This window comes from Haliotis rufescens, unplaced genomic scaffold, assembly GCF_023055435.1.
Source record: "Haliotis rufescens isolate VD_foot unplaced genomic scaffold, xgHalRufe1.0.p SCAF_59, whole genome shotgun sequence".
Classification (NCBI taxonomy): Eukaryota; Metazoa; Mollusca; class Gastropoda; order Lepetellida; family Haliotidae; genus Haliotis; species Haliotis rufescens.
This window is the reverse complement of record NW_025964323.1, coordinates 2,557,850-2,702,028: the sequence shown is the minus strand read 5'-3', so window position 1 is coordinate 2,702,028 and position 144,179 is coordinate 2,557,850. Positions and strand designations below refer to the sequence as shown.

Sequence of the window (144,179 nt, the reverse complement as noted above, 5' to 3'; positions counted from 1 at the left end):
AAACCAGAAAACCTTTATCTGATGACACATTCAACTGCCTCCTGTGATTCGTGGCATCACATGATAAGATCCAGTACTTGGGGTAATCTGGAGGAGTGAGTGAGTGAGTACGTTTGGAGTAACGCCACTTTGAACTGTATTAGAATTATATCATGGCGGGTCAGTTTGATGTGGGAGGGAGGCCCGAAGTGATGCAGGCCTCAGACGTTTGCCACTTTGGTTAAACTCGCGGTATGGTGCTTACAAACGGAGAAACTTCATCAGGGCGAACCGGGATTCGAAACCACAATCATAGGTTTCTGGCGTTCCAAAGGACGCAAGTCTGCACAGCAAATTCCGTCCCCTCAGGCGATAGCACTGTTCTTTTATATTACTCAGGGACTAATAAGGAATCGGTTGAAATCGTTTTGAATCCATATCTTGCAGGGTTGCCCATAGTCAGACTGCAACTGACGTGGCCACAACCGTGTTTAACCAACTTAATACTGGCCATAAGAGCTTTGTTACACTGGCGGACTTTAATGCGTACTACAGTCAGTTCGACATAAATGGTACGTACTTAAAACCTTAACTACATCCGCTTGAGTATGTCACTAATGTATGCATACTTTGCCCACATTTTGAATAGTCTGTGTGTCTTGGTGTGTGTGTGTCTACGTGTGTGTGTATGTGTGTATATGTGTGCATGTGTATCTAGATGTGCCTGTGTCTGTGTGTCTTGGTGTGCGTGTTTCTGAGTGTCTCGTTGTGCATGTGTCTGTGTGTCTAGGTGTGCATGTGTCTGTGTGTCTAGGTATGCATGTGGCTGTGTGTCTAGGTATACATATGTGTGTGTGTGTGTGTGTCTAGGTGTGCGTGTGTATGTGTGTCTAGATGTGGATGTGTCTGTGTGTGTCTAGGTGAGCGTGTGTCCGTGTGTCTTGGTGCGCGTGTGTCTGTGTGTCTTGGTGCGCGTGTGTCTGTGTGTCTCGGTGTGTGTCTCTCTGTGTCCAGATGTGCATGTGTGAGTGTGTGTGTGTTTAGGTGAGCGTGTGTCCGTGTTTCAGTAGCCTATTTGTTTTGATTTAGGTAATCTAAAAATGAAAAAATGTGCATTTCTCTCTTTTTCTGCATCTCTTTAAGACATGCATCATTGAAGCCAATTAACTATACCAATATTGTATACTGATATGGTAAATAACAGAATATCTAAAGAACAAATTTTGTATTATTTTAAATATGCTTGTACATGGTTAATGTTTTGGTTGGCTAGTGAAAATTAAATGTGATCAACATGTCATAGTGTTGGGCAAATACATTCCAAAGTTTTCAGGTTTTCAAATTTAAAAATAAATAAATTATGTTGTGGGTCATATTCAAACGAGATATACTAGAATTTCTTTGTGGGGCCATATTGGATTTGGCAGCCATATTTGATTTTGGGGGGTGGCCCATATCTGAAAATATTTGGCATGTCATTACCTACAACTGTGCCATGTTTCAGGCTTTTGTTACAAAGTACACAATTGGCCCTCTATCAGTTATGAAACGTTTCCACTGTGTGCTGACCATAAGAGGCAACCAATTGGATGGGTTGGTCAGACTCGGTGACATGGATGATTGCATAGCAACGTACCCCGACGGCGTGGATCGTTGTATACAATATCAATCACTGGATTGTCTGGTCATGTCTTGATCATTTAAAGAGCGCCATCATACAGATGGAATATTGCTGAGTGTGGCGTTAAATAACAAGGAAACAAAAATATGGAAACTGGTATTCAGAATGATCTTTACGTATTTAACTGGTCACTCACTCATGTTGAAGGTAAGGGGTCTATAAGCAAGCAGGACTTCTTGAAACTTGTGACCGACCACGCCGAGGCTGAGAGGCAGTTTAACCTGTATGACGTTGATAAGGACGGGGCATTGACTCTGAAGGATGTCAAACTAATTGTGGATAAGTTTGACACAGACAGTGAGTAAAAGCCTTGTTATCTAACTACAAAACCATAAAAAAACCCATCATAATCAGAACCCGGAACAGTTGTTCCGGATATATTCCTGTATATGAAGCGATGTAAACCCATTGACCAGTGGTGGCACGTGGTCCTATGTACAACGCACAGGTCAAATTCAGGTGAAGTTGAGCAATGCCAGTCTTTGAGAGTATTAAAAATTGGTGCCCTAAGTTCGGGAACTTGACTCCTGATCTTCTCTAGGGCTTCGGTCCTGCCACGCACTGAAGCACATGGAGCACATGTGGTGTCCACTTAGGGGTCATATGCCTCTGTAATGAGATGAGATGGTAATGTGACTAACCATCTAGCGCCTAACGAGAAGCTTGGGTAGTATACTCCCCAGGGAGCTGAGAATCAACAATCGAGTGCACACTCATCCATTGACCGGGTAATACTAATGTGGCGCCACGAGTGTTCACATGGTAAATGGAATTGAGCGCATTATAAATGCACTTTTTTTGTTGGTTGAAGTAAGGTCATATTGCACAAGAGGCAATTTTAATGAAATCAATCATATCAAAGATCCCGAAACAGACTTAAAGGGGTATGACTTTCTAGATCAGCCAGCCCTGATCTAAAAGCACGAGTGTGTGGATATGTAAGTGGATTTGCTAAGCAGAGAGGTGTGTGGGTGAGAACAATTACCGCCTCTTCGAATAGGGCTCAAATCAAATCTTTGCTACCGAACTAGTCCAGGCTATTTATCATAATAGAATGGAAATATTATACACTGGATAATCGAGGATGATCAATCCTGGGATTATATCTTTCTGATTCAATTTCAGGTGATGGCAAGATAACATTGGCCGAGTTTAAGGCAAACTACGCCACGGTAAGGATATTTAACTGACATGACAGGTTCTTATTAATACGTGTTCCTCATGTTCCTCATGACACGTTATAATAAATAATTATTCCTCGGCTCACTTGACTAATAGAATTGACCAGTGTGTACACTAGTTAGATGGCTTATTACATTCCCGTTTCGTTTTCGGGAGTCTAAGAGAATCTGGTGACATAGTCCGGCAGAGAGGACAAAATCCAAGAATTGGGGGATAAAGTTTTTTTTATTGCTGGATTTGTTTAAGTACACATTCTAGGTTATGAAATTGACTGATGACACTTTGTCATCTTTGGGCATTTTAAAATATTCAAGATGGCCGCCAAGATGGCCGCTAAAACATGAAAATATCTCTTCCGTGCTAATTGTATGGAATATGGGACTACTTTTAGTGCATATCACTATTGTTTTGCCTTCAACATATTAGAATATGTTATTCTTAATGAAATAGTTTCATTTGGAAATGTAATTAATCAAAATAATAGGCAATATTGTCTATGAAAAACCCCAAATCAGTATATATCGTTATATATACATTTGTTATTATATTATTCAGTGTCAACTGGGATGCTTGTGGATTTTCTAACGATTGTTAATGTTCTATAGTTACAAAATAAGATAAATTCCCACTGCATTTTGAAATCAAATTATAAAAAACAATAAAGATAATTTAAAATAAAAATAATAGTAACCTCAAAAGAGGTGCAAATAAAGCAAAACCTATTATGTCTGTTATACACATGGTTATGTTAAATTGTGTTAAATATTCTTAAGAAATTCATGCCAAAACAAACTGGGCCAAAAACAAATTGGGCCAACTTTTTTGGAAAAAAAGAATGGAACAATTAATGACTGGTCCCTTTCAATGGCTGCCTCAAAGCTTGAGCTTGACATCTCAGCATGCACTGCAAACACGAAAACGACGTTTTTTTCCGTATATGGTCATTGGACCGAAAAACGACTAAAAATTCATTAAAATTGATTAATTGGTTAGCGTCTAGAAAGTGTCCGGAAAAGCGTCGAGTTTTTCAAGCGTAAAATGGACGGAAAAACGATGCTTTTTGCTCCGCCTTGTACAACTGTTAACGGCCAATCAGATGGCGCTGGTCCCCCGACGCACGTGATGCCAAAGGCTTCTTTTCGGAAGCATAAGGTTTCGTATTTCTGGCATGGCTTGCTCCAGTATCTGTCGCGCGCAGTGCAGCGAGATTTGCTGATTAGTCAGTTTTAGGATATGTAACATGTTAACGGAATTCAGACACGCGCCAAAAAGTCAAACCAAACCATGCTACCAAGTTTATTGAGATAACGTATCCCTCCGCTATGTACAGTTACCTCTATCGAATAATGGGTTGTGTTTCATTTGGTTATAACAGTAACTAATTTTGTAATGTGAAGTTTACACGATACACGGCTTTTCCATAGGACGGGAGGTGGGTCACATGACGTTTATCACGTGACTGTATTCTTGAAATTACGTAAACACTGACTACTTCCACATTCCTGGGGAAAACCCTGGGAATTCCCAAGTACGAATTCATACAGAAGCGTTGTTTTTCATCATTTAGACCCTTTAATTTTGAACGTAGCGTCTTAGCATACTCTGGGATAAGTCATAAAGTTTGGTTGCATGCCCGTTCAAGGATACCCATCCTAGAGAAAAAAACAACCCAAAAATCCAAACTATCGTAGTTACAATCTACAGCAATCTATGAATTTACCTTAGTATCTATTTGACACATCTTTACAATCACCTTTCAATGATCGGCCAATTGATCAGTGATGACAAAGGCTTGAAATCGCCACAGGTTAATTAACAACTTCGGAAAAATCTCCCGTCACGTTTATAGTCGGCCATTTTGTACTTGATGTAAATGTATTACAACGCTCTGTCATTGTGATTGACTTACTGAGGTAGTTCTTAACGGACCTTCTCATCTAATGAGGATATTTTTTGGAATACATTTCTTGTAAACAAACTAAAACAGATGTTCCTCGCTTTGGGGGGAACTATTTTATTCCGGAATGGCCTATTAAAGCTAATAGTAAGTCAAGGCACAATGCGTGTATATGATCTGTTATTATATGTGTTTAACAAATACGGTTTTGGGCGTTAATAAAATACACTGATGCAAGTATATTCTAATCAAATCAATTGGATAATTGAATATGCTTTATTTTACATATTACATAACATCACTACACAAAATTTGGACATTTGCAGTAACACACTACGGTGATCGCATTAAACACCACTTTGAACAGTATTTTAGTTATATTGTATTGGCTCAGAGCATTATTGTTCATCACAGCGTATAGACTCGGCATGCAGATGAACTCATCAGCGCATTTTTATACTTTATCTTTTAACTGTCATGTTAAACTTCTATTTCATAACTCAGTTTTATTTGCACGGATCACTATTGAATCTTGGAAGGGACATTGTCGCGTTGTCGTATTGCCGCATTGACGCCCTTACAAAAACAAGCAAAACGTGTCGAAATTAACCAAAGCGCGACAATTCGACAACGCGATATTTTGGCCATTTGTCGCATTGTCGCGTTGTCGCATTGTCGCTCTTTGAATAATCTTTTTCTATATTTTACAAAAGGGCGACAATGCCGTAACGCGACATTTTTCAATGTCAAAATATGTCTCGTTGTCGCATTGTCGCCCCATCACAAATATGTATAAAAGGCGTAAAGTTCAGTTAATGTTACAGTTAGGAAGCGGTAACCAAGTTATATCTGTCGTAGAAGTTCAACTTGATACATGTACGTCTTGAATTGAAAACACAAGTCCGTACGCGAGACCATAACGTTTTATGGTGAGCTCTTCTCTATAAGTGCTTAGTGTTCAGCTCCCAGTTCCAAACACGTTGTACCTCATCAACAATCCACATTTCTCTAGTGCAGTGATAGTCCGGAAGATCTTACTCTTGACCGTATCAGACAACTGACGAGTGCACGCCTGACCTGTGACCTCATTACACCCCCCATGAGGTGTTTGCAGAAGAGAGAGGGGCAGGAAATGTGTGCTCCAGCCCAGCGCGGAGCTCGCGACACACTGTATATACTGCATGTTGTATACAGTATATTGCAGTTGATATACTGTATACTGCATGTGATACTGATTTGCGGAAAAGCTGCAGCTTTCAAGATTCAAGATTCAATTTGCATTTATTTCATATACAACAGACCGCCGTCATATATCACTGGAATGCTGCTGAGAGCGGCGTTAAAACAACTTGTTTTCATAATGGAGCGCTGCAGTCATTTAAAATGGAACCGTATGCATGTGTTGTACCAACTCAATCACTCTGTTTCGAATATTCAGCAGCAAAAATATATAATAACCAGCTGTGAGGAGAGATATAAGATTTTTATAAGCAGTCAAATATGGATGATAAAGGACCCCTCACTAATTAGGTTCTTGTTTACTTAAGAGCAGAGTTGGCCATGTTAGATGATATAACGGTGTCCTCCCAGATCGCCTAATTTCTCCCCACAAGGTACCAAAATACAATTAAGTGATGTGGGTATGCCATACCTGGATGAGATTTATAATTAGGTAATGTGGGTAGTTGGAACAGTCCACTTTACTGAATGAAGGGATGACAAGACAACCAGAGATACATAGTTTTACATATTTTAATCAACAATATATTATAACAAGTAGCCTCTATCAAAAACTTTGTGTCTCTGTGTCTCTTGTTGAATTAGCATTAGATAAGGTTGAGAAATAATTTGGAAAGTGTGTCGTCTCCTACCCCAGCTGGCGCCATCACAAACCGTCAATCACCCACTTAGTCATAGCCCCGACAGCTGAATGTCCTGCTATTTTTCACAAATTAAACTACCAGCGGCGGTATTGATTTAAACATATTTTATTTCGGAAAACCAAATGGATTAGGCACAAGTGACACACTTACGAGGCCTTCTCCTATTACAATGTAGCTCCAGTGTCTGCTTCATCCAACTCACTGACCGTGTTATTGATGATGAGGAAGAAACCTAAACTGATTGTGTGTATGTGAAGAAAACCTTGAGCCAATATTCATTTTTGAAAGTTCAGAATAATCAATTATCCTTAAAAAGAATGCCGTGCTTGTTGACTTTATAATGTTTCGACAGGCATTTTGCCAGTTATCTTGCTTATTTAAGAATCAAATTATGTTTTAAATGATACCAGTTCATTTAGAATACCATATTCTAATTAGTTGAAAGCAAAATATTAGTGATTTGCTCCAAAAGTGGTATCATATTCCATACTGTTAGCAAGGAAGCGATATTTTCATGTTTTGGCGGCCATCTTGTCGGCCATCTTGAATATTTCAAAATGCCCAAAGATGACAGAGTGTCATCAGTCAGTTTCATAATCTAGAGTACATCATTAAACAAATCCAGCAATAAATAAAACTTTATCCCCTAATTCTGGGTTGGGGGAAAATATTCATTTCTCTGCCGGACTAACAAGGTTCGGTCATTGTGGTTCATCGTGCCTCGAGTACATGGGGCGTTGAACATGCTATTTACCACTCGTTTGGCTCAGAATCGAATTCCAAGCTCCTTTGACACAACTTGAATAGAGCCGGTTGCGGCGTAAAAGAACAGTTGCTGGATACGTGGTCCACAAAAATAAGTTGAGGTATATCTCTAGGATTGACGGTGTCATATAAACATGAATCTTCAACATGTACTAATGCATATAATGTGACCCATGAAGATCGGGGGTAGAACAGGTCTTCAGCAACCCATTTTTGCCGTAAAAGGCGACTATGCTTGTCGTAAGAGGCGACTAACAGGATCGGGTGGTCAGGCTTGCTGACTCGGTTGATGCATGTCATCGTATCCCAACTGCGTGGATCGATGCTCAATCACTGAATTGTCTACCCCAGACTCGATTATATACAGACCGACGTCATATAGCTGGAATAGTGCTGAGTGCGGCGCTAAACAACAAACAAACAAAGCATATAATGCGTTCATCAGTTATGTTATTTATCTTTGTAGCTCCTCGTTGGCCATGACAACACCCCTATTGGCAAGTAGACGAACAGTGGAGAATAACGTCGCTGAGTTGAAAATAAATATATAAGATAAAATATCATGTCCCTTTTTTCTCTCAACATGTGTGGATCCAGAGGTACATGAGGTGACATATCGTGGATTGGATAAACACAATGTCTGAAAGGACAATAAAGGCAAACCCCTCTTATCTTATGTATCGTGGATAGCGTTGACATGCACAGCGTTGATCAAACACTGTCAAACACTGGCTTGTGTTCAGTAGCAGTGTCTAATTTTACGACATAAATGCGGCTGGGTAGTCGAAACGTGATACCCTCGGCTCGTCATTCCGATGACCTGGGTTCGATTCCCCACATGGATGCACCGCGCAAAGGTCATTCTTGGTGTTCTCGTTGGCTGGAATATTGCCAGACGTGGCCTTCATGAGCACAAATGTACCTAAATGAAACATGTGATCAATATATTTGTCAAATAATACCACTCTGTATACATGTAGTATGCACTTTGTGTATTTTGGCCTATGGTCTTTCATACAATAAATATTTGAATTGAGGCCATTGACTGTTACAGAAAGGTTTGGGGAATGGCATCTGAATCTGGCATACCTCATTATTGCCGTGTGACCCGTGAAGATCCGGGGAGGAATACGTCTTCAACCCATGCTTGCCGTAAAAGGCGCTTATGCTTTTCGTAAGAACGGGATCGGGTGGTCAGACTCGCTGATTTGGTTGATGCATGTCATCGATCCCAATTGCTCGGATCGATGCTTATGATGTCAATCACTGGACCGTCTGGTCCAGACTCGATTATATACAGACCGCCGTCATATAGCTCGAATATTGCCGAGTGCGGCGTAAGACAACAAGCCAACCAACCACTATTGCAGTGTCCTCGCACACCTAAGGGACGCAACTCTTGGCAGCGAGTTGCAGTCTCTAAAACCCGACACACGTGCACATTAAAATGACATATTCCTTTCATGCAGCATGTCCACACGTCGGATACGTGTAAGTCTCACAATGTTAGGGATTTAGCCGCTGGGTTTGATTTGAAGATGAGGTATCAAATGCTATTTGAGAGCTCTTTAATCATTTCCCCAAGCATCGACCTTGGTTTTTTTCAAACGTTGCCGATTAAAATAAGGATCGGATGGTTAAAATGTGGGACCTGGATGTGCGTCAACGTGCTGAATGTATTACATGAAAAAAAATGTTCAAACGGGGATTTTGAAATAATTTATTTAAAAAAATATCCATCCGAAGTGTCCCCTCTTTTTGTCTTAGCTGAAATATTGTCAAAAGTGGAGAAAACACCCTTCATATTCACTGTACCACAATTCATCTGAAACAGCGAGAGTGTTGATCTTCAAATCATGAAGGTAGGCCAGTGACTGCCCTGCTCAGGTCTTCATGTATACAAAAGGAACAGTGTCTTTTAACAATGATTTGTAAGTGGACAGATGACTTGCCTTTGCATGTGTTTATGACGGTGCCACCGATAGGGAAGTATACGCTCACCTTTTCGAGGGCACCTGGTACCATCACTGTTTGATAGTGATTCATAAACACATGTTTATAATTTAGTCGTAATCATACAAGGGCTTTTTGTAGAAATGTGGAAATTGTGGAAATAGTATTATATTTTAATTAACAAAAACGAATTGACTGGGAAATACGAGGGCTTGTCAAAAAGTTCTAAGCCCTACTAATTTTTAACAATGGGCAATAACAAAGTGAACTAGAAACAACTTCTACTGTCAGATAGACGTATTACCATTGCTGAACTTGAGGAAGACTCAAGTCAGAGCCATGGATCCATTAAAACTTTTATTCATGAACATTGACAGATGAATAAGATATCTGCTCGTTGGGTGCCAACGTTTCTAAAGTGAAAAAAGAGATTAGTAACGGGTGATGAAACATGGGTCTACCACTATGATCCAGAGTCAAAACGTCAATCAATGGAATGGTACTATTCCACTTCTCCGGAACCAAAGAAATTCAAGTCTTCAAGATCAGTGAAGAAAGGTATTGCTAATGTATTGTGTGATGCAAAGGGTGTGATCCTAATTGATTACTTAGCAAGTCAAAAGATGATTACCGGTGCCTACTATGCTGATTTGCTTCATCGCCTAAGAGATTATATCAAAGAAAAGCGGCGAGGAGTGCTGACTGCTAGAGTTTTACTACTTCATGACAATTCCTCTAATCACACCTTTCAAATTGCAAATCGACAATGTGGGTTCGAAGAGCTTCTTCACCCTCCATACTCGCCAGACCTGGCACCAAGTGATTTCCACCTGTCTCCTAAACTGGAAGAAAACCTTTCTGGAAAGCGCTATGACGACAACAATGACCTTAAAACTGCCGTGGATGGGTTTTTCTGGGTGGCTTCAGAAACTTCTTCTTGACTGGAATTGAAACGCTTCACAATCGATATGAAAAGTGTATTGAAATAAAATTTACAACACTTTCTAACTGTTGGTTTTGTTTGTTAGGCTCAGAACATCTTGACCAGCCCTCGTATACCGTTCGGATAAGGGTGTTTTATTGCTGTACGAACTTATAAGATGTTTTTCTTTTTGTATTGCAACTGCATGTAGTATTCATTGCGTTTGGCTGACGGTTCACGAACGCTTATCGTGTTGAAGGAAATGTGCTTATTTAATTCTAGAAAAATACTAAACCATGGCCTGTTTGTAATCTTATCCCCGCTAATGATCTCGTATAAAAGAGACTGACGCAATCGTTAGCTTACTGTTTAATCTGACACGCGAAACAGGTAAGTCGCTTTGGTCACTTAAGGTGATGTGAAGGTGATGTGAAATGGGGTTTAACGTCGCGTCCAAGATTATTGCACTTATATACACATGCACGTGTGTGTGTGTGTGTGTGTGTGTGTGTGTGTGTGTGTGTGTGTGTGTGTGTGTGTGTGTGTGATGAAAAAGCCTAATCCGTCCGCCAAGTCCGAGATCCATCAGGTTTGTTACATGCATGTATGAATGTATGTGTGTATGTGTATTTTGGTCATCAGTGTGTGGGTGTGTGTGTGTCGCTGCTTGTAAGGGTCCGGACCGATGCCGATTTGTAGTGCTAGCACAATGCGATACTATGCCGCAGTTTAAAATGAAAACCTCACTCAGACACAGTATAATGACTCCGAGCCGACCAGTCCTTGTTTTAGCCCCTTAATGTAGAGCGCCAGGCAGGATCGAACCCCGGACCTTCCGCTCTCCGGGCGGACCCTCTACATCTAGACCAAGCTGGCGGTCGATACACATAAGGAAGAAAATATATGGATGTCAACTTCTTGCACATTATGAAAAAAATGTATGGATGCCATATTTCATATTGCATCAAGTATTATGATTCCCACGAAACTTCATAATCTGAAATAACTGAAATCGTGACATGTTTTTTAACGATTCCATGGCAATAGAGATCAGACTACCCTTTCAACTGCTTGTTCGTGCGACTTTTGCATCACTTGTCATGACTCAGTTCTAGAGATATACACAGGAATCTCTGTCCCACTTATTAACAGGCATGAATGTCTAGTTTTTCTAAGCCCCACTGATATTCTGACTTCATTCCTGTCAGTATTCCCTTAATGCAAGTGCAGGAATACTGACATGAGTGCTGTCCGCATGTCAGTGGGGCTCAGATACTGGCGATTCATGCCTGCTGATAAGATGTGAGTCATAGCATGTGATGCAAGAATCAGAAGAACAAACAGTTAAAAGGATAATATATTAACTATTGCCATGGGATTCTTGAAGAGAATGTCACGAATAATCAATTTCTGTTTCTGAATATGAGCTCGGGTAGGTCACACTATAAAGGAAAATAAATGTTTCGTTATACAATATATTTTCTAATGGTTGTACCCAAAAAGCGATGATTTACATTTTCTCCAGATGTGTATGTGAGGTCTCATACCGTAGCCTGCCGGATGTCTCCGGAGTACAAATACTGTGTGGTTACGTGATGACTATGATAAGGTGTAATGTGCTACTTTTTGACACGACGACATCTGTGCAAGTGCGCTCACGTGACGAATGTATTCACAAGTACATTGTTTCATAGGAGTGGTGCATAAGGTCTCCATGTGAATGGATCTTCAGACTTCTGTTAAAATGATCACAATGCTAAATGTAGTAATGTTCTAGGCCACATGGACGTGCGGGAATATGACGTCCACGGTCCATTCCGGATCACTGTTTTCTGGGCGATTATTGTTAAGAACGACTGTTTACACAGTACTCATGATGCGTTAATCAGACCATTCGTCAATGCAGACGATTTCACTGGGAAACATATACCGTCCAGATTAACGGGGTTTCACAATATATATATTGGTTCTGATTCCAGATAACAATGGGTCTGCTGTCGTTCTGTTCAATTGCTGTTCTATTGGGGTATGACAAAGTTCTGTTCTCATATTTGTATTAATGATACTTACAGTTTTTGCTGAGCATGTATAGACTGTATGAAACTAGTGGATGGTTTTCAAATTACTCAATCATGTTCAATGGACAAAACCTTTTTAATGTTAAACTTTACACGATATACAACCTTTTCATTGGACGAGAAGTCAGTCAATTGCTAAAAGCGGCGTAAAACCATACTCACTCACTCTTCAAAGTGATTTCCTGTTACATATAGCCACTGTTTACTATGCATTTCCATATAACATAACTATTCAACAATCGCATCGTGTAGCACACATTTGTTTTGTGAACAAGGTGACATACCGTTGTTGAAAACTCAATACAAAACCAGAAAACCTTTAGCTGATGACCTGTTTCAGAAAGGTTATTGACTACACATTCAACTGCCTCCTGTGATTCGTGGCATCACATGATAAGATCCAGTACTTGGGGTAATCTGGAGGAGTGAGTGAGTGAGTGAGTACGTGGGGAGTAACGCCACTTTGAACTGTATTAGAATTATATCATGGCGGGTCAGTTTGATGTGGGAGGGAAGCCCGAAGTGATGCAGACGTTTGCCACTTTGGTGAAACTCACGGTATGGTGCTTACAAACGGAGAAACTTCATCAGGGCGAACCGGGATTCGAAACCACAATCATAGGTTTCTGGCGTGACCAAAGGACGCAAGTCTGCACAGCGAATTCCGTCCCCTCAGGCGACTGCACTATTCTTTTATATTACTAAGGGACTAATAAGGAATCGGTTGAAATCGTTTTAAATCCTTATCTTGCAGGGTTGCCTATAGCCAGCCTACAACTGACGTGGCCACAACCATATTTAACATCCTTAATACTGACCATAAGAGCTTTATAACACCGGCGGAGTTTATTGCCTACTACAGTCAGTTCGACAAAGACGGTACGTACTTCAACCTTAACCCATACATCCGATGAGTATGTCTCTAATGTATGAACATCTTGCCCCCATTTTCAATAGTCTGTGTGTCTAGGTGTTCATCTGTTTGTTTGTCTAGATGTGTATGTGTTTGTTTGTTCGTGAGTGTGTGTGTGTATATAGGTGTGCGTGTGTCTGTGTATCTAGGTGTGCGTGTGTCTGCGTGTCTAGGTGTGCGTGTGTCTGTGTGTCTAGGCGTAATTGTGTCTGTGTGTATACGTGTGTTTGTGCGTGTGTGTGTCTAGGTGTGCGTAGGCGTGCTTGTGTCTGTTTGTCCAGGTATGCTTGTGTCTGTGTGTAGGTGTGCTTGTGTCTGTGTGTCTAGGTGTGCTTGTGTCTGTGTGTCTAGGCGTAATTGTGTCTGTGTGTATACGTGTGTTTGTGCGTGTGTGTGTCTAGGTGTGCCTGTGTCTGTGTGTCTAGGTGTGCTTGTGTCTGTGTGTCTAGGTTTGCTTGTGTCTGTGTGTCTAGGTATGCGTGTGTCTGTGTGTCTATGTGTGCTTTTGTCTGTGTGTCTAGGTGTGCATGTGGCTGTGTGTCTATGTGTGCTTGTGTCTGTGTGTATACTTGTGTTTTTGTCTGTGTAACTAGGTGTGCCTTTGTGCTTGTGTCTGTGTGTCTTGGTATGCGTGTGTCTGTGTGTCTAGGTGTGCGTGCGTCTGTGTGTCTAGGTGTGCGTGTCTCTGTGTGTCTAGGCGTGCTTGTGTCTGTTTGTCTAGGTGTGCTTGTGTCTGTGTGTCTAGGTGTGCTTGTGTCTGTGTGTCTAGGCGTAATTGTGTCTGTGTGTATACGTGTGTTTGTGTGTCTAGGTGTGCGTGGGTCTGTTTGTCTAGGTGTGTTTGTGTCTGTGTGTCTAGGTGTGCTTGTATCTGTGTGTCTAGGCGTGCTTGTGTCTGTGTGTCTAGGTGTGCTTCTGTCTATGTGTAGGTGTGCTTGTGTCTGTGTGTCTAGGTGTGCGTGTGTCAGTGTGTCTAGATATGTGTGTGTGTGTGTGTCTAGGTGTGCGTGTGTCTGTGTGTCTATGTGTGCTTGTGTCTGTGTGTCTAGGTATACAGTGTACGTGTGTCTGTTTGTCTAGGCGTGCTTGTGTATGTGTGTCTCGGTGTGCCTGTTTGCTTGTGTCTGTGTGTCTTGGTGTGCATCTGTCTGTGTGTGTAGGTGAGCGTGTGTCCCTGTGTCTAGGTGCACGTGAATTTGTGTTTCTACGTGAGCGTGAGTGTGTGTGTCCAGGTTTTCTAGTATATCTCGTTTGAACATGACCCACAACCTTAATATATTATGAAAAAATAACATTTGGGAAATGTATTTAGCCAACACTGCATCTGTAAAGTAAATAACTTTATTTTAGTAGCCTATTTGCCGTGATTTAGGTAATCTAAAAATGAAAATAAATGTGCATTTCTATCTTTTTTAGCATCTCTTTAAAACATGCATCATTGAAGCCAAATAACTATACCCATATTGTATACTGATATGGTAAATAACAGAATATTCAAAGAACAAATTTTGTATTTATTGAGATATGCTTGTACATGGTTAATGTTTTGGTTGGCTAGTGAGAATTAAATGTGATCAACATGTCAAAAGAGCTGCAGTTTACCCTGATCACTGTTGAGGACGAAAGAGACCCTCCCATACCAACTGAGTGGGGATGGGTATATCAGAATCACATGGCAACTACTGGAGCTTCTGAGATGTAGTTGTAAGTCTGACAGGGTTGGTGTAGAGCAAGGTGTGACTGTGTTGTGCCACGTTTGATTAGCACACCACTTTGCATCTGTGGTCCCTAACCAATCAAAACCATTAGCCAGTGATAGCATATTGTAGTAAATAGTAATTGTGTATAGTCTATACAATATTGGTATATTTAATTGAATTTCAAGAAAGATATGCCGAAAAAGAAAGAAATACATATTTTGTAATTATTTCCACACTTATGATTACCTAAATCAACATAAATAGTCTATTATGATACGATTATTTTCTTTACAGACATAGTGTTGGGTAAATACATTCCAAAGTGCTCATTTGTTCACATTTAATAAAGAAACAAAATTAGGTTGTGGGTCATAATCAAACGAGATATACTAGAATTTCTTTCTGCGGCCATATTGGATTTGGCAGCCATATTGGATTTTGGGGGGTGGCCCATATCGGGAAATATTTGGCATGTCATTACCTACAACTGTGCCATGTTTCATGCTTTTGTCACAAAGTACACAATTGGCCCTCTATCAGTTATGAAACGTTTCCACTGTGTGCTGACCAACAAATGGATCGGATGATCAGACTCGGTGACATGGATGATTGCATAGCAACGTACCCCGACGGCCTGGATCGTTGTATACAATATCAATCACTGGATTGTCTGGTCATGACTTGATCATTTAAAGAGCGCCATCATACAGATGGAATATTGCTGAGTGTGGCGTTAAATAACAAGAAACAAAAATATGGAAACTGGTATTCAGAATGATCTTTACGTATTTACATGATCACTCACTCATGTTGAAGGCAAGGGGTCTATAAGCAAGCAGGACTTCTTGAAACTTTCGACCGACCACGCCGAGGCTGAGAGGCAGTTTACCCTGTATGACGTTGATAAGGACGGGGCATTGACTCTGAAGGATGTCAAACTAATTGTGGATATGTTTGACACAGACAGTGAGTAATAGCCGTGTTATCTAGCTACAAAACCATAAAAACCATCCGGATATATTCCTGTATATGAAGCGATGTAAACCCATTGACCAGTGGTGGCACGTGGTCCTATGCACAACGCACAGGTTAAGGTGAAGTTAAGCAACGCCCTAAGGAATCACTGAGTTGGTTGAAGTAACAGTTTTTTTTGCTTCACTGGGAATATAACCAGGTTTGGTAATATTGCACAAGAGGCAATTTTAATGAAACAATCTTTCATATCAAAGATTCCGAAACAGACTTAAAGGGGTATGACTTTCGTGTCTCGAGATCAGCCAGCCCTGATCTAAAAGCACGAGTGTGTGGATATGTAAGTGGATTTGCTACGCAGAGAGGTGCGTGGGTGAGAACAATTACCGCCACTTCGAATAGGGTTCAAATTAAATCTTTGTTACCGATGTTTATCGTAAAAGTATGGAGTTAGTATACACTGGACAATCGATGATGATCAATCCTGGGATTACGAAGGCTTTTGATTCAATTTTTTAGGCGATGGCAAGATAACATTGGCCGAGTTTAAGGCAAGCTACGCCAAGGTAAGGATATTGAACTGACATGACAAGTTCCTATAAATAGGTGCTCCTAAAGTTTCTCATGACACCTTATAATAAATAATTCTTCCGCTTACCCGACAATAGAATTAACCATTGTGTAGTAAGATGGCTTTTTACCTTTCCGTACGGTTTCCGGGGAGACTAAGGCGTCAATATCCCAGCTTGTGCGGGCCGACTAAAGAGAATCCCGGTGGCTCGTTGATTGTGGCTCATTGTGCTTCAAGTGCGTGAAATAATCATGCTATTCACCTTCTCGTTTGGCGCGATTATTTACAGGCCGCTTTGATGCCGCTTGAATAGAGCTTTATGCGGCGTAAAACAACATTGATACGTCGAAAAAGTTTGAATAACCCTCTCGGATTGACGTCATATAAACACGAGTGAGTGAGTGAGTATGGTTTTACGCCGCTTTTAGCAATATTCCAGCAATATCACGGCGGGGGACACCAGAAATTGGCTTCACTCATTGTACCCACGTCGGGAATCGAACCCAGGTCTTCAGAGTGACTTGAGAACGCTTTAACCACTTGGCTACCCGACCGCCCCCATATAAACATGACTACTTAACATGTACTAATGCATATACTGCGTACATCCGGTATCGTATCTATCTTTGCAGCTCATCGCGGGCAATGACAACACCCCTGTTGGCAAGTAGAGGAACAGTGGAGAATAACGTCGCTGTATTGAAATTAAATATAGAAGATAAAATACTATGTCTTCTTTTTCTGTCAACTTGTGTAGACCCAGAGGTACACGAGGTGACCTACATGATGTTGATCACACTATCAACTACAGGTTTCGAATCTCAACAACACAGATCCGGCTGGGTGGTCATAATGTTATAGCTTCGGCTCTTCATACCGATGACCTGGGTTCGATTCCCTACATGGATGCACTGCGAAAAGTCATTCTTGGTGTTCTCGTTGGCTGGAATAATGACACCACTCTGTATACATGTGGTATGCACCTCGTGTATTTGGGCCTATGGTCTTTTATACAATAAATATTTAAATTGCATTGAGGTCAATGGACGTTGAAGAAAGGCCTCTGAATCTTGCGTACGACCCCACTACCGCCTTGTCCTCTTACGCCCAAGGGACGCAACTCTGCACATTGAATTGTAGTGTCTTAAACCCGACATACATTAAGATGACGTATTCCATTTATGAATCATGTCCACCCACTGGATACGTGCAAGTCTCAGGGATTTAGCGATTTGAATGACTTAACATTAGGTATCAAATGCTATTTGATAACTATAGGTCATACTGCAAACACGATTTGCATTTATTTCGTATATGGTCATTGGACGGAAAACGACAAAAACTTCATTATAATTGGAAAGTGCTTCCAGTCTTTTATACATACGATATAATTTAGCTCATGTACAACATCAAAGTACTAAAATGATAACCAAGTTATTATTATTATCAAATACATATTTTAATAACTCAAACGACCACATATACATGTGATACAAAATGAGGAGTATATATTTTAGAGTCCTTTCCGCATTCACAATATACACCTATTACATTGTAACTCTTATATAGATCAATATCTAATCCCTGAAAGAGAAATACAGGTAGCCTTTATGACTTCATCCAAACTGTAGTGTTCACACACCTATCCTCAGAAATATCCTTCTGATCAACATACTGATATGTTTACCGATCCCTAAGTAGACTTATGAAACTACTTTCAGCATTTATACTCATGCTGAAATAATCAAATCAATAGTTTAACTGTTCAATCATATCTTCTGTTCATGATATCAATCACTGGATTGTCTGGTCCAGACACGATCATTTACAGACCGCCGTCTTATAGCTGGACTATTGCTGAGTGCGGCGTTAAACAACAACCAAAAATTTTAAAACAATTGTTTGATAGACATTCCTTAAAAGTTGACGTATGATAAAGTAAACACAAATATGTATTGATAACAAATGCTGGAATATACTGTTAAAGCTATGTTTCGGTATACACCCTAGACCCCTTAGACCCTAATAAATCCTTTTCCTAATAATCCATGGGACCTACTCTAACCTGGAATCCCCCCGGGTTACGGGGTTTGTTGAACACTCACTGTGTGAGTGAGATAAAATGTAACGTCACACCTGCAATGATTCATTCATAAATGTGGCTGCCATGCCCCTTTTGGTAAGCGAGAATCTATTTAGAGGGTATTCGGGACGAAAATAAAATGGTCAACATGTGACCTTCCCAGATCTGGTCGATCACGTTTCCATACAAGGGCACAGGACAGATTCATACAGCTACGTCACTTACGTGAAAGAACCTCCACCGCCACCTCTACAACTACGGCAGTACCAGGATTGCGTAGGACATCAGCCTAGATAGCGAAGAACTGTTTACGCGCTGAAGGTATTCGCGCTAGACGACCAGTTCAAAGGGCCAGTGGTTTCAATGTGACAGTATGACCACAACTGTAATGAACACGGGTTCGGTTTGGTTTTAAATCACTTTTTTGCTTCGCCGTGCAATTGGGAGACGCCGTGTTTACAGGCGTCGCGGGAACGATATGCCCGAAGTGGACAGATTCGGCGGTGGTAGTGTGATGATGTGGGCGACTGTGGTCTACACTGGTAGAACAGACCTGCTTCAAGTTCAAGGAAATTTAACGGCACAACGTTACACGGATGGGATTCTTCAGCCTCGCGGCCCCCCATTGTGCAATAAGCGAACGTCATTTTCAAACAAGACAACGTCCGACCTCACACGGAGAGACTGACCACAGCCTTTTCATGAATCACTACATCCAGGTCCTGCCATCGCCCTCTTGGTCTCTAAATTTAAACCCAATCGTACAGTTATGGGATGCACTGGATGAAAGACAGCATGCACTTCAGCATCAACCACAGAACCTCTGGCAGATGGCACAAGCACTGCAGGCAGAGTGGGTGAACATTCCCTAGGCCAGAATTCGGGATCTGATTGCTTCCACGGGACGACGATGCCAGTCAGTTTTGGACTCTAATGGTAGCCATACAAGATTCTGAGCACAGATGACCTTCACCTTGAACATTTTCTGTTCCATGTAACCTGGGTCAATGTGAATGATGTGAGCCAGTTTTGAACAATCGATTACAATCTGTTGGTTATTTATATGATTTATAAAATACACATCTAAAATCACTTTTGCGTTTCCTTTTTTGCAGAGTATATCTATTTCAAAGAAGCATCTTGCCATCTGTGTTTCCCAAGTCCCGTTATCATAAACAGGTGTAATCTGTAGTGAATGTGGTCGCCAATCTCCGAGACCAAGCTTGAAATACTCAGTCTGGCTTGTGACCTGTGCAGTGTACTGACAATCCCATGAAAACTCAGGCCAAAGTATATATGATTACATGAATTTTATAATTGAGAAAAACGGTGTCCCAAAAGTAAGGTTGCCGGACGAAATTAGCGGTCAAAAGAAACGCCACAAATTGAATAATGGTCGTCAGTTTTCAACAATTCTGCCAAACAGCACGAAAACAGTTGGGAACACATAGCTGGAATGCAACTTACCCATTCCCTGTCAACATGTGCACGTGCCTCACGCGATTTGCGAGAAAAGTGAATTTAATCAAAGTTACCCGTATGACATTCTGGTATAAGCAGCATGAGCAGCATTGTACTCTCTCATCACATGAAACCGTTTAAAACAACGAACATGCCTCGACTAACCACAGAGCAGGGGGAGAGATCCATCGGTATGTTGCAAATTGGACAGCACCATCGCCAGACTTGTCACACGTCACAGGCAAACTGGTAGAACTGCAGACAGACCGAGGAGTGGAGGACCCAAGGTCACAACCCCACAGGAAGACCGATATTTACGGGTGCTTCGCCTAAGGTCAAGATTCCTACTGTGACGTCATCATCCGCAAACAGCCTTGGACATCCAGTCAGCAGAAGGGCCGTTGCTAGACAACCCCGCCTGTATGGTCTCCGTGCCTTTCAAGGGCATGACGTTAACGTTTCTACACCGACGTCACAGACTGAGATGGGCCAGGTCTGTACAGCAGTGGCAGCAGAGAAATTGGCTTAGAGTGCTCTTCAAGTAGGTGCCAGCTCTTCAAGTCTAATAGATGGGTTCGAATCTACGGACAACGTGGTGAACAGACGGCACGTTGTTGCGTCCAACAAGTGGAACGTTATGGAGGTGGTAGTCTCATGGTCTGGGGTGGCATCTGCGGGGACGAGAAGACAGATCTGGTCATCATCGACGGAAATCTCACTGCACGTCGTTACATGGATGAGGTTTTGTGGCCTATGGTACTGCCTTTCCTGCCAGATCACCTCACCTGTCGCCCAAAGAGCACCTCTGGGACAAACTTGGACGCAGGATTCGGAAACAGCCGCCATTGACGAGGGATGCCTTGGCATGTGCCCTGCAGGAAGAATGGCGTAGGATTCCTAATCAGGATGTCAGGAGACTCGTGTACTCAGTTCGACGTCGTGTTAGGGCCTTCATCGCTGACGGAGGGGGTCACATCCGATACTGAGCCATGTGTGTAGCAAGGGACTTTAGAAGAGATCCTAGTCAATTCTGCGGTTTTGATCGAATACTGGACAGTGCACCCAGCATGATAAACGTGTCTGCAGAACTTTAAGTACATGGTTTTTGATCTTGTCAATTTCAAGTACCGTTTTTCAATAATAGTTTTTTATAATAAAACATCAACTGTTTTAAACCAGAAAATTGTTTGGTGGCGTTTCTTTTGTCCGTTAGCTTATAAACTTGTCTTTCGAGGCGAACTCATTGATTGGTTCATGTAACCCGACGGTGTGGACGTTGCTCACTATATCAATCACTGGGTTAGCTGTCGCCACTTTGCCGCGTTAAACTACAAACAAAAAAGGAACCCATATATTTTCTCAGAGAAAGAGGTTATGGGTAATATCTAGAATAACCTACTGGCAAATGTATTACCCATTACACATATATGTCAATTGCTATTTTTTTAATAACCCGTGAAGTCCTTTAAGAAGTGCTGTGTTCGCGTCTGGTTTGTTTCGAAAATGACAGTGTCACCTCAATCGTCAAACTGCTTAACTTTGGAATTGTGCCAATTGCAAAGAGGCCTCCTTGCGCGTGAGTGGGTCAGTGAGTGAGTGAGTGAGTTTGGTTTTACGCCGCTTTTAGCAATATTCGAGCAATATCACGGCGGGGGACACCGGAAAAATGGGCTTCACACATTGTACCCACGTCGGGAATCGAACCCGGGTCATCGGCGTGACGAGCGAACGCTTTAACCACTAGACTACATGAACCGCCCCCCCCCCCCCCCCCCCCCCCCCTTGCGCGTGAGGTGAGGCGAGGTGAGGTGAGGTGAGGTGAGGTGAGGTGAGGTGAGGTGAGGTGAGTTTAACATCACGTTGGAGTTTATTGTACTTATATAGCGAAGTAGCGACAGTTCCTCTGTACTTCATGTTTGTCGGGTCGGGGAATCAGACCCTTGTGTCATCATACCCCAATGGGTTGGATCTGTACTCCTGCTCTCAGTCACTGATTTTCCTGGTAAGACTTGATTATTTACAGACCGCCGTGACATAACTTACTGCGGCGTTAAACACCATTCACTCACTTCCCCGGATGAAAGGGAGACAGGGAGACGAAATATATTTCAAAATATATAACTCCGACGTTTAGTTGGGGACAGAATCGATAAGGTCACCAGCACTCTACTGTTGAACGTAAGAGGCGACTACATTGGATACGGTAGTCAGACTCGATGGCTTGGTTGATTGCGTGCAATCGTACCCCGACGTATCCCGTTGCTCATTACATCAACCATTGGTTCGTCTTACCGAGACTCTTTTACACGTCGTATTCATACAACTGAAACATTGTGACTGTCCTTTGTGTCCTTTAACCGTGAAAATCCCATAATAATTAGTTCTTATTCAATATGGATTATGTTCCTTAGCCAGTCAACATCAAACCCGCGCCCGAAGGCTTAACGTGGTAAACTCGTCAGGGGCTGACCATTTAATATTGTCGGGGAGGGCTGGTATATTTTTAAGTAGAAGAATTTTCCAGCAATTAATGGACAACTGTTTTTTTACCTCGGGATTTAAAACATAACACTTGCTTGACTTGGTGTCCTGAAAATAATTGGCCAGCTCTTCCTTGTGTATGCCAAGGAGCAGTGACAGAAAAAAAATAACAATAATCCTCCTCCCCGCCTTCCTTCTCCCAGAATATTACATGAACTGTGCCTGAGTTACCTTGGGCTTTCCTCCCATATACTGACCATGACTCGTCGTGATGTAGATGTGATAATACCAATCAGCAGAGTCTGGCACAACTAAGGTAGGCAACTCTTGCGGGCGATCCTGATGAACGGTGATATCTGAACTAAAAATTCCCCAAATGAAATTCTTTATAACTGTTGTTATTATCCATGTAATGTAGATATGTTGTTGTAATGTGAGTTTGGGATATGATGAAGAATTACGTCCCTTAGCCGTGCCAGGATCCTCTGGTACTGGGTTCGAATCCCCCAATTCGCCCGATTATGACCCTTGGGGTGTCAGCTGAGCACCTTACCAGTTTGTTTCCCGGAAGATGTTTCTTGAATAATCACCAACCATCGCTGTAAAAGGGATAGAGGGGTGGGTTGGGGGATTCAAATCTCAGGGAAGACAGTACTATTATAACAGAAAACATATAGGCTATTCACATATCTTTATTCATACAAGGGGCATCTATTTACCAACGGAAATCTGCATGGCGAGAGCCTTCTTGTAAAGCTGAAATAATGAAGATTATACCAATTTAGAACTGACACATAGAATATACTAAGTTGAAGTACGACGGTTAAACCTAGTGACACAAATGTGACACAAAAAGTCAGTTGCCCTCATAACGTTGAAGTGAGTGAGAATGGTCTTACGACCCCTTTGCAGTATTCCAGCAATATCACGGCGTGGGACACCAGCAATGGGTGTCACACATTTTACCCATGTAGGGATTCGAACCCGAGCATTACGCTTTACCCACAAGGCTACCCCACCGCCTCTTTAACTTTGAAGCCGTGTTTTACATATGGAAGTGAGTCAATGTTGCGTGACACCACAGTGGTCCAGCGTGTACATAATGGAGCCTGGACCACGGAAACAAGTGACTGACACCAGGAGCAACGATCAATGGGTCACGCCGACAAGCATCCAGAGAGCCACAGAGCCTGGCGACCCGATCCCCGATTTCGTCGACTGGTAATGACGACAATCATGAGGTGCAGACCTAGGGAGGAACCTAATGGTGGGGTAGCCTAGTGGTTAAAGTGTTCGCTCGTGACGTGGAAGGGCCATTTTCGATTCCTCACATAAGTACAATTATATTTAAAGTCCATTTCCGCCGTGATGTTGCTGGAATATGGCTGAAAAGTGCATAACCCTTCTCACTCACTCACAGAGGGACTCCCGTATATATCATGTTTAAACGCATGAACGAGTGCAAGTTAAAATGTACCCAGAACAATTATGAAATATAAAAAAAAAATTTGTATAACAGCTTCGAAGAGGGGCAAAATAATTAATGTTTGTTTGTTGTTTAAGCCGCACTCAGCAATATTCCAGCTATATGTCGACGGTCTGTAAATAATCGAGTCTGGACCATACAAACCAGTGGATGACATCATGAGTATCGATCCACGCAATTGGGATACGATGTAATGCATCAACCAAGTCAGCGAGCCTGACCACCCGATCCCGCATGTGTTGCTGAAGACCAGTTCTAACTCGGATATTCACGGGTCAAACTTCTATTGCTGATCATATAAGCTTGTATACGTACATCGGTATAGTGCGTGATAAACTCTTCCTCCGTGACCTTGCCGTCTCCTGCAACAAGTATGCCACGAACAATATGTATATGACTGACCTGGCTATCCCATCCAGATATTGTAATTTATTAGTAAGTTAGAAAGGTATCATAGCTGGTGACATAAACGAAATAATACATTTAATATTCAAAGGTATATTAATTGCTGATATCTTCCTGGCAAGGTCCCTGCAGTTTTCTTTTGAAACCAGTGCGTCATCATTGGTTTGGTTTATGGCCATTTTGTACAGTTTTCAGTTATATCACAGTGTGTCAGCTTCATGTGAGTGTTCAGCCCAAAGTGATGCACGGGCACTGGAACGTTGCTGACAGACGGCTAATCTGTAATCTCGAAACCCGAAAGTACATCACGTTTTCATTATTGACTTATGAAACCAGTGTGCCATCATGGGTTTTGTTTATGGTACAGTTTTCAGTTGTGCAGCGTGTCAGCTTGAGGTGAGCGTTAAGCCGAAAGTGATGCACGGGTGCTGGCAAATCTGTAATCTCGAAACCATAAACCACCAGACACATGACTCATGACGTTTTCCAGATTGACACCTGACGTTTTCCAGATTGACACATGACGTTTTCCAGATTGACCCATGACGTTTTCCAGATTGGCATATGACGTTTTCAAAATTGACACATGACGTTTTCAAGACGGATAGTGACTTTTTCCCATTCAACGCATGATCTTTTCCACATTGACTCATATTATTTTCACACTGATACATGACCAAATCGACACATGACTCTTTATTGACGAACACATTAAGATTTACGTTTGTGCTTGTTGGTGTTGTGGGATATGATAGAGTATATTCTCATACTTACACATTTGTTGTATATCCCTATTAAAATAAAATTTAGTCCTGAATGATGTACAAAATACTTTATAATTAAAGTACACCACATAGTCTTGCAGGACAAGGACAAGATGACCAAGGAGATACGACATGTCTGACGACATACCACATGTTTTGTTTGTTTCTTGTTTAACGCTGCACTCAGCAATATTCCAGCTATAAGACGGCGGTCTGTAAATAATCGAGTCTGAATTAAGTATCGATATTCGCAACTGGGATACGATACGATGACATGCATCAACCAAGTCTGACCACCCGATCCCGTAAGTCGCCTCTTTCGACAAGCATCGGTTCCTGAAGACCTATTCTACCCCGGATCTTCATCGGTCGCACACCACATGTTGTTTTAGGACATACCGTTGACGTCGAAGCTGTTGAGGATGGCGGGCACTTCTGTTCTGTGTATCACGCCGTCGCTGTTAGGGTCAATGAGGGTGAAGAACGTGGCTGGTCCTGCTCCCACGGTTCCAGTTGCATTCTCGTATTCCGCTACCGGCACCTGGCCGTCCTCTGGGTAAGCAAAAGCGGACACGTAAGGCATGAAAGCATAGCAGCCAATATTTCATAAATATCAGGACAGGGTTTATCGACAACGTCTTTCAAACATCCACCCAATGAGGAATCGAAGCGGGTCTTTGGCTGGATGAGAGCGCATGCTTGGACCAAATGATTACCCAGTATGGGGTTAAGTCTCTTGTAGTGATATTCCATGGATATTACTTTGGGACGCTTGGAACGGGGTTTATCATAACACATTCTGCTCATCTTGCGATTCTAGCGGTCGGCTTCGTAACGAGTCAATTTCGTCTGTATAATGTCACTTGGAAGCAATGAAGACCAAGTGGTTTCGAGAGAAGAAACGACGGCGTATGTAACGGGGGGAGTCATGATATTGCCGCGCCTTTATCTAATATTAACTGCTGATTAATTTCTCCTTCAACTTAAGTTTATGTCGCATACAGTGTGTTCTGGAAATCTCGGTTAATTACGCATCACACAAAATTAAGGGGGCAAATGGAGGATTTTAGTTCACCGATTCAAAAAATTAAATGTCTGAAAAGTACGAAGAAGAGGACGAGTAAGTATATTTACGTGCAGAATGTCAAGCCAACAATTTGTACCTGAACTGAAAACATTCTTCTGTATTTTCCGTTGCAAAACTAACAGATTCGGGTCCGACAACGCTTTATCTTGATAAATGTCATACAGCAAAAACATTAATCTGCATGTTAATTATGTATCATATTTTCGTTAAGTACAATTGTGAATTTAGGTTAAAGTTCTTGGAAAGCCAAACGTCGATATATAATACTCAAAAGAAGTTAAGGACCACCCGATTCATCTTATCACTATGATCAACCTGTCATTCCATGGCAGCTATAGTACTATGAAAGAATCGGGTGATCCTTAACTTCTTCTGAGTAGTATATCTATCCACACAAAACAGTTTTCAGACATGGATAGATTCTGTAACGAGTTGATTCTCAACTTGGAACGCAACGGTTAACCCAGAAATCGGCACGTGCAGAACTAAATTGTGAAATCATTACTTTAAGAATTAACAAATAATATTGAAACACATTTGGGTTGCAATCATAAAACACAACATAATAGGTCAAACATGTGGCAGCAGTAAAGAACAGTCCCTAAGTCAGACTTGAGTTCACTCTAGATTGTGCAGTGGCATGTATGTCTTGAATGAAGCATGTGCTCCGATCTTGAGTCCAGGAAACAGTGTTTGAAGAAAGCACAAATATCGGCATCCCGTCCGCACTGGAAGCACTGCGACTAGATAAGTCGCAAGAGAAGTAGGAGGCCTCGAATCGCCCATGTCTCGCTCTTTAATTAGTGCAGCCACCCTACTAGAAACTGTTACCTCACGAACATGCGTGAACAAAGGCGGGTAACTCTCAAGTACTCTGGTTGGCATACCGTCCAAAAAACCTTTGGAAACGGCACTTAACATGTTTAGAGCTCTTCTCTCTGCTGCCACTATCACAAGAAATAAATTGACCATATCTACTGTCAAATGACAATTGTTTCTACGTACTGTTCAGATCGAACGAGTCGAAGTTGGCTTGGAATTCGGAGAGGTCGGCTATCTTATTGTTGTTAGTGTCAACATTAATCTCGAAGAACTTGGCGTACTGGTCGTGAAAGTTTCTGCAAGCGATAAAAACATGTTAGTCTTTGATTACAGACATCAAACAATTCATTTATTCTTATAAGGACACCACAGAGTTACGTCCCTTAGGCGTTCGAGAATCCGATGATCGTGGGTCCGAATCCCAGATTAGTTCTGATTATGGTTCTTTATTTGTCAGCACCAAACCCGTATTCATGGGCTTCACCAAAGTTATAAACGTCTCAGACCTGCACTTTCCTCCCATATTAAACCAACACATTGCGATATAACTGAAATACTGTTTAATGCGTTGTTAACCTAATTTCACTCTCAACCTGCGAGTGGCGGATCATTTCACGGTACGCCATCTCGATTGACACAACTTTTTATAATCCGTATTGCGTTTGGATGTTAGAAAAACCTTTCTTTTGGCTTGATACAACCGTTACCCGTGAAACGAACAGAGGCGAGGTGTGGGTGATTATTGCGCGTGCGTGCGTGTGCGCGCGGCTACTTATACTTGTCCGGACTAACGCCGATTTTATAGTGCTAGCTCACAGAGATACCGTGTCGCAGTTAAACATGAATACCCCACTCAGACACAGTATACTGACTCTGTGCCAACCAGTCCTTGATCAGCCCCTTAATGCCGATGGCCAGACAGGGTAATAACAAGGTCCATCTTTGTACGTCTTTTGGTATGACGGGGCCGGGGTTCGAACCCATTATACCTAAATATTGCATGCCGACGGTATTGACAAACTCTCCTTCTAATAAAATGAACCTTGAAACTTGAACTTTTGAAATTTGAAGGCAGATGAATACTTTTATCAGGGTCATATTTAGAGATGTTACGTCAGCTTTATGAAATGACAGAAATACCCTTGTCCAGCGCACAGACCGACGAACGTCAAGCAGAGGAGAAGCAGCATAGTTGTGTCTGTGAGAAGATATAGATATAGATAACATCATCAAAACACTTTCCATGATCACACAATAATTACATCGGAATAAATGCTTCAATATGATGCTCGTGCAAAGTTGAGACCTATGCCCGGAGACGAAAAGGTAAAATCAGGTATTTTAGCCCAGTGTTTTCCCATTTTAATATAACCTTCCTTGGGATACGATGGCATGCATCAACCAAGTCAGCGAGCCTTACCGACCCGATCCCGTTAGTCGCCTCTTTACGGCACGCATGGGTTTCTGAAGACCTTTTCTCACCTTGATCTTCACGGGTCAAATATGATAAGAACAATTCTGGGCCCTCAAGAAATGTTAATGAAAAGTACATTATGTTCACTCGACTGAAAACTCGTCAGCTTAAACTAAAGTTTAAAATAAAATAGTCTAAAATAAAAATCAACAAGGCAGAACTTCATGAGAAAACACTGATAATTGTTCAATGGCCTAAGGTGATATTTTTACGCAGGTAAAATATCTTTGTACTCATTTACAAACTTGTCCTGAGCAAATCGGCTTGGGTCAAAGCTTCCTACTGTTTACATATTAGAATATCAGAAAGTCTTAAACTCGGGCGTTGGGGCTTGGTTTTGTTATATGATAAAAATACTTACGTAATGAAAAAACAAAACTAAGTGTAATCCTCAAACGTGAATGAGACATGGATGAAGACTGAAAACATTCATGACGATTTCTCAAAGTTTTGTTCTGTTCTTAAATGTGCATATCTTGCCTAGTAGGGTTCGAGTAAGCCTTGTACTTTGCTCCTCATGGGAAGGTGAAAACATAATCCAAAAGCACGTGACCCACGAGAAAGGCACGGTTTGGACGTACAATACGTGTGTATGGTGCATGAGATTACGATTGGTCAGTGTGTGGACTGGTACGGAACAGAGACAAGAGGTGGTGAGGTGAAACGTGGCGTTCAAGCTTATTGCAATTTCATAGCGTCGTGCATGCATGTATGTGCGTGCGTGCGTGCGTGCGTGCGTGTATACGTGGCTCCTTATGCAAATGTCAGTTTTATAGTATTAGCCCGGGGAGATGCCATGCCGCAGCCGACTGATGACATGGATACCCCGCTCAGACACAGTATACTGATGTCCTTGTTTTATGCTCTCAATGCCGAGCGCCGGCCACGGTAACAACAAGTACCAATTGCAACTTATAACGCATATTTGGAATGACGCGGTCGGGGATTGAACCCCTGACCTTTCCGTTCTCCGGACAGTCGCTCTATCCACTGCACCAGGTAGGCTGTCAGCCGAGGCGTGAAGATGTTGAGGAGGTCGGGTATGTTCCAGGTCGTCACGGTGGTGATGACACAGCTTGGTCACATTTTGTAACTTTCCGATTCTTATCAGTCGGCTATGACGTAACCATGGCTTACCGGGGCTACTTCTGCCCCTGAATCTGTGCGGGGTTCATGGGCCAATGTTTGTTTGTTGTTTAACGCCGCACTCAGCAATATTCAAGCTATATGACGGCGGTCTGTAAATAATCGAATCTGGACCAGACAATCCAGTGTTTAATATCATGAGCATCGATCTACGCAATTGGAAAACGATGACATGCATCAACCAAGTCAGCGAGCCTGACCACCCAATCCCGTTAGTCGCCCCTTACGACAAGCATAGTCGCCTTTTACGAGACCTATTCTATTATGCAGGATTGAAGTGAATGGCTTACCTATTGCGTAACGTGTTCACAAATGAAGCAGGCGAAGTGACTCTGAGTTTCTAACCAGATGTTTGATGACGTGGTTGTCCTTATCAGCCTTATCAGTCCCTTCCCTAGGTGAAGATCATGTTACCGCTTGGTGCAAACTTTACCTTTCCATATTTCATATCATATTCCTGTTCGTATTGAGCAATACTCAAAACACTAATAGTTTAAAAGAACTATCTCTTTGGCTTCTGGGTTTGAATAGATAACAAATGAAGGTCGTAGAAGGCGGCTTAATGGACCTGCTGGTCAGACTCGGTGACTCGGTCATAGTGTGTCATCGTACCCCCACAGCGTGGATCTTTGCTCATAATATCAATCACTGTGTTGTCTGATCCATAGGCGATTATTTACAGAATGCCGTCATATAACTGGAATATATCCGAGTGCTTTGACCAACAACAATCAAACAATGCCTGTATGTTATATGTATGTATGGTCCATTTTGTGTTTGGTATAAAACAAGCACTGCAATACAACCTGTTCATTGACACATATGTGCATGTATATGGATGTGGCGTTTCTCATTATTCCAGCAGAACCGTTAATATCCGGGTTAGAGAATATTGTGAACCACTTGTCGTAAAGGGCCACTTACGGGATCGGGTGGTCAGTCTCTCTTTGTTGATGCATGTCATCGTATCCCAATGTACGTAGCTCGATGCTCATGATCTCAGTCACTGGATTGTCTGGTCCCGATTCGATTATTTACAGACCGACGTCAATTAGCTGGAATATTGCTAAGTGTGGCGTTTAACAGCAAAAACCTTACAAACAAACATTATTTTTGGAAAGTAAAAAGGGACAAACATTTTAAAAAGTTGTGCATGTACTAAATATCTATTTCGAAAGGACAATGTGTGTGTTTCCCAAGTGGTCATATCTAGAGTGTGCTGTTCCGAGTGGATAGTTCAGTCGGTGCCTAATGACATTGTGGTGACAACTCGTGCAAAGCTATCATCAGAAGACACGCTTTGTAGTCAGGCTCTTTGACAGCTTATTGCTATAGCATCTCGACGGCTTTAATCGTTGCGTATGCTTTCAAGCACTGGATTGCCCTGTCCACACCTTTTTCAGGTCCTCATGACTTAGCTGGAATTTTAGATAAACAAAATCAAGCAAACTAGACTCGGTTAGTTTGATCTAGACCTGCCTAGGCTTTTAGTAAAAAATGCACTTGTTTGAAATGTCAACAAAGTAAAATTCAGATTTTACACAGTGCAGCATTTTCTCCTATTTTTAGCTATCCATTCTTCTATTTGTTGAATACATTGGCTCAACATGTTAAGGCTATACATGTGAAGAGAATCGTATTAAAAGGGAATTAAAAATAGATACATTGCAATGGTTTGATATTTTCAACAGGAATTGTCAAAGTTTCCGTCCTGTGTGACGCCAGGACTGACGCAAAATCACACTTATTTACACGTCGTATTCATACAATTGAAATATTGTGACTGTCCTTTGTGTCCTGTAACCGTGAGAAACACATGATCATTAGTTCTTATTCAATATTCACATGGATTATGCTCCTTGGCCAGTCAACCCCAAACTAAACCCGTGCCCGAAGGTTTCGCGTGGTAAACTCCCCAGGGGAAGACTGTTTGGCCTGGTATATGTTTGCAGTGGTAATATTATCCAGCTACATGCACTTGACAACTGTTTTTTAACTGGGGATTTAAAACATAACACTTGCTTGACTTGGTGTCCTGAAAATAATTGTCCGGCTCCTCCTTTCGGAGAGAAGTGTAAGCCATGGAGCAGTGACAGAAAAAAGACTTAACAAACATCCTACTCCCCGCCTTCCTTTTCCCGGAATATTACATGAACTGTGCCTGATCATGAGATACCCTGGGCTTTCCTCCCACATGCTGACCATGACTCGTCGTGATGTAGATGTGATAATGCCAATCAGCAGAGTCTGGCACAACTAAGGTAGGCAACTCTTTCGGGCGATCCTGACGAACGGTGATATCTGAACTAAAAATTCCCAAAATGAAAGTCTTTATAACCGTTGTTATTATCCATGTAATGTAGATATGCTGTTGTCATGTGAGTTTGGGATATGATGAAGAGTTATGTCCCTCAGCCGTGCCAGGATCCTCTGATATTGGGTTCAATCCCCAATTCGCCCCATTATGATCCATGGGGTGTCAGCTTTGCACCTTACCAGTTTGTTTCTCCGAAGATGTTGCTTTCCAACCATCCCTGTGAAAGGGATCGAGGGGTGGGTTGGGGGATTCAAATCTCAGAGAAGACAGTACTATTATAACAGAAAACATATAGGCTATTCAAATATCTTTATTTATACAAGGGACCTCTATTTACCAACGGAAATCTGCATGGCGAGAACCTTATTGTAAAGCTGAAATAATGAAGATTATACCAATTAAGAACTGACACATAGGACATACTAAGTTGTAGCACGACGGTAAAAACAAGTGATAGATATATGGAAGCCCCGAAACCAAAGTCAGTTGCCCTCATAAAGTTATAGTGAGTGAGATTGGTTTTACGCCCCCTTTGCAGTATTCCAGCAATATCACGGCGTGGGACACCAGCAATGGGTGTCACACATTTTACCCACGTAGGGAATCGAACCCGAGCCTTTGCCGTGACGAGCATACGCTTTATCCACAAGGCTACCCCACCGCCTCTTTAACTTGTTTGAAGCTGTGTTTTATATGGAAAAGTGACTCAATGTTGCGTGACACCGCAGTAGGACAGCTTTATCACTGTAGCGTGTACATAATGGAGCCTGGACCACGGAAACCAGTGACTGACACCAGGAGCAACGATCAATGGGTCACGCCGACACGCATCCAGAGAGCCACAGAGCCTGGCGACCCGATCCTCGATTTCGTCGACTGGTAATGACGACAATCATGAGGTGCTGCAGACCCAAGGAGGAAACTAATGGTGGGGTAGCCTATGGGTTAAAGTAATCGCTCGTGACGTGGAAGGGCCATTTTCGATTCCTCACATAAGTACAATTATATTTAAAGTCCATTTCCGCCGTGATGTTGCTGGAATATGGCTATTAGTCGTAAAGCCTTCTCATTCACTCACTCACACACAGAGGGACTCCCGTATATATCACGCTTAAACGCCGAAACGAGTGCAACTTAAAATGTACCCAGAACATTATGAAATTTCAAACACATTCTGGTATAACAGCTTCGAAGGGGGGCAAAATAACAATGACATTATCCACATTAAAAGTATATTAGTTTTTTTGTTTGTTTGTTGTTTAAGCCGCACTCAGCAATATTTCAGCTACATGTACATGATGGCGTCTGTAAATAATCGAGTCTGGACCATACAAACCAGTGTGTGACATCATGAGCATCGATGCACACAATCGGGATACGATGTAATGCATCAACCAAGTCAGCGAGCCTGACCACTAGATGCCGTGAGTCGCCTCTTACGACAAGCATTGGTTGCTGAAGACCTATTCTATTCACGGGTCAAACTACTATTGCTAATCATTTAAGCTTGTATACGTACATCGCCATAATGCTTGAGAAACTCTTCCTCCGTGACCTTGCCGTTTCCTGGAACAAGTTGGCCACAAAGAATATGTATACACATGCACAAAAGTTAAGCGCCACCCACCATATTTGTGAGCTGTTACTTTTGGCACTTAATGATGACTATTATAACGAGATGAACGATTGTTGTAAGCCGTATATGTAAACCTCATGTGATGCAAATGTTGTCCCTAAACAAGTTTATCTTGTGTTCCAAAAGAATATGAGCAGGATGGAATTTTATAGAAGACCAGAAATTGAAGGATTAGAAAACATTGAAAAACTTTTTTTGTCATGTAACTGTCATGATATCAGCAGACCATATCAGGTGCCACATAGACACCCTAGAGAGTGCAAAGACTATTGCAAGACAGAAACGTCAGTAACGTGTGTATGATCCACTGACATTGACCACAGCTTCATCCCTACGCCTCATACTCATTACAAGTCGTTGAATGCATTCTTCATGAAGTGCGGCTTCAAGTCCAGCGAAATTTTGAACTGGGGGATCACGATGTCTGATTTTCCGGCCAAGGATGTCCCAGAGATGCTCAATCGGGTTAAGATCCGGACTACAGGCCGGCCAAGGAAGAGTGGCAATAGTTTCTTGACGCAAATAAGCCTAAACTGCCCGAGATCTATGTGGTCTAGCATTGTCGTCCATGTAAACAGGTCTTGTCTGAAGAGGATGGTTGTCAAAATGAGGGACTACCAATGGACGAAGAACGGCATCTTGGTATTGTTGGCAATTCAGGTTTCCACGAATTGTCACCAGCGGAAGTTTGCAGCCGAAGGAAACACAACTCCATATCATGACAGACCCCCCGCCACATGCTAAGGTCTTCTGGATGTTCCTTGGTGCAAAACGAGTGTTACGTTGCCTCCAAACACGTATTCGACCATCAACCGTTTGTAGCAGCATTCGACACTCGTCAGACCAATGGATCCTTCTCCAGTTGGCCAAGTTCCATCTACTACGGGCACGACACCATATCAGACGATTCCGCATGTGCCTCTCAGTTGAGGGCGTTTTACTGGTCTTCTGGCGTTATATCCAGCCGCTCTGAGGCGACGCCTTACGGTAATCGTCGAGAGTCTCTGATGGGTTATCCACTGCAGTCTTAAAGCTGTGGCAGATGGCAGATGGATTTCGTCTGACTATCCCGAAAAGACGTCTATCCTCTCTGTTAGAGGTCTTTCTTCTCTGTTAGAGGTCTTTCTTGGCCTACCAGACCTATGCCTACCATTGACATCATTGGTTTGGCCATGTTTGACAATCAAACGAGTGATAACACTGTGATGATGACCCATTTGTCTTGCAATGGCCCTGCATGACATGTCAGCTTTTTCATGCCTATCACTTGCCATCTTTCAGCGTTCATTAACTTTCTCCTCACCATGGCTGCTTTTCTACCCCTATTGGAAGGGGAATCTCACACAGGAGCAAATTGCAAACACGTGTCTGAAACTTGAATTTCACTTTTTATAGGGTAGGGGAACTGCAGCAACACGTGAAGCACGCTTTCCGTGTGGAATCTGGACGAATTTGGTTTCATGAAACCCTGGAAGCCTAATTCAGTCATACATCATCATATTTCGTATTTCTGATTCCCACACGTGAAATCAAGAGACTATGAATATGGTGGCGCTTAACTTTTGTGCATGTGTATATATGACTGACCTGGCTATCCCATCCATGCATTCTACACTTGTTAGTCAGTTAGAAAGGTATCATAGCTGGTGACATGAACGAAATAGTACATTTAACATTCAAATGTATTTTAATTGCTGACATCTCCCTGGCAAAGTCCCTGCAATACATGAAACTGTTTTCTTTTGAAACCAGTGTGTCATCATTGGTTTGGTTTATGGCCACTTTTTAGTTTTCAGTTATATCACAGCGTGTCAGCTTCATGTGAGCGATCAGCCAAAGTGATGCACGGGCACTGGGACGATGCTGACAAACGGCTAATCTGTAATCTCGAAACCCGAAACTACATGACCTTTTCAACATTGCCGCAGCACGTTTTCAAGACGGACTCATGACATTTTCCAGATTGAGTCATGACGTTTTCCAGATTGACATATCACGTTTTCCAGATTGACTTATGACGTTTTCCAGATTGACACATGGCGTTTTCCAGATTGACACATGGCGTTTTCAAGACGGATAGTGACGTTTTCCAGATTGGCTCATGAAGTTTTCCAGATTGACACATGACGTTTTCAAGACGGATAGGGACTTTCTCCCAATCGACGCATAATCTTCCACATTGACTAATATTGTATTCACACTGACACATGACGAAATCGACACACGACTCCTTATTGGCGAACACATTACGATTTACGCTTGTGGAAGGTATATGTGCTTGTGGGTGTTGTGGGATATCATAGAGTATATTCTCATACTTACACATTTGTTGTATATCCCTATAAAAATACAATTTAGTCCCTAATAATATATAAAATACTTTATCATTACATACTACATAGTCTTACAGGACAAGGACGAGATGACCAAGGAGATACGACATGTTGTTTGACGACATACCACATGTTTTGTTTGTTTGTTGTTTAACGCCGCACTCGGCAATATTCCAGCTAAAAGACGGCGGTCTGTAAATAATCGAGTCTGAATCCAGTATCGATGTTCGCAACTGTGATACGATGAAATGCATCAACCAAGTCTGACCACCCTATCCCGTTAGTCGCCTCTTTCGACAAGCATAGTCGCCTTTTACGGCAAGCATGGGTTGCTGAAGACCTATTCTACCCCGGATCTTCACGGGTCACACACCACATGTTGTTTTAGGACATACCGTTGACGTCGAAGCTGTTGAGGATGGCGGGCACTTCTGTTCTGTGTATAACGCCGTCGCTGTTAGGGTCAAGGAGGGCGAAGAACGCGGCTGGTCCAGCTCCAACGCCTCCAGTTGCCTTCTCGTATTCCGCCACCGGCACCTGGCCGTCCTCTGGGTAAGCAAAAGCGGACACGTCAGGCATGACAGGATAGCAGCCAATATTTCATAAATAGCAGGACAGGGGTTATCGGCAACGTGTTTCAAACATCAATCCAAATGAGTAATCGAACCGGGACTTTGGCAGGACGAGAACGCATGCTTGGACCAAATGATTACCCAGTATGGGGTTAAGTCTCTTGTAGTAATATTCCATGGATATTACTTTGGGACGCTTGGAACGGGGTTTATTATAACACATTCTGCCCGTCTTGCGATTCTAGCGGGTGGCTTCGTGACAAACCACTTTCGTCTGTATAATGCTACTTAGTAGCAATGAGATAGTAGCACAACGAAGACCAAGTGGTTTCGAGAGAAGAAACTACGGCGTATGTAACGGGGGAGTCATAATATTGCCGCGTCTTTATCTTCTATTAACTACTGATTTATTTCTCCTTCAACGTAAGTTTATGTCGCATACAGTGTGTTCTAGAAATCTCGGTTAATTACGCATCACACACAATTAATGGGGCAAATGTTGTTTTTTTCTTCACTGCTTCAAAAAATTAAATGTCTGAAGAATACGAGTCAGTTTATTTACATGTAGAGTGTCAAGCCAACACTTTTGGTTTGTAAAACCTGAACTAAAACCATTCTCCTGTATTTTCCGTTGCAAAACTAACAGATTCGGGTCCGACAAAGCTTTTTCTTGATAAATATCATATAGAATAAACATTAATCTACATGTTAATTATGTATCATATTTTCATTTAGTACAATTGTGAATTTAGGTTAAAGTTCTTGGAAAGCCAAACGCCGATATATAATGCTCAAAAGAAGTTAAGGACCACCCGATTTATCTTATCACTATGATCAACCTGTCATGCCATGGCAGCTATGCTACTATGAAAGAATCGGGTGATCCTTAACTTCTTCTGAGTAGTATATCTATCCACACAAAACAATTTTCAGACATGGATAGATTCTGTAACGAGTTGATTCTCAACTTGGAACGCGACGGTTAACCCAGAATTCGGTACGTACAGAACCTAATTGTGAAATCAATAAAGTAAGAATTAACAAATAATATTGAAACACATTTTGGTTTACAATCATAAAACACAACATAATAGGTCAAACATGTGGCAGCAGTAAAGAACAGTCCCTAAGTCAGACTTGAGTGCGCTCTAGAATGTGCAGCTGCATGTATGTCTTGAATGAAGCATGTGCTCCGTTCTTGAGTCCAGGAAACAGTGTTTGAAGAAAGCACAGATATCGGCATCCTGTCCGCACTGGAAGCACTGCGACTAAATAAGTCGCTAGAGAAGTAGGAGGCCTCGAATCGCCCTGGTCTCGCTCTTATATACGTGCAGCCACCCTACTAGAAACTGTTACCTCGTGAACATGCGTGAACAAAGGCGGGTAACTCAAGTACTCTAGTTGGCATACCGTCCAAAAAAACTGTGGAAACGGCACTTGACATGTTTAGAGCTCTTCTCTCTGCTGCCACTATTACAAGAAATATATTAACCATATCTACTGTCACATGAAAATTGTTTCTACGTACTGTTCAGATCGTACGAGTCGAAGATGGCCTTGAATTCGGAGACGTCGGCCATCTTATTGTTGTTAGTGTCAACTTTACTCTCAAAGACCTTGGCGTACTGGTCGTGAAAGTTTCTGCAAGCGATAAAAACATGTTAGTCTTTGATTGCAGACATCAAACAATTAATTTATTCTTATAAGGACACCACATGTGTCCTAGTTACGTCCATGTTCATAGTTATGTCCCTTAGGCGTTCAAGAATCCGATGATCGTGGGTCTGAATCCCAGATTAGTTCTGATTATGGTTCTTGGTTTGTCAGCACCAAACCCGTGTTCATGGGCTTCACCACAGTTATAAACGTCTCAGACCTGCACTTTCCTTCCATATTAAGCCAACACATTGCGATATAACTGAAATACTGTTTAATGCGTTGTTAACCCAATTTCACTCGCAACCTGCGAGCGGCGGATCATTGCACGGTACGCCATCTCGATTGACACAACTTTATATAATCCGCACTGCGTTTGGATGTTTGAAAAACCTTTCTTTCGGCTTGACACAACCGTTACCCGTGAAACGAACAGAGGTGAGGTGTGGGGTGATTATTGCGTGCGTGCGTGCGTGCGTGCGTGTGCGCGCGGCTACTTATACTTGTCCGGACTAACGCCGATTTTACAGTGCTAGCTCACTGAGATACCATGTCGCAGTTAAACATGAATACCCCACTCAGACACAGTATACTGACTCTGTGCCGACCAGTCCTTGTTTCAGTCCCTTAATGCCGAGGGCCAGACAGGGTAACAACAAGGTCCATCTTTGTACGTCTTTTGGTATGAAGGGGCCGGGGATCGATCCCATTATACCTAAATATTGCATGGCGACGGTATTGACAAACTCTCCTTCTAATAAAATGAACCTTGAAACTTGAACCTGTGAAATTTTAAGGCAGATGAATACTTTTATCAGGGTCACATTTTAGAGATGTTACGTCAGCTTTATGAAATGACAGAAATACCCTTGTCCAGCGCACAGACCGACGAACGTCAAGCAGAGGAGAAGCAGCATAGTTGTGTCTGTGAGAAGATATAGATATAGATAACATCATCAAAACACTTTCCATGATCACACAATAATTACATCGGGGTAAATGCTTTAATATGATGCTTGTGCAAAGTTGAGACCTATGCCCGGAGACGAAAAGGTAAAATCAAGTATTTTAGCCCAGTGTTTTCCCATTTTAAACCTTCCAAAACAGGCATGCCTTGCAGAGTATAAAATGGTAAGTTTTGTTTTTTGTTTAACACTGCACTTAGCAATATTTCAGCTATATATGACTGCGGTCTGTAAATAATCGAGTCGGGACCAGACAATCCAGTGATTGACATCATGAGCATCGAGACATCATGCCTGGAGAGGAAAAGGAAAAATCAAGTATTTTAGCCCAGTGTTTTCCCATTTTAAATAAAACCTTCCAAAACAGGCAGAGTATGAGATATGACTGGTTTGTTTGCTTGTTCAACGCCGCACGCACCAATATTCCAGCTATATGACGGTGGTTTGTAAATAATCGAGTATGGACCACACAATCCATTGATTGCCATCATGCGCATCGATCTACACAATTGGGATTAGGGTTAGGGTTGCTGAAGACCTATTTTCACCCGGATCTTTAACAATTCTGGGCCCACAAGAAATGTTAATAAAAATTATATTATGTCCAGTCGACTGAAAACTCGTCAACTTAAACTGAAAGTCTAAAATTAAAATCAACAAGGCAGAACTTATTTTTACACAGGAAACATATCTTTGTACTCATTTACCAAATCAGCTTGGGCAAAAGCTTCCTACTGTTTACATATTAGAATATCAGAAAATCTTAAACTCGGACGTTGGGGCACACCATGGCCTTCATTGTTATCAGATCAAAATACTCACGTGATGAAAAAACAAAACAAAATGCAATCCTCACACGTGAATGAGACATAGATGAAGACTGAAAACATTCATGACGATTTCTAAAAGTTTTGTTCTGTTCTTAAATGTGCATATCTTGCCTAGTAGGGTTCCAGTAAGCCTTGTACTTTGCTCCACATGGGAAGGCGAAAACATAATCCAAAAGCACGTGACCCACGAGAAAGGCACGGTCTGGACGTACAACACGTGTGTATGGTGCATGAGATTACGATTGGTCAGTGTGTGGACTGGTACGAAACGGAGACAAGAGGTGATGAGGTGAATCGTGGCGTTCAAGGTTATTGCAATTTCATAGCGTCGTGCATGCACTTCTGTGCGTGCGTGCGTGTGTGCGTGGCTGCTTATGCAAATGTCAGTTTTATAGTATCAGCCCGGGGAGATACCATGCCGCAGCCGACTGATGACATGAATACCCCGCTCAGACACAGTATACTGATGCCGAAACGACCAGTCCTTGTTTTATGCCCGTAATGCCGAGCGCCGACCACGGTAACAACAAGTACCAATTTTTTTAACGTATATTTGGCATAACGCGGTCGGGGATTGAAACCCTGACCTTTCCGTTCTCCGGGCAGTCGCTCTATCCACTGCATCAAGGAGGCTGTGAGCCGAGGTGTGAAGATGTTGAGGAGGTCGGGTATGTTCCTGAATCTGTGCGGGGTTCATGGGCCAATGTTTGTTTGTTTGTTGTTTAACGGCGCACTCAACAATATTCAAGCAATATATGGCGGCGGTCTGTAAATAATCGAATCTGGACCAGACAATCCAGTGATTGTGATCATGAGCATCGATCTGCAATTGGAAAACGATGACATGCATCAACCAAGTCAGCGAGCCTGACCACCCAATCCCGTTAGTCGCCTCTTGCGACAAGCATAGTCGCCTTTTACGGCAAGCATGGGCAGCTGAAGACCTATTCTATGATGCAGGTTTGAAGTCAATGGCTTACCTTTTGTGTATCGTATTCACAAATGAAGTAGGCGATGTGACTCTGAGTTTTTAACCAGATGTTTGGTCACGAGGTTGTTTTTATCAGCCAGATTACAAGTGGTCCCTTCCCTAGGTAAAGGTCATGTTACCACTTGGTGCAAACTTTACCTTTCCATATTTCCTATCATATTCCTGTTCGTATTGAGCAATACTCACAGCACTAATAGTTTAAAAGAACTATCTCTTTGGCTTCTGGGTTTGAATAGATAACAAATGAAGGTCGTAGGAGGCGGCTTAATGGGAGCTGCTGGTCAGACTCGGTGACTTGGTCATAGTGTGTCATCGTACCCCCACAGCGTGGATCTTTGATCATAATATCAATCACTGTGTTGTCTGATCCATAGGCGATTATTTACAGAATGCCGTCATATTATTGGAATATTTCCGAGTGCTTTGACCAACAACAATCAAACAATGCCTGTATGTTAAATGCATGTATGGTCCATTTTGTGTTTGGTATAAAACAAGCACTGCGATACAACCTGTTCATTGACACATATGTGCATGTATATGGATGTGGCGTTTCTCATTATTCTAGCAGAACCGTGAATATCCGAGTTAGAGAAAATTGTGAACCATTTGTCGTAAGAGGCGACTTACGGGATCGGGTGGTCAGTCTCTTTGTTGATGCATGTCATCGTATCCCAATTACGTAGCTCGATGCTCATGATTTCGGTCACTGGATTCTCTGGTCCAGATTCAATTATTTACAGACCGACGTCAATTAGCTGGAATATTGCGGAGTGTGGCGTTTAACAGCAAAAACCAAACAAACAAACAACATTTTTGGAAAGTAAACAGGGATAAACACTTTAAAAAGTTGTGCATTTACTATATATCTATTGCGAAAGGTGTTTGACCATGTGTGTGTTTCCCAAGTGAAGTCATCATGGACTGGTCATATCTGGAGTGTACTGGTCCGAGTGGAAAGTTCAGTCGGTGCCTAATGACATTGAGGTGATAACTGGTGAAGAGCTATCATTCGAAGACAGGCTCAAAGAGACCCCGCTTGTGGATAACAATGAGCTGTCTACTGAGCAACCAATCGTGATTCCGGGTCGGAATAAGTCTCACACTGAGTCAATCAAAACATGTCTATAAAATAATTTTTTTCTTCGAAACAACCTTTCCTCTTCTGGGGGAATCAAGCAAACTAGACTCGGTTAGTTTGATCTAGACCTGCCTTGGCTTTTAGTAAAAGAAAATACCTACAAAATATAAATTCCAGAGCCAAGGCACAGGACTACTGGAACACTAACATAAACATTAACAGAACCTGAAAAAAATCAAAACTATAGGAACGCTGAATGCCAGAACGTATCAACTTCTTGCCGTCCTTCGTGCTCTAGACTTCTATAATACGGGGCGACCCGGGTTAGAATATCCGCCCCGCCCCCTCAGTAACCCGTTGCCTTTTGTAAGAGCTGCGATACATACATCCTTGAATTCCTCACATATTTTAGAATCAAATGACAAATGGTCTTTGTCATCAATACAAAGTGTCTAGATGAAATCAAGCAAACTAAATTAGGTGTGCAAACGAAAGCTGTGCTCGAAAAACTGCACTTGTTTGAAATGCAAACAAAGTAAAATTCAGATTTTACACAGTGCAGCATTTTCTCCTATTTGAGCTATTCATTCGTCTATTCGTTGCATACATTGGCTCAACATTTTCAGACTATACATGGGAAGAGAATCGTAGGAAGAATTAGGGAATTAAAAATAGATACATTGCAATGATTTGATATTTTCAACAGGAATTGTCAACGTTTCCGTCCTGTGTGACGCCATGACTGACGCAAAATCACACACTCTTTTGCGCGCCGTATTCATACAACTATATGTTATGTTTGCAGTATTAATATTATCCAGCTACATGTACTTGACAACTTTTTTAAACTCGGGATTTAAAACATAACACTTGATTGACTTGGTGTGCTGAAAATAATTGTGTATGCCAAGGTGCAGTGACAGAAAAAAAGACTTAACAATAATCCTCCTGCCCGCCTTCCTTCACCCGGAATATTACATGAACTGTGCCTGAGTTACCTTGGGCTTTCCTCCCATATACTGACAATGACTCGTCGTGATGTAGATGTGATAATACCAATCAGCAGAGTCTGGCACAACTAAGGTAGGCAACTCTTGTCGGGCGATCCTGACGAACGGTGATATCTGAACTAAAAATTCCCAAAATGAAAGTCTTTATAACCGCTGTTATTCTCCATGTAATGCAGATAGGGTATTGTCATGCGAGTGTTGGATATGATGTACAGATACGTCCCTCAGCCGTGCCAGGATCCTCTTGTGCTGGGTTCGAATCCCAAATTCGCCCTTGGGGTGTCAGCTGAGGGTGTCTCCGAAGATGGTACTGGAATAATAACTTAGCTATCAAACCATCGCCGTGAAAGGGATCGGGGGATTCATATCTCAGGGAAGACAGTACTATTATAACAGAAAACATATAGGCTATTCACATATCTTTATTCATACAAGGGACATCTATTTTCCAACGGAAAAATGCATGGCGACAACCTTCTTGTAAAGCTGAAATAATAAAGATTATACCCATTTAGAATTAACACATAGAACATTATAATATTAAATTAAAAAATAATAACAATGATAGTCATGATGATGATGATTATGATGATGATGATGATAATGAGTTGCCCTCATAAAGTTATAGTGAGTGAGATTGGTTTTACGCCCCCTTTTTCAGTATTCCACCAATATCACGGCGTGGGACACCAGCAGTGGGTTTCACACATTTCACCCATGTAAGGAATCGAACCCGAGCCTACGGCGTGATAAGAATACGCTTTATCCATAAGGCTACCTCACTGCCTCTTTAAATTTGAAGCTGTATTTGATATATGGAAGTGAGTCAATGTTGCGTGACACATGGCCTGTACATAATGGACCACGGAAACCGGTGACTGACACCAGGAGCAACGAGCAATGGAGCCGATACGCATCCAGAGAGTCACAGAGCTTGGCCACCCGATTCCCGATTTTTAATTACGACTCTTAATTGCGACAATCATGAGATACTGCAGACAATCAGGCTAACGGTGGGGTAGCCTAGTACTTAAAGCGTTCGCTCATCACGCGGCAGGACCAGTTTCGATTCCCCACAAGAGTCAATACGTAAAGTCCATTTCAGCATTGATATTGCTGGAATATCGCTACAAACGGCGTACAACCAATCTCACTCACTCACTCAGGGGGCATTCCTTATAGATAATGCTTAAACGCTGAAACGAGTGCATCTTAAAATGTACCCAGTTAACAATTATGAATTTTAAAACACATTCTGGTGTAACAACTTCAAAGAAGGGCCATATAATTAATGTTTGTTGGTTGTTTAAGCCGCACTCAGCAATATTCCAGCTACATGACGACGGTCTGTAAATAATCGAGTCTTGACCATTCAAACCAGTGGATGACATCATGAGTATCGATCCACGCAATTGGGATACGATGACATGCATCAACCAAGTCAGCGAGCCTGACCACCCGATTCCGTTAGTGGGTTGCGACAAGCATGGGTTGCTGAAGACCAGTTCTAACTCGGATATTCACGGGTCAAACTACTATTGCTGATCATATAAGCTTGTATACGTACATCGGAATAATGCTTGATGAACTCTTCCTCCGTGACCTTGCCGTCTCCTGCAACACGTATGCCACGAAGAATATGTATATGACTGACCTGGCTAGCCCATCCAGATGTTGTACATGTATTAGTTAGTTGGAAAGGTATCATAGCAGGCGAGGTGAGGTGGATCGGGCGGGGATCGAACCCCGCACCTTCCGCTCTCCGGGCGGACGCTCTACTACTAGACCATGGATGCGGTCTATCATAGATGCGGTCATGTATTTAATGTTCGAAGGTATACTAATTGCTGATATCTTCCTGGCAAAATTCCTGCAGTACAGGAAACTGTTTCTTATGAAACCAGTGTGCCATCATTGGTTTTGTTTATGGTGCAGTTTTCAGTTGTGCAGCGTGTCAGCTTGAGGTGAGCGTTAAGCCGAAAGAGATGCACGGGTGCTGGCAAATCTTTAATCTCGAAACCATAAACCACCAGACACATGACTCATGACGTTTTCCAGATTGACACATGACGTTTTCCAGATTGCCACATGACGTTTTCAAGACGGATAATGACTTTTTCCCAATCGACTCATGACTTTTGCCACATTGACAAATATCTTTTTCACACTGATACATTTGTTTTAAAAATCGACACATGACTTTTAAAAAATCGACAAATGACTCTTTATTCGCGAACACATTAAGGAGAGAGGGGATGATTTACGTTTGTGGAGGGTATATAGACTTGTGGGTGTTGTGGGACATTACAGAGTATATTCTTATATCTACACATTTGGTGTATATCATTAAGAACATACAATTTACTCCTGAATGATATAAAACATACTTTATAATTAAAGTACACCACATAGTCTTACAGGACAAGGACGAGACGAACAAGGAGATACGACATGTTGTCTGACGACATACCACATGTTTTGTTTGTTTGTTGTTTAGCGCCGCACTCGGCAATATTCCAGCTATAGGACGGCGGTCTGTAAATAATCGAGTCTGAATCCAGTGATTCACGTGATTCGATTCGATTCGATCTTCGCAACTTGGATACGATAAAATGCATCAACCAAGTCAGCGAGCCTGACCACCCAATCCCGTTGTCGCCTCTTATGACAAGCATGGTTTGCTGAAGACCTATTCTACCCCGGATCTTCACGGGTCACACACCACATGTTGTTTTAGGACATACCGTTGACGTCGAAGCTGTGGAGGATGGCGGGCACTTCTGTTCTGTGTATAACGCCGTCGCTGTTAGGGTCCATGAGGGCGAAGAGCGCGCCTGGTCCAGCTCCAACGCCTCCAGTTGCCTTCACGTATTCCGCCTGCGGCACCTGGCCGTCCTCTGGGAATGCAAGAACGGACACATCAGGGATGACAGCATATAGCAGCCAATATGTCATAAATATCAGGACAGGGGTTATCGATAACATGTTTCAAACATCCATCCAAATGAAGAATCGAACCGTGTCTTTGGCTGGATGAGAGCGCATGGTTGGACCAAACGATTACCCAGTATGGGTTGTAGCAATATTCCATGGATTACATGAGGACGCTGGGAACGGGGTTTATTATAACAAATTCTGCCCGTCTTGCGATTCTCGTATTTGGCTTTGAAAAGAGCCGATTTCGTCTGTATAATGTTACTTGGTAGCAATGAGATAGTAGCACAACGAAGACCTAGTGGTTTCGAGAGAAGAAACGACGGCGTATGTAACGGGGGAGTCATAATATTGCCGCGTCTTTATCTAACATTAACTACTTATTTATTTCTCGTTCAACGTAAGTTTATGTCGCATACAGTGTGTTCTAGAAATCTCGGTTAATTACGCATCACACACAATTAATGGGGCAAATGAGGGATTTTTGTTCACTGCTTCAAAACAATACAATGTCTGAAAAGTACGAGTAAGTTTATTTACGAGCAGAATGTCAAGCCAACAATTTTGGTTTGTAAAACCTGAACAAAAACCATTCTCCTGTATTTTCCGTTGCAAAACTACCATTTTCTGGTCCGACAACGCTTTGTCTTGATAAATGTCACATAGAATGAACATTAATCTACATGTTAATCATGTATCATATTTTCATTTAGTACAGTTTTGAATTTAGGTTAAAGTTCTTGGAAAGCCAAACGTCGATATATAATACTCAAAAGAAGTTAAGGACCACCCGATTTATCTTATCACTATGATTAACCTGTTATGCCATGGCAGATTAGCTATAGTAATATGAAAGAATCGGGTGATCCTTAACTTCTTTTTAGTAGTATATCTATCCACACATATTCAAAACAATTTTCAGACATGGATAGATTGTGTTACGAGTTGATTCTCAACTTGGAACACGACGGTGAACCCAGAATTCGGTACGTACGGAACTACATTCCGTGAATGATTGTGAAATCAATAAAGTAAGAATTAACAAATAATATAATTGAAACACATTTTGGTCCACAATCATAAAACACAACATAATAGGTCAAACATTTGGCAGCAGTAAAGAACAGTTCCTAAGTCAGACTTGAATGCACTCTAGAATGTGCAGCTGCATGTATGTCTTGAATGAAGCATGTGCTCCGATCTTGAGTCCAGGAAACAGTGTTTGAAGAAAGCACAAATATCGGCATCCCGTCCGCACTGGAAGCACTGCGACTAGATAAGTCGCAAGAGAAGTAGGAGGCCTCGCTCTTGGCTCGCTCTTATATACGTACAGCCACCCTTCTAGAAACTATTACCTCATGAACATGCGTGAACAAAGGCGGGTAACTCTCAAGTACACTGGTTGTGGCATACCGTCCAAAAAAAACTGTGGAAACGGCACTTGACATTTTAAGAGCTCTTCAATCTGCTGCCACTAATAATCACAAGAAATAAATTGACCACATCGTCTGTCACATGACAATGGTTTCTACGTACTGTTCAGATCGTACAAGTCGAAGATGGCCTGGAATTCGGAGAGGTCGGCTATCTTATTGTTGTTAGTGTCAACATCAAGCTCGAAGTCCCTGGCATACTGGTCGTGAAAGTTTCTGCAAGCGATAAAAACATGTTAGTCTTTAATTGCAGACATCAAGCAATTAGTTTATTCTTATAAGGACGCCACAACCGTCTTAGTTAGGTTCCTTAGGCGTTCGAGAATCCGATGATCGTGGGTGTGAATCCCAGATTAGTTCTGATTATGGTTCTTGGTTTGTCAGCACCAAACCCGTGTTCATGGGTTTCACCAAAGTTAAAAACGTCTCAGACCTGCACTTTCCTCCCATATTAAGCCAACACATTGCGATATAACTGAAATACTGTTTAAAACGTTGTTAACCCAATTTCACTCGCAACCTGCGAGCGGCGGATCATTGCACGGTACGCCATCTCGATTGACACAACTTAATATAATCTGCATTGCGTTTGAATGTTTGAAAAACCGCTAGCTAGCGTACGTGCGTGCGTGCGTGCGTGCGTGCGTGCCAGCCCCTTAATGCCGAGCGCCAGCCAGGGTAACAACAAGTTCCATCTTTGTACGTCTTTTGGTAAGAAGGGGCCGGGGATCGAACCCATTATACCTAAATATTGCATGGCGACTGTATTGACAAACTCTCCTGCTAATAAAATGAACCTTGAAACTTGAACTTTTGAAATTTGAAGGCGGCTGAATACTTTTATCAGGGTCACATTTTAGAGATGTTACGTCAGCTTTATGAAATGACAGAAATACCCTTGTCCAGCGCACAGACCGACGAACGTCAAGCAGGGGAGAAGCAGCATAGTTGTGTCTGTGAGAAGATATAGATATATATAACATCATCAAAACACTTTCCATAATCAAACAATAATTACATCGGAATAAATGCTTTAATGCATGTCCAAAGCTGATACCTATGCCTGGAGACGAAAAGATGAAATCAAGTTTTTTAGCCCAGTGTTTTCCCATTTTAAATAAACCTTCCAAAAGAGGCAGAGTATGAGATATGATAATCTTGGCTTTTTTGTTTGTTTATTCAAAGCCGCACGCAGCATTATTCCAGCTATATGACGGCGGTTTGTAAATAATCGAGTCTGGACCATACAATCCCGTGATTGCCATCATGCGCATCGATCTACACATTTGGGATACAATGACGTGCATTGTTACGACACTTAATGTAAAACTTATTCTTAGTGTAATTTTTTTTACATTAAGGCTATCAATGTAAAAAAAAAATACATTAAGAGTAACATCCGGCAACCCTTAATGTAAAAGATTTTTTTTTACATTAAGGGTTAATATCGTACATATCGCCCCTTAATGTAAAATATTCTTATAAAACAAAGTTTGACTGGAAATATAGGATACTTTTTGCTATTTTCACGATTGTTATTGTTTTTGCTCGGTTTCTTGCAATTATTCGTAATAAGCGACAACGTGAGAAACTGCCTTTGCTCAGATCTGAGAACAAGAGGGGCTATTATAAGAATGGCAGGCTCGTCATTGAGGACATGCCAGCTACTACTCTGGAAGGTGATGAGCATCAGTTGTCGGTTCCAGTTGCAGATCGCGACTCATGTGGAACATCGTCAAGTGTGGATCAGGAGCGGGTGCTGCCGTCAAGGTCGAAGGTTATGCAAAAGCGTATCTTACATTGCAAGGAATATTGAAGATTTAACCAACAAACTGTCCGACATTGGCTTTGGTTTTTTTTGTATCTGAAAATTGTTGCTTTATATGAAACATAGTCAATAGAAAATTACGTTTGTGACATTTTTCCAGAATATAAACTTTTTCGTTTACCAGCCACAGAAAGGTCCAAGTTCGGAAGGTATTCAGGAGGAAATACTTTTGATAAAAAATTCACTGGTAAGATATGTTATTGATGTTCGTTACAGAGAAGATGCTATTACTATTCTGTTGGATAAAAGTATGTTTGGTTTCAGTAGAGCTACATTATTCTTTGTTTACATATATCCAGCCGGAGAGATCAACCTGGTATGATAACAAAGATAGACAAAATGGGATAGAGATTTTGCTGTTTTTTTTATTGAGTACACTGGAAGAATACCCAGCTGTTTCTATCATTATACTTGGATTTGTTTGTTTGTTTGTTTGTTTGTTTGTTGTTTAAGACCGCACTCAGCAATATTCCAGCTTTATGACAGCGGTCTGTAAATAATCGAATCTGGACCATACATCCAGTGGTCGACACCATGAGCATCGATCCACGCATTTGGGATATGATGACATGCATCAACCAAGTCAGCAAGTCTGACCACCCGATCCCGTTAGTTGCATCTTACGACAAGCATAGTCTTCCTTTACGGCAAGAACGGGTTGCTGAAGACCTATTCTACCCTGGATCTTCACGGGTCCATTGTACATGAACAGTAGAACCGGTGTGACGCGGGACTATGTGGAGAACGATGTTATTCATCATGTTGAAAGTAATAATTACTTAGTAGATTTGTTTACACAATTTGAGATGGAAAGATATTCATGTGATAAATTACTAAATAACTTGGGAAAAACTCGTTTGGAAATGTGTTCAATTCTGAACATACACATTGTGAATTGAAGATTTGGAACTGACTATCAAATCGGTGACTGTACATTTATTGGGCTTTTAGTGAGTGAGTGAGTGAGTGAGTGAGTGAGTGAGTGAGTTGGGTTTAACGCCGCTTTAAACGCACTGGTATGGTGCTGACAAACCTAGCTACATAACCGGGGCGAATCGGGATTCGAACCCACAATCATAGGTTTGCTGGCATGCCCAAGGAACGCAACTCTGCACAGCGAATCGCGGCGCCTTAGACGACTTGGGCATTTAGGGTGTAGTGTGATAGATGATGGGTTAGCATCGAGTGACATGTTCCCCCATGATGATGAATGTCTCTGTAAAAAACATGAACGGTGCCATTATTTAAATGCGTTCAGAAGAAGCTAAAGATAACGCATACCTCATTAAGTATTACAAAGTTTACAATGAATACAGAAAACTGTGTGGAATCAAGAAGGACCAGTTTGCACAATGTAAAAGGAGTGACATAGAAAATGCAGAAGCGGTAGACTCTAAACGGTTCTGGAACATCATAAAGCGTGTGTCTGGACGACCGCAACGACCTAACCCTATTGATATACAAGACTGGGGGGACTATTTCTCGTCGCTGAATTCTGAGCCAATGGGTATTCAGGATAATCTCGGTGAGGTGGAGGACATAGTGACATGTCAAGGTTATGTGCAAGAACTGACAATTGATCATGTTAGAATCCCCAATCACCAGATCCGAACATTTTGAAAGCATCAGTGCCAAGAAACATAATACATCAGCTGGCCTTGGCGACATCTATGGAAGCCTTTGCAAACACATGGTTTGAGTGCTAAAATGGGTAAAATGTTATAATCCATTACAGTAATGTAAAGGCTTGTGTTCCTTCAAACAACATATCTGGAGTATCTGGTATATTTGTTGCGTCATGGGTGTGAGGCAAGGGTGGATGCTTTGTCCCTTTTTGTTTCAGTTTTTTTATTAACGAATTGGTTAATGAAATGGAACAAAATTGTCGTTTTGGTGTTAAGTTACATCCGGAATTTATTTATGTATTTCTACTTCTATTTGCGGAAGACCTTATTGTGTTTGGCAATACTATCAACAACGTACAAATGAAGTTGAATATCTTGCATGATGACTGTTATAAACGGGAAATGCCAGTCAATCTATCGAAAACAAAAATAGGGGAGGTTAATCACGTTATGAAAAAATGGTATTATGATGGAAATGCGTATGAAGTAGTTACTGAATACAGTTATCTTGGCCTGGATTTAGATTACTGAGGTCGAATGCTTACATAATATTGCAATTCAGGCAAGAAAGGTGTTCGTGGTCCTGTTTATTAGTATACATTCCTTGAAACAATACTCGCCTCACTTTTACTTCAAATGTTTTGATACAAAGATAACACCAATACTTTTTATACGGGGCAGAAATTTGGGGGTTCAGTGACATAGAACCGAGTCTGGCAGATGTTCTATTCAGTCGCTCGCTGTTTTTAAATGTGTCAAATATTGGCTGCCTCTTTATGATATGCAGGAATCTCGTTTACCCCCTAAAATGTTACAATATGTTGCGGTTGTACGATGAACAAGGCCACGTAAATTGGGTAACGAAACTTAAAGCTGTTATTTTCAGATTAGGATTAGGTTAAAACTTTTTTTCAGGTTTGGCATAGTTATCTATGCGAAAGCCCCTTAATTGTCTATTATGGACAGTTTAAAACATTCATTTCATGTGAGAACTATTTGAGTAGTATAACTGTAAATAACTTCAGGACCACATTGACTCGTTTTCGGCTCAGGCAAAGTATTTACATTTTTCCAAATATTCTGAAGTTTAATACACTACTGTCATCGCAAGACCCTATTATCAATATGAACACAGAAAAGTACTTGTTTTACGCCAATGTTGTAAGAACACAAATACAGATCCAACTTTGATAAAACGCAATTATGTTAAAACTGCTTTTTCAAAAATAAATGCAAAGGAATGTGTTGTATTTTATACTGTTTGCACCTAAATTGTATTGCGTTTGTTCAACAAGGCCCGTGGCCTACAAGAACTGAATAAAGTGAAGACCAATTATTCGTAATGGAATATATTCTTCCTTCAACTGTGCGCTTTTTCTCAGGAACAACAAAAAGTAGAGCCATGGAACTTGTGTAAGTGCACTGCACCTTTCATATTCCAACAACCTCTAAACAACGACAACCTGGTCGTTATTTACAGTTTTTTTTATGGGTCAAGCTGACGATTTTGATAAATGTTGGTACAAGGGTGTATCTTGAGACACTATACAATATGACTTTATTTACGTTACTGCCTTGCTTCCATGGAAACGGAAAGGGCGTCTGCAGAGCTGATTAATCCATATTCAGAGATTTCGTTCAAATTTGGTATTTAGTTTTCTTAACATCATGGCAATATAACTGAAGCATCTGATTGGTCGAAATTTAGTTGTTCGATTTCGTTAAAAGGGATATTTAGATATATTTTTACACACAAAGCAAATTTAATTACAATACCAACGGAATGGAGTCCTCTGATTGGTCGAAATTTAGATAGCTAACCCTATTTAAGACTATTTTACCAAACTAATAAGTGCTCTTTATGAAACAAGGTGTAGATGATCAGCACAACATACAGTTATATAACCTCATTCAGAAATCCAAGAGGGCCTCACAGTCGCCATTTTGTGATTTACAGATCTCAAACATTTAAATGAGTAAATATCTATTTATGAAGTCCTTTTGAAAACCCTCGTGAATATCATTTTATTAGATCATTAGTCCATTGTACCCCCGCAACGAAGTTAGGGGGTAGAATGGAATCAGCGTGTCAGCCCGTCTGTCGATCTGTCCGCAGTTCCTTCAAAAACGAATTGACTGATTTCAATTAAACTCTGTACACGTGGCCACTTCAAAATGTTGTTGGGCACATTGCAATTTGTTTTTTTCATTTGGGCGGAGTTATTGCCTTTTATTACTTCGTCATTTCAATTTGTCTGGACAACTTCTAAACTACTACATCGATTTCTTTCAGATATGTACGTAGGTGTAGCTACGGACACTGTACGAAATGCCTTCATTAATTCCCAATAGGACAGTTCTAGTTAGCTCCATTTTTATCCATCCATGCAAGATGTCCGAAAGGCTTGTGTGACGTATTGCCATCCATCTTTGTACGGCGTGCGTCATCCGCCATGAGAAATCTATTCACAATCCATTTCGATTTATTCATAAAATACACTCAACAACAAAAGTTCCTGTGAGACCAATATTTTAGTGTATTTTTCAAACAAGTTAAGTTTGGTTTTCAATATTGTAGTACATGTATGGAATCAAGTCACAAAAACACAACTGCTACAGAAAAGCATGCATTCCATGCAAAAGTTGACTTTTATGCAAGCCCCATGCACTTCACTACCCAAGAATTGGTATAAAAACATGTGCGTTAACGGCATTCCATATGCATTGTTAACCATCGTGCTGACAGCAACCACCCAGAAAAACAACAAAATTACGCAATTATTCAACATTAGGAAATGCCACGCCTGTCCGAAAATAAGCGTCTGCCAGCCATTGGTATGCTTGAAGCAGGATCGAGTCAACGTGATGTTGCAAGACAATTTAACGTCCACAGAAACACCATTTGGTGTTTATGGCAACGTTGGCAACAGACGAATGCAGTCAGAGACCATCCTCGGAGTGGCAGGCCACGCGTAACCAATAATGACAAGACAACTGGATTCGAACAACACACCTACGAAATCGATTCAAGCCAGCAACAGTGACTGCAAGAAGCGTACCTGACCTTCCACGAATATCTTCACAAACCGTACGTCGCCGCCTCAGATGTGCAGGGATTGTCGCCAGAAGACCCACCAGACGTCCCATTTTGACAGGAAACCACCGTCAAGCACGTCTACAGTGGTGCAGACAGCGTCTACGCTGGACGGCCATGCAGTGGGGACAAGTTCTATTCACTGACGAGTCTCGTTTTCACCTCAGCCACAGCGATGGACGGATTCGAGTGTACCAACGCAAAGGTGAACTTTACGTTAATCATTGTGTCTTGGATGAAGATCGGTTCGGGGACGGCAGCGTTATGGTATGGGGTGGGATTACAGCAAGACAGAGGACCCGTTTGATAGTGGTAGAGGGAAATCTCAATGGACAGCGCTACCGCGACGAGATCATTTGTTCTACCGTTTTTGCGTCGTTATGGCCCAGGCATTACCTTTCAACATGACAACGCCCGGTCTCATATTGCTCGACTTGTTCAGGATTCCCTTCAACAAAAAAAACGGGAATGTCATCCCCTGGCCGACTCGCTCCCCTGATTTCTCGCCAATCGAGCACATGTAAGATGAGAAGGATCGGCGCCTTCGACGTCAACCACGTGTTCCACAGACACTCCAGGAACATGCTCCAGCAGATATGGACAGATATCACACAGGTCTTTGGTCGACGCCTGGACCATTCCATGAGACGAAGATGTGTTGCTTGCATCGCAACCAGAGGTGGACACACACGCTATTGATTTGTAAATTGACATTTTGGCATGTTCAAGTTTTTTTTTATATGAAATCACGCATTTTCTGCAGTCAGTATGGCAAATTAAACCATTTGAACACTTACAGGAGTCTTTTATCTGTTGCAAATCGAAATTGTTTCAGAATTGGTAAAAAACATAACTTTGCATTAAATCTTATTCAATGTCACAGGAACTTTTGTTGTTCAGTTTATGTCGAAAGATAGCATTTACAGCTAACCTCCTGCGAAGTTCCGTGGTGAGCTTATGTCAGCTCCCCAAGAAGATCGAATGGTCGGTTCCTTACCGACATGAAATACTCTACAGGAAGTATGCCTAATGTTCTTTTTCGCTATTTTCAATCAACAAAAGTCTTACTACAGAATATGCTCAACTGCAATAGAAAAGGTATAACTTTTTAGTGGCTATATTTGACTCGGCACGGTAGTTGGAAAACCTACGGTTTGTTATTTTAACCAAACACCAATTGCATTGGAGTTCCTGTCTTTTTAAAATTGCATATGATTCTGGTGTATGCTTAACTGTCATATCCGTAATACTGCAACAAAATGTCCATTATTTTATGCCTAAAACTCTGTTAATGGACCATTCTAACAACCCACCATCATCTACAACTTGGTCTGATCTGCTTGGGCTGAGTCCTCCTTTCCGTCGTTACGGTATGAGGATAGTAACGAGGTTACCTTTCAGAGTATCGGAAAATAACCTTTGTAAAACTGTAAGTTTGATAAAAATCGGTTATGAAGCCTGAAGATGACAACCAGGTGGTCGTTGTAGAGTAGGAATCGAAAAATGATTAGTAATTTGAACCCCCAGACAACGTAACGATCAATTAAATCTGCGAAGTTTCATGACAGTTCGATAAGAATTATTTCATAGTGACAACCCTTAAAAATGTAAATAAAAATATTATCTATCACTTTATCACAACCCTTAATGTAAAAAAATAAATACATGAAGAGTATTTTTTACATTAAGAGTTGTAACAAGGGTGAACCCGCAACCCTTAATGTATTTGTTTTTACATTAAGTGTCATTTTCACATTAAGTGTTGTAACAGTGTATCAACCAAGTCAGCGAGCCTGACCACCCGATCCCGTTAGTCGCCTCTTACGACAAGCATAGTCGCCTTTTACGGCAAGCATGGGTTGCTGAAGACCTCGTCTACCCCGGATCTTCACGGGTACATTATTACGCAGGTTTGAAGTGAATGGCTTACCTTTTGTGTAACGTATTCACAAATGAAGTGGGCGACGTGGGTTTGAGTTTTAAACCAGATGTCTGGTCACGAGGTTGTTCTTATCAGTTCTTATTTGCATACAGCCGTCACATAACTGGAATATTGCTGAGTGCCTTGACCAACAACAAACAAACAATGCCTGTATTTAATATGCATATATATTCTAGCAGACCCGTGAATATCCGGGTTAGAATATACCCATACTTGTCGTAAGAGGCGACTTACGGGATCGTGTGGTCAGTTTCTCTTGGTTGATGCTTGTCATCGTATCCCAGTTACGTAGCTCGATGCTCATGATTTCAGTCACTGGATTGTCTGGTCCAGATGCGATTATTTACAGACCGCCGTCACTTAACTGGAATATTGCTCAGTGTGGCGTTTAATAGCAAAAACCTAACAAACAAACAAACAAACAACATTATTCTAGGAAAGTAAAAAGGGACAAAGAATTAAAAAAGTTGTGCATTTACTACATATCTACTGCGAAAGGAGTTTGACCATATGTGTGTTTCCCATGTGAAGTCATCATGAACTGGTAAAATCTTGAGTGTACTGTTCCGAGTGGAAAGTTTCGTCGGTGCTTAATAACATTCTGGTGACAACTGGTGCAAAGATGTCATTAGAGGACGCACTCAAAGATGCAGAGCAACCAAGTCTTCTGCACCCGATGCTTATCCTAAATAGTGACTAACACGGGTGGTTTAAAGTACAGTAAACTACGGTTATAACGAACTCAAAGGGACCACTAATTTTAGTTCGTTATAATCGTAGTTTATATATAGTACATGTACAGCAAATGGTTCGGACAAAACAGATAAGTTCGTTATACCCGTCAGTTCGCTATAAGCTTAATGAGATTTAAATCGGGACTGAGGGCAGGCAACTGCATGGTTCTGATGCCATTCGGGGGCACGGGTGGCCCAGTCGTCTAAGTCGCCGCGATTCCTGTGCAGAGTTGCGTCCCTTGGACACGCCAGAAACCTATGATTGTAGGTTCGAATCCCGGTTCGCCCCGATTATGTTTCTAGGTTTGTCAGCACCATACCCGTGCGCGTGGGTTTCACCGAAGTAGTAAACGTCTGAGACCTGCATCACTTCGGGCTTTCCTCCCACATTAAGCTGACACGCCGCGATATAACTGGAATACTGTTAAAAGCGGCGTTAAACCCAACTCACTCACTCACTCACTCACTCTGATGCCATTCTCTTGTTGCTCTCGCAGTGTTGGCACGGGCGTTATCATGCTGAAACTCGTGGTTGCGGCGACGTGCCAAATGAAGTATGGCGTCTGGTCTCAAGACTTGATCAATGTACCGAGCTGCTGTGACACCATTTCCTCTCCCTCGACCGATGTTTTAGAAGACCACGGGGCCGACCCTCTGTGCAAGACCAGTCCACCCCACACCATGATGTTCGGACCACCCCACGAGTCTTTCTCAACAACACAAGCATCCGGATAACGTTCCCCACGGCGTCGCCAGACTCTCTCTCTCTGACGTCGGGTGGTGACCCTTGGTCTTCCACTACGGGGTCAGTCATATGTATTCTTGGTGGTCTGGTACCGTTGCTGGAGCCTGTGTATGGTCCTTACGTGGATTTAAAATGCATTGGCTACTTGCCGGGCGGTTTGTCCAGCTTGCAATCTCGGCATGTGGTAGCAATTCAATAACGAATGAATGTTATTCGATCTGGTTGGATTTTTTTGTAGGGCAAGAAATGGGGGAACGCAAATGAATTTCAATTTGCACGGAATTCACGTGCATCGGGTTACCATGGCCGTTGCCGTGATGCATTTGGGCGATCGGTTTTATTGTCATCTGCTTTGTTTTTTTATCATCAAATTTCATTTTTCCGGACAAGGTAATGTTAAATTTTAGAAACTTCTCCCAGAATATTACATGAACTTTGCCTGAGTTACCCTGGGCTTTCCTCCCACATTCTGACCATGACTGGTCGTGCTGTAGATGTGATAATGCCAATCAGCAGAGTCTGGCACAACTAAGGTAGGCAACTCTTGCGGGCGATCCTGACGAACGGTGATATTTGAACTAAAAATTCCCAAAATGAAAGTCTTTATAACCGCTGGGGGATTCAAATCTCAGGGAAGAGAGTACTATTATAACAGAAAACATATCGGCTATTCTCATATCTTTATTCATACAATGGACATCTATTTACCAACGAAGGTCTGCATGGCGACAACCTTTAGGTAAAGCTGAAATAGTGAAGATTATACCCATATTTAGAATATTTAGAATTGACACATAGACCATAATAATAATATAAAAAATAAAATAAAATAAACAATATATCAGTAATAATAGTCCATTGATATGGCGTTGTTCTCTAAGCGCTGAAACATTTATTATACCGGTTAATGGATCAGTGTGCACTCAACAATCTTTCACAGCTCCTGAGCAGTTTTCAATCCAAGCTGCCTGTTAGGCGCTAGAAGGCTAATAACCACATTGCCATATCATCCTACCTCGTACCCATTCACTGCTGGGTGGCACAATTTGAACAAAGTCACTGCCCAAGGAGACACCACATGTGCTGCGTGTGATGCCACTCACAGAAGCCAGGCAGTCAAACTCGGTAACCCATCCAAGGATTCTCCGCTACCGACGTTGCTTAACTTCACCAGATTTGTGACCTGTACGCTGTGCACAAGTCCACACGCTACTAAGTTGAAGCCCGCCGTTTTAATCGGTTAAACCCAGTGACACATATGTGGGAGCCGCGACACAAAAGTGAGTTCCCCACATAAAGTTGAAGTGATTGAGAACGGGTTTACGGCCCCTTTTTCAGCATTCCAGCAATATCACGGCGTGGGACACCAGCAATGGGCGTCACACATTTTACCCATGTAGGGAATCGAACCCGAGCCTTTGCCGTGACGAGCATACGATTTACCCACAAGGCTACCCAACTGCCTCTTTAACTTTGAAGCTGTGTTTTACATATAGAAGTGAGTCAATGTTGCGTGACACCGCAGTGGTCCAGCGTGTACATAATGGAGCCTGGACCACGGAAACCAGTGACTGACACCAGGAGCAACGATCAATGGGTCACGCCGACACGCATCCAGAGAGTCACAGAGCCTGGCCAACGATCCCCGATTACGTTGACTCTTAATTACGACAATCATGAGGTGCAGACCCAAGTAAAAAGCTAATGGTGGGGTATCAACCTGGTCAGCGAGTCTGACCACCCGATCGGCTCTTAGTCGGCTCTTACGACAAGCATGGGTTGCTGAAGACCAGTTCTAACTCGGATATTCACGGGTCAAACTACTATTGCTGATCATTTCCGCTTCTATACGTACCTCGATATAATGATCGATGAACTCGATCTCCGTGACATTGCCGTTTCCTGCAACAAGTTCGCCACGAATATTATGTATATGACTGACCTGGCTATCCCATCCAGATATTGTACATTTATTAGTCAGTTAAAAAGGTATCATAGCTAGTGACATAAACGAAATAATACATTTAATATTCAAAGGTATATTAATTGTTGATGTCTTCCTGGCAAAGTCCTTGCGGTACATGAAACGGTTTTCTTATGAAACCAGTGTGTCATCATTGGTTTGGTTTATGGCCACTTTTTAGTTTTCAGTTATATCACAGCGTGTCAGCTTTACGTTGGTTGGTTGGTTGGTGTGTTGTTTAACGCCGCACTCAGCAATATTCCAGCTATATGGCGGCGGTATGTAAATAATCGAGTCTGGATCAGACAATCCAGTGATTAATATCATGAGCATCGATCCACGCAATTTGGATCAATGACATGCATCAACCAAGTCAGCGAGCCTGACCACCCGATCCCGTTAGTCGCCTTTTACGACAAGCATAGTCGCCTTTTACGGCAAGCATGGGTTGCTGAAGACCTATTCTACCCCGGAATCTTCACGGGTCGTCAGCTTTACGTGAGCGATCAGCCCAAAGTGATGCACGGGCGCTGGAACGATGCTGATAGACCTCAAATCTTTAATCTCATAAGAAACATGACTTTTTCCGAATTGACACATGACATTTTCTAACACGGATAATGACTTTTTTCCCAAATCGACGCATGACCTTTTGCACATTTACTGATATTTTTTTCACATTGACATAGGTTTTTTTCCCAAATCGACACATGACTTTTTCAAAATTGACACATGACCCATTATTGGCGAACGCAATAAGAACGTCAAAGAGTAATTACGTTTGTGGAGGTATTCGGCTTTGTGGATGTTGTACATGATAGAATATATGCTCATATCTACACATTTGGAGTATATCCTAAAGAACATACAATTAACTCCTAAATAATATAGAAAATACTATTTCATTACAGTATACCACATAGTCTTACAGGACAAGGACGAGATGACCAAGGAGACACGACATGTTGTCTGACGACACACTACATGCTTTGTTTGTTTGTTGTTTAACGCCGCACTCAGCAATATTAAAGCTATATGACGGCGGTCTGTAAATAATCGAGTCTGGACCACACAATCCAATGATTGACATCAGGAGCATCCATTCACGCAATTGGGATACTATGACATACATCAACCAAGTCTGCGAGCCTGACCCCCTGATCCCGTTAGTCGCCTCTTTCGACAATCATTGTCGCCGTTTACGGCAAGCATGGGTTGCTGAAGACCTGATCTATCCCGGATCTTCACGGGTCACACACCACATGTTGTTTTAGGACATACCGTTGATGTCGAAGCTGTTGAGGATGGCGGGCACTTCTGTTCTGTATATAACGCCGTCGCTGTTTGGGTCCATGAGGGCGAAGTACGTGGCTGGCGGTCCTGCTTTCAATGTTCCAGCTGCCTTCACGCATTCCGCCACCGGCACCTTGTCGTCCTCTGGGAAAGCAAGAACGGACACAGTTAGGATGACAGCATATTGCAGCCCATATTTCATTAACATCAGGACAGGGGTTATCGACAACGTGTTTCAAACATCCATCCAAATGAGGAATCGAACCGTGTCTTTGGCAGGACGAGAACGCATGCTTGGACCTAATGATTACCCAGTATGGGTTTTAGTCGCTTGTAGCCAAATTCCATGGATTACATTAGGACGCTGGGAACGGGGTTCATTTTACACTTTCTGCCCATCTTTCGATATATATTTTTCACATTTATTCAGCCGCCCACCTTTCTGAAAAAACTACAGTTTTAGTTTTTACAATATTAACTGACATACTCCAGTCCACACAATACTTATCTAAGATAGAGAATTCCTTCTGTAGTCCCCTAATATGTCTGAAACTAAAATCAAATCAACTGCAAAGAGCAATAATAAAACATGTATAATATCAGGATTTAACTGTAGTCCAGATAGCTGCCCCTGTTCCACTGTGTGTACAATTTCATTGATGAATAATTTAAATAAGAAGGGGCTCAAAACGCAACCTTGTCTCACGCCTAAATTACATTGAAATTGTTTTTGACAACAGGTTATTACTTCTGACACATGACTTAACGTTACCATAAATTGACTTTAACATTTTGGATACGTTAGTGCTGACACCGTGCTTTCCAAATACTTTCCACAAATAAGAACGCCTTTGAAAAGTCTATAAAGGCTACAAATAACTTACGACCACACATACCTAAATATCGTTGAATAACAGCATTCGTCTAAAGCCAGATTGACATTCTGATATTTTGCCATACATATCTGCCCAAGAATGAGTGAGTTGGGTTTAACGCCGCTTTTAACATTATTCCAGTTATATCACGGCGTGTCAGCTTAATGAGGGAGGAAAGCTCGAAGTGATGCAGGTCTCAGACGTTTACCACTTCGGTGAAACCCACGAGCACGGGTATGATGCCGACAAACCTAGAAACATACCTGGTGATTTAGAGTTTTTGAAGGAAATAATACTGTCAATGATTTCATCTTTAGTGATTGTTCCATCCAAGATGTCGCGGGAGATTTTCTCGCTTTCTATTATTAGTGGGTCGGCTTCGTCGTTAAAGAAATCACTATCTTCTTCAATTGTAGATTGATTAAATAAATGCCCAAAGTATTCCATCAATTCTTTAGAATCTATGGGATTGTAGTTACTTTGCGTATTGTGCAAGTCCTTAATATTGTTACAGAATGTCTTTGAATCAGTAGTTTGCTCCAGTGTGTTACGTTTGCTGTTCATGTAATCACCTGGGTTTCTTTCTACAAATAGTCTTATATTATTATTTGATAATAATTCAGCAAATCTTCATTGTCTTTAGTTTTTAAAATTTGTTAGGTGCACGACAGCGTTCGTGTTTCATTAACAGACAGTCATCATCATGCCACGGATTTCTTGTGTTACAAATATGTTGATGATTGTTATTATTATATCCAGTTTTTTTGCACATACCTGCTGCTGAAGGAATTGCCTCTGTAAATATTGATACACTCTTGTCTAGGTCAGTAAGAGCTTCTAAACTAGGTTTTTCCCGATTCTTTTCAAGTTCGGGCGATTCCACATTACGTATGAAACGTTCCTCTTTGTCATCCTACCAGGTGTATCGAACACGACAGTCTCTTGATTATTTTTCCGCAGAACATTTTACTACAGGCGTTGTCAGAGTTACAAGAAGATGTCGTGAGTCACATCGAGGCACAACCTTAAAATCCCGTTAGTCGCCTTTTACGACAAGCATAGTCGCCTTTTACGGCAAGCATGGGTTGCCGAAGACCTAATCTACCCCGGATCTTCACGGGTCAAATGGCAACACAAATTGGAGGCCTCGAATCGCCCTTGGCTCGCTCTTATATATGTACAGCCACCCTTCTAGAAACTGTTACCTGACGAACATGCGTGAACAAAGGCGGGTAACTCTCAAGTACTCTGGTTGTCGCATACCGTCCCAAAAACTCAGGAAAAGGCACTTGACATGTTAAGAGCTCTTCTATCTGCTGCTACTAACAATTACCACATCACTGACACATGACAATTGTTTCTACGTACTGTTTGGATCGTACGAGTCGAAGACTGCCTGGAATTCGGAGAGGTCGGCCATCTTATTGTTGTTAGTGTCAAATTGACGCTCGAAGTACCCGGCGAAGTACATGCCGTATTCGTTTCTGCAAGCGATGAAAACATGTTATTCTTTTATTGCAGACATCGAAAATCCATGTACAGGTGTCACGATCGTCTAAGGCTGCAATTCGCTGTTCAGAGTTACGTCCCTTAGGCGTTAGAGAATCCGATGATCGTGGGTCTGAATCCCAGATTAGTTCTGATTATTATTCTTGGTTTTTCCAGCACCATATCAGTTTAACCAAAGCGATAAACGTCTCAGACCTGCACTTTTCCCCCATATTAAGGCAACACATTGTGATATAACTGAAATACTGTTTGTCGTTAATGCAGAGTGTCGTTAACCGAAACGGACCGCCTCCGTGGTCTAGTGGTAGAGCCTTCGCCCGGAGAGCGGAAGGTCTGGGGTTCGATCCCCGGCCGCGTCATACCAAAAGACGTTAAAAGATGGTACTTGTTGTTACCCTGTCTGGCGCTCGGCATTAAGGGGCTAAAACAAGGACTGGTCGGCTCGGAGTCAGTATACTGTGACTGAGTGGGGTATTCATGTTAAACTGCGGCATGGTATCTCAGTGAGCTAGCACTATAAATCGGCATCAGTCCGGACTAGTACAAGCAGCCACACAAACACATACACGTACATGCACGTCGCTAAATAAGTGCAATAATCTTGGACGCGACGTTAAACCCCATTTCACCGTTAACCGAAACTACCTCGCAACCTGCCAGCGCGGATCCTTGCACGGTACGTCATCTCTGCCTTTGTACAAGTCGATTGACACAACTTATCATATTCAGCATTGCGTCCATTCGTGACCAACACGTGTTATTCCGGGACAAGCCGAATAGCGACTCGTGCCCCATTCGTCACCACTCGCCCCTTTCCGTAACCTGCAAGAAGACTCGTCCCCCTATCGATGAATGTTTTGTGCGAAAATACGACAAATCAATCAGAATGCGCGTATTATTTCAAGTTCTATGTCAAAGAATCCCTCAGAATCTTTTTTGGATTTAACTTATGTCTTGCATCTAAAAATATACCCAAGACACAGTTAAATGTGGTCAATCATACTGTATAATTTCGCATGTCCCGATGTGCTTTAAATTGCATCTGAAATATATATAATATATGGGGAAATAAATGTGAACCATTACTCAACGAGTTGACAATTGTTTTAGGTATGCCCCTTTGCGCCAAGACGGAACCCGGTCGCAAATTTGGCCACGAGAGGCGCACAAGTCGCTATTCGGCTTGTCCCGCAATAACACGAGTTGGTCACGAATGCTCGTGCCCCTCTCGCGGCCATTTTAACGACAGCGAGCCTGACCACATGATCCCATTAGTCACCTCTTACGACAATCATGGTCGCCTCTTACGGCAAGCATGGGTTGCTAAAAACCTATTCTACTCCGGATCTTCACGGGTAACATCTTTTGGTATGACCCATTATACCTAGATGTTGCATGGCGACGGTAATCACAAACCCTTCTTCTAATAAAATGAACCTCGAAAATTGAAATTGTTGAAATTTGAAGACAGATGAATACTTTTATTAGGGTCACATTTTAGAGATTTTACGTCAGCTTTATGAAATCACAAAAATACCCAAGGCTTTGTCCAGCGCACAGACCGACGCACGTCAAGCAGAGGAGAAGCAGCATAGTTGTGTCTGTGAGAAGATATAGATATAGATAACATCATCAAAACACTTTCCTTGATCACACAATAATTACATCGGAATAAATGCTTTTAATGTGATGCATGTGCAAAGTTGAGACCTATGCCCGGAGACGAAAAGGTAAAATCAAGTATTTTAGCCCAGTGTTTTCCCATTTTAAACCTTCCAAAACAGGCATGCCTTGCAGAGGATAAAAACATGGTAAGATTTGCTTTTTTAACGCTGCACTTAGCAATATTCCAGCTATATTTGACTGCGGTCTGTAAATAATCGAGTCGGGACCAGACAATCCAGTGATTGACATCATGAGTATCGATGTACGCAAATGGGATACTATGATATGCATTAACCAAGTCAGCGATCCTGACCACCCGATCCGTCTGTCGCCTCTTACGACAAGCACGGGTTGCTGAATACTAATTTTAATTAATAGTCGCGGGACTCGTATTCCAATGAGTAAACGAGTAAGCGAGGTAAACCTAAACGTCACATAAGCGACGTTTCAGACATGTAACGGACTCTGAGACTCAAAATGGGAATGAAACAAAAACAAAGTTGTTAGTTAAAATATAACGACCTACTATTTAATATTCTGTTGACCTGGAGTATTCTTAATCTGTTCTCGTTTCCCTAAGGTATTAAAAAGATTTTTAAAAATTAAAAAATGCTAGATGTTGTTAAAAATTGTATGTAATTGTTACACAGGTTTGAAATACATGGCTTACCTTTTGTATAACGTATTCACAAATGAAGCAGGCGCTCTAACATTGGGCTTTTAGCCAGATTAATGGTCACGTGGTTGTCCTTAACAGCCAGATAACATGTTTCATGTCATATTCCAGTTGGTACTGAGCATTACTCAGAGCACTAAAAGTTTTAAGAGAACTGTATCTCGTGGGGCTTCTGGTTGTTTGTTGTTTAACGCCGCACTCAACAATATTCCAGCTGTATGACCGCGATCTGGAAATAATTGACTCTGGACCAGACAATCCAGTGATTGACATCATGAACATCGATCCACGCAATTGGTGAGGTGAGGTGAGGTGAGGTGAGGTGAGGTGAGGTGAGGTGAGGTGAGGTGAAATTGGGTTTAACGTCGCGTCAAAGATTATTGCACTTATATAGCGACGTGCATGCGCGCGTGTGTGTGTGGCTGCTTTTAATAGTCCGGACTGATGCTAGCCCACTGAGATACCATGCCGCAGTTTAACATGAATACCCGACTCAGACACAGTATACTGACGCCAAACCGACCAGTCCTTGCTTTAGCCCCTTAATGCCGAGCGCCAGACAGGGTAACAAAAAGTACCATCTTTTAACGTCTTTTGGTATGACGCGGCCGGGGATCGAAACCCAGAACTTCCGCTCTCTGGGCGGACGCTCTACCACTAGATCGAGGCGGAGGCGGTCTGATCCACGCAATTGGAAAACGACGACATGCATCAACCAAGTCAGCGAGCATGACCACCCTATCCTGTTTGTCGCCTCTTACGACAAGCATAGTCGCCTTCTACGGCATGCATGGGTTGCTGAAGACCTATTCTAGTCTTCACGGGTTATAATAGATAACAAAAGAAGGTCGTGAGAGGCGACTTAATGGATCTGCTGGTCAGACTCGGTGACTTGGTTAATAGCGTGTCATCGTACCCCAACGACCTGGGTCTTTTCTCATAATTTCATCGCATGACCAAGGCGCATGATGTCAATCATTGGATTGTCTGGTCCAGAGGCTATTATTTACAGACTGCCGTCATATAACTGAAATATTGCTTTGACCAACAACAAAAACAACAATGCCTGTATTTTGTATGCACACATGGTCTATTTTGTGTTTGGTATGACACAAGCACTGAACTACAACCTATTAGTTTACACATGTGCGTATATGTGGATGTGGCGTTTCTCATTATTCTAGCAGACCCGTGAATATCCGGGTCAGAATAGATCTTCAGCAACCCATGCTTGCCGTAAAGACGACTATGCTTGCCGTAAGAGACGATTAACGGGATCGGGGGGTTAGGCTCTCATGGCTGAAGCTTGTCATCGTATTGCTCAGATAGATGCTCATGATTTCAGTCATTGAATTGTCTGGTCCAGACTCGATTATTTACAGGCCGCCGCCAATACCTGGAATATTGCTGCGTGTGGCGTTTAACAGCAAACAGCAGACAAACAAACAAACAAACAAGCAAACATTATTTTAGCAAAGTTGATAAAGACAAGCAAACATTTAAAAGAGCCGTGCTGCGGCGAAATGAGTTTGACCATACGTATGATTCCTAAGTGAAGTTATTTTGAACTGGTAAAATATAGAGTGTGCTGGTCCGAGTGGAAAGTTCAGTATTCTGGTGACAACTCGTGCAAAGCTATCATTAGAGGACACACTCAAAGAGGCCCCGCTTGTGGATAACAATGAACTGTCTACTGAGCAGCCAGTTGTGAATTCGGGTCAGAAAAGATTGTCATTAAAGGTGACTAACGCGAGGATCGGGTGGTTTAAAGAACTACGAATTTTTTAAAATATATTTCACCACGTTGAGAGGTTCCATTTTCCCATGGTGTGAGAGAGTGAAGGCCCCTTTACACAAGGCTGCGACCTTTGTGCCACCTTTGAGCGATCAAAAACTGGCCAGGGCGGTCAATGGTCGCCTAAACCCAGAAATCATGCTCCAGGCACGATGTCTTGTGTCTACTGAGTCTTGAGTCGAGTTGTTCAGCGTCTGCAACCACAATGAAACACTGCAGGTACAAGCCCTTTATTTATAGGCGTATCTCAGTGAGCTAGCACTATAAATCGGCATCAGTCCGGACTAGTAGAAGCAGCCACAGACACACACGTGCATGCACGTCGCTATATAAGTGCAATAATCTTGGACGCGATGTTAAACCCATTTTCACCTCACCTCTATTTATAGGCAGGCTGAGGAGGCGGAAAAGAGGCAGAAGCATTGCCATGGTGTTTCAAGGGTTGCCGTGGTCGCCGAATGGAGGCACGGCGGTCGTCACAGTCATCGTTCAATGCACGCTGATGGTCGCCAAAAGGAGGCACAAGGTAGGCAGAAGCATCGCCCAGATTGACGGGAAATTTGCAGCAGAGCGCATCTATTACCTGGCGACCATTGGGCGACCACTGTGCCTTCATTCTGCAACAACGGCAATGCGTGCACGTGTGCCTCCCTTCTGCCTCCGTTGAGCCACCTTTGAGCAACCAGCCTCCTCGGTGACCTTTGTGCGACTGTTTTGAACATGGCGTCCATAACGATGTCTGGACTTCCTGTGTACCACCTTGGAACGACCTAGGCAACCACTCTGCCTCCTTTGAGCCTCCAACGACGACCTGGCACATTTTATGGTCGCACACGGGAGGCACAAAGGTGTCCATCCTGTGTAAAGGCCCCATAAAAGGCTTTACGCCGCTTTTAGCAATGTTACAACAATATCATGCCGGGGGTCACCAGAAAATTACTTCTTCACATATTGCGCCCATGTTGAGAATCACACACCACGTGATGAGCGAACGGTTTAACCTCTAGGCTACCCTACCGCCCTAGTTTTCTTATAGTAAACCTCGCAAAGTAAGTTTTCGGCTCACAAACCTACTCGTGGTAATTCCGGGTAGGAATGTACGTCAGGCTCTGTACATGTGACAGCTTATTGCGTGTCAAGGCATCTCGATGGCTTTAATCGTTGCGCATGCATTCTAGCACTGGACTGTCCTGTCTAGACTGGATTCGTTTCAGGTTCTCATGATTCAGCTGGAACATCAGTGACCTCTTAATTGAGAAAACATTTGTTTGACTCATTCACAGAACCTGAAAAAACTATAGGAACGCTGAATGCTAGACCGTATCAACTACTCATCCCTCTTGCTCTCGATTAAAATAATACGCAGTGTGGACACGGGATAGAAAAGCCCACCAGTAACCCGTTGACTATTGTAAGAGGAGACTATTTGGACCGCTCGGCCAGGCTTGTTACTTGCATTTTCCAGGCTGTCGTGATGCAGTATGAATATTGCTGACTGTAACGTAAATTAAGAGCACAATTCCCCATCGTGGGGTTGCCCAGTGTTCTGGAGCGCAATTTGACGTACCAAAATAAGTCAGAATTCCATGATCGTTGGTTCTTATCCTAGATTGCACCGATTATGATCCTCGGTCAGTTGACACTAAACTGGTTCTCAAAAGTTTCGACAAAGTGGTAAAGTCATGTTATTTTAAAATATAACATAATGCCTTAGGTTTATTTTGCCTAATTATTTTATTTGTGTGTTGGTCATCGTGGATGTTTTAAACAAATGTGTTGTTTAAAAACCTCTTCCTTACGGGGAAAAAGAATAGTTTTACTGGCTCTAAGATAAAAAAACCTCTCACCCTTTCCATACTAATAATGGTCGGTACCTTAAATTGTGTCGTCACTCGGAGTGTTCCTCCAACAGCTCATGAGACGCCGTGATATTATAACAGAACCACTGTCAAGGGGCTTTATTAAACCCAACTTACATTCGAACCCACGATCAGCCGAGTCTGGAACAACTAAGCTTTTAAGGTACGCTACTCTACAGGAACAATCTTGAAGAACGGTTATATCTGAACGAAATAAACAGGATGCAAGGCTATTTAACAGACTTTTTAAAAAATGTAATGTAGATATGTTGGTGTCATGTGAATTTTGTGGCGATGGTGGTATAGAGTTACGCCCCTTTTCCGTGCCAGGATCATGGGTCTTGGGTGCAAATCCCAATTTTTCCCGATCATGATAATAAGTCTGTCATCACCCACCCGGTTGTTTCGTTGTTAGTGAGTTAACCACAAGGCTTTCCGACCGTCTCATGGGGTATTTCGTATGTCAGTTGACCGGGGCATCGTCCATTAACGAAATGAAATGCATTGTACAAATACTATTTTATTCAAAAATACATATTGGTAGGTAGAGCTATTCTAAGTGCACATTTCACTCGGACAAGTGTTTGAGTGACAAGCCAAACCATCGTCAGGTCGCCAGGAGTCAGGTCAAGCGGGAGATGTTAAACAGGGATGCTGGGGTCGAACCTTATTTGTTGATGGCCTCTTCCAGTCGCAGGATCTGCTCGGCCATGATCAGCTGGTATAGGTCTTTGAATTCTGAAAGACAAAATATCCTTTTATACAAACGGTGTTTCTTCATGAAACAAGAGTGAGTAGTGTTTTACGCCGTTTTGAACAGTAGTTCAGTTTATATCACGGCGTGTGAGCTGTCGTGGAAGCCTAAAGTGATGCAAATCTGAGATACTTTTAAGAGTACGGATATGAAGCTGAAGCCAACAGTACGGACATGGTGATCATAAGCAAGGCGAAGCTGGGATTGAAACCATGATCACAGGATCATGGCACGCCTAAGGGACGCAACTCTGTACAGCCTTTCCATCATTGAAACAAGTGCCTTGATTTTTTAAGTACAACATTGCTTAATGAAGAAACGTTTCTTACCGGAAGCATTCAACACGCCATCTTTATTCTTATCGGCCGTGGCCATGAGTAGCCTCGTCTCCCCACTGTTGAATCCAAACGAAGGGAGGTGACTCTTCACTTCCTCGATCTCCCCGTTGCTAAGAACACCGTCGTCGTTATGGTCGAAAAGCGGAAGTAGAAAAGTCGGGATCATTCGCTCGGAAAAATCTAAGAAAGCCATTGATCCAGCTGGAATAGAAAAATAACAGGATAACCATTGTCATGCCCAATGGTGACGATGAGAAGCGGGGTCACTCACGGATACAGACTAGTATGAAGGTGGGGTGCATTTTATGATTTAAGTATTTCAGGTTTCATAATATCATGATTTGGTTGAAAGTATATCAACCTGTCTGACATTCACGATGTCAGTTATTGAAATAAATATCCATACGGTATCAGAAGAGCATGTGATATCAGAATCGAAACAAATCTCTTCATGCAGGAAGCATACTAAAGAGTACAAAGATATGAACATTATAACGCATGGTATAATTGCAATATGTTCTTGTAACCATAAAAAGTGAAAGACGGTTGAGGGCCGAATGCTGCATGGCCTGAATTTTTTAAAAGACCCGCCTTTTCTTTTCATACATAGAGTGTACGTTGAAACGGTAACCGAAACAATAGTCTGCCGTTGAGAAGAATCCCAGTTGAAGGAACCTAAAGGGTGGGTTCGAACTTAGTAAAAGGAGACTAACGGGATCGGGTGGTGAAGCTCGCTGACTTGGTTGATGCATGCCATCGTTCCCAATTGCGTGGATCGATACTCATGATATCAATCAGTGGATTGTCTGGTCCAGACTCGATTATTTTACAGACCGCCGTCATATATTTGGAATATTGCTGAGTGCGGCTTTAAACAACAAACCAAACCAATCGGACTTGCGCTATCCGTGTTTCGAGACTATTATGGTGCCAATGGCAAACCAGTGTATTTAAACGATGTAAACGATATATCGAGTTAATAAACCAACCACTGGGCTGTCTGGCGTTGATTTGAATATTTACATGCAATCGTGATATATACAACTCAAAAGAAGCTGACGAAGATCCGATTGTGTCATATTCTATAATTAATCTGTCATGGCATGAACGAATCGTTCTTTGACTTCTTTTGATGAGTATATTTGGAACACAATGCTGATTGGTGCGTAAGACTTCACTGACCCTCCCATTTACAAAAGTGTGTAGATTCCTGTAGATTCCTGTGGTACTAGACCCGTGAAGATCCGGGGTAGAATAGATCTTCAGCAACCCATGCTTGCCATAAAAGGCGACTATGCTTGTCGTAAGAGGCGATTAACGGGATCGGGTGGTCAGGCTCGCTGACGTGGCTGATGCATGTCATCGGATCCCAATTGCGTGGATCGATGCTCATGATGTCACTCACTGGATTGTCTGGTCCAGACTCGAGTATGTACAGACCGCCGTCATATAGCCGGAATATATTGCTGAGTGCGGCGTTAAACAACAAACAAACAAACCAAAAATCCTGTTGTACTACTCACCCCACAGGCAGATGAACACAGGCAGCACAGGTGCGATCTTCATCACTGCTATAAACTGAAAAAAAGACATTCATATTTATTGGCTGCCAATATCTACAAAACCACATTGATAGATGTGCTATTTTCACCGTGTTTGCTTTAAATATGTGTGTTTCAGGTTCAAATCAATCGGTCAAAACAAAACAATATGTTAAAACTACTGCCTGTTGTTTCTTCACCGCGGCATTCAGCGATATTCCAGCTATATGACTGCGGTCTGTAAATAATTGAGTTTAGTTGCTTCTTACAACAAGCATGGGTTGCATGTGGCACCGATACCTTCTGGGTGGTTGGAATATGCACGTGGGGCACGAGCTAAACATGATCACGTGGCAGTTTAGCTTTTGCACGAAAAAGACACTCGAACATGAGGATCGCTGCAGTGTTTTTCGTTCGCTCACCTAATTATTTCCTCATATACCTGATAGAGGGCACTGATGTGTGTCGTGGGCGTGATTCACGTATTATTCTTATGTATATCCTTCACCCCTGGCCTTTCCGCTCATGCATATTCATCAGGGTAAACGTTACATTTCTGTATTTACGAGAATTCAAAATTTCCTTGGCATTTGAGTTGTTGATCTGAGCGGATTCAGATGTCGGGCAGCAATCTGCTTGATTGATGACGAGTCTCGCGTGACGATATGTGATGGATGTTATTACAGTACCTGTTTGTCGCACTGATTTAAGAAAACGAGAGGAAGAATATTAGTATCTTCCGAAACGAAAATGCTGATATGAATCTGGAAACCTCATATGATATTTGAAGTATTGGGAAAATCAGTAGGGTACGATATTGTAAGTATTGAGAAAATCAGTAGGATAATTATGATATTTGAAGTATTGGGGAAATCAGTAGAATACGATATTATAAGTATTGAGAAAATCAGTAGGATACGATATCGTAAATATGGAAAACATCAGTAGGATATGATATTGCAAGCATTGAGAAAATCAGTAGGATACGATATTGTAATTATTGAGAAAATCAGTAGGATACGATATTGTAAGTATTCTTTAATAAAAGAATACATATTCTTTATTTAATTCAGTAGGATATGATATTGCAAGTATTGGGAAAATCAGTAGGATACGATATTGTAAGTATTGAGAAAATCAGTAGGATACGATATTGTAAGTATTGGGAAAATCAGTAGGATATGATATTGTAATTATTGAGAAAATCAGTAGGATACGATATTGTAAGTATTCTTTAATAAAAGAATAAATATTCTTTATTTAATTCAGTAGGATATGATATTGCAAGTATTGGGAAAATCAGTAGGATATGATATCGTAAGTATGGAAGAATTCAGTCGGATACGATATTGTAAGTATTTTTTAAAATATATTTATTCAATTCAGTATATGATGTTACATACTTTCACATTCAGTAACATGACATGTAATATTGTAATTATTAAGTGCAGGTTACATACCTATACAGACAGCAAACTGTAGTTGGCAAGTCAGGTTACAGGTGTACGATATAATGTTAACAAGTGGTGAAACCAGCAGGCTACGCTTGCCATGCTTATTGGGATCATCATTGACTAAGTGTGAAGCTAAATCCATGCAGCACATTAGTGGGAATTTTCCATGCTCAAAATAGAGAGACATATTAACAAGACAGTTCATTTGCCAATTTTTTCCATTTTCTGTCAAATTGTCTGATTGTATTGCTTTTGCGTACATTTGATTCCTCTATCCGAAATATATCGATTAAAGAAAGTTTTCAAGTGACAATTTGTTTTTCTATATACTTGTTAAATGTATATATTTTTTGCATGTCAGTATGATGTGATTTAACAGAATCTTAGAGTTGTACCCACGTAAAACAGAGCATTTTTTAAATGTTAATTGTTTTGTACATTTTGCATTCAGAAATTATTCGACTTTGGCCCAAAACTCTTTAACATGCTTGCAGTCCCACTATACATGAAGTAAGGATTCGGTATTAGTGTCCCGGGATGAGCATAGATAACGTGTAGTATGAGTGGAATTGTCAACAAGGGAACACAGAGTGGACTCCTGGATTTCAATACGTCTATTTCTCTGTTTCGGTACTTATTAAAAGTGCAAGCAGAGAGAAACGAATCGTTAAATCCATACGTCAATACACATACGTCTTCACATCTAAATTGCCACTTAAGATACATTAACAAGTACTAAAATGTCACATTTAAGCCATGTTTCGGACATCTGTCAAGATGCTAGTGAGTGAGAGGGTTTGGTTTTGGTTGAATAGTTGCTGGAGGTTGGGTCATTGTTATGTTAGAGAAGACCAAAGTGACAGCTCTGACATCTTAACCACTTTGACAAACCTACGAGCTCAGGTTCTGACAAAATTCCTTACAAACTACAACCCAACATTTATCATCTAACTGATGGACAATCACTGTGTAACAAACACTAGTTGGGTTTAACGCCGCTTTAAACATCATGCCAGTTACATCACGGCGTGTCGGCTTGATGTGAGAGGAAAGCCCGAAGTGATGCAGGTCTTAGAGGTTTACCACTTTGGTAAAACCCACGAGTACGGTTAAGGTGTTAACAAAGAATCAACTGGTGAGAAAATTCGAACCCTTGATCATAGGTTTCTGATACGCCTGAGGTTCGTAACTCTGCTTGTCGACAATGCTTGTTACATAAAATATATTATAACAATGCACACATTTACACCTGTTTCATTCCGTCTTATAATACAATATTAATAAAATTTCAACCTTAAGGCAAATACTAAAATACGCGCTAAATATTACAGTAAATTTTATAAAATTCCCATGTCAAGTAAACATTTCTTTATAATCATACACCATCAACGAATACCAAAAGAATTAGTCTTACCTTAAGATCCGCTGTTGCCTTGATTGATAGCCGCCAGAAATCACACTAACTGTCCAAGCGTATTGCACGAATGCTATTATATGACCTTGATCAAAAGCGAGAATTCATTGCGACAATTACTCTCTCGGGAAGGACATTGCACACCTATCCGGTCAGTAAATTGCTTTCCGAACAAGCCCAGCCTGGCTCTTAAACCTATAGGAAATCAGAACATCAGTGGTCAATCACGATAAAATGTTGTCCGAACCTCTCAACACAAGACAGTTATATAGAACTATTACAAATCACAATTGCACGTCATAGGGCTAATAATGCAATGCGTCTGTCTAGCTGATTGGATTGTCAGATACCGGAATGTGCTCATATATTTCGAAAATGACCAAATGAGCAGGCGTCTAAAATCCGACACAGCGCTGACTATTGGTATGCTTTGACGAAGCGGAAGTGGTCGTTTCTGCCCGCTGTTTTGGCGATTAAAAGCTTATCACTGATGCGAATTTGGAAACTTCCCAAATCATTTAGTCTAGCAAATGGAAAAGTGTAATTATCGCTAAGAGAATGCACAGACCACGAGACTGGGCGTGTTTCGAAATGCGTGGATGTGGTTTGGACAGAGGGCAAATAGATTCTGCGGTGACGCGATTACTGTCTAAACACCCGTAATGTGGGGAAAGCACTTCTTGCGTTTGTCATAACACATTACCCGTGCATTACTGCAATTACACAACAATTGAAATAGCATAAGGAGATGAAAATAACATTATTGTCCCGCCAGGAGTTCTCTCTGATATAACAAAAACTGTCTGGGAATTTACGGGACTAATGCCTATGTGTAATCTTTAAGGTTTTATACATGCTTTAAGCTGTTTTGCTGATGTGAGACGAGTAACACAGCTTACTTGTCCATGTAATTGGTATCCCTGCTGCAAACTCTTGTTTCTACATGTAATTTCTTCAGGGTAAACGGGCGGTCGGGTGGCCTAGCGGTTACAGCGTTTGCTCGTCACGCTGAAGACCCGGGTTCGATTCCCGACAGCGGTACAATGTGTGAAGTAGGGCTGGGACGAGTCGAAATTTACTACCCGGGTACCCACATCCCTATTACCCGACCCTACCCGGGTACTCGCTGTTGGTGTCAAGAGATAGGTACAAAATGTCCGTTTGAGAATAGGTTGACAATAGCCCTGGCAGAATGATTTTAGGTACACGTATAAAACGATGTGGTCATGCATACACTGAAGTTGACTGAAGTTTAGCTTTGTTCAAACATATTTAAGTCAGAAGAAACGTGTTCATAGTCATGAAGAAATGCGAACATTAGAGACTTAAAATTGTCGTGTAACCATGTAGTTATATAGTGAATTTTGGTCATGAAACAATATATCACGTGACTAACCACGGGGCCGGGAAGTCCTGTGGATACCCGGGTCCTACTCAGTACCCACCCGACCCGGGTATCCGAGTTACCCGTCCCAGCCCTGGTGTGAATCCCATTTCTGGTGTCCCCCGACGTGATATTGCTGGAATATTGCTAAAAGCGGCGTAAAACCAAACTCACTTACTCACACACATCATGATAAACAACTGTTCATCTCTGTGCACTTCAAACGTTGTACTCACGATATTGCTGAAATATTGCCGATGTGACGTTAAATTTTAACTCACTCACTCAAACGTTGTACACAACCTTCCATCATTTCTTTCATCATATCATTTGCCTTGAATGAAACTGGGCACTTTGAATTGTAAAATATAAAAAAAACCATATTTAAAACGTCTATTAGAAATCAATTCATTTAATGAAGAATAAATTTGTATAGTGATGATATTCATACACATGTATCAAACACTGAGGAGCAATACCCTTCCTTTTTTTCCGCACCTGGCATCTTTTCATCCTGAAACCAAGAAAAAACAAAACTATTAAAGCATATTTTAGATCAATTACTTATTTTAATTATATTAGGGTGTAGGAACCAAAGAAACAAGCATTGGAGGCTGGGAGAAGGAAGGGAGAAGCCCATATTGATTTATTTTTTTTAAAAACAGAGGCAAAACATACATTCCTATTCTCCCCTCACCCCTAAATTTGTCAGTCATCAGAAAAGGAAGAACGAAACCCCGAGTGTTAAAATGAACCCTGCGTGTTAAAATGAATCCTGTGTGTTAAAATGAACCCTGAGTGTTAACATGAACCCTGTGTGTTAACATGAACCCTGTGTGTTAAAATGAACCTCATGTGTTAAAATGAACCCTGAGTGTTAACATGAACCCTAAGTGTTAACATGAACCCTGAGTGTTAAAATGAACCCTGAGTGTAAAAATGAACACTGAGTGTTAAAATGAACCCTGTGTGTTAAAATGAACCCTGAGTGTTAAAATGAACCCTGTGTGTTAAAATGAACCTTGTGTGTTAAAAAGAACCTCGTGTGTTAAAATCAACCCTGTGTGTTAAATTCAACCCTGTGTGTTAAAATCAACCCTGTGTGTTAAAATGAACCTCGTGTGTTAAAATGAACCCTGTGTGTTTAAATGATCCCTGTGTGTTAAAATGAACCCTGAGTGTTAAAATGAACCCTGTGTGTTAAAATGAACCCTGAGTGTTAAAATGAACCATGTGTGTTAAAATGAACCTTGTGTGTTAAAATGAACCTTGAGTGTTAAAATGAACCCTGTGTGTTAAAATGAACCCTGTGTGTTAAAATGAACCTCGTGTGTTAAAATGAACCCTGTGTGTTAAAATGAACCCTGAGTGTTAAAATGAACCCTGTGTGTTAAAATGAACCTCGTGTGTTAAAATGAACCCTGTGTGTTAAAATGAACCCTGAGTGTTTAAATGAGCCCTGTGTGTTAAAATGAACCCTGTGTGTTAAAAGTCATTTTATTTGTCAGGGGACACGGGTGGCCCAGTCGTCTAAGGCGCCGCGATTCGCTGTGCAGAGTTGCGTCCCTTGGACACACCAGAAACCTATGATTGTGGGTTCGAATCCCGGTTCGCCCCGATTATGTTTCTAGATTTGTCAGCACATATATACCCGTACTCGTTGGTTTCACCGAAGTGATAAACGTCTGAGACGTGCATCACTTCGGGCTTTCCTCCCACATTTAGCTGACAGGCCGCGATATAACTCGAATACTGTTAAAAGCGGCGTTAAACCCAACTCACTCACTTTAAATTGTCATTAATATATATGTGGTATTGGTGATGTTAGGGATGTAACATGCAAACTACAAGAATTTCAGAGTGAAACCTTCCATAAAGAATACGACAGTAAGGGAGAGCGAGGGAGTGAAATTGGTTGAAACGCCGTATTCCATTTATAACGGCATGTCAGCAGCGTGATTTGGGAGGAAAGCCTGAAGTGATGCAGGTTTTAGATCTTTACCACTTTGGTGAAGCCCACGAGCATGAGTATGGTGCGAACAAACCAAGAAATATCATAGGGGTGAACCGGGATTCGAAACCATGGTCATAGGTTCCTCGCGTGCCCAAGGGCCGCAACTCAGCACAGCGAATTGCGGCGCCTTAGACGCTTGGGCCAACTGTGCCCCGTTTAGCAGTGAGAACCAGCAAGTACGGAATATTGACAATCATATCATCTTTAGTTACTGACCCACAGGTGTTGATCGTAAGATGGACGGACACAGATCATAGTTACAGAAGTTGAAATCGCAACACTGAAAGCATCGTTGAAGGGACGCGTCTCTCTTCATCTCAAAGGGATCGAGGCGTCTCGGTAATTCTTCAGATCTCTTTCCAATGAGTGTACTTCCAAATCCACTGCAAAGCTGAATAGATATATTGTTCAAGGAATGTTGGAAAATATACAGAAAAATATATGACTCTGGCGACGTAATTGGGTGTGTGAATGTTGTTTTACACCGCAGTCAGAAATATCCCAGCGACGTCTTTGATTGCATACAATGCACTTTGCGCACATTGTCGTCAAAACAACTTCATGGTTCAGTGGTTACAGCTGACAGCCCTAACAAACAAACAAACAAAATGAGTATAAAACAAGAATAATAAGGTATTTTAAGTTTTATTCATTGCACATTCTCAATAATAAGATAATTTCATGATTTTAACCATATGTCACACTGAAACGTATTGCAGAACATGGTATGATGCTATCTTATGATAACATAACTTGTTACATTTAACAGTTATTGTATAACACCTTATATCACATTACGTAAAGCGCTGCCAGTTAGTCCATATCCTGACCCAGAAGCGTTTCAGAAGGTTCATTGATTGGGCTTTTTGTCACTGAATTTTTTTTTGTGTCCGTAAATTAAGTTTAAATCCTAACTACATGAACATCAAGGGCTGAGGCAAAGCAGAGGGTGTGGTCACCAGTTCCATTGTTGACGCACACGTTCTGATTGTCCGGGGCTGTTGTTTGTGTTATTACTTTTTGGGTTAAAATATTCAATATTATTATTAAATATATTGAATATACATATATAAATTCCTAATGTCGTCAAAAATGATCACACAGAAATAAATAAATGTATTCAATACTGTCACTATTGTACTGAATAGTTAACATATATTCTATCTTCCTTCTTCTTATTGAACAGATTCTAGTACATTGGTCTAGAGAAATATTATAAAGATAACATTTAACATTTAACAGCATCCCGGCGTGGGCTGGGGTTTATTAGTGACGTGCAATTCAACTGTCAATACTCCAGTCACCTGGCTCGCAGAAAATCGATTTCAATCACGGTGAGGCGGGTTTAATATGTTATGTTTTAAATTTCGCAATCGCAGTGATCCAGACCAACGAGATGAATGTAATTTTAATTTATTTTTATAATATATGAATCTTTTGGGGCCTCTTATGCGAGAAACCAATATCTGATTTGTGTCATCAAGTTGAGTCTTTCAGAACTTCTATCAGCTGAACTGATGATGAGTGAGTGAGTGAGTATCACACTAAAATGACTAGCAGGATGTAGACATGAGCCAATCAGAAGGCAGCTTTCTCGAGGTTTTCGCCACACGTTTCAAAATGGCGACTTCCATTCCAGACTACGCTTTGAAAAATAGTTGGACAAAGTTCATGATTCAAAATTTAAAAACTGAACAAAACAAAATTCGTTAATGATTCATAGACAGCTCGGTTTGTATGTAGTACTTCCCACGGGATATGAAAAGTTTATTCTATTAATCATGTTTATTCCATTGAAACGATATATAGACAGTGCTGTTGCATTCGGCATCAATAGCACAGACCGTAACTGTCGTTCGGAAAACCACGTGCCAACCTTTAAAAAAAGCATTCGGTCTTTCACTTTCGCGACCTCGTAAGCGACGGTCTGACCACTCGGACGAAAGGTTGTTCTGACGAGACCCGTAATGCGATGTCCTTAGACATCTGCGTAGCGATAGCGGGCACTAAGATCTTATGTTACTGAAATTGGAAAAAAAATGTTCTTTGTCAGCAATTCCAGTGTTTCAAAGTTTTCTTTAAATTAAACAACATCCTTACCACAACTAATCTTTTAAGGATTTACGTGAGCCATTATATTCATTGCTTCAGGTGTATGAGGTACCTTTTACTTAGATTTAGTCACAGAAAGAGGACTTCGTTTATAGACTAAGAATTTAGCGAGTGCTTTGTGTGAACACGTTCAGTCTGTTCCCATAGCCGCTTTCACCCCCTCGTTAACAGCATTGCAGCTACTAATGGATACTCAGGAAACCTGAGAAAGTGATTTCATGTTAAGAAATGCCCACATATTTTCTAAAAATAGAGAGCCTCTCTTACATATGTTCTAATTTAATTGCCTTTAGTGGATTCCATTTGAGAGATTTTGAAGGGGGACAAATGCGTAATATATTAAACAGTGCCTCTCGTCAAATGTGTGTATACATTTTCATTCCGAACTGGACTGTCAGAAATAGACAACGCGGCTGTCAATCAAATGCCGCACGGGATGACATCGACATCAATTTAAAATATGGCGGCAAGCTGGTAAAGAAACGCATTACTGTGACGATGAAACGATCCAATAATACACCCTGGTAAAACTGATATTACATTAGGAAACATAAACACGTTATAGTAAATGACATATAGTGTGATAACGTATTTACTGACCGTCGGGCCTCGGTGATATTGACCCCGGTCAAGAACACAGGGCAATGTACAATAATAATCCTTGAATGAGCCCATGCCTTGAACACACGCTGGGTCAACCGTCAGGAAATTAATTGAATTATTTGATGCATACGCCCCCTGGTTGGTCGCATGCCCTCGCATATTGGCACGGACGTGGCCTTCTGAAAATGGCAAGGTCACACGCAACGTTGGTCGCGCAGAGTAGCGGGATGGGTGACCGAGTGCAATCCTGCCCCCTGAGATTTTCTAGGGCGCCCTGCACAACTCTGAAACAGTTTATTTTCGAAATTCGGTGTCTCTTTAGGCAAGAAATATTTTGTCCAAAGTATGGCTTTGTTCGCCCAGCTGAAAATAGGTACCCGGTAGTATTTGACAGTTAACCTTCTTGCGCCTCATAGGTAGATTGGGTTATATACTCCCCAGGGAGCTGAGAGTAACATTTCAGAGCACATCGGGCTAATAGTGGTGTAGCGCTTTCAGAATGATCCAGTGTGTGGATTATTAATATACCCACTATTATTATTTCATTGTTCATGCTATCAACCCCCTGTTTACCAGGCATATACGAGCTAATGGTGTGTGCTTCATGGCTATATCTGCGGCGTTAAACAACATTAACTCCTTCTCTCACACATTATTGCAGCAGTCTTGTTAAAAGAAGTGAAATGTGCTACGTTCTCATTTGATGGAAATAGATTTGAACTTCGATATGTGACCCGTGAAGATCCGGGGTAGAATAGGTCTTCAGCAACTCAACCTTGCCGTAAAAGGCGACTATGCTTGTCGTAAAAGGAGTCTAACGGGATCGGGTGGTCAGGCTCACTGATTTGGTTGATGCATGTCATCGATCTCAATTGCGTAGATCGAAACTCATGATGTCAATTACTAGATTGTCTGGTCCAGACTCGATTATTTACAGACCGCCGCCATATGGCTTGAATATTGCTAATTGTGGCGTTTTTCAACAAAGAAACAAAACACCAACCTTTATTATGTATTGCCATGACAATACAGACACCTGAATACAATGAAATCTTAATTGACAGCAATGCGGTCGGGTTGGGTTTCCACGCTTGGGGAGACTTGGGCTTAGCGACACCGTGTACAGTTGTTAGTTGTTTTTAAATGGGGTTTAACGTCACGTCCAAGATTATTGCACTTATATAGCGACGTGCATGCACGTGTGTGTGTGTGTGTGTGTGTGTGTGTGTGTGTGTGTGTGTGGCTACTTGTACTAGTCCGGCCTGATGCCGATTTATAGTGCTAGCCCACTGAGATACCATACCGCAGTTTAACATGAATACCCCACTCAGACACAGTATACTGACTCCGAGCCGACCAGTCCTTGTTCAGCCCCTTAATGCCGAGCGCCAGACAGGGTAACAACAAGTACCATCTTTTAACGTCTTTTGGTATGACGCGGCCGGGGATCGAACCCCAGACCTTCCGCTTTTCGGGGCGGACGCTCTACCACTAGACCACGGAGGCGGTCAGTTTGATGTGGGAGGACAGTGACACATGTCTTGGATATATCATATATATATGATGAAACCCACCAGCTTGTGTTGGTGCAGACAAACCGAAGATCATAATCAGTGTGAAGCAGAGATTCAAACTGAGGATCATCGGATCCTGGTACACATAAGGAATGCAACTCTGTGTAGAAAATTGCGGGGTCGTACATTTAGAACACTTAGCCTCCTGTTCCCCTTCATGTTTCAAGTCACGGACTACCGTACTTACTGTTTTCGACGAACACCCCGCGGAATACGTCAGTCCCTTTTCCGATTGGTTCACAGAAAAATAACACATCTGCGGAGAAGATATTACAGGTAAAAAACATGTCTATTTTGCCTGCGAAATTCTATAAAAAACTAATGTAACAGAAAGAAATAATTCGTAAAAGGCTATTGAAAAAGAAATACATTGTTGCAAGGTATTATTCTTTTAAAAAGATCAGGCTCATAGTTTTGAATACAAAAAGAACTTGTTTTGTAGCTGTAGTTGAAAAAAGTAATTAATCATTATACAAAACACCAGGCCCCCGCCCCCAGATTATCAAATGGTCGGTCCCTATCATCTTGACTGACCTGGTCCGACCGACAAGTTGATAGAGTAGAGCATCCTTTCCGCTGACTGAATGACTGACAGGACAAGCACAACGGCCCATCTGTGGAAGAACATTGATTTGGTTGGTTTGTTGTATAACGCCGCACCCAGCAGTATGACAGCTATATGACCGCGATCTCTAAAAAATCGAATCTGGACCAGACCATCCAGTGATTGACATCATGAGCGTCGATCTTCGCAATTGGTATACGATGACATGCATCAACCAAGTCAGCGACCCTGACCACTCGATCCGTTAGTCGCCTCTTACAAGCATAGTCGCCCCTTACAGCAAGCATGGGCTGCTGAAGACCTATTCTCTTCCTGGATCTTAACGGGTTGGAATAACATTTTGCAACGGCATCATACATGTAAAACGTGATATAGGAGTGAAATGTGATTCACAATGAAAAGTAGACCCACCAAACTCTGTAGCTCACCGTAACACTGTAGCTTTTTCTGGAATAGTTTGAATATAAAAACTATACCTATCAGTTGAATTTATCATATGATTTTCAGTTGAAAATATCGTAACTTAGCGATATTATTTCCAACTTTGAACTGTACTGGCGCTTAGTCATCACTCAAAGTATCTTTCTACGTTGTTTTTTTATTTAAGAATTTTATTTGAATCAAAACTATTAAAAATTGAAAAAAAATCCTTTTCTGCATAATTCTGCCGATTGGTTGTTGCTGACGCATTGAAATCGTCGGACCTGCAATTCGTTGTGTGGTGCTCGGTGTAGTGGTTGTTATACTTGTAGAAGGCGTTGTTGTTGAAGTCGTTATTGTCGGAATCAAGGTAGTAGTTGTAGTCGTGATTAGGGTAAGTGTTGTAGTTTTCACGTCAACAGTAGTGAAATCACTTGTCGATGTTGTAGATGTAGACGTCAATGGTACCCCTGAACAGATAAAAACAACCAAGATAACAGCATACATGTTGGAGATAGTATAATCAGCACTCAGGTGTTGTTCATTCCAGCTCAAGTTCATTTTTATATGGAGAGAGAGAAAGAGAGAGGGGGAGTGAGAGAGAGAGGCAGCGAGAGAGAGGTGAGTGAGAGAGCGCCAGAAAGAGATATAAAGAGAGATAGGGGAGTGAGAGATAGATAGAGGCAGAGAGAAAGAGACAGCGAGTGAGAGAAATAATAATACAGGAGGTAGACACTGATAGGTAATTCTAATTTGAGAGCACATCGGGTTCGTTCTGCGGATACTGGAATGGCTAAGGGGCGCAACTCTACACAGCTAATTGTGGCGCACGAGGCCACCTGACTGCAATTCGGTATCGCTGCCAAAATTTACCAACGCAGACATCGAACCCGTTTTTACAAGCGATCGCATTTGCTACATAAATATATATTTCAAAGATATCAGCTACGTGCGTAAAGAAACAAACACGACCTACCTATAGCAGACAGCATGTTGCAGAAATCCGTATCACAACAATCAATAGTTAACTGCCGCCTCCTTCCCTCGTGTGTGTCGCATATCTGCAAAGTGATTGATTGAGTGAGTGAGTGAGGGGGTGAGTGAGTGAGTGAGTGAGGGGGTGAGTGAGGGGGTGAGGGGGTGAGTGAGTCGGTTCATGTCACCAACAGTCCGTTTGGTGCAAAATCGTACCGATGAAATGCAAAAAAGATATAAATCCGAAAGCAACGATTCGTCTTAAATGGCATGAAAGTTATTTATTAATTTTGTTTTGTTTGTTTGTTGTTTAACGCCGCACTCAGCAATATTCCAGCTATATGACGGTGGCCTGTAAATAATCGAGTCTGGACTAGACAATCCAGTGATTAATATTATGAGCTTCGTTCCACGGAATTGGGATCGATGACATGCATCAACCAAGTCAGCGAGCCTGACCACCCGATCCCGTTAGTTGCCTCCTCCGACAAGTATAGTCGCCTTTTACGGCAAGCATGGGTTGCTGAAGACCTATTCTACCCCGGATCTTCATGGGTCTAATGGCATTGAGAGCTTACTTTATAACATTGCATAAATCAGTTTGCAAACTAGTTTGTGAAGTTGGACAAACTGTTGGCGAGATATACAATATTTTGACCAACATTCTAGTGGTTTCAAACACCATTTTCACGTGTTAACCTATGTTGGTTCATCCGATACTGCGTAGATATCACATCATTATTACTTATGTCTGCTACAGAATGGCGTCGACATATGAAAGACATGCTGTGGAACCCAGTAACAACGACACATATGTTTCGTGTTAAAACACAAGTTAGCATGCGTTTTGGAGTTTGGAAATTTGGAAACGTGAAGCCGCATTAAGACACGTACACCCATTACCGTTATACACATAGGTACGATATATAATGTACACACCCGCTTGGACATGCAGCCCATCGCGTACCGAATCTCTAAGACGTCGTTGATGTAAGTCCGATACATGCACGTCTAGAAGGCAAGGACAAACACATGTTAATATGTCAGCTATGTACGCTGTTGTTAAAATGTCTGCGTTATTTAACGCCGCACTCAGCAGTATTCCAGCTGTATGACGGCGGTCTGTAAATAATCGAATATTGACCACACAATCCAGTGAGCATATGCATGTATCTACACAATTGGGATGCGATGGCATTCATCAACCAGGAGAGCCTGACCACTCGATCCCGTCAGTCGCCCCTTACGACAAGCATAGTCGCCACTTACAGCAAGCATAGTCGTCTCTTAGGGCAAGCATAGTCGCCTCTTACGACAAGCATAGTCGCCACTTACAGCAAGCATAGTCGTCTCTTAGGGCAAGCATAGTCGCCCCTTACGACAAGCATAGTCGCCACTTACAGCAAGCATAGTCGTCTCTTAGGGCAAGCATAGTCGAATCACTGGATTGCCTTGTCTGGCACCTGGAATATATCTGAGTGCGGTATTAAACAACATACACACAATGCCTGTATTTCAAACGGCAACAGTAAACACAGCGACAGAGGATTCTAAATGATGCTGAGGCTATTGTCCGTAGGGCCTGTGAGTACTGCAGATTTGACAGTTATCGGGAAACACTTTCTGACTAGTTATAAAGCATACAAAACATTCACCTAACTGCAAAGAGATTGTGATATCACAAACATCCACAAAATTATTATAGCGGACCAAAATGAGGTTTCTATTAATAATTACGTGGGCTAAATGATTATATGGCCACAGTTTGATATAAATAAAAAAGTTAAAAAAAATCCAACGTATAGTGAACTCTTATAAAGACATGTGAAATAAAAGAAACGTCTTGCTTGCCATGTGTGTTTGAATGACAAGTCAAATATGGCTTCTCTACATTTTGATTAGCCCTCTTTTACGAAATTTGCCAGCTTTCTCGGCGGGATAAAAAAAAAACTGTTCTTGAAATGAGATTGGTGTTATTGTTTGCTCTCTGTCCTTTAAACACAGTAACATAACATTGTTATACTTCAATTGACGTACCTCGTGGGCGGTACATGTTTTTATTCTTTCACATCGGTTAGGATGACTGACGTCAGTGCAGCTCACACAGCGAATATTCGTCTGCGATTCTGTAGTTTAGTCAGAGAAACACTTTGGTAATGATACATAACGGTATCATTCGCCAATTTGACAATGCTAGTTCATATGAAACAGTTGTGGCCTACTCCAAGAGGGGATCAGGAGAGGATCACTTTAAGAGATCCAGTCATGTGGACTCGCAGGATTTAACAAAAATTATTTGCCAGAATAATGAGTAATAACACTGCCATGTACATACATACGAGTGTCAGTTCATAGGTATATAACAGCGATGCTTGTTTTCATACAAAGGACACCAGGGACCATATGATCATATGATTTGTTTGTTTGCTGACTTTACGTTAGTTCCACATTAACAAGGCAAACTAATGACAGATGGTCATTTATGGAGTTAATATCGCTTCATGCCGTTCGTTATTCTCTCGAAAATGTTTTGTTATAAACTGTAAATTTCTCATTTGACTCGTCAATCGAGACTGTTCTGTTCGAAAAGCGCCATTTTCGGTACTTGACCAGCGTGTATTCTTTCGCTGCCAACAGCTGTCTCGTAGATTTCAAGAATAATTTTTTTGTTTAAGCTGATTTTGTATATAATCATATCCAAATGAATGATAAAGAATTTCCGTGGCCATAAATATGTTTTGTTGCTTTTTATAGATTTTAAGGTTTTGCAAACACGGAACTACTTTATAAGTCGCAATTACAATTGGTGGTGAAACGTCCTGCGTGTTAGGTAGGGAGAATTTACGTTTCAAGGTTTTACAATTGTAATGACATAATTCAATTTTCTGGCAGACAACTACACAAAAAGGATATAATAAATAGGATATTCCATGTGTCTAGTGGATTAAGGGGGATTCAGTAATGGTAACATCATACGTACTATAACTCGGACACAGTCTGTAGTTGCAGAAATGAGAAAAACACAGCCGGTCACACAGATATCGATTCTGGTCAGACCCCGCGGGCAAGGTCATCTGAGCCGGCAACGATGGACTTGGCGCAAATGTCATCTTTGCCAGATTCTGAAACATTCAGACGACGTGTTGGTTCTGGAAAAGATGAAACTATAGATACGTGCAGATAGACATAGCCACCATACATACGCCACCGGGAACAGCATTGGGAGGCATCCAGATTGGAACTGAATTCACTAGTTCCAGTGGTTCACGTGACGATCAGTTGACATAACACAACCTGGCGACAAGCGTGGCCTTTATACGCTAGTATGCATTGCTCGATATCAATTTGTATTTTATATTACTCATTGACAAGATATTTTAAATATTTGTCTCCGTCGATTCTTGAGGTTCCATGTGCGTTATTTGTTACGGACCAACAATTGCATATTCTAATTATGCGGGGGCTGGAATTTTGTCGCAACAAATTCTTTGGACGAAAATTTTTCAGAAGTAATTCTGCTTCAGACTATTGAAGAAAAAAGAAATTGTGTGCCACAAAATTACATTGTCCCAAGGTGTATTTCTTTAAAAAGTATTTAGTCTCATAGTTTTAATAAAAACTTATTTTGCAGCTATATTTGAAAACGTATCTAATCTCTCCAAAGAAATTATCTCCCCACTGAAAATTAAATGATCGGTCCCTTACTGGCATTTAGACGCTGTAGTGTCAATCACGACAGGACTGACATATGGATTTAAACTACCAACTGCCATCATTAAGATTCTGATGCAAGTGCCTTACGACCGTTGACAGAAAGAGCCATGTTCCTACCAGCGCATCGCTACAGCCCATGTCGTATAGAACCCGTCCTGATGGAGAGACGTAGCTGGAGGCAAAGCAGATCTAGTGAGGAACAATAAACATTTATTATCAATATGGTTCAGTATGAGCCAGTAAATAAACTGCTATACGAAACAATCATGTAATAAGATGTAGGTGGACTTTGCCAGCTTAAACATACCGTATTCGACGTAATAAGCGCCCAGGGCGCTCTCAAAATTAGGAATAGGGGGCTCTTATCAGAATATTTTTTGGTGAAAAACACAGAGTTAAAAGATATAAATTTGGTGGTTTATGCTGACAGCCTGAAATGTTTATATACGACAGATATATTTTCCAGAATTTATTTGCCCATAATTAAGGGTGCATATAACACACGAGTGCGTATTATACGCGAATATATAAATCTTGTGTACAGTGATAAATCGGAAGGGGTGCTAATTGGGTTTGTTCACTAGCCAGTATATTAGCAAATATCTCCGTGGGCGCTTATTAGAGCGGGGCGCTTATTACGTCGAATACGGTATATCAAAACAGTGAAGCAATTTCCGAAATATATATACTTTATAAAGGTCAATGACTACCAGTGAGTCTTGACTTGTTTTTTACAGGTAATACAGCGTAAGGTGCTATGTAAAGAGGCCATTTGTGTCTGTGTTTTTGACGGTTTTATTGGTACTGTATGAGCTCTGGATTAAGCTGATCTGTTTTCACATATCAAATGTGTAACGTTTTTCATTCCTCTGTTACCTTGTGCTTGACATGTGGAAATGTTTCCATGGCTTTACACCGTAGAAATGTGTTTAGGCCAAAAGATGTATTTCGTAAACGTTCTATGGTGTTGTAGTATTTCACCAGCATCAAAGGATTTCAAGTTAAATGAGATCACTTCAAATAAGTGCCTCTCTTCTGTCCAAGCCTCGGGGACACGGGTGGCCCAGTCACCTAAAGCGCCGCGATTCGCTGTGCAGAGTTGCGTCCCATGGGCACGCCAGAAACCTATGATTGTGGGTTCGAATCCCGGTTCGCCCCGATTATGTTTCTAGGTTTGTCAGCACCAAACCCGTACTCGTGGGTTTTACCGAAGTGGTAAACGTCTGAGACCTGCATCACTTCGGGCTTTCCTCCCACATTAAGCTGACACGCCGTGATATAACTGGAATAATAAAGCGGCGTTAAACCCAACTCACTCACTCACTGTGAAAGCCTCGTACAAGCTTCCGTTTTTTATGAGTGAGTGAGTGACTTTGGTTTAACGCAGCCTTTTAACAGTATCCCATATATATCACGGCGGGTCAGCTCAATGAAGGGGGAAGCCAGAAGTGATGCAGGTCTTTTTCCACTTTCGAGAAACCCACGAGCACGGGCATGGTCCTGACAAACCTAGAAACACAATCGGAGCGAACCGGGATGCGATCCCACAAGTTTAGGTTTCTGGCATACCCAAGACATCAACGGGTCCCTGGGCTGTCGATACATCTAGACTAAGAAGCTCTATTGATATAATTTACCAAAGTGCCATGGATATGTTCTATTTGTAGCGCCGTGTAGCAATGCTACAACAATACCGACCCATTAGTCTCTACCAAAACAGCGTGTTCCCGTATGACATTCCCAGTTACCTAAAATGAGGATAGGATGGTCATACCCTGACGGCCTGGAACCTCACAGGTTACCCGGCAACCACACTCCGAGACGTTAAAGATTGCTCATGATTTCAACCACTGGTTGACGTGTCCCCAATAGATTACAGTAAACTACGGTTATAACGAACACGCTTATAACGAACTGACTGATATAACGAACTTACTTTTTGGTACCGACTATTTGCTGTAGTTATGCTGTATGTATGCTTATAACGAACTACGGTTATAACGAACTAAAATTAGTAGCCCCCTTGAGTTCGTTATAACCGTACTTTACTGTATTTACAAGCTACGAGAATTTTGTTTACTACCACATAAACATCAAACTCTCTTTCGGTACCCTCACTTAGTTGGCAGTCTAATCTTAATTCTGGTCGTCTTTTAGGACAAAAGTAAGTAAATAGAACCAAAGGATACAATCTTAGGCTATGATCTCCTTACCATCGGTTCCTGGCAGAGTCTGAAAGCGTTACATTCAGATGGGTCCTCCACCCCCGTGCAGTGGAGACAAAGCCATGCGTTGTGCAGCTCTGCGACGAAACAACAGGAAACCTTGGCATCAACGTGTTGGAAATAATCAGGCATGCAAAACTCATTTCCAGTTGGCACATTTTTGTCAATCCATATGATATCGAATTACATGCTACGATCAGTCTGTTAATTCCAGTAAATATTTTTTCCAACTTTACTTCCTCACGCGGATAGTTGTAAGGGATGGTCTGCAATGTTTGCCATTCAGTTTTGACATCAATCGATGAACAAAGACGGTGAACTTGTACCATCTGATGTAACAGTGTCGGCCCGGGAGCGAAAAATCCTCTTGGCGTTCCCGGGACCAATAAGGGCTCAGACACGGTTCATTGACTCGGGATTTGGTGCTCCCGTAACAAGGTAAACACAACGAGGACAGAGGAGTTCAGCTCATCAATTTCCTTACCGTATTTAAGCATGTTATGTTATAATGTTTAAAATGTAAAATGTATAAATCTGTCGTATCTATGTCCGATTAGGTAACTGCACCCGAGTTTGATGCGGCAGTGGATGATTTGTATTGAAGAAATTTTGTAATTTGAAGTGCAAGATAATAACGGTTCACTGCACTCACGGCTATTTCTTTGATCTGGCGTTCGTGGTACCAACAGCAGAATCGGTGGTCGGCTTTCCGAGGACTATCTGATATTTAAATATGGCGTTTCCGGCCCATCACCGATGTTACAAATTTGAAGCTAAACTGCTGGGGAAAAGAAAGCACACACCCTTGTTTGATGGTGATGTATTTGATATGTGTATCATAGTTATGTTTAGGACCTGAAGTTTGCAGTATCTCGGCGACTGTATTAAGCGTGTAACGTTTTATTTTAATAACGTTCGTAATGTTTTGGTCAAATCCATTTTTCAAGTATGTATGTACTTTTGCCCGGCAATTTACATAGTAGTATTCAATAGACCTGGGTTCCGTTCCAGAAAGCTACCGTAGCCCCAAGGTAATCGTACATCCCATACGTTAACATAGACTTACGACTGTCGTTGAGCTTAGGTCGCTTTGTTGAACGGGGCCTTGTACTTTAGAATCAGGTCGTGTAAGATACATATACTGAGGGTATGTGAGTTATATCCCCCTCCATCTCGCCTCAAATATTGCTCTGCCATGATGGTAATTGGTCACAATGGCCTTTTTACTGTTATGACAGGGTCAGGTTTCACGCCGTGTTCAACAGTATTGCATGTAAATTACGGACCCGTGAAGATCCGGGGTAGAATAGGTCTTCAGCAACCCATGCTTGCCGTAAAAAGCGACTATGCTTGTCGTAAGAGGCGACTAACGGGATCGGGTGTCAGGCTCGCTGACTTGGTTGATGCATGTCATCGTATCCCAATTGCGTGGATCGATGCTCATGATGTCGATCACTAAATTGTCTGGTCCAGACTCGATTATTTACAGACCACCGTCATATAGCTGGAATATTGCTGAGTGCGGCGTTAAGCAGCGAACAAACAAACAAAGCAGGTAAGTAACGGCGTGTCAGCTGGATGTTGAAGGAAAGTCCAGTGTGGCAAAGCCCCTTGACATGCAAAAAACAAAGAATTATATTCAGGACCAATTTCAGATTCGATTCCACGTCAGCGGGCCCTGGTAGCTAGGTGACATTTCGGCGCCATAGTGTCACATGCTTTTACCCGGAATTACAAATTAAAAAATATTCATAAAAATTTAACACTTTTACATTTCAAAAAGGATGATGTCTTGTGACCTTTCATCCGAAATAATCTCTTTGCCTGAGCAGTTAGGGTAATTATTTCAGCTGGAAGGTTAGAACAGCGAGGGTTGTGACCTATACGCCACTCACACTTCGTCAGCACTCATACTCGTCTTCGCATTATCTAGACCTGGTTACCGACTTCTCGATAAATAGGAATGTTGTGCATGTTTATGAATCATCTGTAGACATGTATGTACAACGTACCCAAACTGGGTACATCCAACTCGGTGTAGGGAGCGCACTCTACAGAATCGCCCTGTAGAAACAGCTGACAATGTTGTCTTCGTTACCTGATCGATATTTCTTTACTCCACTAAACACCACTGTGACTGCTTGAATGAGAATTAGGGTTTTACCGCAATTTATCACCCATTGTGTCCATCTGGGAATTGAAGCCGGGTCTTCGGCGAGAAGAGCGAACACATATATACCAAGGTTACTCTACTACCCTTGCTATATGTATGTTAGCACGTATGGGTCGAGACGAACATTTATTCCCAGAAAAAAAGTTATTTTATTTAAAAATACATGTATCTATAAAATGAAATATAAAATCCCAATGATCAATGCTTAATTTTAGAGCTCAGGCAATCTAGACTTGCCACATCTTTCCTGACGTGAGTTGGATTTATTTAACATTTTTTTCCCCAGAGTCTGCGAGACAGGTTAGTGTAGGTCCTTCTGTTATGTTATGAGCCCAGGCCAATCCCATTAAGGCCTGATCCTTAACTCCGACACCCTAGCTCTTTGCAACCCGAGGATACCACATGGGAAATCTCGTCAGGTGAACCTTCTGATCAGCATCGAGGCTTCTAAATTCTCGATACGAGTGAGCGAAGCATTTAGACGAACATATCTGATTTCTGTATCTTGTAAACGAAAATAATCGAGGATATCCGCCTGCCAAACAACAAAGCCGCACTATTATATTGTGGATACTTTTTAACCCTGTCGTTTCTGAGCGCAATGACATCCAAATGCACAAGGATGTATTTGCGAATGTGTATGTGTATTCTGTAGCGGTTTTCTTTGGCACAAATCAAATTTTCCGAATCAAAACGGCAACAAATAAAAGCCGACTAGTTTAAAAAATGAACTTCTATCGAGGCGTCCTCACATCTTGACGCAGACAGGTATGTATCGGAGTAAAAGATCTGCTTTTAATGCGATTGCCACATAGCTAAGACATATGTACAGCGTTCAATGCAATCTTGAAAGACCGGAGGTTTCGAACTTTGTAAATGTAGCAAGCAGATTCGAGATTTCTAAAGAGTGTCCTGTTTTCCCAAAGATATACATTCGATGACTTTGGAATCATAATATCTTACCCTTTTAAGTTAAGAGTTTTCGATATTTTGAAGTGAAATGAGCTTTCATTCTGCCAGGTTAATATGAAATCTGTTGCATAAATGTTCGTGACGTTATTGCGTAATAATATATTCCTACCTGATGGTGTAGAGGCGCATATCACAGCAGCCAACCCGAGATGGACAAATACTATAAAATAAATATGATAAGAATTAGATCGAAAATTTGATTTTTTGCTTGCACTGAGTAATATTCCAGCTATATGGCAGAGGTCTGTAAATCATCAAATCTGGACCAGACAATCGAGTTGTTGACATCATTAGCATCCATCTACACAATTAGATCACGGTTATTCAGCTTGAAGTGGGGCTAAAGCACGCAGTGATGCAGACGTTTACCACCACGGATATGATGCTGAAAAACTGTGAAACATTAACTGTGAAACATAAACTGTGAAACATAAACTGTCACACAAACTATGTGACATTGCAAATGGACCGATGCCGATTTTATAGTCCTAGCCCACTGAGATACCATGCCGCAGTACACTGACTTCGACCACCCGACCAGTCCTTGTTTTTGCTCCTTAATGCCGAGCGCCAGACAGGGTAACAACAAGTTCCATCTTTAAACGTCTTTTGGTAAGACGCAGCCGGGGTCCAGGGAATCGAAGACCGGACCTTCCGCTCTCAGGGCAACTAGACCACGGAGGCGGTCCATCATATATACTTCACGAGACTATTACATGACACAAGCTGGCTGCAGTCGCCAAACACACATAAATGTTGCTCCATATTAAATTAATTTCTATTACCAAAACAAAAAGCGTTCCAAACAAAATGCTGCCATGTGTGTTCGAGCTACGAAAATATGGAGGGATCGGTCCTAAGGCGGTTTACGGTTAAACCTTGCAAGATCACTACGCCATTACTGCCTGAGGACCCGGATGGTGCATTCACATGTGGATTGTAATTACGTCATAATGTTTTCCTCGTTTCGTTTTCCGGATATGGTTTCAGTGAACTCGGAATCGTCCGGGATATTGCTCCAATGACAAGTAGGGTTGAAAACGACGTGTTCACGTCATAGGCGGTTTCTGAGTCGAGAAAAACTACCGCGCACATCGATTCAAGTGAGTTGGCCCAGAGAGTGGGTGAGCTCCTTGCAGGGATAAATAACGATGATCCTGGAAGCGATCCTCGAGAGTTGTGATGAGCTTGACAATTAATATTTTTTGCAAATATCGATTAATATTAGAAAATGTGTGATTCACACTTTCCCCTAATTTGACGGTGTGAAACCTTTACAGGTCAATGATAAGATTGATATACAGCATCCCCACAAGGTGTATTATTATACTTTAGTACTACTTTATTATACATATATAATGTTTAGGAGCTTCTTTTTAACCCGAAAAGGGGCAAGAAGTAGTTCTGAAACCCTGTGTATGTATACTTAAAGAAGTTGTTGTCCATAAAACTCCATCAAGGTCTGACTTCTAAGTGCCTACAAATACTCTAATATACAGTATACTAGTACGAGGGCTGGTCAAAAAGTTCCAAGTCTAAAAAACGAAAGCAACAATTATGAAAGTGTTTATAATTATATTTTTCAACATAATCTCCCTGCTTTTCAAGACACTTATTGTGTCAATATTGAAACTTTTCAATTCCAGTCAGGGAGAAGTTTTCTAAAGCCATCCTGAAATACCCATTCACGACAGCTTTGAGGTCATCGTTATCGTCTCAGCGCTTTCAACGAAGATGTTCTTTCAGTTTATGAAACAGATGGAAATCACTGGGTACCAGGCCTGGTGAGTATGGAGGGTGGGAAAATTCTTCGAACCACATTGTCGCACAGCAGCCTTTGCAAGTCGAGGGGTGTGGGAAGAGGCATTGTCATATAAAAGTAGAACTCCAGCAATCGTCATTCCTTGCCGCTTTTCTTTGATAGAATCTCTCAGGCGATGAAGCGAATCAGCATGGCTTAAATCTGTGCCTTCCTCATGTTCAGCAATGGTAATACGTCTATCTGATAGTATAACCTTTTCTATCTCCTTGATTGAATCTTCATTGATGGAAGTTAAGGGACGTCCAGACCTAGGGTCATCATCAAGGCCTGTTCCCCAGCCTTAAACATAACGTTTAACATTGGAATAGCTAGGGCACTTGTCCCCATACACCTGTGACATGCGGTCATGAATTTTTGAAAGTAAAAAAGTTGATGACTGCTCTGTACTCGTTCTTTTTCATTTCTGTGTCCATTTGGACCCCTATCACGTTCAAATGACAGTCACTAATAGACAAACGGCCTCAACAGACCAAATACACTTGCAATGAACTACTGAAACAATGCACTACGTTGACTAGTTCACTTTGTTATGGCCCATAGTTGAAAGGTAGTCAGACTTAGAACTGTTTGACGGGCCATCGTGTCATCTTAGTTTGATAGGCAAAGTGTTATAGCAGAGACAATGACATAATATTCGATATTTAAGGCCCATTGCCCCTTGTACAGTTTACACTTTCAGATTCATTCTTTAGACACGTGATATGCATGATACATAAAAGCTATCTGACAGATAATATATGTTTCAACGATATGGCTAAAGAACGTATAACAGCAGAGTTGTTGGATTTTATAAGACGGATCAATCTACATCTTGTTTTTTGCCTATTGTTAAACATCGGAATATACTTTTCTCCGAGATGTTCATACTTATTACATACTAATAAAACATGACATTCATCTTCAGTCTCCCCTACTTGGCATTTTTTACATATACCCATTTCAACTTCTCTTTTTTTCATATCTACGTCTAAAATATACATTGAAATTGTGTGATGAGACGCTGAATTTACATAATGCCCAAACAAGCGATTTATCATCTAACATACTTATATACTGGTACTATACTGGTACTTCTCTGGTTCTATAGCAGAATTGATAGCATTGTAATGGCTGAGGAAACGTGAAGAGGATATACAATACTAAAATGTTATAGCGACTTCAATCTGTATTTAATTCACAGCAACCTTACAATAAACCATGTAATTGACCACTCATCCGAGGCGAGACATATCACATAATCCGTCATTTTAGGGGACATTGATCAAGGTGATATATTTCAGGAAAATGATGGCTTTTAAAACGTATTTAATGAACGGCTGAAGTACCCATCAAATTTAGATCTAATAAGTTCGAGCAAGTAGAAAACGTGAAAGATGAAAGTTAAATCAACAGAATGTTTGCAAGAATGATCTCTGACTATTGACACACACAGATGGCGGCATACATTCAACGGCCCCGGGAATGCCATCTTTCATGTTATTAGCGGAATACAGATTTGAATACGTCAATGCTGATAATTAAATCTTAGGCTGATTGTAGGGGCCGTGGTTAACGCTGTTCTGGGGATATGTTAATTGAACCGGGCACAGAGCCCCTGTCATACACAGCGTCAACAACTGCCGAGGTTCAGGCTATATTATGACACGGCCATTGTATTTTAGAGTAGTCGGGTTATTTTTGCCGTGAACATCTAGACGTAATAAGAGAATAGTTTTTAGAAATGTTTGGTGGGCCATTTTTCCAAGACCGAAAATAAGGATGTGGGATGAGGATGCTGAGTAGGTGGGAACTCATTAAAGTAAGACAGAACAATCGATCATCCCTCATTCACTGAAGCACTTAACAAAGTAGGAAATTAGATGAGAGTTGGTGCATTCAGTCGTTAAGTACCATTGTGTCCATCCGATCCCCAATTAAATAGCCTTTAGTGGTACTGCTTCGCTATTATATCCCAGTAGGACAACACGTGGAATCTTTGAAAATATAAAATGAGGTTGGGGCGTTCAGACAACGTCCAATACCTTTCTATATACCCCATTACCTAGACGATATTAGAAAATGATACTTTTATAATTAGCCCCATCCACAAAGCGATCTTAGTGCTACAGGTCTATGTTGAAGAATGGGAGTTACGACAATTGGTGGAGATGGAACTTTTGAAAGGGGCTCAGATAAAGTATTTCGTACTCTTTATAGATAAAGTATTTAGTACTCTTTATAATACTCTGGGTTTACCTCGATACTACCCTCATAAAGATCATAGTTCGCAATGGTCTTCAACACCCCCATGTTTGTTGTAAGAGACGGGATTAGGTGGTCAGGCTCTCTGACTTGGTTGATGCATGTCATCGTATCCCAGTTGTATTGCGTTTGGGTAGATGCTCATGATATCAATCACCGGATTGTCTAGTCGAGTCTCGGTTATTTACAGACAACCGTCATATAGCTGGAATATTGCTGAGTGCGGCGTTAAACAAGAAACAAAGAAACAAAAAGGTGTAGTAAGGGGAGGTTAACATTGGATGTGGGGGTCAGGCTCGGTGACTTAAAAATAACTTTTATTATTATTATTATTAATTAAACAAAAGTGGTCATACAAAAGACATTTTATAGATAGAACTGGCCCCCATGAACCCATGCTTGTAAGGGGCGATTATTAAAGGGGATCTGGGGGTCAGGCTCGGTGACTTGGTTGATTGCGTGACAAGCTACGTCGACGGCGTGGGCCGTTGTTGATTATATCAACCATTCGTTTTCTGATCCCTGCTCTGTGAATTGTTTCGCCATCATACCCAACTACTAAGACTCGTGTCCAATGAGATGTCTCCATTTGATCACGTGGCTCAAATACATATCCCATGAAGTGGACTTCAGCCTGTGCTGCACGTGCGTTACGTGCCTGTGCTAGCAATGCAATCGGATCCTGCATGCCACGCAACGATCCGAAGCTCCCTGTCATCGCCACCAACTTTCATTGTGATACTTCGACTTACTTGTGTGTGATATGCCTTATTTCAACAGATTATAAACTGATACGGTCTGGTGAAATGTGAAGTTGTGATTAAAACACGTTTGCACGTGCAAAATTGATTAGACGCCTCCAGCACGTGGAAATAATGCGAACAGAATTACAATAAAACGTGTTCGATATGCATGCACAGTTAATATATCATGAAGGTATAATTCGGTCGAAATAATTATCTCCGCTGAATAATGTTCCGATAATTGACTGTCACTGTAGAGAGAATTTTGAGCTGTTTGAAAGTTGATGGTTTAATTGTGCTACCCGTTTCCATTTCCTTTTAGTATCAAAGATCCAATAATGTTATTGGTGTCGTCAAATTATCGATGCTTATTGCAGAGTGCAATTATGAATTGGCGCAAAACAATCAAAATCACGTTCTGTTGTCCATGCCAGCCAGGTGCTCAGAGAACAACTGGCATTGTGAACACTGATCTTTTTAAAATCATATCTTAATACACTTTCCCCTAGCGAATGTCGGGTTAGAATTAATGACCAGAATTCCATTTGTGTCGTAACACTCGATAACTTGCGTGTCATCGTACCTCGAAGCATCCATTGCTGCTCATACTATAAATCATTGGTATGTCTGATTATTTACAGGCTTGATGTCACATGACTGGAATAATGCCGAATGCGGTGTAAAAAAAGTAAAATAAGGTAAAGAGAAAGTAAAGAAATACGAATTACCGTCAACCGTGAAATTAATGCGTCCCTAAAATAATGCGAGTTTCGACACGTGGCCTGAAATGCGACATGAAATTAATGGAAGTAACCCCGCCCTTTAACTATAACCAATCATCCTTTGAATTCCATGCTATAGTGTAGGGTGATAGCAGCATGGTTGAATAACACTATTTGCTATCTTCAAAAACTCAAGTTCAATTGCTTCACATCTGATCTAATTTCAATTAAATCAAAAGCATTTCAAATAATGCATATCACAAAAATGAATCACCGACAAAGATTGCATAGTATGTTGCTACTCTGACTTAATACTTAAGGCATTGCCAAACTACCTACATGCGTATACATGACTTATAACTGAACTTCTATTCTACAGATGCTTGTCGTAAGGAGCGAATGCTCATGATGTCAATCACTGGATTGTCTGGTCCAGACTCGATTATTTTACAGACCGCCGTCATATAGCTGGAATATTGCTGAGTGCGGCGTTAAACAACAAACCAAAACCAACCAACGTAAGGAGCGACTAACGGGATCGGGTGGTCAGGCTCGCTGACTTGGTTGATACATGTCATCGTATAACATTTTCGTAGGTCGATGCGGATGATGTCAATCATCACTGGGTTGTCTGGTCCAGACACGCTTATTTACAGACCCCCGTCAAACAGCAGGGTTATTGCTGAATGCGGCTTCAAACAACAAACAAGCAATCTTTTCTACAGAAAATCAAAACATGACGGTCTTTTATGACCTTGACACAGTCGTTCGTTATCACAAGTCGTCCTCCAACATTTTCACGTTCTCAGATGTTCTATGAAGAGCGACCCTGTGGTGATGTGGCTAAGCTGTTCTTGGCAAAACTCAGTTTATCGAGTGGAAGATCAAATACAAATACATGTTTCACTTACCGAGAAGGTATGCACGAGACATGCGGGCGTGGTGGGCGCGAGGTGTCCCGTGGGAGGCTCTTCTTTTCATGAACAGGTCACAGACTGTCTTGTTATCTTGCGTAAAAATTTCTTGAAATAGGAACAGGCTATATAAAACATGATAAGATTACAGCAAAATACATAAATATGTATTGGCTTCTTTGTGGACACCGCCGTTAAATGACGGGAATAGAAAATAATACAAGCCGAGTATATGAAGTGAAGCAGTCTGTTTCCAATTAGGATATATATAATAATATAACAAATCCGAGATATATATTGTCTCCTTTTGTCTGGTGTGCTCCGAATGCATTAGATGCTCTGATGAACTACAAATACTCAGACGAGCAATAGAAAACACACCCAAATTTATGAAATTTAGGATTCGAACCCGACATAATGTTACCAAATTAAATAAAACCAATCGTTAAAATGCAACAGAAACGAGTGCAACTGAAAATCTTACTTTACAGTTGACAGAATCCCGTAAAAAACGACTTCATGTCGCTAAAATTAGAAGTGCTCGTGCAACATGATCACAGAATGTGTAATATAGGCAATATACTTTACCCAAAAAATGCAATACGGATATTTTTCGACATAATAGTAAAATTTACGGACCAAGAGGTGCAGAATGAAGAGGTGTTATGTATTGGCGTTAGATGGAGAGATGTCTGGTTCAGCGACGAATCAAAATTTCTCCTCCGTCGAGGATGGAAGAACACGGGTCTACAGACGTCGGGGAGAACGTTACGCCGGAAACTGCGTACAGGATGTGGACAGGTTTGGTGGGGGTAGCGTTATGATGTGGGCGGAAATCCCTCATCGGGTTTGGTCCATATCCAGGGCAATCTTATGGCACAACGATACATCCTACTACACGTCCCACCAATTGCAGCCAACGGCAACGGTGTATTCCAGCAGAACAACGATCGACCGCATACAACACGGATCACAGGAGCCTGTCTACACAACAACAACGTTGATGTACTCCCCTGGCCCTCCAGATCCCCGGATTTGAATCCAATAGAGCACCTGTGGGATGAATTGAATAGACGGCTACGCCGACGTCAACCACAACCCCAGACGTTGCAGCAGTTGGCGTTTGCGTTGCAGCCCGAGTGGGATACCATTCCCAGGGATGTGATTCGCATACTCGTCTCTTCCATGGGCAGGGGATGTCAGGGGATTCCAACGGGGGACATGCGCGCTGTTGATGGTAGCTGACCTTCACCTTGGACTTTTCCCATGTACCGATAGCCGAGACTACAATCACCAAGTGTTCTCTCCAGAACATTTTGGCTCAACACCTTTCCTCGAAAAATGTATTTTCATACCTCACACACATCTGGCTTTGGGTTTCTTTTTTTGAACAGTATATGAAAGCTCATAATATTCGTCAATGTATTACGAGTCCGGAAATCAACAGTCATATACCACGTTTGTTATCAGAACAGACAGAAAAGGCCATTGGCATATGCTGCAGCTGGTAGCTGGACATGACGCCGTCGCTAGACGCTGTGGTTGCACAAGGTTGCTGTCACGATACCGACTGTCGGGGAAGACATGTCACCACGCCCAACGAAGATCGTTATTTGCATATTCTTCATTTGAAGAACCGATTCAGCATGACCTTATGAGCATCATCTGCCAAATGACATGCTTTCAGTCCCCTCACTGTATGGACCTAACGGGGGGTCACGTTGAAAAGTCAATCCCGACGTCAAAGACTGGCAGAACAGAAATGGGCAGAGAGTTAAGTACGTGGAGTAGTCGTCGAGAAGAACGCAATACTCGTTGGTGTCTCCAGATGTGGTGTGTGAGATTGGACCATTTAGAGGTGGCAGAGTAATGATTTGGGGCGTGGAAATGTGGTCAGGAAAAGACAGTTCGTTTGAAAACACAATGGTCAATATAATTCTGGGCGAATGGGTGGCGGTTGTGAGTTGGGGGAGGGATAGGTAGGTTGCTTTGTTCCAGAAAAAAACACGGAAAATTTACCCCAGGTAATACTCCAGAATAAATATTGTTCGGTGGACTTGACGGTCGCATCAAAAGCAGTGTAGTGTAAAAAAATAAAATTGCTCGGTTTCTCCTTTCACAGTTAATGTTTTTTCAGTTTTTAAAGCAGATCCAAAAGTTTGTAGCCTACATATTCCAACCATCCAGAAGCGTCTCGGGGTAACCCGTAAACATCCGGGCTGAAATTGGTCTTCAGCAACCCATGCTTGTCGTAGGAGGCGACTAAGGGGTTCGGGTGGTCAGTTCGCATACTTGTTTAATGTGTGAACTTTTGATATTTTATCGTATCCCAGTTGCATCTACCGATGCTCATGGTGTCAGTCCCTGGATTGTTTGGTCCATATTCGATAAGTTACAGACAGCCGTTAAACAAACAAACAAGCGTATCGAGGTTGCCACCCATAAACATTAAGCTTCAGCTCCACATGCTCACATCCTCAAACCAAACAGAAGGATGTCGAGGGTTGCCACACGGCCACGTTTGGCTCGTGATACACGTGCATATTCCAGTCATCAAGAAGCATATAGAGGGTTGCCATGCCGTCACGTTTAGCTCGTGCTCCACATGCCTACATCCTCCAACCAAACAGAAGGATATCGAGGGTTGCCACGCCGTCACGTTTAGCTCGCCCCCACGTGCATATTCCAACTGTCAAGAAATATATCGAGGGTATAATTATAGAAGTATAAACGGGTGGTTATTAATGTTCTGCTGACAAGAACAGCTCAGCCATATCACCAGGAATTTTGCTTTTCAAAGAACATCTGACGACCTCACATCGTCAACCTCCTACTCTCAGTCAACTTTGCCATGGCACGCATGCACTTGTCGTGCAGAATTGTACATTTTTGTCCTCCAGTATATAGAAATAATTGTGTAGCGTTGTGGTAAGGATAATTCCTGATCTGGTGCAGGACAAGTCGTCCTTCCTGACCTTGCTTGTTTCTGCCCTACGCTTGCTGTACTAGACCATTACCTGTAATTTGATAACAGCCATTAATAAGAACTCGAGAATCTATCACACGGCAAACATGACCCGTGCATTAACTGTGAAATAGGATATAGCACTGGTGTATTAATCAGCAATATGAAGCGCCAATTATTGATTCTAGGATTGACACTTGAGTGCCTGTCGTCCGAGACGCCGCTATTCGCTATTTAGAACAGCGTTCTTTTGTGGGTTCGAATCCCAGATGTTTCAGTTGGCTTGTCAGCTCCGTGCTAACTAGTTTCACCATAGCTATAAACGTCAAAGATCTACATCAAGCCTCGAAAATAACTGGAATAGTGTTTAAATGGGAGGTAAACATAACTCTGTGAACCATAATGTTGCTTCTAAATACTCCAGACCCGTGAAGATCCCGGTACGAATAGGTCTTCATGCTTGCCGTAATAGGCGAAGATGCGTGTTGTAAGAGGCGACAAACGGGCTCTGGTTGTCAGGCTCGGTGACTTTGTTGATGCTTGTCATCGTATCCCCATTGCGTAGATCGATGCTCATGATGTTAATCGCTGGCTCGTCTGGTCCTGACTCTATTATTTATAGACCGCTGTCATATGACTGGAATATTGCAGAGTGCGGCGTTACACAACAAACAAACAGTACATAATATTATCAAAATGTATCAATTAACTCAATCTCTATTTAAAAACCAAGAATTAAATGATGATTTACTCGATTTTTTACAGGCCACCGTCATATAGTTGGAATATTGCTGAGTGGGGAGTTAAACAACAGACGAATATATAAACAAAACGTGTCGAAAGATGAGGTTACAATTGGATACGGGGGTCAGGCTCTGCGTCTTTAAAACGACTTTACCAATTAAACAACAAACCAAAGAACAAACATCTTACTGCTCCAAGATTGAACTTTTGTCCGTTATGAACGGATTCAGTACGTCTAGAGTTGACTATGTTAATCTGACACGACATGTTTGGAGTAGGAAATGGTGTCAGAGAATACCAGGAGGAAAGAGGTGATCCTCATGGGGATTCCGTGTCAGATTCAGGTGGTCTGGCTCTGTGATTGGCTCTTGTCATCGCGCATGCTGAAAGTCAATGCATTGCTTGGTAAAGACTCGTTATCTTTTTCTTTTCTTGTTTGTTATTTAACGCTACTCAGTTATATTCCAGCCATATTGTGGCGGACTCGAGTCTGGACTAGACTTTGTCAACCGACAAAGTCACCGAGCCTGACAATCCGATCCATTAAGTCGCCTCGTACGACAAGCAAAGGTTGCTATGGAGCAATTCTAACCCGGCATCCCCACGGGTACTCAATCATGTACAATCCGCTGAGATATAACTGAAATATTTCTAATTAGGAACCGTAAAATGACTGATAAAATGACCGCTTAGACGTTAAACTCGCTCACTCAGATTGCGGCGTAAACTTCACTCACTTATTATGATTTCAATTGTTTCATTTGGTATTAGCTTTCGTCAAAAACAAAACCAACGCAATTTAAGAAAATTTTAAACTGATCTAAGACTTTCATTCTTGGAAGTTCGACCCCAGCCTCAAATGCCGCCATTCCTGCATAGGTTGTGTCTGGCACCACTGCTGTCTCAGATGACGGCGTTGATGTAGTTGGTGTACGCAGACACCTGAAGACCCGGGATAGAATAGGTCTTCAACAACCCGTGCTTGCCGTAAAAGGCGACTGTGCTTGTCGTAAGAGGCGACTAACGGGATCGGGGGGTCAGGCTCGCTGACTTGGTTTATGCATGTCATCGATCCCACATTGCGAGGATCGATGCTCATGATGTTAATCACTGGATTGTCTGGTCCAGACTCGATTATTTACAGACCGCCGTCATGTAGCTGGAATATTGCTGTGTGCGGCGTTAAACAACATACCAACCAGTATACAGAGGTAACTGCACCAGTCCCCGCTCTGTACCTTTCATTACGGGAGTGTATTTCTGAAGGCATCTAACGAATGGATCGTAAATGCGTCTCTTGTGTAATTAATAACAACATGAGTCCCACAAGATACCAATTTATTGTGTGTTCATTTCTCACCTAAACGTAGCTTTGTGTACTCAGGCGTCGAAATAATACTTTGTGAAATCATAACGTATGGATGCAAAACAAATAACTTATGATTTGAGTGCTTTCATCTCACTTGCAATCCTAGAATGTAACCTCTGCGAGACATTCCTATAAGTGAATAATATACATCTCTGTCACGACTCTTCCAACACTAGCTTCATAAATGTTCGACCCGTCAAGATCCGGGTTAAATATTGCTGTTCACCGACCCATGCTTGTCGAAAGAGACGAATACCGGATCGGGTGGTCAGACTCGCTGATCATGACTTGATTGATGCATATCATCATATCACGTAGGTCGATGCTCATGATATCAATCACTGGATTGTCTTGTCCAGTCTCGATTAGTCCAGACCGCCGTTACATAGCTGGAATATTGCTGAGTGCAGGGTTAAACAAACAAACAAACGCATCCAGGTTGCCACGAATAAATGTTTGCTTCAGTTCCACGTGCATACACAAGCATACATACTCCAGTGCGGCGTTAAACAACAAACAATTACACAAGTCATAAATGTTCTTGACACGGCATCCACTATAGTAAGACCATATTTACTGTCACCTACCATTACCACAGCTACACATCTTTAAATAACGGTGATTGTAACATGTATGTGAGTGTGAATGCCGTACTGATACCATCTTCCCGAGGCAAGAGAGTTAACTGACTTTAAAAGTCCAGTTTCCACCCTTGCCGAACTAGGCTGGAATTCCTGGGCTCGATCGTAGCGCCACCAGTGGCTATTACCAGTAATGTCCCTTCTAAGCCTCTCCTATGGACCAATCAGATTCCACCTCTCGCATCACTTGCGTTTGCTTCACACAAAAAGGTGGCGCCGAGTCAGGACGATTTGATCGATAATGAAGATCTATATTGTGATAAAACGGGTCTTACATCGCGAAATGCATCAAATCACAAGAGCACCTTGATTAAAAACATGAAAAGATGTGGAAAATATCTGCTTACAACGAGTTGGAGGTGTACATGCTTTGCAAATCCTGCAATCGACCGAAATCTGCACGACAGTTTACGAACCGGATTTCGATTTCGGTGCGCGATTTTGATTGGACTATGCATAGACTCGTTAGTCCAGCCAAAATGTAACTCCATAATACCAGCCTAGTTCGGCAAGGGTGGAAACTGGACTTTTATAGTCTGTTAACTCCCTGTCACAGAAGGACCTTTGGGATTCTACCGTCCAACACCCCGCACCCTGCCGGCATCTTGTGACGCAGCGCTTGGATGGATGACATCTCCAGATCTGTATCATGTGCAGGTCACAAATTACGCGAAGTTAAGTGAAGTGAGGTGAAATGGGGTTTAACGTCGCGTCCAAGTTTATTGCACTTATATTGCGATTTGCATGCACGTGAGGGTGTGGCTACTTGTACTAGTCCGGACTGATGCCGATTCTATAGTGCTAGCCCACTGAGATACCACGCCGCAGTTTAACATGAATACCCCACTCAGACACAGTATACTGACTCCGAGCCGTCCAGTCCTTGTTTTAACCCCTTAATGCCGAGCCCCAGTCAGAGTAACAACAGGTACGGTACCATTTTTTTTTACGTGTTTTGGTATGACGTGGCCGGGAATTGAACCCCGGTCTTCCGCTCGTCGGGCGGACGCTCTACCACTAGACCACGGAGGCGGTCTCAGGTGAAGTCAAGCAACGTCGGTCGTGGAGAATAGTTGGATGGGTGACTGAGAGTTTCTAGGGATTCCCTATTTCCTCATATTGAAGCACATGTTCCACATGTGGTGTCTCCTTAGGCAGGTGACTTTGTTCTCTTCCCCCTGCAGGGAATGGGTACCTGGTAGGATGAAATGATTATGTGGCTTTTAACCTTCTAGCGCCTCACAGGTAGCTTGGATTTTATACTCCCTAGGGAGAAAGAATCGAGTGCGCATTCATCCATTAACTAATAATGTTAGCGCTTTGAGCACCTTGTGTTATGGGTTCAGAGCAATATAAGTCCACACATTATTCGTTTTTATATACTTGGATGACCTGATCATATTTTCCCGTACATAACAGTTAGAGCGTCTTGAAAGGGTTTTGACGCGCCTTCGTGTCTGGACTGAACCGCCTCCGTGGTCTAGTGGTAGAGCGTCCGCCCGAAGATCCCCGACCACGTCATGCCAAAAGGCGTTAAAAGATGGTACTTGTTATTACCCTGTCTGGCGCTCGGCATTAAGGGGCTAAAACAAGGACTGGTCGGCTCGGAGTCAGTATACTGTGTCTGAGTGGGGTATTCATGTTAAACTGCGGCATGGTATCTCAGTGGGCTAGCACTATAAATCGGCATCAGTCCGGACTAGTACAAGCAGCCACACACATACATACACGTGCATGCACGTCGCTATATAAGTGCAATAATCTTGGACGCGACGTTAAACCCCATTTCACCTCACCTCACCTCGTGTCTGGATTAAAGCTATCTCCCCAGGTTCTTCAAAAGAAGGATCAAGAGTTTAGGTTATATTATCAGCACCGGTGGGATTGAGGAAGACTCAGATAAGATGAAATAGATATGAGATTTAGCCAACGTCAACCAATGCTGAAGATCGGTGACTGTAATCGGAAATGTGTGCAGTTTCTGCAAGGCCACTGTGTCTGATGTTCACGGTTGCAACAAAGAAGTCACACAGACGGCACTGTCACCAGGATAGGCCTGCGGAGCTGCACAGGAACCGAGCGTACCAACAGTGGAACCAATGTTGCCTTCCGCGAGATCAATGGTCGTCTTTCCATGGTGCTAGTCCTAGGATACGCCAAGTTCAATCAGCCATTTGAGTGAGTGAGTTGGGTTTAATGCAGTTAATTACAGTTATATCACGGCGTGTCAGCTTAATGTGGGAGGAAAGCCCAAGTGACACAGGTCTCGACGTTTACCACATCGGTTAAACCCACGAGGACGGGTATGATTCTGACAAACCTAGAAACATAATCGGGGCGAACCGGGATTCGAACCCACAATCACAGGTTTGTGGCGTGCCCATGGGACGCAACTCTGCACAGCGAATCGCGGCGCCTCAGACGACTTGGCCACCCGTGCCCCCCTCCCCCATCAGCCATTTGAACTACACAGATGCAAGCACCAAGGTCAACACCCAGACGGTCACACGCGAGTAAAAAGAAAATACAGATTAATAAACAAATTTAATAGTGAGGACCTAGGTTGACCTTGCACCCCAAATCAGTCCCATCGCAAGCCTTACTATATTAGTTATTACAATAATGCCTTTTTATTTCAATCATTCATAGGTGAGAAATATTCCCCATTTCTGACGGCCAATACTTTCCGCATCTCCAATCTGATTCACACCTGTCAATTATCAGCAGTCGATGGCAGATATACCTGTCATCAATATCAGCTCGCGCGTGTTCAAGCTGATTACCACAGCATGACTGTAGTGGGAAACTCTTTGTCAGTAAAGCTGCAATCACTATTAACGCGGACAGGTGTATCGATTTCTAAGTACATGAGTGGTTATTTGGTTGAGCAAAAACAACTTTGGAAACGTTTCGTTTGATGTGGCGTTTTGATAATTGATGAACTTCTAAAATAACTCGGTGTCATTTTGAATAAATATTTGAGATTTATATACTTCATTTTTATTTTGAATTTTTTACAAACATTGGATAAGTTGGTATTGTGTCGACGTAGTAAATATTAACTTAATAATGACCGTTTCCTGCACCCTGTGTATGAGTGTCGAATTCGATAACTCGGTAAAAGGTTGCCACATTGCCTGCATTAAACAAAATAGACGCGGATCAACGACCTGCGAGAATGTAATAGCCAGTGTCTAACAGAGGACCTACTGTATATGTGTATAATAGATAATGAAATGGGTCTCTTTTCGACAACAAGCATGTAATCAATGCCACCCATGAAATGACACCCAATCAGCCAGGCCACACATTGTGACCAACCGATCCTCTTTCAGCCGACTCCGGGTCCATAATAACAGTTGTCTTTCTTTATTACGTTCGTCTGTTTCGTTTATCTTACTTTATATTTCATTACTTAAGGACACAATGGTACACCTGGTCCTAGTTCTGTTGTTGCTTCTGAATGTACTGTGGCCATGTAAAATATGTGCGTGTGTGAGCATGTGTGTGTGTGAGCATGTGTGTGTGTGTGGCTGCTGGTACTAGTCCGAACTAATGGCTATTTTATAGTGCTAGCCCACTGAGACACCATGCCGCTTTAAACATGAATACTCCACTCAGACACAGTATACCGACTCCGAGCCTATCAGTCCTTGTTTTAGTCCCTTAATGTTGAACGCCAGTCAGGGAAAGAAAAAACATCTGCTTTTCCAGTTTATTTCTTTTATATCCTAGTTTCAGCTAGCTACGGTTACCGCATGGCCACATTCGTTCATTCATTCGTCACCACTCACACCTCTCCGCAACATACAGAGTGAGTGAGTGAGTTGGGTTTAACGCCGCTTTTAACATTATTCCAGTTATATCACGGCGTGTCAGCTTAATGTGGGAGGAAAGCCCGAAGTGATGCAGGTATCAGACGTCTACCACTTCGGTGAAACCCACGAGCACGGGTATGGTGCTGACAAACCTAGAAACATAATCGGGGCGAACCGGGATTCGAACCCACAATCATAGGTTTCTGGCGTGCCCAAGGGACGCAACTCTGCACAGCGAATCGCGGCGCCTTAGACGACTGGGCCACCCGTGCCCCCGCAACATACAGAAATAATGTTACCGGGAAAACACGACACACCAGATTGCGCGAATGACTATGTACTTTGACAAAATAAATCTTCTTTACTATTTATTGTTCATTCATGTGGGTGCAGTTGTATCTAATATACACCAAAGTGACCATTTGTTTCACAATACTGGGGAAGAATTCGGTGTAAATCGCAACCGTTTTATGGATTACATCCATGTTTACCTTAAGAACAAAGGTGTTGTACGATAAGCAGATAATTTGATATTTTGAACTAGCTGTGTAAGGGTGGGCAAAGACGCACCTGCTGATTAAATTGCCCAAAGCTGGGAATGAGTCCCGAAATATAACCATATGTTATAAATATGTTGTTGTCGTTCATTATATCTGTTCGATATGTTAGTCTGGGTGCTACGGACTTTCCCGTTGAAAAAATCTGCCAATGTCCGGTTGGCTACATATAATAAAATACCTCGAAAGCTGCATGCCTGTTTCTTCCTTTAACCGCCTTTATTTTATTGAAAGATAACAAAAAATAAGGATATCGATTCAAATACGAAAGCCGGTGCAAATTCTGAAAAAACAACATGGCGGCCTCCACGAACCTATATCATCACATCAAGGACTAAGAGACGAATTCAAAATTTCAACACAAATTCTAATTGTGAAATTGGTGACATCACACAATCCATGACAGCTCTTCATACATGTAGAACCACCCTAATTTTAGATCAACACAACCACCAACACCAACACATGCTTAGAAGACCTTTGGATTGTCGCGATCTTTCTCGTATAGCATCTCGATAACGATATTGCATCTTGATTTCCAGGTAAACATGACGATAAGAGCTGTTATTTATTGACTTCAGCTTTAGACATCATGAAAATAGTTTATCGGATGGAAAACCTCGACACCTCGCCCCCAAACTTACAGAATTGAGTTTTTATCCGATATGGAAGTATTTAAGTGCTCCCCTAAATAAGCAAAAGGGTTCTCAATGTGACGGTGAAAATGATCTATCTAAAACAATGCCTATTCACCTAACATTGATCCTCCTTTATAACGTCAAGGGAAATGGTTTCTCATATATCATTATTTGACGTTAATGGAAAGAAAATGAGAGCCTAATTCTACCACGTCGCGAATTAATGGACAAATAAATATACTGTTAATTGGCAAAATGTTGTTTCTGAAAATAGAATTTCTGAATGGATTGCTGTCAGTTACACTTAAAATCCGAAAATATAGTTCCTTTGGAAACACGCGCAGCCCATTTATAGCTGTGCCGCCCGGTGGGATGTGCTTGATGATCAGCTAATAGTGACGTAAAATTCCAATGATACCATTCGCGTCTCGTGAAACAGCTTTTAGGCAGATTGATACTTCACCGATAACAAGACAATGTGAATGTTAAAAACAATTAGGTTTCTAAAAAAGGGAACTAATTGGGGTTTCTAAAAATGGGGACCATACACATGTGAATTGGGAATATTGGGTAAGTGATTGAATTGGGTTTAACGCCGTTTTCAGCAGTATTCCAGTAATACCACGGGGGCATGTTGGCTTAAAATGGGACAAAATTCCGAAGTGATGCAGGTCTCAAACATTTACCACTTTGGTGAAACCCACGAGCACGGGTGTGGCGATGATGAACAGAGAAAACTAATCGGGCGAACTGGAATGGAACCCACGATAATACGTTTCTGGCGTCCCAAGGGACGCAACTCTACACAGTGAATTGTGACGCCTCAGATGAGTGAGCTCCCGTGCCCCCTAGAGGATATGAAGTGGGTTAAATTCGCCGTAATCGGATTTGAGATACAAAATCAACTTTGCTACATGGGATTTTTTTATCTTTCCCAAGCATTCTTCTATGGTAGCAGCAGTGTCAGCAACGGGGGCAGCTACATCCGATGATCCTCAAGTATCAGCAACAGCCATCAAGGTACCGGAAGTTGGAGATGGCAGAGCGGAAGGGGCTAGTCCGGGGGTGGGAGTGGGAGTGTCGGGGACCGTCGAACACAGGCACAGGCACAGGCACAGGGAACTTTACAAAGTCCAAGGTAGAAAATGGTATCAGGCCGATGATTAAAACTATTTAAATATACATTTGAAGTCAATGTTTAAAGCACAATGGTTAGAATGGTTCCACAGAAACCTTTGCTTCTCGTACGAGGCGACTTAATGGATCGGGTGGACGGCGTGGAGCGTTGCTCATAATATCAATCTCTGGTTCTTACACTCGCCAGGCCTGTATTATATACAGGCCGTGGTGATCGAGTAGGAATATTCCTGTTTGTGGAGTAAACAACAAATAAAACAAATTAATGCAACTGGCAATTTTCAATTGACATCAGTTTTGGTCGGAGCCCCAGGTGATGAACGCACTTGGCTTTTACGATTTTATTCACCAGCAACCCGTGAAGATCCGGGTTAGAATTAATCTTCAGCAACCCATGCTTGTCGTAAGAGGCAACTAACGGGATCGGGTGGTCAGGCTCGCTGACTTGGTTGAAGCATATCATCGTATCCCAATTGCGTGGATCGATGCTCATGATGTCAGTCACAGGATTGTCTGGTCCAGACTCGATTATTTACAGATCGCCGTCATATAGCTTGAGTGCGGCGTTAAACAACAAACAAACAAAAGCCCCACGAGATACAGTTCTCTAAAAACTATTAGTACTCCGATTATTGCTCAATACGAACTGGAATATGACATAAAACATGGAAAGGTTAAACTTTGCGCCAAGTAATAACATGACCTTCGCCTAGTTGGAATATTGCTGAGTGCGGCGTTAATCACCAAACAATCAAAGCCTGTGCAAGAGTCCAATTCGAGACGAAGCCGTAAAGCATGCCCCACCCCCACCTCGACCACGCCCTAAACGTAATAGAACTTTACCACTAATGCATATACATTGCGATGTACTGAAAATGAACAAAAGATAATGTACTGTGTGTGAGTTGTTTACTTGTGTTTCCTCGATGAGCAACAAATGAGGAATATATTGATAAACAATGTCACTAATAACTCCAACTGTCAACATAGTTTACATGTTTTCGGACAATACTTCTGGCCAACGTTGACGCTTTTACAGATGTCGACCTCTTTCTGTTTACAGTTCATACCAACTTTGTCAAAACAGGGAACTCCTGAAAACAAAGAAGAAATTAAAGTAAAACCGTAAAGTAAAACAGTGAAACAAAGCAGTAATGCCATCATCTAGTAAAGCTTGACAGTAAATTACAACAGTGACACAAAACAGTGACACAAAACAGTAAAACAAAACAGTAAGGCAAAACAGTAAACAAAACAGTAAGGCAAAACAGTGAAACAAAGCAGTAAGGCAATCCAGTAAAGCTAGACCATTAATTACAACAGTGACACAAAACAGTGAAACAAAGCAGTAAGGCAATCCAGTAAAGCTAGACCATTAATTACAACAGTGACACAAAACAGTAAAACAAAGTAGTAAGGCAAAACGGTAAAACAAACCGGTAAGGCAAAACAGTAAAACAAAACAGTAAGGCAAAACAGTAAACAAAACAGTAAGGCAAAACAGTGAAACAAAACAGTAAGGCAATCCAGTAAAGCTAGACCATTAATTACAACAGTGACACAAAACAGTAAAACAAAGCAGTAAGGCAAAACGGTAAAACAAACCGGTAAGGCAAAACAGTAAAACAAAGCAGTAAGGCAAAACAGTAAAACAAAGCAGTAATGCAAAACAGTAAAACAAAGCAGTAACTAAAGGCAAAACAGTAAAACAAAGCAGTAAGACAAAACAGTAAAACAAAGCAGTAAGGCAAAACAGTGAAACAAAGCAGTAAAGCAAAACAGTGAAACAAAGCAGTAATGCAAAACAGTAAAACAAAGCAGTAAGGCAAAACAGTAAAATAAAACAGTGATAATTGGAGATAACTGCGATATTAATAAAAAAGGCACTTTCGTACCGAAGGTTTACCGAAGTACTCAGAGGCGACCGACCAATACAAGGTATCATATTTATTCCTGATACTGGCATCTATCAAACTATTTTTAAAACAGCAAACATTCTTTTTACTCAGCTCAGAGAGCACCTTCGCAAACATTAACGAGTATATTTGCCAATCAAATGGTGTCTCGAAATTGGTAGAAAATGTTTGGTGTAAGAAATGGCAAAGACAATGAGTCGTCCATCAGGTCAAGCGTCGATCACGAAGGAATGTGTTAAAAAGACATTAATACATTGGCGAAATAGTGAGTGAGATCAAAAGTATGAGTTGGGTTCAACGCTAATTTGAACAGTATATCAACTTTATCGCTGCGTGTCAGTTTAATGTGGGAAAAAGTACCAGGTTAGGTACAAGAAACAAGGACCAAGGTCAGGGCGAATCTAAGATACCATTCGTGGATTCTGACACGACAAAGGGACGCAACTCTAATGTATGAATTGCTGCGTTTTAAACTATACCATCCCTGCAATATTTCGAGTAAGGTGCCTTTGCATTGGGTCAAAGATATACTTAGTAAAACAGCCGACATACTGAAAAAGTACCCTGTTGGGATACCGGGATAGAACTGGGCCCTAGTAAACTGGATAAGAGGTGACGTAATTCATCGGAAAGTCTTAGTTAATTGCATGTTATCGTACATCGACGGCGTCATAATATCGTTCACTTGATTGTCCGCTCCAGACTCGGGAAGGTACAGCTAAATGTCAATTGGAATATAGTGTGCGGCACACGTTGGATAAAGAGAGTGGGCGAGCAAAGGATTATAGGTGGTCTAACGCCAGAGGCAGAAATAAGATCGCCACATGTCAAGTCTGGACCAGACACACCAGAGGCGGAGAACACGATCTTACGAAAAGCATATGATGCTGTGGATCACGTTTTGACCCGAACCGCCACTGGTGGTCCCAGAGTCTGCGATCATAAACACACGACATGATATCAGTGTATCGGGACATAAATAGATGCTCATAGTTACAAATGTTTAATATATACCTGTTGTTGTGGTCATCGTCGTCGTGGTGGCCGCTTCTGTTGTTGTGAAGTCTATAAGAAAACAGGCCCAGCATTTGAATGAATAGAAAGCTGAATAAACCATTTTATTTCATAATTAATTACATTTACACATGTCCGTTATCTTGAAATATACTCTTCAATAAAGAAACTTGACATAAATGTCAAACCACCTTTGGCCAAATATCTAAAATAATTACATTAAATGAGAACCAAATAAGTCAAACAGAAAGATGATGTGTCGCGAAAATTCGCGAAAACACGTGCAAAGCACATAAACGTAGCGTTTGGGGATCAATTTGACAGCTCGATGCAGTGGTCGTTCAGTTAGAAAAACTGAGTCTTGGCCGACTTGATATTGCACTTCGCTTGGTTGACACTCATGTCTGTACCGTCCAGCAGTACAGAACCATCAACAAAATCAACACCGACATTGAGATTATGTCCTACATTCTTGGCTCGTTTTAGAAAACTGTGGAATGCGTTGTTTTCCTCATGAGTCTTGACATGCTTTACAAGACGATCATCAGACAAATACATGTGTGCAAAAGTGCACAAAAGTGCACAAAAGTGCACAAAACAATTCTATCATGAAGAGCCCCAACGTTAATCAAACCAATATTATTATTATTATTATTATTATTATTATTATTAATATTATTATTATTATTACCTTCTTTAAACAGGTGAGTGTTGCAGAAGGCGTCCGAACAGCAATCCATGTTGGAGTACAGTGTAAATAAAAACCTCTCCCTGTTGTTCTTCTCATGCAAGATTGCCTGGCATTTCTGTTAACATGCAAACAAGCGAATTTATTTTGACGCAGAGGTCAGCAATATTGCAGCAAGCATGGCTGTCTATATAAAATCAATTCTGGACAAGACAATCAAGTGATTGATATTAAGGGCATCGATCCACGCCGTTTTCAGGAAGCGTTTATGTAATAATTGACCGTGAGTCCATACCAGACCGAAACTGAGGAAGAGTAGGTCTGTTTGTTTGTTTGTTATGTTTAACGCCGCACTCAGAAATATTCCAGCTATAAGACGGCGTTCTGAAAATAATCAAGTCTGGACCAGACAATCCAGTGATTGGTATCATGAGCATCGACCCATGCATTTGGGATACGATGGCATGCATGAACCAAGTCAGCGAGTCTGACCATCTCTTACGACGAGCATGGATTGCTGAAGACCAACTGTAACCTGGATCTTCACGTGGTGGAAGTATATAGGTAAACACACTACAAATTAGACTAACATTTAGTCTCTGAAATCTTATATTACACAATATCCTTCTTGACTCTAAAAATAAAAAAATTCCCTATGCTGATTGTGGAATAGAGCTAGCTTGAGCTGGCTAGACTGGCATTTCTAGATTATTATTTTTTCATAAAATAAATATATTCCACGGTCATGGTGCAGGACTAACTACAAATGTATGGGTCTTGGAATCTATAAACTGTTTAAGGGCCCGATCATTTAAGAGCCATTTAAGGGAGAGTCCAACATTATTTTTGCCCACAATGTGTTTTTCAGAACATGCAGAATGCCAAGTGAACAGTTTATGTTTTAGGGTAAACCTGGAGGACATCTTATGGGAACATAAACCCAATCAACCCAGCTCCCCTACCTCCCGTCCCAGAATATGTAATGGCCGCCCCTCTGTTATTGTAGCCACAATATTTTACCTTGTGTCATAAGTCACACAAAGAACAGAAAGAAAGGCCAAAGCTTGCCATAGCTTAATAATTTCACATTTCCGCTGTGGTCAAAGGATCCTTAACATGTCTCGTCCGTGGTGTTCAGTTAGACTAAGGTTGTCACATCATGATAGCTCTGTTCATACGTACGTCTCTGTCCGCACACTGGAGGTTGTAATGATTCCCAACTCTTTCCGTCTCGCAGACCTGATCATGAAACAGGAAAATGGTATGACACATGTATTGTGTATATACTCACCAAAGAAAATAAGGAACATGCCTGATGTCAAGGGAAGTATTTGTAAATAAAGCGACAAAACCCTTTCCATATCCGATAGGAATCTCTGCATAAAGCAGAGTCGATTGTACGATTCCGACTATATCATGAGCATGTGTTTATGAATCTTTATAAAATAATATAAATAATGATACCAGGTGTTTGTGAAAAGGTGAGCGTGTCCTGCCCCACCGGTGGCACCCGTCACGGACACAAGCAAAGGTAAGACATCCCCTGGGGGTAACCTGAGATCGTTTGATATGCCGAAGGTGCCCTGGAGATGACCTCACCTTGCGGAGTGTCATCCATGAGAGTGCCCAAGAAAACCAAATCATCAATCGTCTGTCATTGTCATAACAATGAAGCTAAATCGCCAAAACATTAAGTTTCCTGTCTCGAAATTGCAACAATGTTTGTAAAACTTAATTGTAAAGAAACTTCCTGATGTTTCTTCACTCTTCTCTCGGTTAACGTATTTTATTTCACAATCCTCCGTCTGTACCTATCTTATGTCTTCAAACTCGTGACTCTTTCACGCTTTTACAAGGCAAAATTTAAAATATAAATTGACATTTCACACAATTGGGATGAAATATATACATTCATTCAGGTGGGTTAGGGAAAGATGCTAGTGCTCACAAATCAAATGATATGTGTGTGTGTGTTGTCCGTACCTGATGATGGTGGCATTGTTTGAAGAGTCTACAGTCCTGGGGGTTGGAGATAGATTTACAGTTGCCACATATAGGGGCAGAACGCTGCACTGGAACACGATATATACTGCTCAAAGGAAGTTAAACAACACCCGATACTTTGCGTCCCATACGTAGCTTGGCATCCTCTGCGTACCCTCTACGTGTCATGTCACCCTTTCACCGTGACTCTTTCCCGGCCACAATACCAGGTAGGAGGGCTGGGACGAGTCCAAATTTACTACCCGGGTACCCACACCCCTATTACAAAATGTCCGATTTGGAATAGTTTGACAGTAGCCCGAGCAAAATGTATAAAACTATCTGGTGATGCATATACACTCAGGTTGACAGAAGTTTTATCTTTATTCAAACATATGTGTCATAAGGAATGCGTTCAACGTCATGAAGAAATGCGAACATTAGTGACTTGTGTAACCATGTAGTTAATACTAGTTATAGTGATTTTTTGTCATGAAACAATATATTAATTGACTAACAACGGGTCCGGGTAGTCCTGTGGGTACCCGGGCCCAACTCAGGACCCACCCGACCCAAAAATAGAAAGAAATACATCTTAAATACTTAAATATAACACATGTCTTTTCATGTCAAACAATCATGATTTGCGCCACAATTAAAATGTCAACACAAGGTATTTGAGAAGAAAATACAAATTTGTGTACAATCTGTAGTTCACGTTACACACACACACACACACACACACACACACACACACACACACATGCAGAAGGTTAAAACAATTAAATGTGAATACATACCCATACGCATACACACCCTGAAGGCTTATGTCACACAATCTGTGCCTGTGCCACTGTGCCAGGTGAGAAATCTTTTCTTGTAAATTATGATATTATCAGTGAACGTATGTATATTTAGTACAGTAAACTACAGTTATAACGAACTCGAAGGGACCACTAATTTTAGTTCGTAATAACCGTAGTTCGTTATAAGCATATAAACCGCATTTATACAACACATGGTCGGCACTAAAATTAAGTTCGTTATATCGGTCAGTTCGTTATAAGCGTGTTCGTTATAACCGTAGTTTACTGTATCTGCCAAATGTTCACTGATATAACGTGGCAGTTTATAAATTTTGTTTGGAAATACTAGATTAAAAAAGTAATGATTATTTAAAAACACAAATCAAATCTCCCCCGAATTGGAACGTGTAATAAAACGTTGTAGAATTACACAGTAGACAGGGATTGTCATCCTCGCCACTTGGCATCTTGATCTTCATCAACTCTCACTGAGTTAGGATTATTTTCCTATCTTAATGATGATTCTTTTACGAGAGTGGGTGTGTTCAAGTTTGAGCTGGTGGGAAGCTGGAGTTCTCTGAAGACCATTTAAAGGCGCTTCAACAATCCTTGGGACACCTGGTCCTGATCGATTCAGAGACCCGAGGCATACATCGCGGCATTGGATTGAAAAGTCGTCGATGAGTTCTTAACAGAGCAGGGATACAATAGCCCTAGACTTGCACATGGCTCCTATGGTGTTTCAGTTTGGTAACGCCTGTGTCACGTCTCCACAAATATGACATTCTTAGAGAATAAAGTCTATGATTCGGAGCAATGTAAGTCCAACACGTCGTCCCTCGGGCGTACCAGAATCCTATGATCGTAGGTTCGAATCCTAGATACGTTCTAATTATGTTTCTAGGTTTGTCAGCACAATACGCGAGTGAGTTTCAGCAAAGTGGCGAATTCTAAGGCCAACATCACTTCTGACATTACTCCCACATCAGGCTGATACACTATGATAAAACTGAAAAACTGTTCAGCGCATCACGAAAACCCAAACTTACTCACTTACTCACTCATTAGATCAACAAGTGTCGTGCTTTGACACCAGAACGAAATGAAGTCTGTCTGTCTGTCTGTTTAATAAACCAGACTCACTGAGATACCATGCCGCAGTTTAACATGAATACTTCGAGCCCACCAGTCCTTGTTTTGGCCCCTAAGGCCGTTAATGCCGAGCGCCAGGCAGGGTAACAAGTACCATCTTTTGGTATGACACGGCCGGGTGGATGCTCTACCACAAGACTAAAGAGGCGGTCCGGGGACCATTCAGTGTATATAAGTGTATAAAGTGTATATAAGTGTATAAAAGTGTATAAAAGTGTATATAAGTGTATATAAGTGTATATAAGTCTATAAGTATATCAGGTCTCGCTAGATGAGAGACCCTGTCTTTTTGTAATTATGGTCATCGTTAAGTGCAATATTGAAATACATATTAAACTTTGATTTAGCATAGAATGTGGGTTTCGAATAAAACGTGGTACGGCAGTGAGCAATATTCCAACTCTATCAAGGAAACCGGTCAATAATCTGGGACAGGCAAACTAATGGTTGATAAAATGAGCAACGTCAAACGCCTTCGGGTTAGTCCGATGAGACACAATCAACAACATCTATTGGAGGCAAATATATGGAGGCACAGGTGACCCAGTGGCCTAAGGCACCGTGCGGAGTAATGTGCCTCTGGTCATGTGCATATTTCTCAGTTTAATTTCACAATGGTGGCATGTTCAAGTCATAGAAGAATATTTGGACATGTTTTGATCTCTACATGCTCTTAGCCAAACTCGGGGGCACGGGTGGCCCAGTCATCAAAGCGCCGTGATTCGCTGTGCAGAGTTGCGTCCCTTGGGACACGCCAGAAACCTATAATTATGGGTTCGAATCCCGGTTGGCCCCGATTATGTAACTAGGTTTGTCAGCATCGTGCATCACCTAGGGCGTTTCTCCCACATTAAACTGACACGCCGTTACATGGCTAGAATACTGTTCACAAGAGCGTTAACCCCAAGTCAGTGAAGTCACTCACTCATTCTTCACTAAATATATCTTTGTTTTCAATCTGATATTTCACTGGTCCGTTTTGACCAAATATGTGGCCTTTATGATCAAATTGATTGAACTCTGTTTCTTGCATCTAATAGAGTGATGGGTACCTTTTTTAACATGGATCACTTTTGATTGTCTAATGAATTTCAAAACTATATTCTTCATTTCTTCAAATATTCAGTGAGCCCCAAAGGTACCCACAACATCATCCATTATCCGTCTTACCTCTTGCATCCTCATCAGCTGTAATAAGCAGGCCTGAAAATTGAAGATCGTTTCATATAGATGGGCATGAGCATTTTGGATAAGACTTCTGTATGTAATAGTGAGTGTGAGTGAGTTGGGTTTAACGCCGCTTTTAACAGTATTCCAGTTATAATCGCGGCGTGTCAGCTTAATATGGGAGGAAAGCCCGAAGTGATGCAGGTCTCAGACGTTTACCGCTTCGGTGAAACCCACGAGCACGGGTATGGTACTGCCAAACCTAGAAACATAATCGGGGCGAACCGGGATTCGAACCCACAAACATAGGTTTCTGGCGTGCCCAAGGGACGCAACTCTGCACAGCGAATGGCGGCGCCTTAGACGACTGGGACACCCCTGCCCGCCTGTATGTAATAGGACCACGTGTACCGACGTAGATTATTTGTTTAAAGAATAGAGAATAGAACGTTATTTGCCTGTGTAGGAAAGAACATTTATTTGAATAAAAATATATCTGCAATCGTAATGAAATTAACTATTCCTTCATGTTAATTTTGTTATTAGACGACGGAACGGTTTGACCGCTAAATTACCCCTATACGCCCCGCGAAATGTGTTTGTTTGTTTGTTTATCTGTTTGTTGTTTAACGCTTCACTCAACAGTATTCCAGATATATGAAGTGGTCTATAAATGATCGTGTCTGGACCAGACAATCCAGTGACTGGCATCTTGAGCATCAATCTACGCAAATCTACGACGACATGCATCAAACAAGTCAGCCAACCTGACCACCCGATCTCGTCAGCTGCCTCTTAAGACAAGCATGGGCTGCTAAAAAACAGTTCTAATCCCGGATATTCACGGGGTGAACAAGTGAATATAATCGCTTTACTGGTGAATAGAGGAATGGAAATAGTGTTAAAGAACGAAATACGTCTTTTTGTAATCATATTTTGAACAGCTCTTAACAAGGTTATTTTTAGCTAGGTCGTACCTCCAAAAAGAAGAGTCGCTACAACAACAGCGTTGACCATGTTGATTCAGTTGAGACGACCTATCTGACAGGTGTGTGAAGTCGCGACCAACCCACATAAATAACAGTAAATATTCAAAGATAAGAGGCTTAGCTCGTCATTATCTGTATTAATCATTTGTTAAAACTAATCATGAATCTTTTTATGATATTCGTCGATAAATAACGATACATATATCTATAAAGTAAATAAACCCTTCTTTGTGTGTTAATAAAATTATCATATTGTTTTTATTTTGTAATTAACTTGAAGTTTCCTTGTGCCCAACTGATGGCAACAACAGAGCATTTCGCGAAAACGCATCCAAGGGGAGATAACTGTAAATCCTACCAGATGTCGCTTGTTGTTGTTCCGGCTCACACAGGTGTGTCAGTCAAACGTGTATGGTGAAAAATGACATGAATAATGTGACCCGTGACTAAATTTAAGATTTGTCAGGCGATCGGACGTTTCAATAAATTTGAAATGGGAGCAGAAAATAGCATTTTAGAGAACTGTAAATGGGGTGACGTTATCCCGACATCCTCGGAGACGGACTGGAGTTTACGTCTCGCATCCTTGAAAGATGAATCGACTGTCACTGTGTTTCGACACAAACGGAAGGACAGAAAAGAAGTGGATTTGCTACAGAGAGCAACAAAAGTGTGTTGATAATACTGACCATCACATCAAGTGATTGCTGAAATCTGCAAATACTGCAAATACTCTTAAAAGGAGAATAAACATGAGCTGCGAAAAAACAAATACATCATTGACTTCTGCTCAGTCTTGTACATTTTACTGGGCTAACTGTTGACCTATTCCGTTATTATGTTCATTGATATGACGTGATTATACCAGTTTCATATAATAATGACATGTGTCTTTGTTGAAGTAAATACTTGTGAAGGAATATCCATATGATTCATGTTAATTGCCTCTTGCAGTATTATACTTGACAACATTGAAAACCCATGGAACCGGTCTGCCCGTTAACATGTGAATTTTATATCATTCCCTCCTGTACAAAGATATTGTACATTAATCATAATGGAAACAGATCCTCCAGTTGCCTTAGAGATAGGTTAACTGATACACGAAGTATACATGCAGTTTATGCAAGTAATGTTTTTTAGGCATGCTAGGACACTTTTGAAATTATTTCAGTAAACATTTACTAGAATTAGCAGAGCTACCTAGAATCATAGAAATATGCTAGATATCAGGTCGCAGTCTGGAGAGCATATTGTGAAATATGTCGCTATTCATTATTGAGATGATGCCTTGTTGGGCTGGGACGTCGACGGCCACTTGGTAGGGTGGGTCCTGAGTAGGACCAACGTACCCACATGACTTCCCGGACCCATGTTAGTCACGTGATATATTGTTTAATGACAATAGAATTGTTGCAATAAAAAAAATCAATGGTTACACTCCTAGTTGCTAAAGTTCACATTTCTTTCTGACTATGCATGAATTCCTGCTTTTATATATTTGAGGAAAGATAAGGCTGCAGTCATCTTCAGTGTATTCATGATCGTTTTATATGTGTATCTAATCAGTTTTTGCCAGGTAAAACTGTTTCAAATCTTTGTACCCAAATCTTGAGGCCTACAGAAGGTATCTGTGCAGGGTAGTTATAGGATGAAGGGATGTCGGGTACCCAAATTCATTTTAGACTCTTCCAGCCCTAATGCCTTGCAATTACTGCCAGGAACAAGTCTGTGCCGAAATATTGTCATTTCAATTTAAAATATATCTACTATTAGCTCGGCTTTGATATAAAACCAAAATATATATGACTCGACTTGGGTGATATGTATGACTGATATCTTGCATAGTAAAATGCATTAAGGATTATTCTGATCATGCTGATACCCCAGCAGGATGTTTGGAAATGATGCAACAAAGAATATTTTTCTTCATTCCAGAACCTACGGACACTACGGCACCCGAATCTTCTTCGTTTCATTGCATCTGGCGTGAACTCAGATGGCTCATACCTGGTCACCGAGCGAGTCCAGCCCCTGGAAAACACACTGACCTCGCTGCACCCACTTGAGATATGTGCTGGACTCCACAGTGTCCTCGAGGCGCTGCTCTTCCTACACGACACAGTGAGTACGCCACCCTGTGGGGATTCCAGGACAAAATAAGTTCCTAGCACCTAGTGTTGGAAATCGGGTGGGATTATAATCTGTTTGTTTCAAACAATCAATGATCAAATAGAATCAGTTGTCCTACTCAGCTCACCTTGACAGGGTTATATCATGATCATGCATTCATTATGATCATTGGAACATCCCTACCAGCACCCCGTGTTGGTGAACTCACAAGGAAGTCATATTGTGTTCAAACTCATTATATATTTTTTACATGTTATCATATCTGACCTATGTAAAAACGTTGTTATCTTCCAAAAGCTGCATTTACGCATTTACAAATTTGTTTGAACCGCACATTTTACCTACGCCAACTGATGATTCTTCATAAAAGGGAGATAATAAAAAATCGGTTGACACCAGCCGTGATGTGTCAAATTCTCAGTTGTCTCCCCTCATGACTCAAACAGTTCAACATAAAAATTAATGTCCCCATACCCACACTTGCCAATCTTTAAACTCACTTCTCAAATACTTATATTTGAGTTATTGACATAAACGATAACGTCAGTCCAGATGGGGGGAGTGAGATAGATAATACGCCCCTTCACTACCAGCAGCTTTGGCACTGAAATTTATATACGCCTCAGAGCTCCAGATAAGCTTTTGGTGTTGTGGGTATTTTACCCATGCATTTTAAAATCATTGGGTATCAGTAATTCTATTTGGGTATTCAAATTTCTGTTACCCACTAGTTTTTACACATGTGGATATTTAAGTTAAATATTTAAAAACACCATTTTTTATCTAGTCCCTGCAAACTGGTGTCGTGTGGGTTCGAGAGCTTTTTTGGACGATACCACGATACTTCCACAAGAAAGTGTGACGGCAAATGATCATGATGTAACTGTCATTTAGGAGTTTGACAAGGTTGACGGAATGCCCGTTTATAATTTCAAAATAAGTTGCTGATTTGCTAATTGAATACGCAGGGTTACTTCACAATATTTTGATGATACGCACAAGTTTTATTTATGTAGCGTATCTGTAATGTTCGTTGCGTATTTGATACGCTTGGATTTTATTTTAGTTGGTATTTCTGCATTTCTGATGCATATTTTACGCAGATACGCAGCCTATCTATTGTTCCGTCCAGACCTGTTAATAATCTTTCTTAACATACGTTTTTCAAAAATGCACTTTGTTGGTTGTATCGAACCCTGGATAACTCAAACTTTTTTCAAGTCCCCATGAGGTTCACACAACAAGGTTTGACTGTACTATTGACTGTCTGGTCCAGACTCTAGTATTCACAGTGGCTTGACACAACAAACAAACAAACAAACAAACAAAAGAGCTTTGCTCAATGGTTTTCGGCACAGACTACTTTAGTGGCGAATGAGTCCAGGATGTTTATCATAACAGAAATGAGATATAGTGCCCTGGATAACTGGGGATGGAATTTTCCAGGCATTGAATATTGAATTCCACTTCAAATCGTAACCTCTCAATAATGGTATTGTTTCAGGTGGGCGTGAGTCATAACAACGTGTGCCTCTCCTCGGTGTATGTGACGACCGACGGCACGTGGAGGCTCGGCGGACTTGAACATTCCTGCAAGTTCCAGGAAGCCACTGCAGAGTTTCTGGACAAGTGTCTTGCTTTCCGGAATGAGGACACAGTGTCCCCCGAGGAAAAGGTTAAATTGATCATGATTAGGCTACACCGCCCATATCATCATAAAGTTCGCCGCACGTTTCATTTTTATTTCCACTTAAAAAAAATAAATCTTTCAGTATTCCAAGTCCAACAGTAGTCAAATACTGTATTCCAGTATTTTACTCATCGAAGAATACATTTATGTAGGGAGGCCCTTTCCCAGGTTGATTGTACACAATTGTTTATTGATTACACAATTGTTTATTGGTTACATACTAGTTTGAACAACCCCCCCCCCCAAAAAAAGACACTGCCCGCCCACACTATATTTTCAAAAACCATTGCCTGAGAACCAATTCTTTTATTTTTTTAAGCCTTATATGGATGATACATGATATGTTTTCATGATGTACTGCCTGTTAAAACTGTGTTGTGATGACTCAGTGAATATTTGAGAGTCATGATCACAAGAGAAGGCAATTGTAACCCAGTCGTCTAAGGCATCGCAATTCGTTGTTCAGAGTTGCGTCCCTTGGGCACACCAGAAACTTGTGATTATAGGATTGAATCCCAGTTTTCAGGTCTGTCAGCACCACACCCGTTCACGAAAGTGAACTTTCTGACGAACCACTTCGGGCTTTCCTCCCACATCAAGCTGACATGCCGTGATATAACTGGAATATCGTTGACCGGCGTTAAACTCAACTCACTCACTCACTCATGTTCACAACTTAGAGTCAAGCATGAGTTTGATTTCACTAGGTTTTGTTTACAAGACAGTCTCATTAAAATCAGATCTTTTACATCGACACGATACCTCTCTGCATCAACATGTTCAAGATATGACCGCCCAATTTAACTAAAGGATGCACAAGTCCTTGAGCCAGTCAGATATTGCCTATTTTTGAAATGATTCGGCTTCATATGTTTAACACCGCAGTTCAGAAATTTTGATTACTACTCATAAACATTCACACAGAACACAAATATTCCTCACGTGGTACTCCCTTTTGGGAGTAGATTCCACTGAGCTGAGACAAGGTGTATAATATATCGATAACAATATATGGAACGGCTTTGTTTTTTGGCTATCGGAAGTCCCTGATTGTATTTGGTTTCAAAAATGGTTCTGACATGACTTCCTTTGGGGGTGGGACGTGTCCGTGGTCTAGTGGTAGAGCGTCCGCCCGGAGAGCGGAAGGTCCAGGGTTCGACCCTCAGCCGCGTCATACCAAAAGACGTAACAAGATGGTACTTGTTGTTACCCTGTCTGGCGCTTGGCATTAAGGGTCTAAAACAAGGACTGGTCGGCTCGGAGTCAGTATACTGTGTCTGAGTGGGATATTTCATGTTAAACTGCGGCATGGCATCTCAGTGAGCTAGCACTATAAATCGGCATCAGTCCGGACTTGTTCAAGCAGCCACACACACGTACATGCACGTCGCTATATAAGTGCAATAATCTTGGACGCGACGTTAAACCCCATTTCACCTCACCTCCTTTGGGGTTGCCCTCAGATCTTCGTACATCGTATCGGAGTTATAGATCTTATTTTAAGGTTTGTTTGTTTAACGCCGCACGCTACAATATTCCAACTATATGATGGCAGTCTGTAAATAATCGAGTCTGGACCAGACAATCCAGTGATTTACATCATGAGCAAAGATCTGCTCAATCGGGATGAAATGACATCCATGAATCAAGTCAGCAAGACTGACCACCCAAACCCATTGGTTGCCTCATACTAATTGAGATTGGTCTACAAGATAATGATAACACAAAATAACATCAGGAGATTATAGTTGATTGAAACATGTTGTTTATGGAACATTAAGAAAATTCTGTTGCAGTCCCTGTCATGGTTTTCTAGGAACTAGTACTCAAAGACATGTTGTGTCAGATGTGACTCTGCGAACATATGATTTATAACAGGAGTATTTTATAAAAATCGTGTCAAATATGTAGGATTCCTGAGAGTTGTGGAACTCTGTGTTTGAGCACTGGTGGAATTGAGTGTTATGGTTAAAGACAGATAATGTTTATAACTTATGATTTTGATAAAATTATTAAGACATATGTTTTCAGACTTGTGTCTGTGATTAATTTTGCCGGGAAATGAAAAACTTTGTGACATCTTGCTAAAATCGTTGTTTGAAAATGAAAATTATGACACAAATACTAAACAATTCCCACAGATATGAGAAAACTGAATCAGTATGGTGGGGGGATACTGGGCCCAGTTCCACAAGGGGGTCTTAGCACTGCAATTGTTGCAAGTCTATGTTTAAGTATGGGAGTTGATCGTCTTAGCGCTAATATTGCTTTGTGGAATGGGGCCCTGGGTTCTTTGAGGCCTTCTCCAAGGGAACTTGAGTCTAGAGACCCCATAATCTTTTATCTTAAACATGGGGGGTTACAACTTCGGCTTTCCTGCTTAATTACAATCAGTGCATAATGTTTCTCTTGTAATTTTTGTTCCAGCAAGGGGTAGTCAAGGCAACAGAGGAGTATGGCCATGCTAGAGATGTGTTTGCCTTTGGTGTGCTGGCAGAACAGCTGCAGGAAGGACTGGAGGACTTAGGTAGGACCAGCACAAGTAGTATTACGACTGTGTGCACCACTATACTGGGCTGAACTTACATAGCTGTCGAAATTCATGCTAGTCTGCAAGCCTGAGACTACTAAATTGTGATCAGGACAAGTGAAAATCCAATGGTAGTCCTCAGTGACAAGTAGCATTTGAGGTCTATGATTGTGAACCAGTTTTCAAGGCTACAATATTGAAACTGGTAGAAAATGTAAACATAGTAAACAGTTTTGTCTCATTCAAGTCGGACAAGCTACAAACTCGAGGACTAATGAAATATGGTTTCCAACTGTCCACTGCAAATTTCTAAGGCTTTTACACTATTTGATACAGTATGTCTTCATATAATAATATTGAATAAAGTATTATAATAATAAAATATTAATAATTTTGCTGGCTGTTATGTTTATCAACATTCATTGGTGGTACAAAATATCCACATCTACTGGAATTAATTTTTACTCTCTGTTTCAGGAGATCTAACAAAGACGTTTGAGTTACTTGTCCAGGACGAATGTTTAAACGTTGACCCAGAACAGAGGCCTCGAGTACAGTCACTTCTAAATGACAGAATGTTTAGGTACAGTCTCCTTGTCTCACTGGTGGCCAAGTATAATTATTTCCTCCCCTTAGCTGCACCAGGATTCCCTTTATCAGGGATTTGAATCCCTTGTTTCCCTTATTATGATCCTAGGTTTGTCTTGACCTTACCGTGATGGTGGATTGATCAATGTGGTAAATGTCTGAGACGTGTCATTTTGGCCGTTCCTCCCACATAAGGATTCTTTTCGTACAACTGAAATAACTGTTTAACGGGGTGTTAACGTTACTCATGGAACACTGCATGCTTACTTGTTACCCCAAGCTGTTTGCGTTGGGGATTTTATATGAATCCTAGAGGAATGGACAACAGCACTAGGTATAGAAGGGTATTTTCAGTTTGATTTGATTCAGAGTCTAAGTGTAGCCTTGCTTCTTTTGCAGACATGATTTCATCGATGTTTTAAGATTTGTGAAAAATGTGACAACCAAGTCTGAAGAAGAAAAGAAGAAATTCTTCAGGTAAATCATCAATTATGACCAGAGCGCTGTCATAACAGACAGACTGATAAAATTCTTCTGACATACAGAGCGCTGGAATGCATACAGCTCCTCATTTACTGCAGCCACCTACTGTCTCAAACCTTTTTAAAATCTGTAATTTATTTCTTATTGAAACATCTCTCAACACCCACATCATTCATATGAATCACATTTGCTTCTCTTAAACTTTTTCCTGCTGTTATTTTTCCTGACAAAGATATGTAGCTTCAAACTTTAAGGGAAAGTCACTGGTGCTGTAGAATCCTGACCATCACCATACAGCTGTTACAACTTGGTCTCCTGTATTGCAGCAATGTGACGGCCAGGCTTCTCTCCCTCCCAGAGGAGTTGGTGGCCAAGCGTCTGACGGTGCCGCTCTTGTCCCGCTTTGTCATGCTGGATGATACTGCCAATAAGGCTCTGCTGGCCAATTTACTTACACCTTACAGAGGTAAGTACTTCAATATTGATGTAATATCTACCGTTGGGACAAGTCTGTTCATCACCTGTACTTGACAGTAGTCCCCCCAATATCTCAGGGATGAAAATTAGAACTAGACCACTACCCCAGACCAGTTTTTTTAATGTTAAACTTATCCATAGGACAGTTTTACACATTTGGGGGAAAATTGCTCTGTGTTATCACTATTTGGGCTACTAGATGTTCTTGGTAATTTCCTTCCCTGTGTGTGCATTAATTAACAATTATGGCCTAAATCAAACTGTCTTGTGATCCTTGTTGACCATTTTCCTGAGGCAAGGGAGTTAACTGACAATGAAAGTCCAGTTTCCTCCCTTGCCGAATGGGGCTGGAATTTCGTGGCTTGATCATAGTGTAATATCTTGTAATAAAACAGGTCTAACCTCGTGAAGTATAAAATTACTGATTGAAAACATAAAAAGACTTTGAAAATTTCTGTCGACACGTAGTTGACGGTACACATGCTCTGCCAATTTGGTGATTGATCGAAATCTGTACGTCAGTTGTTGTTGTTGTTTACGAACTGGATGTTGTTATCATTATGCAATGTTGGATTGGACCATGCATAGACTCGTTAATCCAGCCAAAATATAACTCACATATTTCAGCCTAGTTCGGCAAGGGTGGAAACTCTACTTTTATCATCGGTTAACACTCTAAAAGTGCCCTAAAGTGTTTTAGTGTTACTCACTGTTCATTACAATGGCATGTGTTTGCCTGTCACAGATTTGATTATCTACAGGCCACTGACAGCAGGTATTATGCGTAACACAAACAAACAAACATGATCTAAAGGCAAGGTATTGTTCGGGGCATGGGAGGCCCAGTGTTCTTAGGTGTGACCATTGTGCATTAATAGAGCATGTTGATGCTTCCCTTGCTCATTCTAGGACAGATCCTGAATCCAAGATTCACTGATTATGATCCCTGATTGATGCTTCCCTTGCTCATTCTAGGACAGATCCTGAATCCAAGATTCACTGATTATGATCCCTGATTGATGCTTCCCTTGCTCATTCTAGGACAGATCCTGAATCCAAGATTCACTGATTATGATCCCTGATTGATGCTTCCCTTGCTCATTCTAGGACAGATCCTGAATCCAAGATTCACTGATTATGATCCCTGATTGATGCTTCCCTTGCTCATTCTAGGACAGATCCTGAATCCAAGATTCACTGATTATGATCCCTGATTGATGCTTCCCTTGCTCATTCTAGGACAGATCCTGAATCCAAGATTCACTGATTATGATCCCTGATTGATGCTTCCCTTGCTCATTCTAGGACAGATCCTGAATCCAAGATTCACTGATTATGATCCCTGATTGATGCTTCCCTTGCTCATTCTAGGACAGATCCTGAATCCAAGATTCACTGATTATGATCCCTGATTGATGCTTCCCTTGCTCATTCTAGGACAGATCCTGAATCCAAGATTCACTGATTATGATCCCTGATTGATGCTTCCCTTGCTTGTTCTGGGACAGATCCTGAATCCAAGATTCACTGATTATGATCCCTGATTGATGCTTCCCTTGCTCATTCTAGGACAGATCCTGAATCCAAGATTCACTGATTATGATCCCTGATTGATGCTTCCCTTGCTCATTCTAGGACAGATCCTGAATCAAAGATTCATTGATTATGATCCCTGATTGATGCTTCCCTTGCTCATTCTAGGACAGATCCTGAATCCAAGATTCACTGATTATGATCCTTGATTGATTCTCTGGGGCTTCCTGCTATATTTTACTGACAAACAGAAATATCAATGAAATACTGTTCAAAATCAATTGTATCTGCAGTATTGTGTTACATGCTGTGATTCGTATGTAAAGTTTCTTTATCAACGTCTGTTGCAGAGAAATCTCGTCCTCCAGTCCGCATCAATCAAACCTCCCCGATCCTGTGTGCTCAACTCTTCAAGGATCATGTGATTCCAGAACTATTTCGTATATTCCACATCCGAGATGCTCACATCCGACTGGTCCTACTCACTCACTTCGCCGCCTATGTTGACCTGTTTGAAAAGGAAACGCTGGAGGAAACAGTCTTTCCTCAGGTACTTCTCTATAGGATATTGTCTTTGTGTGAGGGATTGCTTGTGGAATACTTGCTGTGTTGAGGACTGTCAGTTGCATGTGTTGTAGTTTTTCATCCAGCAGTTGATGAATGGTCCCAAGCAACCTATGCTTGTCGTAAGAGGCGACTTAATGGATCGAGTGACTTGGTCCATTGCCATCGGGTGACAGTGAATTGGTGCTGATGTTGACAATCACTGGATTGCTGGGTCCAGATTTGATTATTACCATGAGTGCAGATCAACCTGAGTGCATTGTTAAACAACAAACAATGATGTGGGCGGGGGGAGGTAGGTCTGAAATCTTTAGGTCACAGCACACAAAGGTATGGACCTAACCCACACAGCCTCACCTTCCGGAGGCAAAAGAGAGTTAACAGACTTTAAAAGTCCAGTTTCCACCCTTGCCAAACTGGGCGGGAATTCCAAGGCTCGATCGTAGCGCCACCAGTGCCTATTACAAGGGATGTGAAATCCCCGCGGAAACGCGGAAAATCGCGTTTTTTAAAACAGTTGTCCTCGGAAAAAATCATCTTCCGCGTAAAGATATAATCAAAGATTAAAAAAAAACGCTCCGAAAAATATGATTGAAAACCGGAGAACCATCGCGAATTGTCCTGTTTTCGATCAGAGCTTTCAGCAGCATAGGTTTTCGGACGTCATACGTTTTCTATCACGAATACTTGCACTATAACGTGGGGTGTGGCGTTGCCCTGTGACAACAATTTAATGGATAATCAAGATCTATATTGTAATAAAAATGGTTTTACTTCGCGAAGTGCATAAAATCACGTGAGCACCTTGACTAAAAACATGAAAAGATTTGGAAAAAATCTGTTGACATTGAATTGGCAGTGCACATGCTTTGCAAATCCTGCAATCGACCGAAATCTGCATGCCAGTTTATAAACCGAATTTTGATTTCATTGCGCAATTGTGGTTTGACTATTCATAGACTGGTTAGTCCAGCCCAAATGTAACTTCATAATACAAGCCTAGTTCTGCAAGGGTGGAAACTGGACTTTTATGTTCTTTACTGAGAAAGTGTAATCCCAAATATAAATATTTATAACTTTCTAAAAAGGCATTGTCTGTTCAAAGGGCAATGGTGTTTGTAACGAACGCAGTGCAATAGCAATAGGTAAGATACTAAAAAAAATATTTTATCAACTGTTTAAAGCTCAACTCACTCTCTCATTTGCCACTGTAGCTTCTCCTCGGTCTCCGAGACACAAACGACAACATCGTGGCAGCAAGTTTACATGGTCTTTCCTTCCTTGTGCCAATACTGGGAGGGGACATCATTATTGGCGGCGCCAGGAAGAAGTTCTTCACAGAGGGAATGCCCAAGGTAAGTCAGTCAGCAACCTGATTTGGACAATGGCATGAGCATGGTGGGGCGTCTTGTTTGCCTGTTAATATATATAGCATATAAAGCATACTTGATTCATTTCTACATGATTTTATTTATTGCATGGCTGTAAATCATCATCTTATCTCTATGTTTAGTGGGGTTTTGTCCTTTGAGTCTAAATGGTTCAAGTAGGCAGTGTGGGCACGGATGGCACAGTCGTCTAAGCCGCCGCGATTCGAGGTGCAGAGTTGCATCCCATGGACACACCAATAACCTGTGATTGTGGGTTCGAATCCCGGTTCACCCCGGTTAAGTTTCTAGGTTTGTCAGCACCATACCCATGCTCATGGGTTTCACCGAAGTGGTAAACATCTGAGACCTGTATCACTTCTGGCTTTCTTCCCACATTAAGGTGACACACCGTGATATAACTGGAATACTGTTAAAAGCGTCTTAAAACCCAACTCACTCACTCACTACAGAAGGTAGTGCTTTAGTGACAAAATGACCTGGAACCATTTTTTAGATTTTGGAACCAGTACTGGACATTTTCTTAAATTCAAACAAGTCAGACTGAATTATTTCCCTGTTTTATGAATAATTTAGGTCCTGATGTGAAGATTCAGGAAGCAAACAAATTATTTTTGTCACGATTGTTTTATTAAAATGTCTGTAGGAAATGAATGTTTTTACAAAATATGCATGTGTGCTGATTATGTTATCAATGCATGGTGGGAATTTTTTATAATTATTGACTTATTATTTTCACTTTTCATTGTGCTTCAGATGTCAGAGGTAAAGGTATCATGGCAACTGTCATTTCTGCATGTGTATAATCCTCTGGGATTGCCGCTTTTTCACTAGCAATATGCATGATAACGCTTATTGGTAGCAGGAACGGTGTTGCTTCACATGTCAGGGTTCCTCCCTTGTGGGGAGGGATTCAGGGTAGAATAGGTCCCCAGTAGCCCTTGCTTGTCAGAATATAGGACTTCCATTGGGATTCAGGGTAGAATAGGTCTCCAGTAGCCCTTGCTTGTCAGAATATAGGACTTCCATTGGGATTCAGGGTAGAATAGGTCCCCAGTAGCCCTTGCTTGTCAGAATATAGGACTTCCATTGGGATTCAGGGTAGAATAGGTCTCCAGTAGCCCTTGCTTGTCAGAATATAGGACTTCCATTGGGATTCAGGGTAGAATGGGTCTCCAGTAGCCCTTGCTTGTCAGAATATAGAACTTCCATTGGGATTCGGGGTAGAATAGGTCTCCAGTAGCCCTTGCTTGTCAGAATATAGGACTTCCTTTGGGATTCAGGGTAGAATAGGTCCCCAGTAGCCCTTGCTTGTCAGAATATAGGACTGCCCTTGGGATTTGTGGTAGAACAGGTCCCCAGTAGTCTTTGCTTGTCAGAAGATAGGACTTCCATTGGGATTCGGGGTAGAACAGGTCCCTAGTACCCCTTGCTTGTCAGAATATAGGACTTCCATTGGGATTCGGGGTAGAACAGGTCCCCAGTAGCCCTTGATATCTAAGAAACAAAACACTGGCAGATCTGATGGTAAGATTTGATTGATTGGGACTGCTGTGGACTGTAACCAATACCAAAATATAAGCCAGCCAGTCCGCTAGTTACCATGGTCATTATTATCAATATGATTAATCATTCAATAATTATCAATTTCATTCTTTCTCTCACTAACATGCTCTGCCGATAGCATATGAGTACACAGCCATGAAATATATCCATTGGGGTAATTTTCAGTAGATAGTAGTCCTAACAAATGTGCTTCTATATGCTGATTAGGATACATATAACATGACTTCACTTAGCTTCACAATGATGTTTGCATTAAACTTTATTACAAAGTGTTTTGAGAAGACCCAGACATATTCTCTTCATTGGTGAAATGTATGAAGCCTGTCTTGGTGGTCCTGATATGGCTGGAATATTCCTGAAAGCAGTGATTGGCTTACTCAGTCTCGGGGGGCACGGGGGGCCCAGTCGTCTAAGGCGCCACGATTTGCTGTGCAAGGTTGCGTCCCTTGGGCACGCCAGAAACCTATGATTGTGGGTTCAAATCACGGTTCGCCCCGATTTTGTTTCTAGGTTTGTCAGCACCATACATGCTCGTGGGCTTCACCGAAGTGGTAAACGTCTGAGACCTGCATCACTTCGGACTTTCCTCCCACATTAAGCTGACACGCCGCGATATAACTGGAATACTGTTAAAAGCGGCGTTAAACCCAACTCACTCACTCACTCACTTACTCACTCTCAGTAAGGAGAAGAATTTATGGATGAACAACCTCTTTATTACAATTAAGAGTGAGGTTTAGGTGTAGGTGGGAGGAAAACCCTAAGTGATGCAGGTCTCAGATGTTTACCTCTTTGGTGAAACCCACAAGCACGGGTATGGTGAGGACAAACATAGAAACATAATCAGGGCAAACAGGGATTCAAACCCACAATCATAGGTTTCTGGTGTGCCCAAGGTACGCAACCCTGCACAGCCAATTTTTCCTCCCACATTAAGCTGATATAACTGGAGTACTTAAGTGGCGTAAATCCTACTGACTCTGTCACTGAGTGAACCATGACCATTTAATGAAAATTAAGGATGAGTATGTTTTTTAAGCCACTCAGATGTCAGCTGTCACAATTGTCACAATTGAATTTCAACATGATCTGGTGTCGATCTTGAAATAGTGTCTCGGATTTGGAAGATAATGGTATGAACGAAAGAAAAAAGCCACAAAACACAAGTGTTCCTTCAATGGTGGACCTATAGATGTCAGTCCACCCCCCAAAACTGACAGGGTGTTATTTTGTTTTTCACAATTCTACCCTCTGAATTGTCGTTTGTTTACCAGCTTCTGAAATTAGAGGTACTGTTCCAAATGCTTCTCTTGATAGTGCTGTGTTTAGAAGCCTTGATGCTGATTGGCTGATTAGTACGCTCACCTGACATGACCCCTGGTGGAGGGTTTGTGAGATCATCCACCAGAGAGGAATCAAATCAGGAGTGAAACACTGCTAATTTGAGATTTACCCAGACAACTCTAACGTATAGCGTTGTGATTTCAGTTTGGGCAGCATGATAGCGAGGATGGGAAGAACAGGAAGTTGCAGAATGTCACTGGCATTATGGGTAAAAAGATGTTGCTCAAGGATCTGGCACAACTAAGGTAAGCGGTTTGGTGATGTTCAGATAGTCATTTCTAGACGATGATTCATGCTACAGATGAAAGGATTGATTGTATGTGTCTATTGCAAATTGTGGATTGAATTGCTAGTTGACCTGAAAGAATTATTCCAAATGTTCAACCAGTCTGGTATTCTGTAAGGGGTAACACAGAGATGCACACATTCAGCTTGAACATTCCACCAAGTCTTTTTGTGGAATAACTTTCACAAAAGTGACTATGATCAACAAACGTTCCCATTTCCAGTTTGCGGTGGTAGGATAGCCTTGTGGTTAAAGCATTTCCCCAGGTTTGAATCCCGACATGGCACAATTTGTGCATCCCTTTGCTGGTGTCCCCTGATCTGATATTGGTGGAATATTGCATAAAGCAGTGTAAAACCCAACACTCACTCCAGTTCAGCTCTGGACATAATGATTGCCATATGTGAGACATAGTCATCGTATACAGGGCTTGAAAAATCCACATGTCCACTCGCATTGACAAGTGGCATCATGTGCAGGGCGAGAAAGAACTGAAGAAACATTCTTCCTACCGGGCGGGTACATATATTTCATACCTAGCAATTCATTCAATAAAACATGCAAGATAATTTTGAACCTAAAGTATATTATCATCTCTCTCATGTTCTAAGTAATAACAACAAAATACATGTTTCTCATTTATCATAAATAGACATATTTGGCCACTGTCTGTTGTATAAATAAATAAATAGGAAGTGCATTTGCACAGCAGGTATTGAAACTAGATCTTAAAGGGAGATAATTACATTTATTATTTTATTGATCGCAAGTCGTTACTGATGCTCAAATGGCAAAGCAGTGAGTGAGTATGGTTTTACCCCCCTTTTAGCAATATTCCAGCAATATCACGGCGGGGGACACCAGAAATGTGCTTCACACATTGTACCCATGTCGGAATCGACCCTGGGTCTTCATCGTGACAAGCGAACGCTTTAACCACTAGGCTACCCGACCGCCCCAAATGGCAAAGCGATAGTGAACAGCTGATGATTGATGTTGTGAGGGAAGTGGCTGACATACGGAAGGTTCAGATAGAGAATGTGGGGTTAACGACAGAAAACATGATTTAATTAACAAACAGGTTGAAAAAGGAAAATTTATCAAAAACAGTATTACTGTTAAAAAAAGAAAAACTGTGCAAGACACATGATTCAGCGAGTTTGTATGGGCGGAGATGAACGTAGATTGCAGAGACTCTGTCTGCTGTAAATAAAATCTGAGAAACATTAACTTTAACAGGGTAAGTGAACGAGTACAAGATATTATCTTCATGCCCTGCAGGTCAAACTTTCGATGCCTTCTATGCTAAAGTGAGTCATTAACTTTTGATGTATTTTTTTCAGAATTGTTGATGATCATATGTAAATTCTGTCTGTATTTCTGTCTACTGGTACCTGTATTATTAATCGCTTTCAAGCTGACACTGTCAGGGATTAAAACGTGATCTGTAACATCAATCTTCGTCAGTGCATATGATGCATATGGTTTGCATCATTTGAAAGGCTGCATCGTTTAGACATTCTTTGTGTGTTTGAACACAAAATGTACATTTCACACTGTTGGGTGTCATGTGAAAGGCTGCATATCTGTATATTGCCATGATTATTGTTTCCATGGTTACTATAGATGACATTATTTCATCTTTCTCAGCAGCAGTAATGGAGCTGTGATCTCAGGGAATGAAGAGAAGGAGGCAAAAAGAAAGGAACGAGAGAAAAGGAGAGAGGAAGCTCGTCAACGGAGAGAAGAGCGAAAGAAGAAGCAAAGAGAACAAGAGGAAATTGAAAACAGTAAGACAAAGTAGATTGTCTAGATTAATAGGTTATAGTGTTACAATGTGATTTGTGTCTGATTGGTCAATTAGAGGTTTCAAATCACAATAACCTGCCTCAGATTTAAGCAACCCGTGACCATGAAGGACAATGTTAATCATGTTCATGAATACTGATGAAGATCACAATGCACAGACAGAAGCTCATGGTGTTGCTTCAGGCGAATCCTTGGTTGGATTAGGAAAAATTAGACGCAACATCAGCATGATCAGTGTGACTGTTACATTGCTCAATTATTGTCGCAGATATCAAAGACATTTTGAATGTGAATCCTCACCTTGCAGAACATAGGTGAAAATATACTAATAAAACTGATGATTTTGATAATTGTTTTCAAGGATAAGCCCTGTGGGGATTCTGGGTCACTCCACTCCGCTCCACTCCACTCCACTCCACTCCACTCCACTCCACTCCACTCCACTCCACTCCACTCCACTCCACTCCACTCCACTCCACTCCACTCCACTCCACTCCGCTCCATGCTGGCATGCACGCCCGCTCCATATAAGTTTTTAGATAAAACATTTATGTTTTCAGATAAAAACGCTGTATCTGAAGAGGCTCAAATTGTTGGTGATGTGGATGGTGTTGAAGTAGAAGGAGACACATGTGACAATGAGACATATGAGGAAGTCAAGGTCAGTGATATGGATGTCAAGGTTACTAGTGGTGAGCAGAATGGAGAGGAGAAATCTGATTGGTCAGATTGGGAGAATAATCGAAATGATACTAATGACAATGTCAACCAATCAGATTCAACACTTGATGAAGACAAATTGAGTGACGAAATAGAAAACGAACTGCGAAGTATGCCAAGCACTGTGTCGTTTTCTCCCAAACCAAGTGATACAAGCTCAACCTTTCCTTCTCCGAATGTTGACTGGTCAGACACAGTAGGAAGTATGAGTGATAGTTCAAAACCTGATGCCAGACATGGCAGGACAAAAGGTGCTTTAAAGCTCGGCGGTCAGTCGAAGCCTAAGAAGTCAGGTGATAAAGAAACCACTACTGTGCACGTAGAGACAGAACTGTCGGACTGGGGACAGACATGGGACAATGTAGACTCCGTTACAGAACAGACGGACAACTCCACGTCCAGCACCAAACACTCTTCCACAAAACAACACTCTTCCACACTGAAGCCTGTGATGAAACCAACCATTCCAAAACCTCAGTCTGACCTCGGGGCCGAGTTTGATATCAAAGGAATCAAGGTACAGGCATCTACAACAACTGATGTAGACTTTTTCTCCGACATGATGCCTGACATCACGGTGACCCACAAGGACCCGCTCAGTGAGTTGTCTGGTCGGGGCAAGTCCGAGAACAGAGAAACGGCTCAAGACAGTCCCAAGAAAGAATCCACAAAGTCATTGTCTTTTGCTGTGGTCCCTGAAGCTTCAGAATCTGTGACTGAGGTAAGAATATGTTTCATTCTTTCAAAGAAAATAGAGTATGGTTTTACGCCGATTTTAGCAATATTCCAGCAATATCACGGTGGGGGACACCAGAAATGGGCTTCACACAATGTACTCATGTCGGGAATCGAACCCGGGTCTTCGGCGTGATGAGCGAACGCTTTAACCACTAGGCTACCCGACCGCCCCTTCAAAGAAAATAAGGAAGCCTACTTTGTTGTTTACTGTCTGAATCATACAGGGACAGTGGGGTTGTCTAGTGGTTAAAACCTTTGCTTTCCCCACCATGAGTTTACTGGAATATTGCTAGAAGTGGTGTAAAACAATACTCACTCACTGTTTGAAGCATAAGTTGAGGTCAAGAAGCTTGCTCAGACAATTGTTGATTATCATAATGACCAACTGGATCAGGTGGTCAGGCTAGGTGACAAGGTTGATTGCGTGTCATCGTACCCAGATGGCATGGACCATTCCTCAAAATATGAATCACTGGATTGTCTGGCCCAGACTAGACTAATTACAGGCCGCTGTCATACAGCTGGAATATTGCTGTGTATAACAAACAAAAAACAAACAAACAAAATCCCTTTGTGTAGATGGCTGCTCATAATATTAATCACTGGGTTGTGTGTCCAAGACTCAATTATTTACAGGCTGCTGTCATCATGGTCATAAAGCTGGAATATGTCTGAGTGTGGCATTAAACAAACAAACCAACCAAATCATCGTGATATAATTACGTATATGGAGATGGATACTCATAATATAAATCACTGAATTGTCTGGTCCAGACTTGACTATTTACAGGCTGCTGTCATATAGTTGGAATATTACTGAGTATGGCATTGAAGAACCAACAACACTGTGGTGTATATATAGTACCTATTGTGGTAGTTACATTTCCAGGCAGATGGCGGCGGTCATATAGCTGGAATATTGCTGAGTATAGTGTTAAACAACCAACAACACTGTGGTGTATATATAGTACTTATTGTGGTAGTTACATTTCCAGGCAGATGGCAGCGGTCATATAGCTGGAATATTGCTGAGTATGGTGTTAAACAACCAACAACACTGTGGTGTATATATAGTACTTATTGTGGTCGTTACATTTCCAGGCAGATGGCGGCGGTTGGGGAGATGACCTTGACTGGGGCGCTGAAGACTTCTGATGTCACGGCCATGAAGTATAAGGATCCACAGTTGCCATAGTTACAGTAACCATGTGACAATCATATTCATGCATCATGTATATAGTTATTTCTGCCTGTTCCACACATTCCATAGTCATCCTGGTGGGCTGGGTCATTTTATCATGAAAGCAGTAGTAACAGTTGCCATGGTAACAGCTCTCTCACTATTTACTCTGTTTCACTGGTTACTTTGAACAATGTGGTTTCTATAGAGCTGCAACATTACTGAAACCAAATTTCCACAATATCTGACTGATTATGCAATAAATTGAGATTCTCTGTGATACATGTAGTCCACACAATATTTTAATCCAGTTTTTTGTCATGATAAATCTTCTCCTTTAAATGGATGCTCTCATCTAAAACTTAGTTTTTATAGTAATTGAGCTGTTGTTATCTATAAAAAATTAGGTCTATATTTTCTGCTACTTCCTGATGTAAGATAATGTGTAATCATGGATTGTTAGAAATAAATGGATCTGTTCTTTCAAATCAAGACATTATTCATAGAATAATCATGAAACAATGATCTTTCCCTTCTTATAAAGTCATATGGCAGCCCTCCAAGTAGCAACCAGTTTGGTTGCCTGTGCAAACTAAATTACCATTTATTGCTTGGTTGCCAGATGGCTTCCACTAATAAGATTAGCTGGGCGACTAAGATATTTCACATATTGAAAGAATCTGGAGAAGAACATTGCTTGTCTGTATCGACATCATCACTTCACTGTTTAGGGTGTAGTGTAACTCCTTACAGAGATACAGAAGTCTATCTTGCCTGTAATGATACAAGGTCATGTATTTCTGGTCATGTGCAATTTCACAATGGTGGCATGTTTGACATGTTTTGAAGAGTCATCTCTACATGCTCTTAGCCAAACTCGAGGCACGGGTGGCCCAGTCACCTAAGGCACCGCGATTCGCTGTGCAGAGTTGCGTCCCTTGAGCACGGCAGAGACATAAGACAGTGGTTTGGAATCCCGGTTCGCCCTCGATTATGTTTCTAGGTTTGTCAGCACCATACTCGTGCTTGTGGGTTTCACCGAAGTGGTAAACGCCTGAGACCTGCATCACTTTGAGCTTTCTTCACATATCAGGGAGGCCTTTTGCCTTTTCTCCTGGACACTTGTCAAAGGACAAGCAGTTAGCTGACCAAGGACTATTGTGTAAGTAAGATGTTTTTCGCTACTGTGTTAGGTGTATTTCTATAGTTTGCATATTGGGGATACCATAGGCACAAGAAATGTATATGCACTTCTAGCAATTGAATATTTATTATTCTTTTTCTATTTATTGTGTTTTATTACATTCGCAGCTGACAAAAGTAAGGCTTAAAAAATAAAAGAATTGCTTCTCAGGCAATGGCTTTTGAAAATATAGTGCGTTCGGGCACTAGTTTTTTTTTGTTTTTGGGGGGGAGGGTTGGGGGGCGTTGTTCAAACTAGTATGTAACCACATAAACAGTTGTGTAACCAAATAAACAATTGTGTAACCAAATAAACAGTTGTGTCCAATCAACATGTCCAATCTCCCTACATAAATGTATTCCTTGATGAGTAAAATACTGGAATACAGTATTTGACTACCATTATACTTGGAATATTTAAGGGTTTTTTTGTTTTTTAAAAAAAATGGAAATAATACGGAAAACGTGCGTCGAACTTTATGATGATGTTGGTGGTGCCTAGGAACCAAGACTATTTTTTTTTTTAGACTAACATAAAATTGACATAAAATATTCACAAAATGCTTGTTATAACATATTTAGTGTCCAAATGCAGATCAAAGGACTGATGTCCATGCTTGACAATCAGAACTTTCTGAGTGCATCCTCTACGTTAACCTGTACACATTCTGATTTTGATGTTAATTTGCATCTGGAATGGTATAAAACCACACTCCTCTGAACCATCGAGAGTTTAAAGAAAGAAACCATGGCGATAGGACTGAAAATGGGGTAGTCATGGACATAATGTACTGTATGGTGTACTGGTCTATAGTTTTGATACACTGTTTTATTCTGTGCTTGTAGGCCATTTGCCCATGTACAAATCAGTACAAATATACATGATAAAATATGACCGAGAAAATTGTGTAATACGAAAACAATTCAGACTATTGTTTGTGGTAAGTTACATATTTATATCATTACAATCCTTAACATATTTGGCAAAATTTGCAAGGGTATTTTTATTGTTCTAGTTTAACAATTTGGTATACCGGGTATTTCATAATATTTTACATATTTGTATAACATGGAATAGACCTATTTCTTAACAGTGTATACACAGTACATTCCATTAGAAAATGGAGTTTATCTTCAATAATGTTCCACATATATATCTTACAAACTTGATTTACAATTTCAGTAACGTTACTTTTAATTTTACACCTCACCGGTAACTCATGCTGTCAAAGTTAACATAAATAAATAGATGTACCTTCTGGTCCAAATCCATAACTGAGTAATAACAGTCGCAGTTGTGATTCCCAGGTACTTCTGCAGACTGCATCCAAATTTTGAGTTAGCACGATGAGTAAATAGCATTGCATAGGGTTAACAAAGGTAACTAGGTGTCATCACAGGGTGTTCTGGAGGATACACTTGCAGGCTAGATGACCCGTCCCCAATTGATTTCTTTTTGCTTCAACCCACCCAAGCTAGTTACTTGGTTAGCAAAAATTCTGTAGTAATTAGAATTAGCAAAGTGTGACCGTACAGCAGCATTACTAATGTTACACTACTTAATATTTTTTCCTTGGAAAATATAAAGTGGAAATGAGGTATCTCTAAAATGTCTGTACTGGCCTGCTTGCTCTTTTTACAAAGGTTACTGACCAGTCAGATAGCTAGATTTATACACATGATGGTTCTCAGCAATCTTAGTTCCAGGTCCAAAATCATTCGAGCTGTCAGACTTTGTTAAGCTTAAATAAAAAAAAGTAGGTATTCAGAATTAAGCGTGAAACGTGTCATAATCCAAATGTTAAAGATTGAGGATGTCCATGGATGTTAATACAGTAGCAATAAAGGTTAAGGATCCGGTTATTCCTGATGCACTTCATACAGTGTATTAACAAAACAGTTCATTTAGTTCTTGTAGGTTCAAGTTATATCTTTAAGAATATTATTTATAGGTTAGTGTCATCATTTTGTATTGAATCAGTTCAGATCATATTTGTGTCACTGGTAAGTCAGTGCAAATCAGTTTTGTTGATTTTGGAGAATCAGTTCTATCCATATCAACACTAAACACAAGGCTGGGAGGGGTTACGTGTTTGAGGTGGCTATTGAAGGTACTTTAACCAGTGCAATAGTACTGCAATAGTTAAGAAATGACTTTAATGATCAGTGTTTGAAATAAATAACATTTGCCAGACTGCCATCAGTACCAACCAATGTTAGCACCTTCGGTCCTGACTCGTCTCCGCAGGTCCTTGTTTCATGTTTCAGTTGAACAGCAAAAAATCAGTGAAAGAATAAAACTGAAATTCAAAAATAAATCTGAAATTCCTCAAGATCTGTTATTATTTAAAAACAGTTTTGTCATACATTAGTTAAAATGTACAAAATATCAGTGTTTGCTGACCCAGATACCCTTGAATTTCCGGGTTAGAATAGGACTTCAGCAACCAATGCTTGTCATAAGAGGCAACTAACAGGATCGGGCAGTCAGGCTCACTGACTTGATTGACATGACAGCACATGGCAGACAAATTGGGAAAAAACAATGGTATTTTGATAAAAATTGGGAGTTTCTAAAGTTCTTATATTCTTAAATTCAGAGGTACACATTGTATTTTGAGATTGCATATACGGTAATGGAATA

General features: G+C 41.5%; 10 protein-coding genes across 16 annotated transcripts in view; 3 read left to right on the top strand and 7 right to left on the bottom strand.

Annotated features, from left to right (window-relative positions):
• Window positions 1-7,945, top strand: part of LOC125374582 — an 11,361-nt gene extending 3,416 nt beyond the window's left edge. The window contains exons 3-6 of the mRNA XM_048385487.1: window positions 427-551; window positions 1,808-1,957; window positions 2,786-2,832; window positions 7,854-7,945. Of these exons, the coding sequence (XP_048241444.1) occupies window positions 427-551; window positions 1,808-1,957; window positions 2,786-2,832; window positions 7,854-7,892 (361 nt within the window). The 3' untranslated portion in view covers window positions 7,893-7,945. The remainder of the gene's footprint in view (window positions 1-426; window positions 552-1,807; window positions 1,958-2,785; window positions 2,833-7,853) is intronic.
• A 2,636-nt stretch (window positions 7,946-10,581) lies between these two features.
• On the top strand, window positions 10,582-17,220 carry LOC124115751 (calmodulin-like protein 3). The gene is made up of 6 exons (XM_048385488.1): window positions 10,582-10,652; window positions 12,242-12,288; window positions 13,095-13,219; window positions 15,770-15,919; window positions 16,445-16,491; window positions 17,129-17,220. Exons 2-6 carry the CDS (start codon window positions 12,248-12,250, stop codon window positions 17,165-17,167), a joined length of 402 nt encoding a protein of 133 aa, XP_048241445.1. The 5' UTR covers window positions 10,582-10,652; window positions 12,242-12,247; the 3' UTR covers window positions 17,168-17,220.
• Window positions 17,221-23,197: 5,977 nt separating this feature from the next.
• On the bottom strand, window positions 23,198-30,096 carry LOC124115754 (calmodulin-4-like). Of its 2 annotated transcripts, none has more exons than XM_046476870.2 (6): window positions 29,996-30,096; window positions 28,226-28,283; window positions 27,269-27,381; window positions 25,576-25,728; window positions 24,323-24,369; window positions 23,198-23,277 (listed from the first exon to the last, which is right to left on the bottom strand). In XM_046476870.2, the coding sequence occupies exons 2-6, from the start codon at window positions 28,273-28,275 to the stop codon at window positions 23,233-23,235; spliced, it is 408 nt and encodes a 135-aa protein (XP_046332826.2). In that variant the 5' UTR covers window positions 28,276-28,283; window positions 29,996-30,096; the 3' UTR covers window positions 23,198-23,232. The 2 variants fall into 2 exon arrangements, with proteins under 2 accessions (XP_046332826.2, XP_046332825.2); XM_046476869.2 differs by lacking the exon at window positions 29,996-30,096 and adding an exon at window positions 28,921-29,040.
• A 2,220-nt stretch (window positions 30,097-32,316) lies between these two features.
• Window positions 32,317-41,096, bottom strand: LOC124115753 (calcium-binding protein LPS1-alpha-like). Of its 3 annotated transcripts, none has more exons than XM_048385466.1 (6): window positions 40,995-41,096; window positions 39,087-39,144; window positions 38,092-38,204; window positions 36,387-36,539; window positions 33,542-33,588; window positions 32,317-32,396 (listed from the first exon to the last, which is right to left on the bottom strand). In XM_048385466.1, exons 2-6 carry the CDS (start codon window positions 39,134-39,136, stop codon window positions 32,352-32,354), a joined length of 408 nt encoding a protein of 135 aa, XP_048241423.1. In that variant the 5' UTR covers window positions 39,137-39,144; window positions 40,995-41,096; the 3' UTR covers window positions 32,317-32,351. The 3 variants fall into 3 exon arrangements, with proteins under 3 accessions (XP_048241423.1, XP_048241420.1, XP_048241422.1); XM_048385463.1 differs by lacking the exon at window positions 40,995-41,096 and adding an exon at window positions 40,126-40,195; XM_048385465.1 differs by lacking the exon at window positions 40,995-41,096 and adding an exon at window positions 40,007-40,072.
• A 2,406-nt stretch (window positions 41,097-43,502) lies between these two features.
• Window positions 43,503-56,013, bottom strand: LOC124115757. Its single transcript, XM_046476872.2, has 6 exons — window positions 55,941-56,013; window positions 48,360-48,417; window positions 47,567-47,679; window positions 45,841-45,993; window positions 44,664-44,710; window positions 43,503-43,582 (listed from the first exon to the last, which is right to left on the bottom strand). The coding sequence occupies exons 2-6, from the start codon at window positions 48,407-48,409 to the stop codon at window positions 43,538-43,540; spliced, it is 408 nt and encodes a 135-aa protein (XP_046332828.2). The 5' UTR covers window positions 48,410-48,417; window positions 55,941-56,013; the 3' UTR covers window positions 43,503-43,537.
• A 2,084-nt stretch (window positions 56,014-58,097) lies between these two features.
• LOC124115756 lies at window positions 58,098-65,464 on the bottom strand. The gene is made up of 6 exons (XM_046476871.2): window positions 65,407-65,464; window positions 64,609-64,672; window positions 62,931-63,046; window positions 60,676-60,831; window positions 59,287-59,333; window positions 58,098-58,176 (listed from the first exon to the last, which is right to left on the bottom strand). The coding sequence occupies exons 2-6, from the start codon at window positions 64,662-64,664 to the stop codon at window positions 58,132-58,134; spliced, it is 420 nt and encodes a 139-aa protein (XP_046332827.2). The 5' UTR covers window positions 64,665-64,672; window positions 65,407-65,464; the 3' UTR covers window positions 58,098-58,131.
• A 4,104-nt stretch (window positions 65,465-69,568) lies between these two features.
• On the bottom strand, window positions 69,569-74,918 carry LOC124115774 (probable calcium-binding protein CML30). Its single transcript, XM_046476890.2, has 4 exons — window positions 74,568-74,918; window positions 71,682-71,736; window positions 70,150-70,359; window positions 69,569-69,804 (listed from the first exon to the last, which is right to left on the bottom strand). Exons 2-4 carry the CDS (start codon window positions 71,722-71,724, stop codon window positions 69,734-69,736), a joined length of 324 nt encoding a protein of 107 aa, XP_046332846.1. The 5' UTR covers window positions 71,725-71,736; window positions 74,568-74,918; the 3' UTR covers window positions 69,569-69,733.
• Window positions 74,919-76,338: 1,420 nt separating this feature from the next.
• LOC124115776 lies at window positions 76,339-99,849 on the bottom strand. The gene is made up of 13 exons (XM_046476891.2): window positions 99,738-99,849; window positions 93,408-93,458; window positions 90,142-90,230; window positions 88,046-88,117; window positions 87,195-87,336; window positions 86,252-86,340; window positions 85,154-85,225; window positions 84,216-84,300; window positions 83,524-83,709; window positions 82,789-82,868; window positions 82,442-82,510; window positions 78,182-78,356; window positions 76,339-76,465 (listed from the first exon to the last, which is right to left on the bottom strand). Exons 1-13 carry the CDS (start codon window positions 99,805-99,807, stop codon window positions 76,461-76,463), a joined length of 1,185 nt encoding a protein of 394 aa, XP_046332847.2. The 5' UTR covers window positions 99,808-99,849; the 3' UTR covers window positions 76,339-76,460.
• A 12,652-nt stretch (window positions 99,850-112,501) lies between these two features.
• Window positions 112,502-121,415, bottom strand: LOC124115780. Its single transcript, XM_046476898.2, has 7 exons — window positions 121,313-121,415; window positions 120,339-120,371; window positions 117,211-117,299; window positions 116,410-116,466; window positions 115,231-115,345; window positions 114,540-114,590; window positions 112,502-112,703 (listed from the first exon to the last, which is right to left on the bottom strand). Exons 1-7 carry the CDS (start codon window positions 121,350-121,352, stop codon window positions 112,591-112,593), a joined length of 498 nt encoding a protein of 165 aa, XP_046332854.2. The 5' UTR covers window positions 121,353-121,415; the 3' UTR covers window positions 112,502-112,590.
• A 294-nt stretch (window positions 121,416-121,709) lies between these two features.
• On the top strand, window positions 121,710-141,756 carry LOC124115758 (protein-associating with the carboxyl-terminal domain of ezrin-like). Of its 4 annotated transcripts, none has more exons than XM_046476876.2 (14): window positions 121,710-121,994; window positions 123,263-123,448; window positions 124,962-125,132; window positions 127,575-127,674; window positions 128,155-128,260; window positions 128,665-128,742; window positions 129,075-129,214; window positions 131,109-131,308; window positions 132,537-132,677; window positions 133,467-133,475; window positions 135,765-135,865; window positions 137,557-137,696; window positions 138,276-139,156; window positions 140,275-141,756. In XM_046476876.2, the coding sequence occupies exons 1-14, from the start codon at window positions 121,818-121,820 to the stop codon at window positions 140,326-140,328; spliced, it is 2,484 nt and encodes an 827-aa protein (XP_046332832.1). In that variant the 5' UTR covers window positions 121,710-121,817; the 3' UTR covers window positions 140,329-141,756. The 4 variants fall into 4 exon arrangements, with proteins under 4 accessions (XP_046332832.1, XP_046332831.1, XP_046332830.1 ...); XM_046476875.2 differs by having other exon boundaries at window positions 133,467-133,481; window positions 137,560-137,696; XM_046476874.2 differs by having other exon boundaries at window positions 133,467-133,481.
• The last annotated feature ends 2,423 nt before the right edge of the window (window positions 141,757-144,179 follow it).

Bases quoted from the DNA above. Each gene is read 5' to 3' on its own strand.
- LOC124115758 (XM_046476874.2), top strand. From the start codon at position 121,818: ATGGGAGCAGAAAATAGCATTTTAGAGAACTGTAAATGGGGTGACGTT. The intron at 128,261-128,664 runs GTACAGTCTCCT...CTTCTTTTGCAG, and splicing joins CTAAATGACAGAATGTTTAG to ACATGATTTCATCGATGTTT. The intron at 131,309-132,536 runs GTACTTCTCTAT...TTGCCACTGTAG, and splicing joins AGGAAACAGTCTTTCCTCAG to CTTCTCCTCGGTCTCCGAGA.
- LOC124115774 (XM_046476890.2), bottom strand. From the start codon at position 71,724: ATGAAGATCGCACCTGTGCTGCCTGTGTTCATCTGCCTGTGGG. The intron at 70,360-71,681 runs GTGAGTAGTACA...TTTCTATTCCAG, and splicing joins TGTGTTCATCTGCCTGTGGG to CTGGATCAATGGCTTTCTTA. The intron at 69,805-70,149 runs GTAAGAAACGTT...TTTGTCTTTCAG, and splicing joins TGGCGTGTTGAATGCTTCCG to AATTCAAAGACCTATACCAG.
- LOC124115780 (XM_046476898.2), bottom strand. From the start codon at position 121,352: ATGGTCAACGCTGTTGTTGTAGCGACTCTTCTTTTTGGAG. The intron at 117,300-120,338 runs GTAAGACGGATA...ATCGTGTTCCAG, and splicing joins AGCTGATGAGGATGCAAGAG to TGCAGCGTTCTGCCCCTATA. The intron at 116,467-117,210 runs GTACGGACAACA...TTTCATGATCAG, and splicing joins AACAATGCCACCATCATCAG to GTCTGCGAGACGGAAAGAGT.
- LOC124115753 (XM_048385463.1), bottom strand. From the start codon at position 40,180: ATGTTTTCGCCTTCCCATGTGGAGCAAAGTACAAGGCTTACTGGAACC. The intron at 33,589-36,386 runs GTATGTCCTAAA...AACTTGTTCCAG, and splicing joins CAACAGCTTCGACGTCAACG to GAAACGGCAAGGTCACGGAG. The intron at 32,397-33,541 runs GTACGTATACAA...TCATTATTTCAG, and splicing joins TTCTCAAGCATTATGGCGAT to CTTTACAATAAGGTTCTCGC.
- LOC124115754 (XM_046476869.2), bottom strand. From the start codon at position 28,969: ATGTCTCATTCACGTTTGAGGATTACACTTAGTTTTGTTTTTTCATTA. The intron at 28,284-28,920 runs GTAAGTATTTTT...ATCTTCTCACAG, and splicing joins TAGTTTTGTTTTTTCATTAC to ACACAACTATGCTGCTTCTC. The intron at 23,278-24,322 runs GTACGTATACAA...TCATTATTTCAG, and splicing joins TTATCACGCACTATACCGAT to CTTTACAAGAAGGCTCTCGC.
- LOC124115756 (XM_046476871.2), bottom strand. From the start codon at position 64,664: ATGCTGCTTCTCCTCTGCTTGACGTGCGTCGGTCTGTGCGCTGGACAA. The intron at 60,832-62,930 runs GTACGTAGAAAC...TTGCTTTCCCAG, and splicing joins CGACTCGTACGATCCAAACA to AGGACGACAAGGTGCCGGTG. The intron at 58,177-59,286 runs GTACGTATAGAA...TCACTATTTCAG, and splicing joins TCATCGATCATTATATCGAG to CTTTACCTAAAGGTTGTCGC.
- LOC124115776 (XM_046476891.2), bottom strand. From the start codon at position 99,807: ATGAAAAGAAGAGCCTCCCACGGGACACCTCGCGCCCACCACGCCCGC. The intron at 90,231-93,407 runs GTAGGAATATAT...GTTTCGTCGCAG, and splicing joins ATGCGCCTCTACACCATCAG to AGCTGCACAACGCATGGCTT. The intron at 85,226-86,251 runs GTACGTCAATTG...CTTGCCTTCTAG, and splicing joins AAACATGTACCGCCCACGAG to ACGTGCATGTATCGGACTTA.
- LOC124115751 (XM_048385488.1), top strand. From the start codon at position 12,248: ATGGGTCTGCTGTCGTTCTGTTCAATTGCTGTTCTATTGGG. The intron at 12,289-13,094 runs GTATGACAAAGT...CTTATCTTGCAG, and splicing joins TCAATTGCTGTTCTATTGGG to GGTTGCCTATAGCCAGCCTA. The intron at 13,220-15,769 runs GTACGTACTTCA...CTCATGTTGAAG, and splicing joins CAGTCAGTTCGACAAAGACG to GCAAGGGGTCTATAAGCAAG.
- LOC124115757 (XM_046476872.2), bottom strand. From the start codon at position 48,409: ATGCTGCTTCTCCCCTGCTTGACGTTCGTCGGTCTGTGCGCTGGACAA. The intron at 47,680-48,359 runs GTATTTCTGTCA...TATCGCTTGCAG, and splicing joins GGTCTGTGCGCTGGACAAGG to AAACTTTCACGACCAGTATG. The intron at 44,711-45,840 runs GTATGTCCTAAA...TACGTGTTGCAG, and splicing joins CCACAGCTTCGACGTCAACG to GAGACGGCAAGGTCACGGAG.